The sequence below is a fragment of the Manis pentadactyla genome, chromosome 3, assembly GCF_030020395.1.
Source record: "Manis pentadactyla isolate mManPen7 chromosome 3, mManPen7.hap1, whole genome shotgun sequence".
Lineage (NCBI taxonomy): Eukaryota > Metazoa > Chordata > Mammalia > Pholidota > Manidae > Manis > Manis pentadactyla.
Window position 1 is genome coordinate 3,357,045 of NC_080021.1, and position 139,039 is coordinate 3,496,083.

Sequence of the window (139,039 nt, forward strand, 5' to 3'; positions counted from 1 at the left end):
CACAGGGCTCGAGGTGGGGACTTGGTGGTCTATTTGGGGTGGCCCCAGGTGAGGGGGCGGGGCCAGCACAGGGCACCATGGAGGCCTCTCAATGCATCAGGACCCCTGAGGAGTGTTCTGATGCCCCCAGGCAGGCCCCCATGCAGGCAGGAGGCCGGGGTGCATGCCCACTGGGGACGGCTGCCCTGTGGTGTTAACACCTTGGGGGCTTGGGGCCCGCCATAGGTAGGGCACTGCTGGGCACGGCTGTGGGGCTGCCATGGTGGGGGTGGGGTGTGACATGGGGTGAAGGTGTGACGGGCGGGCAGGAGGCAAGTTCCCCAGATCATTCTGCTCTTTGTCTCGGAAGTTTTGCCTTTACCAGACTTAACATTAAATAACACGCTCCTTCCTCTTTGCTCAAGTTTGACCATGGCTTGAGCTCGGTTCCGGGAGGACCGTTGTAAGAACGTTTACTCAGCATTTGCTCAGGGCCAGGCAGAGGTAACCTGGCACTGACAAGCGCCCTCTGACCTCTGGGGCTGGAGCTGCCACTGTGACCCCACTTTACGGAGGAGGGAACCCAGGTGGGGAGAGGTTAATGCGTGTGAACAGCCAGGGGCTTGGCAGCTGCTGCTGTAGGGCGAGCCCCCCTGCCCCGCGGCGAGCCCCCCTGCCCCGCGGCAGGCTCTGGCCCTGCTTTGTGGCCCTAGTGCATCTGGGGTTGGGCTTGCTGGGCTGCAGGTTGCTGCCTGGAAAGCCACTTAGCACTGACCTTAGTCTCTGTCCTCCTCAGAGCTGATCCGCTCACCCTGCCCGCCATCTGGACCCCGCTAACACCTCCTCCTGGGCCCCTCCCAGCTGGGGGCCTCCTCTCAGGCTTCCTGGGGGGGTGGCAGGTCCAGTGACAGGGCAGGCGGAACGCTTTCTGTGTGACTTCCCTCAAACCCGGGGAGGATTCTGACCCTGCTTTCCCCTCAGCCACTGCCCCTGTGGCCGTCTTCTCCTGCGGAGGGTCAGTCTGCGCCGGCCCTTCCTGCCCGGGACTCACAGTCCCTCAATAGTCCTCTTCTTGCCTTGCCCATTCCACTCCTGCAGTGGCTCCGGTTTGACCTGGGTTTGAATCGCAGCTCTGCCTTGACTGAGCTTCAGTGTCCTCGGCTGTGGGACAGGGGTGCGGGCCTCCCTCTGCAGGGCAAGGCGCCTCGGTGGGCTGGAGGCTGTATGTCGGCATGAGGTTGGGAAGGCAGCACCGGGCCCCTCCTCCCCCACTCCTCTCACCGAGGCCGGGAATGTGCAGGTGGAAGAGACCCCAGCCTGAGAGCCACAGAGGGCCACACCCAGTGTCCCCAGCAAAGTGGCTTGGGGAAGGCCTCCCTGACACTGGGCAGGAGGGTAGGAGGAGCCCACGGGAGTGGGTGGGAGGTGTGGGAGCTGCCCTGGCCGGGTCCAGCTGAACATGGACACAACTCACAATTAAAATGGACCCAAAAGTCCCACAGCACGGCGGGAAATGGGCTGCCTTAGTGGGTGCTGGGCCCCCACTTCGGGGGAGGGTTCCTTCCTCCTGGGGCCTCACAGCTGGATGCCCTGCTGACGTAGCCTTGATGGGCAGCCTGCCTCCCTGCTGTTCTCTGCTTGCGGTTGCCACGGACAGGGAACCCCAGCTTTGAGGGAGGCCCGGACTGGCTCTACTCCCCGCTTGCTGTGTGGAGGCTGGACACTGCCTCACCTCTCCGGGTCTCATCTACAAAATGGGGAGAACAATGCATTCCTTACCCTGGGCGGCTGGGTGGGGATCAGGCAAGCTGGTGAACGAGCTTCAAACCCAGACCTTCGAGGCTCCACCCTCTGCTGCTTCTTAGGGAGGAACTGGGGTTCTGGGCTCTGTCTGACCACCTCCCTTCATGATGGAGCAAACCCCTTTGGTGTGCCAGATGCCGGTCGGGGTGCTGGGGACACAGCGGGGGATACAGGTGAGGTCCCCACCCAGACCATGATTAGTGTAGTGTGTGACCACGTGGGGACTTCCTGGCAGAGTTGAGAGCACAGGGTGTCAGTGGAGGGGGCAGGGAAGGCTGAGTGAGGGAATGGTCCGCGGACACTGAGTTCTCAGAGTAAAAGGCACCTCACAGCTGAAAGGGCTCCATGACATGAAGGACAGTGCCACAGGGATGATCTGGGACAAGGGGGTCTAGGCAGAAGGAACAGCAAGTGCAAAGGCCCTGGGGGTGGAGGGTGGGGAGGCCCGACTGATGAGGCCACAGCTCACAGGTGCATGGAGCGGTGGCATCCACGGCAAGCGGAGGAGCGAGGCTGGGCATGCTCAGGTGGGCCTGGGTCAGGGGCATTCTGTTATGGGTCAAGTTTGTTCTCCTTGGTCCTTGTCCCTGCCGCAGCAAAGATTTGAAAGGCAGAGGGAGAGTTTTAATTGAATCCACTCCAAGGGAGGAGAGCGCGGGAGTCCAGGTAGACAAAGGCCTCCATCCCTCAGGCAGGAGGCTTCTCTGGTCTGCAGGCTCTGAGGTCAGCTCTGCTCCGATGGTGGGTGTTGGGCACCAAGGGGCATGGACCAGATGGGGTCAATGGAGGGTCCCTGCGGTCTTGCCCAAACAGAGACTTTTGCTGCTGTGTAGGCCCCACGCTTCACTGGCCTCCTCGGGCCTTCCCCTGGCTAACCCCATTGTGGACAGGAGACGGAAGCACTGAGAGGTGGAGTCGGGTCCAGGCTCTCACTCAGCCTGCAGACCTAAGCAGAACCTTGTCTTCCTGTCTGTGAAGTGGGTGCTGGCTGACCCTCGTGCAGGCTGTTGGGAGGAGACGGGAGAAGCATGGAGCCCAGCACCCCCCCCCCCCAGGCCACCCTCGCTGCGGGTGCTCAGGGAGGGAGCTGCCCTGACCATGTGGGAATTCCTGGGCTGCCCCCAAAATGTCCCTGTGAGGAACTGGCCACCCCCACACCCCCCAACACTGTTTGCCAAGCACTTACTCTGAGCCAGGCCCTGTGCTGGACTCGCAGGCAGGTGACGGCAGGCCCAGCCGCAGGACCCCACTGGCTGCTGCGTAGGGTAGGCCGTGGGCCTCCCCTAACCTTGAGATTGGTCAGGGTGGTGGGATAAAATCCAGGTGGTGAAGGGGTGGGGTCTGCAGGCTGTTTCCCGGGCTCACTGGCTGCTCCTGGCCCTTGCTGTCCTCAGGGACACCTTTCCTGGCTGCGGGGGTGAGGAGCCCCCCACTTCTCCTCAGTGCTGGCTCAGGCCCAGCTGAGGATGGCTGGTGGGCGTGGGCGTGGCGGACAGGAGGAGGGCGGGGGGCGGGGGCTTCTCCCCCAGACAGGCAGTTTGAAAGGAGAGGAGGTCCTGGAGCTGCCAGTGTGGTTGGACTTGACACTGATGCAGGGCATCGGGCAGGGGCCGCTAAGTGCCTGTTAAGCGCTGGCTTGAAGCACCAGCCGCTATGGCCTCACCGCCCGTGGAGTTGGGAAGAGGTGTACGCAGTCCGGCCGGAGCTAGTCAACCCCTTTGGAATCCATATGCAGATGGGGACGCTGTGGCTCCGGGAGGCACCTCACTGGCTGGCAGAGCCTAGCAAAAGGGCCTATTAAGTAGAAAGGGCATGGGTCCCTCCAGGAGTCATTTGGGGCAGAGCCCCGAGAGTCTACCCGAGGGGCAGAACCAGGAGCTGCTGGGCTGGGGCTGCCAGAAGGTGATCATTTCCCCCAGACCTCGGCCTTGCCCTTCTTACCTGACACTCCAGACCTGACTGCCGGCGGTAACCAGAGGCTGTGCTGTGCTTTCCCGCCTCTGGCCGGCCCTGCCCTGTGCTAGCTGCCTGGTGGGCCACCTCCTATAGGAAGCCTTCCCAGACCACCCCAGGGTACTTCTTCGCGGCCCCACCTCCACCCTGGCCACCTTGGCTATCAACTGCTCCCTCTAGTCCCTGGCACCCCTTGCTGCCCTTGGGCTTTTTTCCGCAGAGTCTGCAGGCTCAGTGGGGTGAGGCTGGGCTAGATCAGAAGGACCTGGTTCCAGGTTTATTGCCAGGTGCCTAATGCCTTGGCCCTCAAGTTCCCGCCCCTGTGAATGGGAGCAGTGGGGGGTATGTGTGTGTGTGTGTGGGATCAGTTACACGGTGAACACCAACCGGGCACACGGGAGGTGTGCAGTAAACACAACTTCCCTCCTTCTGACCTGGACTGCCACCACGGCGCTGCACCCCCTTTCTGGGTGAAGGAGGGGTCCATCTGTGCCGTGGTCCTCCGTGGGGCTGGTGTCTCGAGGGTTGCAAGATAGTTTGGCATCCAGCTCTCGGCCACCAGCCAGGCTCTCCTTTCTCAGTGGCCAGGGAGCAGAACTCTGTGGCTGTGGCCCTGCTCCTGTGGGCTCTGTCCTCAGTGCCATGTGTTCTGGAGGCTGGCTGGAGGGCCAGGGGCTCAGCCTCTCACCTGGCCGTGTTCCTGGCCAGGCAGTCAGGCCCGGAAGGACTCTGAAGGCTGGAGGGAGTGCAGAGTGGTTTGTGCAGAGCACTGCCCTGTCCACATCTCCTGGACCAGAGCATCTGCTGCTGCCATGACTCCAGGAGGAAGGGGTGAGGGCCCCACATACTGGTGGGGAGACCGGGGCTCAGGGAGGGTGATTGCCGGGGCGTGCCTACTGCTTGCTGTGTGCCAGGCCCCTTTCTGACCCAGTCCTCTCTGTCCCCTGGCAGAGGGAAGCACTGTCCACCCCACGCAGGGAGAGGCTAAGGCTTACGAGTCTCCGAACCCACCAAGCTCACACAGCCTCTGGGCAGCGGTGGCTTGAGGAAGGAGGTCCCTTCTGTCCCACCCTTGAGGAAGGCCAGCCCAGGCTGGGGCTGGGTGGGCAGGGCCTCAGCCAGGCCCAGATCCTACCCAGTGACCTCTCTGCTGCCTGGCCGCCCCGCGCTGGCCTGGCCTGGGGTCTGCCCCATGCCTGCCTGGACCTCAGCTGGTAGCTCAGGGAAGGTGAAGCCAGGGCACATGTCCCAAGCAAGGCAGGGGGAGGTGTGTACGTTAGGACATGAGGACTTGGTGTGCAGGCGGCTTGAGCCTCTTGGGGACCAGAGTTCTCATCTCTAAAAGGCCACAGTCCATCAGGGTGCCTGGGTGAGTCTGCAGCACTCAGCCATGGCACCCGGAAAGGAGTTCAGGCGCCCCCTGTGTGGCAATCAGACGTGGCTGCTCTACCCCTCTCACTGCCTGGGTGTTGGGCCTCCAGCACCACCAGTCCCCGCTCCGTACTGAATCCTCCAGGCCATCACCTTTGTTGTGCACCTACTGTGTGCCTGGCTGAGCTTGGCCGAGTCCTGGACAGGATGAGCTTGGGACACAGGGCCCTGGAAAGTCAGCACAGGCCGAGTGGGAAGGAGGTAGGGCTGGTCGTGGCTGGGTGGGGCCGAGGCCAGAAGGTGGTGGATTCAGGACTCCCCTTTCATGCTGCATGACCATTGGGGGTGGGGGTTACCACCGTGGTCTCCGTTCTGCCCCAGCAAACGTCTTGGGTGCATGGCTGGGGGCCGATGTGCTGGGACAGGACTCTAAGCAAGGAGGTTGGGGAGAGGGGTTGCTGCTGGGCCTCCTCAGCCTCCAGGCCTGGGCTGCCCAGAGCACACTTAGTCTGTGGCAGGTCCTTGTCCATGTGGCTTCGGTCCAGCTCTTCTCCTCTGGGGCCTCAGTTTCCCCTTCTGCAGGGTCTCTGCCCTGCTGCCCACTGCCTCTCTACCCCGAGCCCCTCCTGGGAGCACCAGGAGCCCGTTCCCACGGCCTCTCTCACCAGAGACCCCGGAGTCCAGGCTGGTCCAGCTGGAGGAGGCGGGCAGGCGGCCCTCCCCTGCCCCCTCCCCGTGGGATTGGTGCTCCCAGCCACTCTCCTGGCCCCAGGACCCCTCTTGTGACTCAGGCTTCCTGGAAGAGGCGCGGGGTGTGTGTGTGTGCAGGATTCCCTGCCACCCCGCCCAGGGTTCCCGCCACCCGCGTGTCCCTCACTGCCCCCGGGGCTATACATGGTGGGCTTTGCCTGCTCCCCTGTGCCCATCCCCCAGAGGGCACCCCTTCCTGTTGGCACCCTCTCCTGCCTGTGTCTTCTGCTGGTGTGGGGACCTGCCCTGCCTCTTTCCCTTGCTGGTCCGGCCCTGCCAAAGCAAACAGCACTTCTCCTTTCATCTCCCCGCGAGGGAGAGCTGCTGAGCTTCCTCCCGGGCTTGGCTCCTCTCTGGCCAGCTGCCTGGCCACCCTTCTGCTGGGAATTGCCATGTGGAGCTTGTCCAGGGTGCCTGGGGGTGCCTGGGGCTTCTCACAGTGACCTCACTGTCCCTTCCTCACGACCTTAGGGAGCCCACAGCCATGGCCCAGTTTTGCCAGGCCTCTCTGGGTGACCCTGGCCCTGCTACTGCTTTCCTGGGCCTCAGTTTTCTTGTCTGGGGAATGGCAAGCTTGGAGCAGACCAGGTGGGAGTCAGGACAGTGCTGGTGGCCTTCGTGGTTAAGCCTGTCACCTGAGTAAGGCTGCCTGCTTCCAGCCCTGCACCTGCCACGCACATGGCTGAATCACGGCAGGCTTGCCATTAACGATCTCCAAAGCCTGCGACCTTGGGAAGTGCCCACCATGGGCACCTCAGTTTCCCTGTCTGTCAAGTTGTGCTCTTGGGCCTAGTCCCTGTGCAGGGGATGGGCAGTACCACCTGGTCCCAGGAGCTCATGTGGAGGGAGGGATTACACTCCAACAGAGCTCTAACTATGCTGCTGTTTAATCACAGAGATTTAATGATGTTCCTTATAAAGATTCAAGCAGCCCAGGAAATTCGTAACTGTGGCGGCTCTGGCTTCTGGGCACATGCTTGACTTCACAGGAACACACTGCCCACATCTGCTGCTCTTCATGTCACTTGCGATTTCCCTTCATGTTGATGTGGACCTCCTGATGGCCCCTGGAGGCCCAGGTCCCTGGGGTCTGTATGGACTCTGGTTCATTAATCAGTACCCTGTGATGGCCTTTTATAAACAGGCCTGCCCCCAACCCCGGTCACCTCCGTCTTGGCTGCTGTGTAGTCAGGTCGGGGATGCAGGCTGCTGACTGGCCTTGTTCCTGCCCCCCTGGGCCTCTTGGGGGATGGGAGCAGGCAGAGACATGGGCCTGACCCCAGGAGGGGCCCATGGGAGAACAGGATTCATGGGACGTAGCACTTGTCTCCGTGGAATGTGAGTCCCCAAGACTTTGAGGTTGTCCTGGGACAGGAAGTCAGGGTGGCCTTGATGGGGGAGGTGGCATCTGGCCTGGGCTTGAAGGCAGTGGCTTCGCAGTGGTGGGGGTGCAGGGTGAAAGCAGGTCCTCTGGGGCTCAGGCCCTGAGTTAACAGCATCACGCGAAGCGGCGCTGTCTGAGCCCACTCTGGGCCCACAGGGGGCGCTCAGGTGTGCCCCTCCGTTGATCCTGGTGGTTGGCTGTGTGGTACCTGCTGTCGCTGCCCCTGTATCCTGGGTGGGCATGCTGGGGGGAGGCCGCGTGCCCAGCTCAGGGGGGCAGTTAGGAAGTGGTCCAGGCCGGACGGCCAGGGCTGTGTCAGCCAAGTTGTGTGGTCCTTGTGGCGTGGCTGGCGCCAGACGGTCTGTCACTCCCTTACAGGTGAGTAGCCTCTGTGTCCCAGCACGGCCACCAACACGCCCTGAGACCCTGCCCTCCCCAGCGTTGTCTTCTCTGCCTGCAGGGCTGATAATGGACGGTGTGGCCAGTGCAAAGGGGGTCTGGCTTCTGGCCTCTGGTGTGACGGGCCTGCTGGCTTCAGCTTCCCCTTCTGCGAGTGGTGATACGAAGCCCTTCTGTGGCAATGCTGGGAGGCGGAATAGGTGCAGTGGGTCCCGGTAGCCTGGGGTGCAAAGCAGGGGCTCTGCTGAGGGGCGGCGCAGCCTTCCCTGCTCCCAGCCGCTCCTCGGTGACCTTGGGGGCTGGGCTGTTCCCACGGTCAGGGCAGCCGCAGGAAGCCATCTGGAGCCTTGTTCGCCCTCCCCAAGGCCTCCCTGGCAGGAAGTCACCGGAAGGGCCGTCCCGAGGGGCCCCCAGGCCTGTGAGGACAGCCAGCGGCTGGGGGTCCCCGGGTGGAGTGTGGTGGGGGTGGGGAGTGCCGAGGACAGAGCGGGGGGAGCTGTGTGCTGCTGTGCCCACAGTGCACAAGCCATTCACGGACGGCCTGGCTGTCCGTCCACCCTGTCAGCTCCCTCAGGCCCCTGAGGAGGCCCAGGGCCACGGTGGCCCATGAAATCCAGACACGGAGGTGGCTGCAGCCTCCGCCCTCGACAGTCTGTGTGATGTTAGGGAAGTTGGGGGCCCCAAGGAGCCAGAGGAGGGACCCCAAATAGGGGAAGTGGGTAGAGGGACCAACCTCAGCACCAGCCTGGGGGGGCAAGAGGAGGTGTCTGGGGAAGGGGAAGGGAGAGGGCTGCCCGCAGAGGGTGCAGTCTCTTGGAGGGTTGAGGCCCTGGGGGCTGAGGGGGCAGGGGAGGTGGGCGGGGAGGTAGAGGGTAGGCAGGGTCTGGGGGCATGGATGGTGAGACTAGGGGTGTCCCTGCAGGCCCCCTTCTCTCCACCCCCCAACCCTCCCACCGTTCCCTCAGGCCTCTCCCTATCCCGAGACCCCCAGGACTGCCTGCAGGTCTGCTCTGCCCATGCCTCCAGCGGGATCCGGGCCTGGGCCTCTGCCCCTTGGGACTTGCCCAGCTGCCCTGGCATTTGTGGCACCACCGATGCCTACTGACGGGCCTGAGTGTGGCTGCCCGGGCCCGGGAACTGTTCCCACGGACACTGCCAGCGGGGCCTGCCTGGCCCTCGGAGGGACCTTGACCCCAGTGGGGCCTTGGGTCCTGTGTTCTCGGCTGCCTCGTGCCCATCCTGGCCTCCTGCCTTCAGAAGGAGCCTGGTGGGCTCCGGGGTCAGACAGCCCTGCCTGGCCCGTCATGGGGAGGCCAGGGAGCACCCCCTCTGTCCCGCCCTTCCTCCTCTCCCCAACCCCTTGCCCCCACTGTGATCTGCTACATTCCTGCCTGCTTTGGAGGGCTGTGGCTCATGGTCCTTAGGGGCAAAGTCCTCTCTGAGACTGCGGGGTTTCAGGGCCAGGGCGAGCGTCCCCCGCCTTCCCAGTGAGGAAGTGAGCGTGAAAACCAGGCTTTGGGGGCTAGACCTTGGATTTGGGAGCGTGCTGCCAGGAAGCATGTCCATCTGCCAGTCCTGGGCAAGAGTGGATGTTCCAGGGGCATCCACGGGCTGAGGACAGGCAGCCGTGGACCTCCCAGGAGGGTCACTGGTTGTTTCCAAGTGTCTGCCATGTGCCAGGTCTGCTAGTCTGTGCCCCAGCTTCAGAGCTGCCCTCCTCGGGGTGTGGGCACCCTATTCACAAAGGATCGGCTACCTCCCCAAAGCAGAGCCCCTGCTAACCCAGGTCTGAGCAGGGTTGGCTTCACCCCACCGCCTTGTAAGGAGCAGCCAAATCCCAGAGAAGCTGAGTGGGGAAGGAGGGATGCGGCCTCTGAAAGACGGCTGGCTGCGTGCGTCACCGGGGGCTGGGAGGCTGTGGCTTCCCTGGTGGCTGTGGTGATGCTGTTGAAATGGGAGAAGCCAGGAGGGGCCTCAGGAGGCTGGAGCCCAGAGCCTCGGGGGGCGACCTCGGGACAGCGGCTCCTCCCAGCCCTCAGGCTCTTCTCCCCGTGCGCAGTGCGCTCTGTGACTGTGCCTGCCAACTTGGGGTCCTCCATGCCCTCCCTTCTGTATGGCACCCAAGATGTCAGGGTGGGGACCGGCTCTGGGCAGACACTCCCTGGGTTCCCGTCACCCCAGGGAGCTCCAGGCACTTGGACCCGAGTGCTGCCAGCTCTCCTGCCCCCAGCTGGGGGTTCAGGGGACTTTCCATTTCTTCCCTGTGTGCTTGATTCTGCGCCCTGCCTAGACTGGGGATTGCAGAGGCCTGCCCATCTCCTGCAGTGCTTCTGAGAATGGTGCCCACCCACGCCCACCTTCCCTGGGCACAGGCTCTGGTTTTCCCTGAAGGTTTCCTTGCCCTTTCCTGCCCCCTGGCCGTTGCCCAGGCTGTGCCCTCCTCCTGGGGCACCCAGCCCCTTTCACCCTTGTCTGCTGGGTCTCTTAAGGCTGGAGAAGATGGCATGTCCTTCAGTGACCTGGGTTGTCCCGAAGGCCACCCGGGGGGGGGGGGACCCACCTCCACAGGGCCGCCCGAACCTGCTGCTGCCCAAACAGGGCGGTGGCCTGGGCTTGGGAGGGTGTGCGCACGCGCGTTATTTTGTCTGGTAGAGAAGACGGCCCTGGCATGGGTGACGGTGGCGTCATGCCGCAGAACACCGCCTGCCTTTGCGCTTGAGCCCCATCTCTTCAGGCTGTGAGCTTCAGTGCCCTGAATTCCCCTCCCACCCGCTTTGCCCCCTGCCGGCTCCCTCCAAATGAATTGAATAAACCTTTGACTTATGCTCACTTTATGTGTGATGGTGCTGTTTTTAACTGGCAAAAATGCCTTACCACATCTTCCCCTCCTTGAAGGCTGACCCTGCCTGGACCCCTGGGGGTCCCCTCCCTACCTGTCCTGCTGCTGGGACCTCTGTTCCTCCCCAAACTGCCCAGGGCCCTGGACAGCCTCCTGCCACCCTCACAGGCAGGGAAGTGGCTGTCCAGGTGCCCTCCCCGCGTGGATGGGATTGTGCCCACCTGCCCACTCTGTGTCTCCATGGCCCACACTCCCACCCGGACCCCTAGGCCCTGCTCCCAATGGCATGTCTGCCCCCCTCACTCCTTCCATCCATCTTTTCTCACAGCGGGTGCACAGGGGGACCTGCAGGGTCCCTTAGGTAGCCTAGCTGCCTGCTACCCCAGTACTCCATGGGGCTTGGCAGAATGGATGCTCCTGGGGGCTTCAGATGGTCCCCCACTTTCCCCTCTCAACCCCCAGTATGTGCTGCTGCCCAGTCCCTGCAGATGAAATGAAAACACACCTGGAAATGACCCGAATATCTATCAGCTGAGGGGGAGGACATGGCCTTCCACACAGGGGAATAGTACTCAGTCACGAAGAGGGATGGCGTCCTGACACGTGGTCCATGATGGCCCTCGAATGCATCCTGTGGAGTGAAAGAAGCCAGTTTCAAAGACCACATCGTGTGTGATCCCACATATGGGATGTGTCCGGAACAGGCAGATCCCCAGAGATGAAAGTGGGTGAGTGGTTGTGGGGGGCTGGGGGCGGGGAATGGCTCGTGACTGCTGACAGGCGTGGGGTTTCTTTCTGGAATTAGATAGTGGTGATGGTGACATGATGCTGTGACTATGTTAAAAAGCACTTTAAAATAGTTAAAATGGTGAGTTATCATGTTATGTGAATTTTAGCTCAGAAAAAAACTTAAAATAGCCCCCTGCCCTGAACAGTCTGGCCTGAGTGGGTTCTCAGTTAAAGTCTGCAAAATAGGATCTAGCCGGCTCTGGCCCAGGGGTTCCAGTGTGCAGAGGCTCCGTTAGCTCTAAGGGAAGAGGTCGCAGGGGACGCGGTGCGCTGCAGATTTGGAGTTCAGCTCTCCCTCCCCCCGCCGGAGCACAGTGCCTCGCACGGGTGAGTATTGTTGAGTGCCTGCCGAGCAGAGGCTTAGGAACAGCCCGGTTTATGTGCGAAGCCCCCTGCCCTCCCCTGCTTTGTGACCCTGAGCGCCTGGACTGGCACGGCCTGTTTTCCTGTTTGGCAGGGCCCTGGCCTTGGTGTCTTCCCCGCCGGCTGGCTGTGGGTCGGGGGCACGTGTCATGACTGGTGAGGGTCTGCACAGTGCGGGGCCCGGCAGTGAGGGCTAAGCAGCCCCTGTCTGAGTGTGGACTGCCTCAGGCCCTTGCCCTGTACGGGGTTCATGGAGTCACTGGGGGTCAATGAAGCAAAGGGAGCACATGCCTGGTCGCCTCTCAAGTGTGTCCCCGTCTGCCCACCCACAGTTCTCTTTTGACTTTCGCCTGGCTGAGCCTAGTGGGGAGGGGCCTCCATGCCCCCTTCCCCACCAGGCCCTGGGCACTTTCTGCCTGGTATGAAGAAGGTGCTGCCCCCAGGCCTCCTGGTCCCTGAGGTGCCGACCAGCAGCTGCCCTCGGTACTGCCAAGGTCCTGGGCCCTGGGGGCCGTCCTCAGGTCCCTCGGAGACCAGCCGCACCCGAGGGTCCTGGGCTGGGGAGCAGCCCCAGAGAAAGGGGCAGGAGCCTGCTGGGAGCTGCCAGCACTGCGCCGACTGGTCTGCCTGCCAGTCCGGGGCTGTGGCCGGACTTCCCATTGCCCCTGTGAGCGCCCGCAGCGATGCCCTGAGGGAGCCTGGATCGAGTGCAGACCCTGGACTGGAAGGCACCCTAGCTGTTCAGGAAGTGCCAGGAGGCTTCCAGTCCCTCCCGGGGACCCTCCGATGCCGGAAAGGAGGCGTTTCCCTGGGCCATTCTGCCTCCTCCGCTGGGAGCTGGGCAGTGCAGGCGGCCTGGGTCCCGATGCTCAGCTCCCCAGGATGCCCTGTGCTGGGGTGCCCTGCTGTCTCTGGGAAGGCAGCAGGGGCAGTGGAGAGGGTGGCATGGCTGGGCACCTGGTGGGGGCCTAGTGAGGGTGCCTTCCCTTCCTGGGGCTGCAACCTTCCTGCTGCCCGCTCACCTGGGTGTCCAGCCTCAGCTGGCTTCATGGCCAGCATTGGTGACTCCTGCCACCCTCAGGAGTGTCACCATGGCATGACCAACGCTGGGACACCCAGCAGGGAGTAGGGGTACAGGGTGGTGGGGTCTGGGCTCTGCCCCCATCCCTGCTGTGACGGTCACCACAGTGACAACCAGCACCACCCACCTATAGCACCTTCCCAGCCACGGGCTGGGGGCTTCACGGTCCCCGTTGCACAGATGAGGCTCAGGTTCAGGGAAATGGTCCCAGCACACAGAGGAGCAGAGGCTGGGGTATGGGGCCGGCCTGGCCTGGCGTGCCAAGGGGAGGTCCTATGAGATGCCTCCTTGCTAGTGCCTGGGGTCGAAAACACTCCAGAAATGTGCCACTGGCTGCCCCCTCACACTCCCCATGTCTATAGGGGAATAGAGGCTCTGGAACCCTGAATGGGAAAGCCCCTCAGGTGCAGGGAGCCCCTCGGGGCGACCACGACCCTGAGCATGGGTCCTCCTGGGGGTCTGAGTCCCGTCAGGGCCCCTGGCGTGCCTGGCACAGCAGAAGCACTTGAGGAACTCAGGCAAGCCTGCTTGAGAGGGGAGCAGCCTTCCAGACCCCAGGGCAGCAGCCAACGGCAGCTCCATGAAGAACGAGCACCCAGTGGACCCATTTTATAGATGGGCAAAGTGAGGCACAGAGAGGTCGAGGGACGTGCCCCAAATCACACAGCTCACAATGGAGGAGCTGGCCCAGGCTCCCAAGCCACTGATCCTCTGGGGTGAGGGAGCCACAGCCTGAGCAAGAGTGGGGGGCAGATGCAGAGCCATGCCTGAGCCATGGTGACCCCAAGGGGAGCTGTCCCCTCCCCTTGGGCCCTTGGGGAACTTGCCTGGCCTGGGGTTTGAGCACAGGCCTACTGTGGAATCTCTTGCCCTCTCTGGGCCTCAGGCTCCTGTCGGTCAGTCATTGGTGCCCCCAGGTTATGGGGCTGGTGGCAACCGCTATGGTAGAGCCCTGGGCCGGAGGCTTGTGGCAGGGCGCCGCGCTGGCATCTCTGGGGTTTGGGCTGGAAGGCCTCCCCTGCCATGCCTCCTGCGCACTCAGGGTGGGAGCCACTGAGGAGCAGGGAGCGAGGCCCCTTTGTTGTTTCAGGGATTGCATACGGTGCTTCGTCTACCCGAGTGCCCAGCTCAGGTCTTGAACCACCGTGATGGCCCGTAAGCACTAATGGGATCGATGTGAAGCGGACCTGCTAACAGCACTGGATGGGCTTTTTGAAAGGGCGACGGCTCAGCGAGGAAAGGCTGTGCTGGGCCCCTGGCGGGACCTCCACGCCTTCGGGGAACTGCAGGTCCCTTCACTGTGTGTCCTGGGGGCAACGACCTGCCTGGCTGGCCTTGACTGCCCCTCTTGCCCTGGCTCTTTGGGGGCGCCGGGGGGCTGTGTCTTGTTGCCAGGCTGGCCCAGAAATAGCCATGACCTTGCGCACCCAGCTTGGCAGCGCCCGGGGCTGAGAGGCCTACGTGCGCCTGGCCGAGTCCTTGCAGGGCGGTGGGGCTGGTTATTTTGGATTTGGCCTCTCGAGGCCAGGTCAGAGCTCTTTCCCGTGGCTCCTGCAGCCCCTCTGACGTGCATCCACCAGGGTCTTGGCGCGAGGCCCTGGCTACCTCCGTGATCTCGTGCTCCCTTCGTATTCGCCTGACCCCTAGGGGCCCTGCTCTCTGATGGGGTGGGGAGGGGACTTGGCCTCCTGGAACCTGACATCTGTGGCTGGGCCTCAGTTTCTCCTCCAGGAGTTGTTTTAAGGAGGAAACACATAGAAAGCGCCCACCCTGGGTTCTGAATCCTGGCTTAGCCCCTCATGGCTGTGTGGTCTTAGGGGTCACTGACTGCATGGTCTTTGCCTCAGTTTCCCCATCCGTAAAATGGGGACTGCTTTGAGGGTGGGTGTTGGGAGGGACCTGTGCTGAGGGCCCTGTGCCAGGCCATTACATGGAGGGTCCCCAGGCCTTCCCGCATTCCATAGGGTTGGACTGGACACCGGAAGGGGATGTCCGTGGGACGCAGGAGGAGTGGTGAGCTGGGCAGTGGCTGAGCGTGGACTCAGGGCCTGTGGGTGCCTGTGGACCTGGGTTCCAGCTGGGCCGCCGCAGTGGCATGGGCAGAGTGCCTGCCTCCCGCTCTGGCCAAACTGCTGGGTGTGGTGTTGAGCCTAAGTGGCCACCGCACCATGATGCCCCAAGGTCCAGCCACCCCTGGGGTCCACAGGCTTCCCGGGCACCCTGCTGGAGGGCAGGCCAGCTCTGCTCCCAACTTCCCAAGGAGGTACAGAGTGGCTGAGTGGGCACAGGAGACTGGCTGTCCTGAGGGCAGAACCCCCTCCCCTGAGTGGGCTGGGCGGGGTCTGACCTCTCTTCCCTCGGGACTGGGGTGCCCCAGGAGCGGCTGCATCACCCGCCTGGTGCTAGCTGGGTGCTGATGCTCAGGGTCTCCTTCGCACCGCCCTCAGGGACCCCATCCCCGCACAGTCCTGGGGTCCAAGGAGAGCCACAGCTGCTCCTCCATGGAGAAGGGCTGGGGACCTGTGCCCCCATTCCATTTAGATATGTATAGGGCACAACCAATCAGCCCAACTCTGGATCCCTTCTGCAAAGTGGGTGTAACTGGAACCCACTTGTTGCATGTGCACCCCTCCCCCTGCCCTCCAGGCCACATGACAACTCTTTGGGCACCTGCTGGGTGGGCCCTACAGGGAGGGCCCTGTTTCATACCTTGTGAGGGCTGTATTCCTGCTATGTGAGAGACACGAGGAGCTGGGTTCAGAAGCACCTGGCAACCACAGGAAGGACATCCTTCTCAGTTGCTGTGGGTGTCCCGGTGGGCATTTGGGACAGGCCTTGTCCCCTTGCTGGCTGTGGATCCCTGTGGACTCCGGAACCCTTCAGTGGATCCTGGCCAGTGAGGAGGACTATGAGGCCATGTGGACCCTCTGTGAGGGCCACCCTCTCATTCTCCAAGGCCCTGGCTGGCCACGGGCCCTGCTTTGTGCCCCTAGGTTCTTTTCTCTGTTGAGGGCCCCACATATATACCTGGCACAGGAAGGCTTGGGGGTCTGCCTGGCGAGCAGGGGAGGCCCTGAGCTCTCAGGGAGTCCTCCTCTGGGCCTCTGAGGGCTCCCATGCTCCTGGCAGGGGCTTGAGCTGGCAGCCTGGGGGTGCAAGGGGGTGCAAGGGCCATTAGCTCCAAGACTCTCTGTCCTGCTGGGACACCACGCCCCTTCTGGGCACTGGATTACAGGGGCCTTGGAGGCTTGGTGGCATGGTGCCAGGAGTTGGTGCCAGCCCAATGGGGCCCAGGAGGAAAGTGTCGGGAATGTGGGCACAGGTCTAAGGCTGAGGCCAGCACAGGCTTTCTGAGCTCTGTTCCTCTGTCTAGAATCCTGGAGCTGTGGAATTCCAAACCCAACACCCTGTACCCCAGAGAATGGTCCCTGGGCTAGAACCTGCTTCCAGATTGTGAGCCCTCCAGGACTGGGGGTGCTACAGGCAGGGAGGCTGGAGACAGGGCGGTGTCGCAGGGTCTGCAGAACACTGCTCCTAAGAGCCCAGCGTCAGCCTGGCCGCGTGTATGAATGCAGATGCCTGGGCCACGTAGGGGATGGTGAAGCCTAGGAGCCCACCTGTGACCAGAGGAGCGACTGTGGAAACTCGAATCAGTCCAGTCATGTCTGTTCCAGGGAGGGCCAGGAGAGCTCCGCCCGAGGGCTCCCACCTTCTGAGTACCAATGCGGGGTCTCTGGACCTCAGAACGGTGGATGCCCACCTCTGTGTGGTGATCCTGGCAGTGAGAGGCTGGGGAGCTTGCTCTTTGCAGCCTGACCTCCAGCCCGGGCAGCGGCCTCCCAGGCCAGATGGAAGATGGGCATGGCCGAGAGGATGTGGAGGGTTGCGGTGGGCATGGTGGTGCCCATCTGCTCAGGGTGATGGGGTCCCCAGCTCTCCTGGCATGATCTGGTCTGGACGTCCCTGTTTGTGGCATGAGGGCATGTGTCGTGATGGGGACAGAGTCACCATCAGGCTGTGTCCACATGGGTTCTTGGCCACCCTGGCAGGAAGGGATGAGTGCTGGAGTCCTGCTGGACACACTGACTTGGCAGCCGCCGCGGAGCCGTCCTGCCCACTTGCCGGGCGTCGCAGCCCACTGGTGTGCAGTGATCCTGAGGCTGGTGCCTGCCTCTGGCAGGGACACGTGACGGGGACCGCACCTGGCTCTGCCCTCGGGGTCCAGCCTGCTGGGTGGTCCCAGGTGGACTTGGCCTCTGGGACTGGCCCAGAGAGGGGCTGGGAATGCAGGAAGGATGGCTGGGCAAGGGGAGGCTCATGCCTGGGTTCATGCACAGCGGGAGTGGCAGCCGGATGTAGGAATGGCAGGAACAAAGGCCTGGTGGCGGGCATGTGGACTGGCCCCTGGCAGGGCTACGGCCGAGACGTGGATGGGCTGGGTGGCTAAGGAAGGCTTTGGGGGCTGTAGAGGAGCTGAGCCCGGGTGACGGGCCATGGGAAGGGCCTCGCCTGGGGGTGGGGTGACTGGGGGGCAGCAGGCAGGCAGCTGGTGGGAACCAGTGGGCACATGGAAATGGAACGCTGCCCAGGCAGGGGATAGTGAGGTTACGGGGCAGCCGCCTGGTGGCAGAGGTAGAAGCTAGGAATTGCACCCCAGTGCCCACCTGAAGGGGAGCAGGCTTACACGTGGCCTCCCCTGAGGACTGTCCTGGGGGCTGGCTGGCCTGAGATACCCCCAAACTGCAGCCAGGGTTGGGGCAGAAGGCTCCACCCCTCCTGATGGCACCGTGCCCGCGGCAGCATCCTGGTGGGGGGTCGGTGACCCTGCCCCGGGAGGCAGGAATCCCTCCCACTGCGGGGACTCCCACTTCCTCAGTGGTGTGTGGGGCTCAGAGCCCAGGCCTACTCGCAGGCCTCCCCTCACTTCCTCACGGAGGACCTGTGGACAGCAGGGTGCACTGGGCTCTGGGGTCGGGGAGGAGCCTGGGCAAGCCTGTGCTGTTCCCTGGAGGGGAGGGACACTGAGGCCCCCCTGGGTGGGCAGGGGGGCACGGGGGACGGCTTCGGCTGGGGACAGGCTGCAGAGGTGTGGGTGGGTGGGTGTGCGCTGAGCCCCACAGGCTCGGAACCCCCTTCCCTGCCCACGGCAGGCAGTGGGTAGACAGGCTAGAGATCTGGGAAGCCTCAGGCTGCCCCTTGCCGCCCACCGGGTCAACTGCAGGGCCCGGGCCTGGGTGCCTCAGATCCCTCCCCCGCTGGCTCTGTGCTGGCCCCTCCTGCCCCCTCCAGCTCGGGCTGCACGCTGTTACAGGGCCCTGGGGACTGTCCTGCCCCCTTTGGGCCCCAGAGCCCAGCCCAGCGGGGGAGGGGGAGGCTCCAGTGTTCTCCCTGGGACCAGGGTGCCTGCCGCCACCTCAGACCCATGAGCGGCCTCCCTCCCCCGCTGCCGGCCACCCTGGGAGGCGGGAGCATGTTGGAAGCCAAAGGCTGGGCAGTGGGATCCTTCTGGGGCTGCCCCAGCCTGCAACCCCCCTCCCAGCGTGATTTACTGGAGGGGAGGGCTGGCCTGGGGCCTTTGACGTGGGAGGGCGGGCTGCCTGGAGGGGATAAAGCTGGGCGAGGGGCCTGTCAGCGGCCGAGGACCTCCAGGACTCAGGCGGTGAGTGTCTGGGTGTCCCCCGTGGGCTCCGGGAGGGGTGGGGTCGGGAGTGTGGAAGGGGGCTGGCTGGAGTCAGAAAGCAGGTTCTCAACAAGTGGAAACACCATTATTAATATGCATTGTTAATAAATAGCCCATTGGGTTGGCCTGGCTGTGGCCATCCTGGGGCACACCCTAAGGGGGAGGCCAGAGGTCCCCAGGCCTTCCTGATGCTCGAAGCTCAGCCGGGAGCCTCCGTGCTTTCCTCTGTCAGATGGGGCGAGGGTTTTGCCCTGGTGACGGAAACTTTTCCTTCCAGAGCCCAAACTGGCCCCTGCTGGACACACACCCTCCCTCCAGGCTCTCGAGTGCTGTGTCCTGAGCCGAGGTGCCCCTGGCCTTAGTGGTACCGGGGAGATTGGCCAGGACTGCTGGTCACACAGTCCCCTCTCGGCCAGCCACGGTGTCGGGTCACAGTGCGGAATGGGGTCTCGGAGCCAGCGCTGGGCCCAGTCTGGTTGTTTGGCCCCTCCGGTAGTTATTGGGGTCCTCTTGGCCATGCCTTCTTATTAAATGAGGCTCATAAGGCCGTGACCACGTGGTTAATCACTTCTGGTCACCAGGGGGTGTTAACGAAGGGCTGTGAACGATCGCCCCAGGACAGCTGCTGTGAACTGGGTCGCTGGGTCCTCAGGGTGCTTGGAGGTGCTGTGGGGCTGGGACCAGCTGCACAGTGTGACCCGCAGTGCGTGGCCATTGTCGGAACACACCCTGTCCAGTCTGGGTGTGAGGGTGTGACCGCACACCCTCCCTGGTCCTCACAGCGCCCTGTGGGGTTGTGTTAACCCCCTTATGAGGGCAGATCCTGGGAGCTTCCAGAACACAGAGCCCCCAGCCAATGAATGGAGGAGTTTCTGCCTGTGTGGCCCCACCAGCCTTCAGGCTCTGTGAAGAAGCAGGTTCTCAACAAGTGGTAACTGCTTTTATTAATATTTGTCAATAAATGGCAGCTTAGATTGTTACTGTGGGTTTTGCTACGCCCCTGAGGGGGACGGAAGTACCTGTGGCTCTCCAGGTCGGTCATGATTGTGTGCACGGCGAGTCGCTGGGCTCTGGGTTGACCCGGGAGCTCTGCTGGGGCACGGGGGTGGCATCTGCCTGGCCCCTGCGAAGGCCTGGCTGTGTGGATGAAAGCTCCCCTGGGCCTGGCTCTGAACGGATGAGGTTTACGTGATTCATTGGGGAGGAAGAGAAGAAGGGACTTTGGCACAGAACCAGAAAATCAGCTTTCAGCTAGCTCTGCTCTGCCTGTCTGGGCTAGGCCTCAGGTAGGGTGCGTGGCTGCAGGGGTCTGGCAGTGGGCAGCAGGGTCAGGAGGAGGTTCCTGAACTGGCGAGCAGGGGCAGACATTGGTGCGCACTGTTCTTGCGGGGCTCACGGAGAGTATGATGCGTCCTCACCTGTGTGGCCCATGCCGGGTTCCAGCTGTGGGTCCTGCCTCTCTGCCCAAAGGCTGCCTCCTCAGAGAGGCCTCTGTGATCAACGCCTGGACCCCCTCACCCCTGCCGTGAAAGCCTTCTGGGCAGAGAATGAATCCTGCAATCTCCCTCCTCCCTCCCCCTGGGCCGAGGCTGGGAGGATAGGAGCCAGTGCACTAGGCCGAAAAGTCAGGATATGGTTTTGAGGGCCACACGGAGGCACAGATGGTGTGCGAGCGCAGCGGGGTGGGGCCACCATTCTATCTCCAGTCCCACACCAGGTCTCACTGTTGTGGGGGGTGCTTACCAGGTCGGGGGGTGGATGACATGGGCCCTTGATCCCGGGTCTGGTCTGGGGCTGAAGGTCGGATGTGCCTCACCGAATCCTTATTGAGCCAGCTTCCAGGATAGAACGCATCCCTTGATACCCATGCTGGTGGGAAGGGTGGAGAGAGAAGGGCGGGTTGGGGGCTGGAGACTCCAAAGGGAGGCAGGTGTCCTTCCAGGGCAACACTGTGCCCCTGAGTTTGAGCCTCAGGTGGGGTCCCGGGCTGCCTGGGTGTTTCGGGGTAGAAGGGGCAGAGCAACATGGAGAGGTGAGGCTCAGAGAGCTGCGCCGTCCCCGCAGACCTACAGGGGGACAAGAGGATGCGAGGGAGGCGGTGCTGTGCACGCTTAGGTGTGAGGTTCCCCCAGGCGGTGCCCACAGCGCCAGGCCCTGGTGTAAGTGCTTTTCGTGACTGAATTCGTCAGTTCTGACAACAGCCCTGTGAGGCAGCTACGTCGTCGTCCCTCTTTGCAGATGAGGAAACAGGCATGGAGCATGACCGCCGAGGTTACCCAGTCAGTAAAGTGGTTGAGGAGATGGCGTCTGAGCCGAGGACGTGGGCTGCGGTGGGGACAGGGGGCAGTTCTGGTGGTAGGCACTGCATGGTCAAAGGCCTGGAGGCGGGAGGGCCCCATGGCAGCCGTGCCTGTGGGGGCAGCTCTCGGGGGCCGAGGGGTGATGCTCCCCAAGCAGGAGCCAGGGGACGCAAGGCCAGGCTGGTGCAGGTTGACGGCTCTGGAACCCTAGTCTGCCAGCTGTGGGCAATGTCCCAGGGGTGACCCAGGCAGCCCAGAGATGGGTGGCTCTGGGGAAATGCCACATTCGAGCCCTGTACATGACAGCCCAAGAAACTGAGGCATACAATGCAGTGAGGTCTCTGCGAGGGGTGAGAGGACCCCTGACTTGGTGGTGCTGCCTGCATGGGGAGGTGGGGGGCTGCCATGATATGGTAATTACCCAGCCCACCCATGGTGGGCAGTCTGGGAGGTGGCTTCTCAGGGCAGGGGGTGGAGGGGTGGCTGGCAGCCCCGTCGGGGAGGGCAGGGCAGGGTGGGGCAGGATTTTTGCCTGTTCTGGGGACTTCTCCCGTGTGCCCAAGCGTAGCCCAGCACCTGGCACTGGAAGGTGCTCAGTGAGTATTTGTAAAGTGGATGAATGAATGACCAGTGCCTGTTCCCCTGCAGGCCCTGTTTTCCAGCTGTCAGAGTCCCCCATCCTTTTTCCCCTCCACATCCCAGGAATGCAGAACTCACTGTACCTTTTAGAGGTGCCAGGGCCCTGGTGGGCACAGGCAGGGTTGGGGTTGACCTCAGGTCTGTGAGCCCAAAGCCTGGCCCCGATCATTGCGCTTCAGTGGGCAGGAGTGGGCCTGGTTCCCACTCTCATCCATTCTCTCTCCCTACCTCCTACCCTGTTCCCTGAGTCCTTTCAAGGGCAGGACCAGGCCCTGCAGGGTGAGGCCAGGTGGGAAGGGCCAGGGGCACGGGAGCCAGGCTGTGGGGGTCCAGCCCAAGCCGGCACTGGGATCCCAGCAGTCTGTGGGGTGGCAGTAGGCACCTGTCACCTGGTGGTCCTCCCGGAGCCTGCTGGGTGGGTGCTGTCAAGGCCGGGAGACTCGGCATGAGCCAGGTGGCCTCCCGCTGGCCACAGGGCTCCGGAGGACCACGATGCTTTGACTGGCTCACCTGGCTGGCTGCCTGGCTGCGTGTATGTGTCCACCAGTGATGACAGCCTGGGCAGCGCCCAGAGGCCTCCCCCATGCTCAGGCTGGTGCCCGCTGGCCTGCCCTCGGAGGTGGCAGTTCCGGCTCCAGGGCTGTGGTGCAGCCGTGGCCGCCCGGGCAGTGCTGGCAGCTGACAGCACACAGTGGTGGCCTCTGGGGGTGGCCACTTGGGTTGGCAAGTTGGTGCCATGTGCCATGGGTCACCGTTAAAGCCATGTGTCTGATGAGGTGGCTCTGTGTGGTGCCCGACGGGCAGTGGCCGAGCTCTGGGGACGTTCTTTGCAGGTGTCCTCTCTCTCTCGAGATCCTGGTGGGGACAAGTGCCTTCCTGGGTGGAAACTGAGGCCTGCTCCCAACAGCTCTGCTTCCAGGCCACAGCCTGGGCACCCTGTGACCAGCCTGGAGCTGGCTCCAGCATGGAAAGTGGCTTTCCTCTCTGGCAGTGTCTCCATTTATAGAGGCCATGGGCCCCAGAGAGGGCAAATTCTGGCCCCGGATCACACAGAGAGTCAGGGCAGCCAGTCAAGCTCTGATATCCAGACATCAGGGGCATGTCATCTTCTCTACTGGCTAGCTCCTCCAGGAAGCCTTCCACTATTACTTGATCCTATACCTCTTTTTTTGGCAATGCCCACTGTGCTGGCTTATTCTGCTTGGAAGTTTTCCTCCTGCGGGTCTGCATCCCAGCTGTGGCCACTTAGGAGGGACTTGAAGGAGGGACTGATAACTCAGGGAGCTGCTTGAAGGCAGAAGGTGCTACCAAGGAGTAGTGAACTCACCATCATTGGAAGCATGCAAACTGGGGATAAGATGGTGTAGGTGACCTTTGAGGTTCCTCTGGGCCTCAGGGCCTGAGATCTTGTGATGAGTTCTGGACATTGCCCAGATCTGGCCTCCTGCCCAGGACGCTGGGTCATTTGTTCCTTCCCCAGACAAGTGGGGAGCCCTCCTGGTGCCAGGCCCTGTGGGGGAGGGAGGGGGGAACTGACAACCTACGAGGCCCTCCTCTGGGACACACCTTCCCTGGGGCTGGGACCCTCTCTTCTCTGAAGGGCATGTGGCTGAATGGAGAGGGGACAGGACAGGGTGGGAGGAAGGGGGGCAGTGGTGCTTGGTCGGCGAGGGGGCTAGCCCCTTGGTGCTGCTGGCCACGGGGGCGGGAGGGGTCTGGGAAGCTCCTGGGGATAAGGGTGGGCTTGGCCCACTCTGGTCTCCCCTCCCGGCCCCCTGGCGGTGTGTGGACTTGGGCTCACTCTGGGAGGATTCCAGGAACGGCTCCTGCCCTGATAAAAATAGACTTCTCTGAAGGGCTTGGGGCAGTGCCAGCGCAGCAAGTGCCCCCTAGGCCTGGCCAGAGCCAGTGCCCCAGGTGAGGTGGGTCGGGGATGCTGGCACCCAGGTTTGTAGCCGGAACAGGGCTCTGAGTCCTGGGTGCAGTGTCACAGACCTTGATGGGGCCTGTCCCCTTATATGGATGAGGACACAGGCTGGGTGGTGGAAGCACCCTGTCCCAGAGGCCAGGGTTGGGAGGGGCAGGGTCTGGGGGTCAGCAAAGCTCTTCCCCAGCTATGGTTCTGCTTCCTGGCTGTGTGACTTGGGCAAACTGCTCGACCTCTCAGTTGCTGTCTTTTATCAATACAGTGGGCTGATGTGTCTTGTTCATAGGATGCAGTGTCTGGCATGGGGTCTGAGGGGCAGACCCTCAGAAAGCAGCCCAGATGGCAGACCGGTGGGAGAGCTGGCCTTCAGGAAGACGCTGCGGAGTGGGGAGCTGGGAGCACTGGACTGGGAGTCGGGCCGAGGCCCACCTTGGTGCAGGGCAGGAGCCCTTGCTTGAGAGCTCAGCTGAGGGTGCCTGAGCTGGGAAGCAGGCCACCTCGCTTGTTTGGGGGCGTGCCTGTGGGTGGGGCGCCTGAGGGCCTTTGGCCATGTACATGGTCACCCATCCTCACCTCCGCTGCCTGCTCGCCCAGCTTGGGGGTGAGGAGGAAGTGAGGTTCACAGGCATTGCTGACACTTCTGGGTGTGTGCAGGGAGGCCTGGGAGGGCACCGCGTTCTCAGCTGGGCCCCCGGCCAGCTCCGCCCTTTCCGTCCCTGCGGTGCTGGCTGCTGATTGCAGGGGCCAGGCTGCCTGTCTGGGAGCTGGGCTCAGAGCCCGGTTCCCAGCAAGGCAAGGCCTCTGGGGACCCTGTGTGCTGGGGCTCTATCCACCCCGCTCCACCCTCTTCTGAGGTCTCCAGGCTGGCTAGGCAGGTAGAGTTACTGTGGTGCCCGCTCTACTGGGGCCCCGAGTTCTGGGGAGTCTTGCATTCCCGACACGGTGCTCCCCTGAGGCAAAGCCAGGACCCTGCCCAGGGGGCGTCTCACCTGGGAGTCTCAGAGGGCCTCATGGTGGGGAGGGTGTCTGCATTGAGCAGGAGAGTGAGTGGGCTGTGGAGCAGCAACCTGGGGGACGCCCACTGTCCTATGTGACCCCCGTGGACTCCTAGTCCCAGCGCCTCCGGTTCCTCACCTGCACACAGCAAACCCCCCTCAGCGCAGCGGAGAGCATTCAGGGAGGCACAGCAGTGACTGGCACACGGTAGGTGCGCAGGCGCTGCACAGGCATTAGGCACGAGGCTGGAGAACTGGTCAGGGGTCTAAGCGGGCGGACTTCCGGGCCAGAGGAGGTGGCTGGCCTCATCCTGTGGTGTCAGCTTCCTTAACGCCCCTGGGCCACGGGCACTGCCCTCCTTCCCATTTTCACACTGGGAGCTCTCCCACCAGGCCCAGCCCTCGCGCGGACCTCCTGGCTCTCCAGCACGGCGCCCTGCGCAGCCCTCTGCTCGGGGAATCCTGCCTGCCAGACGCGGCCACGGGTGGCCCAGAGGGCTCTAGGGAGGGCGCGCACCCAGGTGCGGGGCACCTGCTCCGGGCGCACGGGGCGCACGGGAGGAAGGCGGGTGCCTCGGCGGCAGGGCCCCCGCCCGCGGTGGTCGGCGGTCCTCCGCTCTGCCCTTGCATTTCCCCTTCCTGCACGGCGCTTCCTCCCCCGGCGCGGCCCTCGGCGGCCCCTTTGTTTGCCCGAGCGCCCGGGCGGCCCACGGTTATATTTAGGCAGCAGGTGCGGGAGCCACAACAAGCCCGGTCGCCCGCCGGTCTCCGGCCACCCCGCCCTCGTGACGCCTGGGCGTCATAAATAGCCCCCGGCGGCCGCGTCGGAGCATCCGCGGGAGGCAGGCGCGCCCCGCGCCCCGGCTCTGGCTCTCGGCCGCTGCGCCCTCCCCGGCCCGGCCCTGCCCGGCCCGGCCCCGCACCGATGGAGGCGGCGGCGGCGCGCGCGGGTGAGCCGGCGGGCGCAGGGGCGGGCGGGGGCGCGCCGGGAGGACCCCGAGCCCCGCCCCGGGGAGGGGGCCGCGCCTTCGGAGGCAGCCGCTAGGTGCCGCGCGGCGCGCACACCGCGGCAGGTTGTGGCCCCCACCCGCCACCCCACCCGAGCCCGCCCGGCCCCAGCCCTGCGCACGGTGCGTTCACACTTGCTTTACTTCTCCGGGGACCCTTCTTGGTCCTAGTCCTCCGGGGGTCCGGCCCAGCGGGGCTGGCGCTCTCTGAGCCCGCCGGACTCACACTTGGCGAGATCCTTAGACCGCTCACAGCTTGAGGGCTGGAGCCTCCCCGATCTCGGGCTGCTCTTGCTCTGGTCTCCCCGTACTTGGATGGAGGACGCCCCAGGGAGGGAGAATGTGGGGCCAGGGCTGGGAAAGCCGGAAGGGCAGCACTGGGCTTCCAGTAGGGCTCCTGTGTCTTGGGGGGCGGGCTTGGGGGTGGTGGTGGCCGGCGGACTTGGATGGCCCTACCTGGGGGCCCTGCTCAGGGACACTGAGGGGGTGTGGTTAGGAGGGAGAGCTTGCTGGGGGTGGCTGCAAAGCCTGGTTGAGCCATGTGGGTACCTGAGGCAGGAACTGCTTGCTCCCACCTGGTGGTGGGATCCCAGAGTCAGTGGAGACAGGTGGGCTGTGTGGCAAGACCCCCACCTAACTGGGCAGTGACCTTGGTCCAACCTTGGCCCAGAACCCTTCCCTTGTCCTATCCTGGGCCCTGCCTGCTGCCCCCATCCAGTGCTGACAGGTGACATCTACAGGCTCAAGTGAGCATCAGCATGGGGTGCTCGTGGCCCCTCCCCATGCAGGGGTGCTGGGCAGCAGAGCCCTTGCCCACAGGGTTTCCCCAGGTGCCCAGGAGCTACGGGCTGTGGGGTGGCACATCAGCCCCTTGGGGAAAGGCCTGTGCTTATAATGGGTTCCTTGGGCTTTCTTTCTCCGTTCTGGTACACGCACACACACACGCACGCACGCACATGGAAACACCTTGCTGCCTCAGGAGGCTCCGTGTTTGTGTGCTGTTCAGGGCGTCCACAGCCATGCCTTCCCTTGCCTGCACTCTGAGCTGCATGAAGCTCGCTCTGGGACAGAGCAGGCTAGGGGCCAGCTGAAGCAGACAGGATTCCGTCTCTGCCTTTTCCCCCTCCTGGGGAGCCCCCACTTAGCCCTCCCAGGGCCACGGCAAAGGGCAAAGTGTGAGATGTGGCACCTGCCCTAAGCTGGGAGCAGGGGCGGAGCTCAGCCCTCGCGTCTGGGGTCCCCAGCTCTGGGCCGTTCTTGCATCCAGGCTGAGGCTCCAGGGACCCAGTTCGCCTGGAGGGCGGAGAAGGGGGACTGGGGGGGCAAAGGTAAGAGGTCGTGGGTTGGGGGATGGAGGACCCTGCTGGCTGAGCAGATAGGTGTGCTGGTGAGGGGCTGGGGCCAAGCGCAGTGGCTGGAGGGTCTGCTGAACACTGGGTCACAGTTGGAGGGAACTTGGGGGTATCTTGTTTGGGCCCTCATTGTGCAGATGAGGAAACAGGCCAGTGACATACCCAAGGTCCCCCAGCCCATCCTGGCAGATGGGGTGGGAGTAAGGCTGGGTGCTACTGCTGGGGCCTGGGGCCCCAGAACTTTGGAGGCCAGATAGGGAGAGCCAGGTGTGGAGGGTGCTTGGTGGCTGTGCTTCCCCAGGGCCTGGTCACAGTGTGACTCCACTCCTGGTCACCTGTGCTGTCACTGCCTTGGCATGTGCCTGGTGGCCGGCTGGCCCTTGGCTACTGTGGTCAGTCCCTGCTGCTTCCATCTGCTGAGGGCAGAGCCCGGCTTGTTTACCTCCTGTGCCAGCCAGCCCTGTGGGCAAATGGAGCCCTTGAGAGCTGTCTAAGGGGACTTAGGCTGCGAGTGGGGCTGCTGCTCCCTTGGCCAAGGTGTCCTGGCATCTGCCTGAGCCCCTTTCCCTGAGGACTGGCCACCCCAGAATGATCTGGGTTCAGGAATTCCAGAGAGGCCCAGAATTCCACAGAGCTGTGTGTGACTGTCCTGAGGGTGGGGTGCCTGCTGATCACAGGCGGTGGACAGGCGGCCAGGCTCGGGAGCCAGGCCTCTGTTGCCACAGACTGCCTAGAAGTCTGCACGTTGGGGACCAGCAAGCTCCTAGGGTGTGTCCCTGAGATCCCTCCTGATGTCTCCACTCCATCCTGGTGGCAGTCCTGTCACCTTGGCTCCCTGGGTCAGCCCTGGCAGGAGCTGTCCTTCCTTGCGCTCCCAGGTGGGGAAACTGAGGCCCATGGAGCTGGGTCCCTCAGCAGAGCCCTGGGCAAGCATCCACCCCCATGGAGACAAGGTGCTTGGTGACCCTTTTCTGAACATTGCCTTTTCTCTCCTCTCCCAGACCTTGCGTGCTGCTGACCAGCCTGGGATTTATGGACAGGGCCGCGGGGGGCAGCTCTGAGTACTGCCGTGCCCAACATCGCTGCCGTGCCTGCTGCTGAAGAGGCCCCGGTGCCTCTGGCCCTCACCATTGCCCTCGCCCGCCGATGGCCTCCGCTGCCCGGCCTGGGGCCGCCTCTGCCGCCTGAGCCCCCTGCCCCCTTCCAGGACTCGCCATACCCCAATGGGGTAACGTGACAGAGGCCCTGTGAGTCAGAGCCACCCACCACCACGGCTGCTGCTTGTGACCCCACCCCAAGGCCACCCTGTGGGTTCAGTTCAAGTGCGTTTTCCTCTGGTCTTGGGGACTTGGGGCCTGCCTTTGAGTGAAGGGGGCCGTTCCCCTGCCCTCGGATGCGGGGAGGGTGTCCGAGCCCCGGACCCAGCCACGGTGGCCAGATTCACTTCGGGCTTGTTAATGGTTTCCCTGCGTTCTTTTTGGTTGTCATCATTTTGATTTTTGCCCTCTTGTACTGATCCAGCTTTGAGAGGCAGGGGCTGGGACCGGCTTGCTTTACAGCCGGGGCTCCTTGTTGCTCTTCTTTTTTAGAGTCGGATTGTTTTTTTAATCCTCTGGGCATCGGGCAGCGTGTCCCCTCCAAGTATTTGCACAATATTTGTGCGGGGTGTTGGGGGCAGGTTTTTTAAAAGCTTCTCTCTCTTGGACAAGCACAGGGGTCTCGTTCTCCCCGGGTTTGGGGCCGGTGGAGGCTTCTCCCGCCGGGCCCAGCGGGGCCCCAGCCGCTCTGCAGCGCCTTCCTGGGCCCCGCCCCGTCTCAGGGAGGACCATGGCGCGCATGAACCGGCCCGCCCCTGTGGAGGTGAGCTACAAGAACATGCGTTTCCTCATCACCCACAACCCCACCAATGCCACCCTGAGCACCTTCATCGAGGTGAGTGGGACCGGGCGTGGTGTCCCGGGAGCAACAGGGTGGGGCTTATAGCTGCACCCAAGGACTGCGCTCGGGAGCAGACCTGTCGCCCAGGTTACAGTATCCCCAAGCGGGACACGAGAGCGGCCTGGGGAGTGTGGGTGTGAGGGCCAGTGGGGGATCAGCGGGGTTCCCTGCTGGCCTGCAGAGGGGCCAGAGTCAGGGCCGGTGGGACTCCACACGGCACCAACTAGGCAGGCCCAGAGGTAGGAGGAAAGTGGGCGTCGCTTCCTGGGGGCAGGGCCTCCTTGGGGCTTTGCCTATGGCGGGAGCCGTCCTGAGCCCTTTGAAGCTGTTTGGCCTCATGCAGAGGCTGAGCAGGAAGGAAGAGGGAGAGGTCCCTGTGTGAGGAGTGGCTGCTTAGGCAGCCTAGAGACGGGCAGATGGAGGATGGGGCACGGTGATCGACTCCATGGCAACATAGGCCACAGGAAACCCATGGCTCTCAGGGAGGCCTTGGGTTTGAACAGGTGGGGCTGGGGGTCGTAGGGCACAGACCTCTGATGAAGAGTTGCTGGGCAGGAATCTGAGCTGGCCACAGGAGGGAGTGACTACTGTACCCTAGAAAGCCAGCGGGCAGAAGTGCCTGCTGCCCACAGCCCCAGCAGATGTGACTGGATGTGTTTGCAGAGCCTACAAATCTCTGCATGGTCTCCTGTAGGAGCCTGGCCTCTACAGAGCTCCTTGCTGTTTGTACAGCTTGAAATTGTGTGTAGGGGTGTTTGCAGAGCCTGTGACTGTGTGTAGGGCTGTTTGCAGAGCCTGTGGCCGTGTAGGGGTGTTTGCAGAGCCTTGGGTTGTTTGAAGTGCTGTTTGCAGAGTCTGTGGTTGTGTATAGGAGTGTCTGCAGAGGCTGTGGCTATGCATAGGTCTGTTTGCAGAGCCTGTGGCTGTGTAGGGGGTGTTTGCAGGGCCTTTGGTTGTTTGAAGTGCTGTTTGCAGAGTCTGTGGTTGTGTATAGGAGTGTCTGAAGAGCCTGTGGCTGTGTAGGGACATTTGCGGAGCATGCACCTGTGTGTAGGGATGTTTGTGGCCTCAGACCCTCAGCTGTTCCCTCTGCAACATGAGATAAGCCTCTCTGGGTTATCCTAATCACACAGGGTCCTGAGTGCGAGAGTACTCAAAAACAGTGAGCACCCTGCCATCAGGGGCCTGGCCCTGGACGCTGGACACTGAGCCAGGGACTCTACAGAGGAGTGCTGCCCCCTTCACAGCTGAGACCTGTGAGATGATAGCAGGACCTGGGGAAAGACTGAGCAAAGCACTTAGCCCTTGACCAGGGTCTGGGCTCAGTGTGGACTAGGGTCAGGGCTCAGGGTGTGAACAGGGTCCAGGGTCAGGGTGTGAACAGGGTCCAGGGTCAGGGTGCGACCAAGGTCTTGATGAGGCTCAGGGCTCGGTGCTGGGCTGGATGGCAGCATCCTCTGCTACATGCACAGAGAGAGTCTGGGGCACCCCCTGCTGCTCCTGGCCTTCTCAGAATAGCTGTCCTGCCCTCGCTGTGTCCAGTGTTCCCATCCCATGATGAGCAAGGCCGTGCTGATTCCTCGGTGCTCTCAAACTAGTTGCTGGGAACAGGCGGTATGGGAGTAGCCCCGAGATGTGGCTCATGTGGTGTGGACCCCCACATATTGTAAATACCCCTGAGCCTGGCCGTGAACTGCCTTGACCTTTTCCCTGGTAGCCGTAGCTTCCACTTTTAGGCCCTGGCTCCCTCTGGGCTGCCATCTGAGCAGGCATCCTCCTTCCCTGCTTTGGGGTTACCCTGCCTACTGAGGGCTGCCCCTCAAGACTCCAAAGGCCCCGGCGTAGGTTCTGGCTGTGCCCCTCGGCTGGGCCAGCCCATGCAGCCCTGGCCAGGAGGGCTGTTTGGAATGGGGACTGTGCAGGGGCCCACATGTGGGTGGTGGTGCTTGTCCCTGCTTCTGGACCCAGGAGCTTTGTCTGGGAAATCTGGTGCAGTCTGGGGTCCTGAGCACCTAAGAGGAGGGAGGTAATGTGCTGGACTCACGGGCGTCTAGCTGCTGTCACGGTGAGAAGAGGTGGGCCTCCTCTCTGCTGGGTGGGCCAGGGACAGCTGCCCCCGGAGCATCAGGAAAGACTCTTTCACCCCCAGTAAGTCATAGGGTCTGGAAGTCCACCACTGGTGGTTCCTGCTTGGCAGCCTTTCTGTCCTGTTGTGGGGGAGCACAGCCCAACCCTGGGGGCCCTGGTCAACGGGTCTCCACTGCTGAGCCGTGGAGCCCCAGCCAGCCTCCTCCTTCCCTGCCAGGACCTGAAGAAGTATGGCGCCACCACCGTGGTGCGTGTGTGTGAAGTGACCTACGATAAGGCCCCTCTGGAGAAGGACGGCATCACTGTGGTGGTGAGGGCTGCGGCTACCATGGCGGCTGCTGCCGTGGGGGAGGGGGGTCCCTCTGGGTCTGGGCAGTGAGTTTGGAGTCCCCTGGCTGTGAGGCAGCACATGTGGCCTCGCGGTGTGCTCCCTGCCGCCCCCGGCATGTTTGTGCCTGGGCTGCGCGGTGTTCGGGCACATCTCTAGAGTGGGCATGCCTGGCCCTGCCAGCCTGGCCTGGGAGGGGGCAGCCTGCGCTCTAGGCAGGGCCGCAGCTCCCGCAGTCGGGCTCTCCCACATGCTGGGGCTGGCAGGCGCCGCGGGGCGCCACCACTTCTCAGCCTCACGACAGCCCCATGTGGGGCTCTATCGTGGGAAACTGAGGCTTGGGTCTGAACAGCCAGCTTCAGAGCTGGGGCCGCCTGGGGAGTGGCTCTTTAATAACAATGCCCTCCACCCCCACCGGGTGGCTGGGCTCTGACCCAACAGTCCTGCCTGGCTGGGAGCTCGGCCCCACTGTGCAGGTGGGCCCCAAGGCTCAGTGGCCAGCCAAGGGCCCCAAGCGAGTGTGGGCAGGGCCCGGACCCCAGCAGCCTGCCCGGGCTGCCTCAGGGGCCTTGTCTCGGTCTCGCTGCTTGGTGTTTGGGACCCTGTCGTTGGGCAGCAGGTGCCCCTGGGAGGTTGGGAGGGCACACCTGACAGGCCCCAGAGGAGGCTCTCTGTGGAGGCTGTGGGGAGGGGCCCTGGGGCTGTCTCCTTGGATGCCCCGGGGACCGGCGTCCAGGTGGAGGGTTCACAGGGCCACCCCTGGTGCAGAGCTGCCCCTACTCTGGTTGCAGGCGTGGAGCAGTGGGGTGGGGACAGCCCAGATCCACCCGGGCTCCACCCCTTGGTCCTCAGCCTCCTGAGCACCAGAGCACCCCTTCATCACTACTTGCAGCAAGGACCCCAGTTTTGATAGGTGCTCCTGTGCTTAGTAACCTCTGCTCTGCGGTTTGGGGTGGGGGAGGAGCTAAAGCTTTGGGGTCAGGCTGGCTGGCGGGAATCTGGCCTCTGGCCTCTGCCCCTTCCCAGCTGTGTGACCCCCAGTCCTTCACCTGTGGAGTATGGGTGCTTGAAGGGACTCGAGAGAAAGGCGTGGAGCACTCAGCATGGGGAGCTGGGGCCCTGCCTCCCCTCGCTGCTGTGGGAGGGGGAGTCGGCCTAGATTTCAGGCAGTCAGAAGACCAGTTTCGTCCAGGCGTTGCCCTGCCAGGAGGCTGGGGCAGGATTAGATGACCCAGGCCTGCCTGGTGAGCCTACGTGGGCCCGCAGGCGTTCACCCCGGGTGCCGATTCGGGTCGTGACTCTGCCGTCGGGGGCTGGCATGGCTCCATCTTCCGTGTGGCGCCCCGGCAGGGCCCTCTCCACGCAGGCTTGCTCCACCTCTTCCAGGCAGTGCAGCTAACTTTCTCAAAACCAAGTCCCCCAGCCAGAACACCTGGAAGGGTCCCAGCTGTAACTGGAATCCAGCTCAGCCGCCAGCCCTTTCCTTACTCTTTCCTGGTTACTGGGCCAGGCCTGCTCTGTGGGGCCATGCTGGGGACTGGGGACATGGAGAGGCACATGTCAGCCATGTTCCTGGACCAGAATCTTGGGCCTGCTGACCCAGAAGTTCTCAGAGTGGGTAAGGGTCACGCCATGACCCCTGAATCGCAGCATGGGCTCGCAGGGAAAAAGAGTAGGGACTTCTGAAAAAAAAGGACAGACTGTTCCGAGAAGGCTTCCTGGAGGAGGGGGCAGCTGGATTGAGTAGGAGAGGATGAGGAGCTGTCCCTCCTGCACACCTGGCCAACTCTCTGCCCTCTGGGGCTGCTGCCCCTCGCCCTGGGGGTTCCTGGCATCCTCTGCACTCTGGGAGTGCCCAAGCCCGTGGGCAGTCACCAGGGTCCTGCCTGTCCGCTTCACCCTGGGGTCGGTTCTGGGGCCTCACCGGCTTCCCCCCTCTGCAGGACTGGCCATTTGACGACGGGGCGCCCCCGCCTGGCAAGGTGGTGGAGGACTGGCTGAGCCTGCTGAAGGCCAAGTTCTGTGATGACCCTGGCAGCTGCGTGGCCGTGCACTGCGTGGCCGGCCTGGGACGGTGAGCTGGGGGAGGGGGCGAGGCAGGCTCACCGGAACTTGGGGATCTCGTGGTCTGACGTTCCCATGATGTGGTTGCTGAGCCCACACTACCCATGGCCTGCTGGCCAGAGTGCTCCCAGACGGGGGGCGGGGGCGGCCGCGGCCTTACGATCTGCAGGTCTGTCCCCCTCCCTCCTCTGTGGTCATACTGTGTCCCGCACTGAGCAGGAAGGGGTGCCAGCACCACCCCTTCCCAGACACGGAGACCCTGCCCCACCCAGCAGCCTGGGTTTGACTGGACCCATCTGGGGTGGAATCCCATTTGCAGAGCGGGGACAGTGAGTGGGGCTGGTGGCTGAGCTTCAAGCTTTTAGCCCCCAAGACTCAGGCCCGGAACTTTGCTCTCCCGCCTTTAACCCTCCCACCACATGTTGTGCACACAAGGAACCTGAAGCCCAGGAAGGTTGCTTGGCCCACCTGAGGTCACGCAGGGATGGGAGGGAGCGGGATTTGGAGCTGGGTGGTCTGGCTGAGCTCCAGGGGAGGGAAGGGCGGTGGAGGGAGTCTGGGCAGCCCTCAGTCAGGAGGCCTGTCGGGCAGGGGCGGGACGCAGAGGCTTGGATGACTCGCTCTGCCCTCTGCCCACAGGGCTCCCGTCCTCGTGGCCCTGGCCCTCATCGAGAGCGGGATGAAGTACGAGGACGCCATCCAGTTCATCCGGCAGTGAGTGGCCGGCCAGTGCGGGAGGGCAGCTGGGGAGGGCTGGGGTCCAGGTTGAAGGCCCTCACCCTGCATGCCCTGCCCTGCAGGGGCCCAGCGCCCTGCCTGTGGGTGCTCCTGAGCCCTGGTCCCAGGATGTCCTCTGAGGTGTCCCCAAGTCCCATGCAGCCTATGTTGCGGTACCAACACCCTCCCCCGCCCCGACCAGGGTCCCAGGTGAGGACTAGTCCCTGTGTGTGGCCTGCTCCCAGGGAAGCCTGGTGGGTCCCGCCTCCAAGGCCTGTGCTTGCCTGAGCCCGAGGCTGCTTGAATCAGGACGGGCTGGCCCTGCTGCAGCAATGAGCAGGCCCAAGCCCAGTGACTCAGAACAATGCAGCTTGTCCCTCCCTCACGTGACCTGTCTGACATGGTTAGCTGGCGCTCTCAGGGACCCTGGGGCGCCGTTAGTGGGGGCAGTCCCAACTCCAGTCTTGGTGCTGGAGGGTAAGAGTGATGTGGACACGCGATGGCTCTGGAAGCTTGGCCTGGCAGACATGTTGGTCTTCCACTAACGTTTTCACTTACCAGAGCAAGTCCATGGCCATGCCTGAGGTCACGGGTGGGCACGGATGACCTCCAGAAGTGCTGGGTGGGCAGCCCAGGCCCCACACTCCAACTCTGAGTTCCCCCACCTTTACTGCCTCCTGCTTTCTGTCCCAGGCCTTTAGGAGCCCATGGCCTGGGGGTGGGGGCCTTGGGAGGGTGGGAGCTGGACCGGGAGATCAGGGAGTCAGCCTGGAGGAGGTGATAGCCAGGTGAGCAGAAGGCCAGCAGGGATGACGGCAGGTGACCAGGGAAGGGCAAGTCTAGCAGTGGGAAGGTGTGGACATAGGATGAGCTCTGCTGACCACAAGGACCTGCTCCAGATCCTCTGGACTCAGGCCTTGAACTTCCTGGGCCAGGGCAGGTGGCTGAGGCCAGGTCCCGTCTGATCGCACCCCATCCCGTCTCCTAGGAAGCGGCGAGGAGCCATCAACAGCAGGCAGCTCACCTACCTGGAGAAATACCGACCTAAACAGAGACTGCGGTTCAAAGACCCGCACACACACAAGGCCAAATGCTGTGTCATGTAGCTCAGGGGCCCGGGCCTGGGGCCCACCTCGCCCTGCTCTGGGCCTTGGCTGCTTCCAGCTCACCTTTCCTGCCTGATACCTCAGGGCACCTGCGTCCAGGTGGTCCAGCTTGCCCCATGCCCTTTGCTTTCTGCCTGTCTCTGGATGGGTGTCTCTCTCCATCTCTGAGTCTCCCTGGGTCTCTGTGCGCTTGCGTCTCTCTCTAGCTCTGTGTCCGGCGTGTCTCTGTGAGCTGTTTATTTCAGTCTGTCTGTGTCTCTGTCTCTGTGCCCTCAGCTGTGCCTCTCTGAGGCTCTGTTTGCCCCCCAACCTCCCAGTCCCTGGCACTCCTGCCAGCACCCTCCACACATGCCCCTAGGGCAGCTCTTTTCTGGCCCATTTGTTCAAAGCCGGGGGCAGATCTGTTTTTTAACCACTGGGCCCTACCCCTCCTCTGTGGCCCCTTGTCCTGACCTATTCTCAGCACCTTAAATTATTGGGTCTGGGGGCGGTCAGATGTTCTGGACACTCGAAGGCAATAAAACAGGACTCTGTGACTACGTGTGTGGACAGTAGGGTGTGGGGCTGGGTGGGGTGAACAGGTGGCCTCGGGAGGGTGGGTGGGGCTGAGGGAGGCCGCTGTCTGGGGCTGACCCTAAAACCCCTCCTGCCAGCTCCGAGGGCAGGGAGGAGGTGGAGGGTGACCCCAGGGTGCCTGGGGGTGCATGGGTCTGGGCGTGAGGGCAGGTGTGGCCTGGGGCCTGCCCGTGGGGACGGATCACTGTGCTCCTGTACTTCTGTGTGCAGGTCCCCTAGAACTGGTGGAGGGTCACGCGGGTCTCCAGGAGGACCCCTCTGGGATCTTGGGAAAAAGGTCTTACTTCCCATTTTACAGACACAGCTGAGGCTCAGAAGGCTGAGTGCCGGGCCTCAGGCCAATGGCTCCTCCTGGGTGGGCCAGGCCCCATTGCAGGGACCGACTCTGGGCCCAGGCTGGTTCTCCTGCCAGCCCAGGTGCCAGCTCTGACTGGACCTCAGGAGGGTGGGGGTGGGGTGGAGGGAAAGACAGTCCCCCGGGCTGAGGGAGGCCAGCCAAGGGCCCCCTTCCTCACTGTCTGCCCCCCAGTGACTGTGAAGCCCCAAGCCAGGGACAAACTGAAAACCGTAGGGGTGCCTTGGTGCAGGACTCCACCTCACCTTGAGCCCAGGGGCTCAGGCTGCCCTCGGACTGCCCTCTCAGGTCCCGCAGGCCACGGTTTGGGCTCTGGCCAGGCGGAGTCCACCTGACCTCCACCACTGGGGGGGCTGTCGTTTGCAGGGTGCCGTGCAGACTTCACAGGCCCCATGGCCCCCACACCGCAGGGTGGCCCTGCCCTCTAACCCTGCCAGTGTCTCCTGGGCTTGCCTCGGTCCCTGGGGGACCGCGAGATGGTGGACGGGGAGCTGATAGGTATGACGGTTCTTTGTTGAATCTAGATCTTTCTTTAAAGTGGAAAAATATTATGCAACCAAGCTGTGTATGGACGGGGCAGGGCTGATGGATGGGGACACCGTGGACTCGGGTGGTGGGGGAGGAGGGCAGCTGCCGGTCACTGCGGTCTGGCCGCCACTTCCTGGAGGAAGGTACCCTGCCTGGTGGTGAATTCCTGGATGCCAGGCTCCGGGTCTCTTTTGAGATCCTTGAAAGCTCCAGGAGAGGGGGTGCGAGTCGGAGGGGCCCCGGGCCCTCTCTGCCCACAGCCTGCCCTGGCAGGGGGGGCCTGGCTGTGCTTTCTGGGAGCAGCGTCCTCATTCTAGCCTGGGGTGGGGTGGCAGGACAGCGCCCAGACACCACCTCTGCCTTCAGGCCTGGATGCCTCCTTCCCCAGCCCACTCCCAGCCCCTCCCTTTTGGGAGCCCACCCTCACCTTCCTTCTGGCCTTCAGCTGGAGTAGGTGTGAGCCCCTGTCTCTCAGATGCAGGTGAGGACAGGCTGGGGGGTGGAGCTGGGACTGCTCACTACAGAGCAGCAGGTTGGTGTTGACCTCATTCGTCACCTGGGATACAGCCTGGGGGTGGCAGCAGATGGGGTACTGTGAGGGGTGGAGAGACACGCTGGGCAGTGCACGGGGGCATCTCCCTGTCTTCTCTGGAGGCTCAGACCCACTCCTGCCGCCCCAAGGCCCCCTTGCCCACCACCTTCCCTCTCTTGCCAACAGACCCTGAGCCCCAGCTGCAGTAGTGTGGCAGGTGCTATGGGTGGGCCAGGTGAGGGGCAGGGTGCTCAGGCAGGGCAGGCCCGGGGGTCCCAGGTCTTGATGTGGTGGTGGTGGCTGTGCAGGTAGCTGAGGGCCTGTGCCAGGTGGGTGCTGAACTCCTGGCTGTGGGTCATCTGGCAGGGGACAGTACGCCTGTCACTTGCTTGGCCCAGGGGGCTGGCCCTGCCCAGACAGCGGACCAGAGCCCCAGCCCCAGCCCCACCCTGCCAGTCCTCAGGAGGGCTAAGCCTGGCCCCAGCTCCCTGGCCCTGCCTCCTCCCGACCCCCCAGCCCAGTGTCCCCCCATTCCCCAGTCCCTCACCAGGCAGCGCCAGAGGAAGTGGCGGGCACTGAGGCCCATCTCCCAGGTGAGCGCACAGAAGAGGGTGTGCCGAAGCCGCCAGCACAGCTGCGTGGCGCGGGGTAGGTGAACGTGGCCTACTACGGGAAGGCCACAGGAGGGGTCATGTGTTGCCGGGGGGCCCTGAGCTGGAGGTCTGTCGCCCCGGGATCACAGGCTCCAGGTGGGGTCTGAGGGAGCCTGCGGTGCTCGTGTGGCCCCCATGCCCTTCCCGCTGGCTGCCCTCCTGCCTCCCGCTCTGCTCCTCAAAGCTGCCTCTGGGGGCCCGTCTGCTGCAGCGCCAGCCCAGGCTGAGCTGAGGGCAGTTCTGTTCATTTCAGAGCTGGCTGCCCCGGGAAGGCCCAGCTGTGTCTTACTGGCCTTGGCACAGGCCACAGGTTGGCACAAAGTAGGGCTCAATCCATATTTCAACAAGTTCAGTGCACAACCGGAGCCTCCACCACATGCCAGGCTGCACAGACAGCACAGCCCTGGGGGTGCCCTTGAGCCTGGGGGTGTTTATTTGTGTGTGTGCACGCACGTGGGGAGGGGCAGGCAGACCATGAGCAGAGAAACCAGCACAGGATTGGCCACATCTGCTGCCCCAGGGAGCGCCCCTTGTGCTCAGGCAGCCCGCTGGCGTCTGCAGACCTCGGCTCTGTTAGGGCAAAGGCCCTGGGTGGGCACCGACCATGGTGACAGCCGGGCAGCTCCTTGCCTGCCATTGTTGCCACCAAGTCCCCAAACAGAGCCATGGCCGCAGCCCGCATCCTGTCCTGCTCCTGCAAGGCAGGGATTCAGCTGTAGCCAACCTGCCCGGAGGGCCCAGCCTCCACTCATCTTGGGACCCCCATGCCCTGCTGAGGATGGGGGCTCCATCCCTCTGCAGGTTGGGTTCACCTAAGCTGGGGCCTCTAGGGGCAGGGCTCTGACTTCTCCTGTAAGACAGGCTCCAGGGAACAGTCCCAGGCCACCTTTGAAACCCTAGAATGTTCTCTCACACTCAAAATCACATCCAAACAACCCAAGTGTCACGGATGCAGTTGTGGGGGGCAGGACTCATCTCTCTAATTTCCTAGGGTGGGAAACACTGTCATCATCAGGAAGGTAGGCCGGGGTGGGGGCAGGTGGAGTCGGGGTGGGGGATGGGGATGTTGGGAGATTGCATGTGGGCGCTAGTCCCTCTATGTGGAGAAGGGGCTGAGCTCCACCTGGCAGCCTCGCCGCCAGGCCTGGCCCACCTGCGCCAGGTGCACACCGAGGTAGCTTCTCTGGGCCTCTTGCCCTGGTGGGAGGATGGATTTGGGGAATGGGGGAGGGCACAGGAGAGGCTTGAGTAGGGGGCACGCTGTTCCTGCCCTGGACACACGTCCTCAAATAAGGAGCGGGCTTTGAGTGCTGCACCAAGGATCTGGGCGCCCATGCCACGTGCCCCGAGGCCGTGCAGCGCCTCAGACACGGTGCCCCGGATGTGTACACCAGCAGCTCGCTGCCCTGCAAGGAGCTGTCCAGGAAGGGCAGCAGTTGTCCCTGGAGCAGGCTTCCCTGGGGGCACCAGGACCAGCTGTCCCTGTGGTCCCCCCACCCCAGCACTGTCTGTTGGGCCCAGAATAAACTCAGGCTACCCCCTGCTGCCCTTCCCAGACCCCCATCCTGTCTTGGGCACCTGCACTGCCTCTGCATCCCTGCCTGGCATGGTGCCCCCTACCCTGCTGGGGTCCCACCCTGGTCTGCCCACGAGGAGCTGTGTGGCCGTGGTCAGGGCTTTACCTCTCTGAGCCTCCTGGGGTTAAGGGAGCATTAACCTCATGCTACTTGGCTCCTGGGTCCTTCCTTTTCCTGTTCCTACGCTGGCCAGAGGGTCCCAGCCAAGTCCTAGAGACCCTTCTCCTCTTCCACCCCACCCTGCCGTGGCCCCCGCTCCTGGCCTCTCCCTGGGCCAGTGGGCCTGGGGGCTGCTGAGATTAGGCTGCTCAGGTGCACGCGGGCTGCAGCACTGGTTTCTCATGCCACCCAGCGTGTGGGAGCGTCGGTGATGCTCCAGGCCTTCTGTGCTGCAGTGACCACTTCCCATTTTTACACTACTTAAGAAAAACAACCGAATTCATTTTCAGCCAGCTCTGTCTGCTCCCCTTGTTCGCGGTGCGTTCATGAATTGTCTAGATGAACTGGCAGAAAGCAATGTGTTGGCAAATGGACATTTCCTGCCATCAGGCCCTTATCAATGACTTGTGTGCAAAGCAGGGTGATTTTTACAACTTTCAGACAAGTTTTAGACAACTTTGTCGGCTTCCTAAGCTCTGTTTGGTTTTACAATATTAAATTTTCAGCAAGTGAGTCATTTAACAGCAACACTTTTCTGAGCCCCTACTGGGTGCAGCCAGGGTTTCTGTCAGTGGACGGGACAGGAATGAAATTCTAATGGGAACGGCCAGAAAATAACGAAACACGCACAGCACAGTGTGTGTCAGAGGGTGACAGGTGACATGAGAGAACGCGAGGCGGGGCTGGGGTGGAGCAGGCTGCAGCGGAGCTGGTGGCAGTCGTGGTTGTAAAGTTTATAGTCTGAAGTGAGTAGGATCAGAGAAGCGTCACAGAGAAGGTGACAGCTGAGCGGACTCTCACAAGGAGGTGCTGGAAGAGCCGTCCAGCACAAGGGACAGCAAGTGCAAAGGCCCTGAGGTGGGAGCGAGCTGGGTTTGAGGAGCAGAGGAGAGGCTGATCTCCACTCTCCCAGGCCCGTAGGCAGAGAAAACCCGGGAAAGGGGATGGGCAGCCACCGGCGCAGGGGCAGGTCAGCGGTTCGGGGAGATGCCGCTGCTTTAGCAGCGGCGACGAAGTGGGAAATTCTGGGTGTGCTGTGGAATTTGCCTGGGGTCTTCATCAGCTGAGAGGGGGGTTGCAAAGGAGCCTTTCAGGGAGACCCCAGTTAGAGTCTGGGTGGTTAGTGAAGGCTGGGTTCAGGTCCAGGGTTGGGACACAGATTTGGGAGCAACTGGTCAACAGATGGTACTTAGACTGGGGACCCCAGCGAGAGAGTGAATGTAGACAGAGAGGAGGAGGGGAGAAGGGGTCCTGGGCCTGATGCAGTGCTGGGAGGAGAGAACAGGAGGAAGACCTGCGAAGGTGGGAAGGGGCTGCCCGGGACACGGGGGAAGACTGAGGCAGCGGGCAACCCAGGGCAGAGCCGATGGGAAGGTCACTGTCCTGCGTGCCAACGGGTCAGAAGAGGAGTGCTGGGTGGCCACATGGGGAGGTCACAGGCGACCAGACAAGAGTGTCGGGGTGGAGGTGCTAAGGGGGGGTCCTTGGCCTTACTCCTTGGCTACATTTGCACCATCTCAGGTGAATATTTCATTGAAACCAAAGCATTATGTTAGCAGCATCTTCATGAAACAAAATACAATTCCAGTAAGTACAAAAATGGCTGGGTTGCCTTTCCTGAAAATAGCATCCAGATTTTTGATATGATTTTCACATGACAATGTGAAATAGAGACTTTTGGACGAGTTGTCTAGACCCTCCCCTTGAGGTGAGCAGAGGATCAGGAGGGCCTCCTTCTGCCCGCTGCCCTAATTTCTGGGCAGAGCCCCCTGTTCCCAGCAAGAGGCCTTCTGCAGTAGCTGGGCACATGGCTTCCAGAAGGAGATGGGCTTCCCCAGGCTCCTTGCAGCTGTGGTGACTGCTAGGACTGGAGCAGAACGGGGTGACAACTGGTGGGGTGTGCCCTCAAAGGGCAGACATCCTGCTGGCTGCAGTGGACTGGTGGTGACCAACCAGACCCTGTAGGGGACAGCACCTAGGGTGGGGCACAGCCAACGGAAGCCTGCTCCCTAACACTGTAGGTCAGTGGCCACCGTGGTGGACAGAAATGTGCTGCTGTCCTGTGTAGGTGAGGTTAGCTTGGGGCTTCTGCATGCAGCTGCGCTTGCAGCCTCCAGTGCCCACACTGCCAGCCAGTTAGTGCAATTTGTTTCTAATGGTAGCCAGAGGTGGCTGAAAGCTGTGAACCAGTGAGGGGAAACTGTCTCTTGCGGCCCTTTGTTGCCATGGGTCTCGGCTGAAGGCACCACCGTAGTGTTTGGGGCAATGACCAGCTGCCCTCCCCCAGCCCTCGGCCTGCCCTACACAGGCGGTTCAGCCTGTCCCCCCAAGAGCAGGCTCCCCACTGGCAGTGCTTCAGGTCTGCCTGTCTTGGCCAGCCCAGCTGTGGCTGCCAGTCCACACCCCACTTGAGAACCAACCCACCTCTGCCTGCCCTAGCCGTCCTCGTCTGGTGGCCCTCCTGGCCTGTCTTCTCCATTCCCTGCAGAGCCCCATATATGGTGGGGTGTAGAGGAGGCCCATGGAAACCTCATACTGGTTGTTTGAGAGAACAACTGGAGAAAGGTGTATGGGTGACTGGCACTGACTGAATGAATGGGTGAATGAATAAATGAGAGAGCAAATGTGAATAACTGATTGAGTGAATGAATAAATACATAAAGAACGAGTGAAAGAAATAACTAAAGAATGAGTCATAAATGAAGGACCCAAGGAACAAATGCATGGGTGGGTGGATGGATGGATACATAGATGGATGGATGGATGGACGGGTGGGTGGGTGGATGGGTGGGTGGGGGGTGGATGGATGGATGGATGGGCAGGTGGGTGGATGGGTGGATGGATGGGTGGATGGATGGATGGGTGGGTGGATAGATGGGTGGGTAGATGGATGGATATGTAGATTGATGGTGGATGGGTGGGTGAGTGGGTGGGTGGATGGATGGATGGATGGGTGGGTGGGTGGGGGGTGGATGGATGGATGGATGGGCGTGTAGGTGGATGGATGGGTGGGTGGGTGGATGGGTGGGTAGATGGATGGATATGTAGATGGATGTCGGATGGGTGGGTGTGTGGGTGAGTGGATGGATGGATGGATGGATGGGTGGATATGTAGATGAATGAATGGATGGGTGGATATGTAGATGAATGAATGGATGGGTGGGTGGGTGGGTGGGTGGATGGATATGTAGATGGATGGATGGATGGGTGGGTAAGTGGGTGGGTGGATGGATGGATGGATACATAGATGGATAGATGGATGGATGGGTGGGTGGGTGGGTGGATGAGTGGGTGGATGGATACATGGATGGATGAGTGGGTGAGTGCATGGATAGATGGGTGGGTAGATGGATGGATATGTAGATGGATGGTGGATGGGTGAGCGAGTGGGTGGGTGGATGGATGGATGGGTGGGTGGGTGGGTGGGTGGATGGATATGTAGATGGATGGATGGATGGGTGGGTAGATGGATGGATATATAGATGGATGATGGATGGGTGCGTGTGTGGGTGGGTGGATGGATGGATGGGTGGGTGGATATGTAGATGAATGGATGGATGGGTGGGTGGGTGGATACATAGATGGATGGATGAGTGGGTGAGTGGGTGGATAGATGGGTGGGTAGATGGATGGATATGTAGATGGATGATGGATGGGTGGGTGAGTGGGTGGGTGGATGGATGGATGGATGGGTGGGTGGGTGGATGAATATGTAGATGGATGATGGATGGGTGTGTGTGTGTGTGTGGGTGGATGGATGGATGGATGGGTGGATATGTAGATGAATGGATGGATGGGTGAGTGGGTGGGTGGATGGATGGATGGATGGGTGGGTGGGTGGGTAGGTGGGTGGATGAGTGGGTGGATGGATACATATATGGATGGATGAGTGGGTGAGTGGGTGGATAGATGGGTGGGTAGATGGATGGTGGATGGGTGGGTGGGTGGATGGATGGGTGGATAGATGGAAGGGTAAGGCTGTTGGATGGATGAATACATGGATTGACAGGTCAGTGAAGAAGGGCCATATCTAGTCTCCATTATTAAGTGCCCACTATGCATCATGTGCTGTGCCAAGGCTTTTGCCAGCCATGACCCTGACGGAGATCCCCCTTGACTGTGTGGAGACTACAAGGCAAACAGACTTAGCGTGAACTGGGCCGATAGGCAAAAGGCCTCAGAATCTTTTTAGAGCCTGGCCCTCCTGTGGCCTTCCTACCATTAGACACTTTCTCCCACAGCCCTGGAAATCTTTAGGTTAATAACAGCCCTCCATCCCCCCTCAGCAGTGCAACAGGGGTCTGGGCATCTTGCCCTCTCCTTGCGGTGTTAGTGCAGCCCACCCCCATCCCCTGGGTGGGTGAGGTGAAGGTGTGCACTTCCTGAATGGGATTAAGAGTAATGCCACCCTGACACGTCTGCCACGAGGACGCTGACTCCCCTTCCCCTTCCCCATATCCTGTGTGTCCTGTAAACAGGGGACATCCCATAGATCAGTTTAAGACGTCAGCCGCTGCTTTCAATAAGCACACAGATGACTCCCTGCGCGAAGACCCTTTCCTCTTGCCTTCACAAATTAACCTCCCTGACCCAAGCCGTGTGGCGATCTGTGTGTCCTGGGGCTGGCCGCCCAGGACAAGCTTCTGTAGGTAAGTCCACCTCAGGAAACCTCTATGGGCTCCGGCTGGACCTGTCAGCCCCTTTGGTCTTCAGGGGTCAGCTTGTTTTTGCTTCCCCTGGTGGAACACTGAGGAGGTAAGATGTCTTTCTCTAACCTGGCATTTTTACTGTACGGTGTCAGCCACCAGCGGGACCCACGCAGGATGCCAGGCGGCTGCTTCTGACAGCAAATGGTTAGGGAGTCCTGCGCTGGGTCCTGGTCTCCCAGATGCCTACTGTTGAGGCAGGTGCGAGTCTACTCAGGAAGAGCTGAAGGGACTTGCCAGCTAGAAAGTGCTGGACTGAGGGTCGGATGAGCCTGGCAGCCTGGTGCAGCTCCGGGCACTGAGCCACTGCCTGGTACCAGGCACCCACCGCAGGGGCCATTTTGGGAGTTCCAGGCCTTGGACTGGGCTGTAGAAGGGGACTGAAGACCTCTTTCTCTCCTGCCTCTTTGATAATGCCCCCAGCTGCTCATTTTGGGATTTGGTTGTCATAGTAATAGGATGGCATTGGGAGGGAATGGAGGGGATGAGTCAGCAATGGACTGGGGGCCCATTGGTGACATCCTCGCTGGATGTCTTCTGCAGGCCAGCCTTGGGGTACTGCCTGGTGGGTCTGCAACAGCATAGTGAGGAGGCAGCATCCAGGAAATGGAAGAAACGCTTCACCCTCCCACAACCCTGCCAAGAGGCCACCACCAACTCTGTTCTACAGGTTAGGAAACAGCCTAGGGAGATGGAGTCATGTGTCCCCAGCCACAGAGAGCAGATTCCAACCCTGTGGGCCTTGTCTATGCCTCGTGCACCTGGCCGCTCAGCTGTGGTGCCTTGCAGGCCTCACCTTCTCTGGGTGGAAGATGATGTTTCCCAGGCCCTGTAGGCTCAACATGCAGACGTCAGGGCTGGGGTCCCCGAGGCTTTGTTCCAGCATGGTCAGGGCAGCCTCTCTGGGGAGCACTTCCAGCAGGGTGGGGCTGTAGAGGAACTGGGGTGGCCCCCAAGGACAGGACAGGCAGGTCAGGCCTGGTGCCTTCCCACAGGGAGCCTGCATCTGTGTCTGGGACGAGGGCTCTGGGACCATGGTTTGGTAGGTGTTTCCCAAAGGGTGGTTGACCAGCATGCTCTGGGGATCTTGGTTAACAAGAACTTGAGGCACACTTCCATGCTGGTTTAGCCCTTCAATGTACAGCTGGGGAAACTGAGGCCCAGCATGGGAAGGGCCTTGCCTGATGTCACACAGCAAGGCTGCAGTCAATGTACAGCCAGCAGCAAGTTCCTGGGACGCCTGGGCACAGAACCCCATGTGGCCCAGATGTTCCTGCTGGTGGCTGTGGTGGGGACTGGCACCAGGTTTTGATCTGGATTTCAGCTGACAGACGTCTGTTATGGAAATGTCACAGGGCACCCCCAGCCCCTAACCCACTGTCGCCCCAGCTCACGGTCACAAGCCTGCTGCAGCCTGGCACCTGTCTGGCTCGAACCATTGCTCTTCCGGCTTCACAGTCCCAGGGGTGGGACCCCGGGTTGTGGGGACGGAGACCCAGCTGAGCTTCGAACCCGGGTCTGCCTGACTCACCCCCACTGCCCCTTCAGCTCTGCAGGGGTCAGGCCACATAAGGAGGGACAGAGAGACGGGCTCCCCACCGGCCAAAGCCTGAGGGAGTCTAGAGGTGGGGCCCCAGCCAGGGTCCCAGCCTGTGCACCCCTGTGGAGCCGGAAGCAGGAAGGAGGGGATGTGGGCCCTGATGGGCGTGGACGCAGCCAGAGGAGGGGCTGCTTCTGGGGGCGCCTGCCCCACTGGGGATGGGGACCGCCGCCTTCCTCTGAACTGCGGTGGGCGGACCTCTGCCTTGATCCAGCTGCAGTGGTTCTGCAGCACGGCCCCGGGGAAGGGGCAGGGCTTGTGGGCACAGCCCCGTGTCCACCCTCTCTCCACTACCCAACCGGGTGGCCGGAGGTGGTGTTGAGCGTGGGTGGGCACCCAGCCCTTTGAGCATGGAACCCTCTGCACTCAGCAGCTGCTCGCTGGGTGCCAGGCCTGGGCTGGGTGTGGGGTAAGCAGAGAGGCAGGCATGGCCCCAGGTGGGGCTGGGGGAACACCTGCCCCCACAGGCTCCCAGTGGGTGTGCACGTGACCGGGTGCAGCGGCACCTGCCTTCCCTGCAGAGGGCTGAGTGTATGCGCGTGCACGCGAGTCCGTGGGGGGTGCTCTCAGGCGGGCTCTCAGTGTGGCCCATGTGCCCAGCCTCCGGGACAGGTCAGGCCTCCTCCTCTGCGCTGGCCCAGCCCTTGCCTGGCAAGGAGGCCCACGCCCTGAGGGTTGGTGTGGGTGCTGGAGAAGAGCTCCCAGGCGCCCTGCATCCCCAGGTGGGCAAAGCCCTGCCAGTGGCCCGCAGTGGAGAGCAGGCTCTCTAGTGCCTCCAGCGCTGACCACAGCAGAGCAGAGCAGGGTCGCCGGGCCAGCCCTGCCCCTGGGGAGGGTGTCCAGCGCCCTGCGTGGAAGGCTGCATTCTGGCTCCTGTCTTGGCTCATCCCCACCCTCCTCCAACAGGTGTGCTGAGGTGCAGGATGGGTGGGAGCTGTGCTGGGTGAGAGGGGCAGCACCAGCCCACTCAGACCCCAGGCCTAAGGCTCTACAGCCAGTTGCTGGGGCTGGAGACTGGAGGAGGGTCCGTTCTGGGAGGAGCTCGACACTGGTTGGCACGTAGCCACTATGAGGCGCCTCCAGAGCCTCAGAGGAGACATGACTGCATCTGTGCTGGCTTTGCTGGGCTGGAGCTCACTGGGCTAGAGAGTGCTGGAGAGGAATCGGCATAGTGGTCTGTCCGTCCGGCCACCTCCCACCTGGTCACACAGCTGGATGTGTGAGCATGAGGTTCCGGCCACCCCGAGGCTGGTCCCATCACTGGGCATGTGAACCAGAAGGAGGCTGTCAGCTCTGACCAGACGTGTGACACCTCTGAGCAGATTTACAAAACCAAGTGTCAAGGGATAAAATGCCACTCTGTGAAAGTCCTCAGGGGTGCCAGTGCAGATGTCAGCTGGCTTGTCATCTTGCCCCCAGACATGCCACTAGAGAGGCAGCGTTTTCCAGGTCACTGGGCTTAGCTGCCGAGTGATGACGTATTGGGGAGAAGGCAGCTCCGGGCCCAGGCACGTGGGCCCTGCCTTCCACGCGCACCTCGTCCCTGCAGCCACACCAGGGCTTCCCTAAAGACTGATCTAGGCTGATTAGGGCATTCTTGGGTGAATCATCACCCTCTGCGTGGCCCTAAAACCTAAAACCAACCCCAGCCCAGGACCCCCAGCAACACACAGGGAATGTGTCACCTGAAAGCCACGCGGCCGCGAGACTGAAGCTGGCACCCCTGGCGCCTGAGCCCCGCTGGGCAGGACCACCCTCCCTCCTTCCTGCACCCTCCTCCAGCCTCACCCCAGTGATGCCGCCCCCAGGGGTTCGGGAGGACGTGGTGTGTGGGGAGCCTGCCGGGCGCATGGGGCTGGGGTTCCCCGCGCCCATCGGACCCTCCAGGGCCCCAGGGCACAGACCTCTGCTGTCTGCTGTGTGGCGACAAGGAAAGGAGGCCCAGTCCTCTTCCACCTGGAGTGGAAGCCTCCTCTTAGAAGCCTCTCCCATCAGGCGTGAGGCAGGAGTGCCCCATCTTTGTAGGTCACGTGCCCTGGACACTGCTCCCCAGGGCCCACCTGCCCCCTCACTCCCTCTGCACAGAGCCCTCCAGGGCCCCCATGCTCTGGGGCGGAGGCTGACCTCCAGGCCTCCTCTCTGTCCCTGCCCCTCTGGAAGGCTGTCTGCCCTCCCTGTCCTCAGGCCTCTAACCGTCTTTGAGGTCTCTGCTCAGGTGGGGTCCTCAGGGAACTGCACAACAGGTAGTGCCCTTTAGGTCATCCTTGGCAGAGGTCAGGACTCTCCTTCAGGGCTGTCAGGTGACCTCTGTTTGCGTTTGCAAGGGCTGTGAGCTCCCAAGCCAGGGCAGATCTCTGGTGACGAGCGTGGGCTGGGACCTGCTGATATCTGAGCACTGACAGTGGGGCCCGCATGGCACTGGGTGCAGTTCGAGAATGATCCATGGTCGTTGGCCCTCCCACTCCTTTAGGGCAAGTGCCGTGGGAGCACAGGATAGAAGGGAGGGCACAGCTGGGCTGGGGCCGGGGTTGCTCAGGAAAGGAGGCAGGTCTGGGCAGGGCTGGAGGGACTCCAGGGTGGTAGGAGAGGACAGGCTGGGACAGAGCTCCAGGAGCCCCGTCGGCCCCACCCCACTCAGAAGTCTCTGCTCAGCTTCCTGCAGTCACACCCCTGTGCTGATCCCAGGGATCAGCAGGCCCCTGGGCAAATCATTAAGAAGATGCCCAGGCTGGGGTCATGAAATGGAATGCCTCACCTTCACCTTTAACTGAGGCCCAGCGTTGGCTTCAAATAAAAAAAGCTTTAAATTCAAACCTTTAAGTTTAAAAGAAGACTAGTCAGGAGGAGGTGAGAAACAAAAAGGAAGCACCAGGCATGTCACAGTGAAGGGACATTGAGCATTAACTTCAGATATGAGCTTCCTGGAAGCCAGGGCAAAAAGGGAAATGTGCTGGCTTGTACCTATAAGTGGTCCAAGGGAGTGTTTTTGAAATAAGGAGACATCAGATGTCCCATGAGAATTAAAGAGAGTTGACCCATAATGAATGAAGTGAGAGGACTGAAAAGCCCTCTATGGGGCAGGGTGGATATTGACTAGGGAAGGATCCAGTTGAGACTTGACCAAGCAAGTAATATCTCCAGAGAAGGGCACTGTGTTGGCAGTGCAAGGAAAGAGAGTCATGCATGCAGGACCACCGTGTGGTCAGGGGAGGATGCTGTGCCCAAACCGTGTCCAGTCCCTGACTGGCTGGCCCCAGGCTGGCCCAGCCTTGCAGGGCGCTGCTTCAGCGTCAGGGTCCAGCCAGGCCTGAGCAGAGAGAGACCCAAGGACCCTGAGACAGATAGATGCCCTTGCTCTCCAGATGCTTCCATTCTGTGGGGTGCAGGTAACAACTGTGAGATGGTGGTGGCGCTGTGAGGAAATACAGCAGAGAAGCATGGCTGTGATTTGAGAGAAGGTGGTTGGGGTGCCAGGCAGGTGAGGGTCCCTGGGGCAAGAGCATTCCTGGAAGAGGAAGATGCAAGTGCAAAGGCCCTGAGGCAGGATCAGGCTGGGTTTGGGGTGCAGAGCATGTTTGAGGGGCAGGAGATGAGTTCCTGGAGGCCACAGGGAGCCAGATGAAGTGGGCAGGTCCCCTGCAAGGATTCTCTCTTGTGTTAAATGGGGAGGGGTAAGGAGGGTTCTGATCACAGCTTGAGGTGGTCTGACAACTTCAATAGGATCTGGGGGTGGGGAGGGCAGGGAGTGCAGGGGAGGCTAGACCACGCAGGGGCTGGGGAGCAGAGGATCACCATAGCTTTCTCCAACCCTCCTGCGTTCTGGAAGAACTTTTCATTTGTTTATTAGGGAAGATTCATGCATTCTGCAGGGTTGATCTGAATAAAACGGGAACTTTATGCACATTCGAATTCGGAAGCCACGTGAGAAGCAGCGGCATTTTTTCCCAGTGATGTGCCTTAGGGAGAGTGGTTAAAACTGACAAACTGCGGCAAGCACGTCATAATACAAACAAATGAAAAGAGTCGGCCCAGCGGCTTTTAAAGACTTGCTTACTGGATTTCTCAAGACACAGCCTGGCGCAGAGGGACAAGGCAGCCAGCCGAACAGGCCAAGGGCGGTGGGGCGCTGGCCCTCCCACGCAGGCCTCGTCCACGGCATCAGTGCACAGCTGCACCAGGTTCCGGCCAAAGGCACATGTGGATGCGGAAGGGCATCTGGCCTCAGGGGCTCAGTGATGGCTGGGGGAAGGCCCCACCATCTGTGCGCTCTGGCACAGCAAATCACGGACATTCTGTATGGCTCAGGGAAAACCCCTAAGCCTCTCTGAGCCTCAGTTTCCTTGTCTGTAAAATGGGGAAGACTCACAGAATTCACCTATCAGAATTCCTGCAAAGATGATGTTCAGGGAAAAGGAGGCACTGTCTGTCCCTTCATGCTGGCAGTCACTGAGTGCCTCTCTGCTGCCACGTGCCCTTGGGTAACAAAGGACTGGGATGCACACCGGCCCCGAGTCTTTCCACGCTGACTGCTGCACTGGCCGCTGGTAGTGTTTGGAGTAACATCTGTTGGGGGCTGAATCATGTCCCCCAAAACATTATGTTGAAGTCTCAACCCCCTGGTATCTGTGAATGTGACCTTATTTGGAAGTAAGGCCTTTGTGGATGGAATCAAGGTAAGATGAGGTCATTAGGGTGGCCCTTGTCCACAAGGACTGTAGTCCTCATAGGAAGAGGGAGACTTAGAGACACATGGGGGAGCCCCAAGTGGTGATGGGTAGAGATGGGGTTGGTGTGTCTAGGGGCAGCAAGGATGGCCACAAGGCCCCAGAAGCTGGGAGGGGCAGGAAAATCCCCCCCTGTGGAATGTGGCAGAGAGCGGCACTGATGGCACCTCGACCCCAGATCTGACCCCTGGAGCCGTGACAGAGTAAATGCCTGTTGTTCAAGCCGCTGGTGTTATCAGCTCTAGGAAGCTAACACCCCTTCTTTGCCCTGGGCTTTCCTGCAGGCTGGGGCCTGTATGCATGGGCCTTACCTCTGGGGACTGGACGTGGCTGCCTCCCGGGCCTCCTGGCTGGGCTGGGGCTCCTTGGGCAGGCTCAGCTCCAAGATGTCGTGTATCCGGGTGAGGAGGGCCAGGAGGAGCTCTGCATAGGCCTCCTGCACGGCCTTCTTGAACTCTTGGGTGAACTGCAGCTCATACAGAGCGTTTGTGGCCTGTTTTTGGGCAGCAGGGGGACGCAGTTCCCAGGCCCTGAGGCCTGAGGGTCAGGTGTTCTGACCTACCATCTAATGAAACCCACGTCCAGCTATGCCTCTCCATCCCTGCTCACTGCCTTCAGGACCAGGGCCAAGTCCCTGCGCTGTTCCCACTGTCGGGCCCTGGCCTTTCCGGCTCTGTCTCTTGACCTGCTTGCAGGCCTGGTGTCCTCCGTCCCACCACACCTTCCAGCTCACTCCCACCGTGCATCTTCACTTGGTCCCCACAGGGACTGTCTGCCTGCCTGGTGAGCAGCCCCTCTGCTCTGACACCCTGACAGCCAGGTCAGGCCCTGTCTGTGCTTGCACTGACCCCATACAGCAGGTGCCGAATGAGTGAATGTGGAGGGCACAAAGGGCCCTGGAGGGCACAGCCCCCAGATAGCAGGCTGAGGCCTCTCATACCTGTAGGGGCTTTTGGTCTAGAATGTTCTGGGCGGTTGGAGGGCAGCACTGAGCACTAATAACAAGGGCAGGGCAGGGCTTGGGGCCTGGCAGGATCCAGGGAAGGCCCCTCTGCTGACCCCATACTGGAGGGGGTGCTGGGGAGAAGACTGATTGAGGCCAGGAGTGGAAATGAGGTGAGCTTCCCAAGGTGGGCTCCCTTGTGCCGCATGTTCAGCCATCACACTGGCAGGGAGCAGGGAGGCCCCTTACAGAGATAAATAGCCTCCAGGCTGCTCCCCCTCCAACGGGACTCCACCACTTTGGAGCGGCCGCCCGGGCCAGGCCACGCCCACAGCAACAGCGGAGATAAACTCCATAGCAGCCAGGCAGGAAGCAGAAGCCCTGTCTGCACCCAGCTGCCCAGCACAAGCCACTAGAGGTCGCTGTTCTCCCAGGAGAGGAGGGCCACAAACCAACAAGAAGGGAAGTCCTTCCAGCCGTCACTCGTCCCAGTTCTGCAGACTATTCCTATCACCATGAAAAGGCAAAGCTACAGGCAGACAAAGATCACAGAGACAACACCAGAGAAGGAGACAGACCTAACCAGTCTTCCTGACAAAGAATTCAAAATAAGAATCATAAACATGCTGACAGAGATGCAGAGAAATATGCAAGAGAAATGGGATGAAGTCCGGAGGGAGATCACAGATGCCAGAAAGGAGATCGCAGAAATGAAACAAACTCTGGAAGGGTTTATAAGCAGAATGGATAGGATGCAAGAGGCCATTGATGGAAATGAAACCAGAGAACAGGAACGCATAGAAGCTGACAGAGAGAGAGATAAAAGGATCTCCAGGAATGAAACAATGTTAAGAGAACTGTGTGACCAATCCAAAAGGAACAATATCCGTATTATAGGGGTTCCAGAAGAAGAAGAGAGAGGAAAAGGGATGGAAAGTATCTTGGAAGAAATAATTGCTGAAAACTTCCCCAAACTGGGGGAGGAAATAATCGAACAGACCACGGAAATACACAGAACCCCCAACAGAAAGGATCCAAGGAGGACAACACCAAGACACATAATAATTAAAATGGCAAAGATCAAGGACAAGGAAAGAGTTTTAAAGGCAGCTAGAGAGAAAAAGGTCACCTATAAAGGAAAACCCATCAGGCTAACGTCAGACTTCTCAACAGAAACCCTACAGGCCAGAAGAGAATGGCATGATATATTTAATACAATGAAACAGAAGGGCCTTGAACCAAGGATACTATATCCAGCACGGCTATCATTCAAATATGACGGTGGGATTAAACAATTCCCAGATGAACAAAAGCTGAGGGAATTTGCTTCCCACAAACCACCTCTACAGAACATCTTACAGGGACTGCTCTAGATGGGAGCACTCCTAGAAAGAGCACAGCACAAAACACCCAACATATGAAGAATCGAGGAGGAGGAACAAGAAGGGAGAGAAGAAAAGAATCTCCAGACAGTGTATATAACAGCTCAATAAGGGAGCTAAGTTAGGCAGTAAGATACTAAAGAGGCTAACCTTGAACCTTTGGTAACCACGAATTTAAAGCCTGCAATGGCAATAAGTACATATCTTTCAATAGTCACCTTAAATGTTAATGGGCTGAATGCACCAATCAAAAGACATAGAGTAATAGAATGGATAAAAAAGCAAGACTGACCCATCTATATGCTGCTTACAAGAAACTCACCTCAAACCCAAAGACATGTACAGACTAAAAGTCAAGGGATAGAAAAACATATTTCAAGCAAACAACAGCGAGAAGAAAGCAGGGGTTGCAGTACTAATATCAGACAAAATAGACTTCAAAACAAAGAAAGTAACAAGAGATAAAGAAGGACACTACATAATGATAAAGGGCTCAGTCCAACAAGAGGATATAACCATTCTAAATATATATGCACCCAACACAGGAGCACCAGCATATGTGAAACAAATACTAACAGAACTAAAGGGGGAAATAGACTGCAATGCATTCATTCTAGGAGACTTTAACACACCACTCACCCCAAAGGATAGATCCACTGGGCAGAAAATAAGTAAGGACACGGAAGCACTGAACAACACAGTAGAGTAGATGGACCTAATAGACATCTATAGAACTCTACATCCAAAAGCAACAGAATATACATTCTTCTCAAGTGCACATGGAACATTCTCCAGAATAGACCACATACTAGGCCACAAAAAGAGCCTCAGAAAATTCCAAAAGATTGAAATCCTACCAACCAACTTTTCAGACCACAAAGGCATAAAACTAGAAATAAACTGTACAAAGAAAGCAAAGAGGCTCACAAACACATGGAGGCTTAACAACACGCTCCTAAATAATCAATGGATCAATGACCAAATCAAAATGGAGATCCAGCAATATATGGAAACAAATGACAACAACAACACTAAGCCCCAACTTCTGTGGGACGCAGCAAAAGCAGTCTTAAGAGGAAAGTATATAGCAATCCAAGCATATTTAAAAAAGGAAGAGCAATCCCAAATGAATGGTCTAATGTCACAATTATCAAAATTGGAAAAAGAAGAACAGATGAGGCCTAAGGTCAGCAGAAGGAGGGACATAATAAAGATCAGAGAAGAAATAAATAAAATTGAGAAGAATAAAACAATAGCAAAAATCAATGAAACCAAGAGCTGGTTCTTCGAGAAAATAAACAAAATAGATAAGCCTCTAGCCAGACTTATTAAGAAGAAAAGAGAGTCAACACAAATCAACAGTATCAGAAACGAGAAAGGAAAAATCACGACGGACCCCACGGAAATGCAAAGAATTATTGGAGAATACTATGAAAACCTATATGCTAACAAGCTGGGAAACCTAGGAGAAATGGACAACTTCCTAGAAAAATACAACCTTCCAAGATTGACCCAGGAAGAAACAGAAAATCTAAACAGACCAATTACCAGCAACGAAATTGAAGCGGTAATCAAAAAACTACCAAAGAACAAAACCCCCGGGCCAGATGGATTTACCTCGGAATTTTATCAGACACACAGGGAAGACATAATACCCATTCTCCTTAGAGTTTTCCAAAAAATAGAGGAGGAGGGGATACTCCCAAACTCATTCTATGAAGCTAACATCACCCTAATACCAAAACCAGGCAAAGACCCCACCAAAAAAGAAAACTACAGACCAATATCCTTGATGAACGTAGATGCAAAAATACTCAACAAAATATTAGCAAACCGAATTCAAAAATACATCAAAAGGATCATACACCATGACCAAGTGGGATTCATCCCAGGGATGCAAGGATGGCACAACATTCGAAAGTCCATCAACATCATCCACCACATCAACAAAAAGAAAGACAAAAACCACATGATCATCTCCATAGATGCTGAAAAAGCATTTGACAAAGTTCAACATCCATTCATGATAAAAACTCTCAGCAAAATGGGAATAGAGGGCAAGTACCTCAACATAATAAAGGCCATCTATGATAAACCCACAGCCAACATTATATTGAACAGCGAGAAGCTGAAAGCTTTTCCTCTGAGATCGGGAATGAGACAGGGATGCCCACTCTCTCCACTGTTATTTAACATAGTACTGGAGGTCCTAGCCACGGCGATCAGACAAAACAAAGAAATACAAGGAATCCAGATTGGTAAAGAAGAAGTTAAACTGTCACTATTTGCAGATGACATGATACTGTACATAAAAAACCCTAAAGACTCCACCCCAAAACTACTAGAACTGATATCGGAATACAGCAAAGTTGCAGGATACAAAATCAACACACAGAAATCTGTGGCTTTCCTATACACTAACAATGAACCAACAGAAAGAGAAATCAGGAAAACAACTCCATTCACAATTGCATCAAAAAAAAATAAAATACCTAGGAATAATCCTAACCAAAGCAGCGAAAGACTTATACTCTGAAAACTACAAGTCACTCTTAAGAGAAATTAAAGGGGACACTAACAGATGGAAATGCATCCCATGCTCGTGGCTAGGAAGAATTAATATCGTCAAAATGGCCATCCTGCCCAAAGCAATATACAGATTTGATGCAATCCCTATGAAACTACCAGCAACATTCTTCAATGACCTGGAACAAATAATTCAAAAATTCATATGGATACTCCAAAGACCCCGAATAGCCAAAGCAATCCTGAGAAAGAAGAATAAAGTAGGGGGCATCTCACTCCCCAACTTCAAGCTCTACCATAAAGCCATAGTAATCAAGACTGGTACTGGCACAAGAACAGAGCCACAGACCAATGGAACAGACTAGAGAATCCAGACATTTACCCAGACATATATGGTCAATTAATATTTGATAAAGGAACCATGGACATACAGTGGGGAAATGACAGTCTCTTCAACAGATGGTGCTGGCAAAACTGGACAGCTACATGTAGGAGAATGAAACTGGACCATTGTCTAACCCCATATACAAAAGTAAACTCAAAATGGATCAAAGACCCGAATGTAAGTCATGAAACCATTAAACTCTTGGAAGAAAACATAGGCAAAAACCTCTTAGACATAAACATGACTGACATCTTCTTGAACATATCTCCCCGGGCAAGGAAAACAACAGCAAAAATGAGTAAGTGGGACTATATTAAGCTGAAAAGCTTCTGTACAGCAAAAGACACCATCAATAGAACAAAAAGGATCCCTACAGTATGGGAGAATATATTTGAAAATGACACATCCGATAAAGGCTTGACGTCCAGAATATATAAAGAGCTCACACACCTCAACAAACAAAAAACAAATAACCCAATTAAAAAATGGGCAGAGGAACTGAACAGACAGTTCTCCAAAAAAGAAATACAGATGGCCAACAGACACAAGAAGATGCTCCACATCGCTAATTATCAGAGAAATGCAAATTAAAACTACAATGAGGTATCACCTCACACCAGTAAGGATGGCTGCCATCCAAAAGACAAACAACAACAAATGCTGACGAGGCTGTGGAGAAAGGGGAACCCTCCTACACTGCTGGTGGGAATGTAAGTTAGTTCAACCATTGGGGAAAGCAGTACGGAGGTACATCAAAATGCTCAAAACCGACCTACCATTTGACCCAGGAATTGCACTCCTAGGAATTTACCCTAACAATGCAGCAATCAAGTATGAGAAAGATCAGTGCACCCCTATGTTTATCGCAGCACTATTTACAATAGCCAAGAATTGGAAGCAACCTAAATGTCCATCGATAGATGAATGGATAAAGAAGATGTGGTACATATACACAATGGAATACTACTCAGCCATAAGAAAAGGGCAAATCCAACCATTTGCAGCAACATGGATGGAGCTGGAGGGTATTATGCTCAGTGAAACAAGCCAAGCAGAGAAAGAGAAATACCAAATGATTTCACTTATCTGTGGAATATAAGAACAAAGGAAAAACTGAAGGAACAGAACAGCAGCAGAATCACAGAACTCAAGAATGGACTAACAGGTACCAAAGGGAAGGGGATTGGGGAGGGTGGGTGGGTAGGGAGGGATAAGCGGGGGAGAAGTAGGGGGGTATTAAGATTAGCATGCATAATGGGGGGGTGGGAGAAAAGGGAGGGCTGTACAACACAGAGAAGGCAAGTAGTGATTCTACAACATTTTGCTATGCTGATGGACAGTGACTGTAAAGGGGTTTATAGGGGGGACCTGTTATAGGGGAGAGCCTAGTAAACATAATATTCATCTTGTAAGTGTAGATTAGTGATACCAGAAAAAAAAAAGGGCAGTTCCTGTATGGTAACCTCCAATGAGTTCTACACAAGGGTATAAAGGGCATATAAAAGTGTAGGCAAAGGGTCTGTTTGTGTTTATACAGAGGATCAAAGCCTAAATGGGCTACCCCGAAAATGAACTAAGATACGATATGAAATAGAACTTCCAACATCAGCACTCTCTGGAAGACTCATGCCAGAAGATGATCATCAAAAAACCCCAACAAAGATCCACGCACTGCTACAGCTGTAGATGCACTCATCCCACCAGTTCCTGGACTTGCCATGGGAATGAGGAAGGAGATATCTAAGCTGGCCTGTGCATACAGTAAAACAATAAATTTGACTGGATCTATACTGTTGGAACTCAATCAAGAATTAGGAGAAGTGCAAATTGTAGCGCTCCAAAATCTTACAACTACAGACAATTTACTTTTAAAGGAACATAAGGGATGTGAACATTCCCCAGGAATGGGTTGTTTTAATTTGTCTGATTTCTCTCAGACTGTTCAAGTTCAGTTGGACAATATCCACCATATCAGAGATAAGTTTTCACAAATGCCTAACGTGCCTAACTGGTTTTCTTGGTTTCACTGGAGATGGCTGGTAATTACAGGTATGCTTTGGTTATGTAACTATACTCCTATTATGTTAATGTGTGTGCGCAATTTAAGTAGTAGCTTAAAACCTATACATGCTGAAGTTACTCTACAAGAAGATATGTCAAAGAAATAATCAATCTTCCCATGTTTTCTGCTACTTCTATAGCTTTTCTTCTTCCTTCCTAATTACAACCCTTAAATAGAATTCGTGCCTCATATCAAATTTACTGAGTATCATAATTCTTCCAAGTGGTAAAGATACCTCAAGACAAATGCTGGGCATAGAAGCTACAGGGCATAAAAATGCAAAGAAATAGAAAGCTAACCATTTCAAACAATAAGGCTTCTCTCTCACTTACCAACTTTACATTTCCCTGTATGGCCCCAGAAGATGACTGGTTAGCCAGAGATGGGTAAGATTCCTCAAGGGAGGAACAACCTAAGACAGGCACAGTCGCAGGGGGGTCATCAGGTGAGAAATTGGGGATCGACAGAGGTGAGGCTTAGAACCTCACCCCCCCTATTCTGAGAGAAATCTTCTGCATACGTGGATGTTTTATTGCCCTTGTCTAGCTTGGATTAACACATAGTCTACCGGCGCACACTTGATCATCTACATTTGCTCTTTTACAACACTAAACTATGTTTTCTACCTTTATCTTGTATCTACCTACCACTTCAGCATTTTATTAAAAATGATAATAATAAAGAGAGAAATGTGGTGTTCACATATAAATCAAGTATAAAAATCAAATGAGTATTCATATTTGAACTGACTGTTTATAGTTCATAATGCATGAGCAAAACCGAAGGTTTCTATGATGGCTGCCCTTGTACTGTTCACCATGTAAGAACTTATTCACTATGTAAGAATTTGTTCTCCATGTAAGAACTTGTTTGTTATGCCTCAGAAGATTGGAGACTGATGAAAATTAGGCTTGGGGTGGATTAAAGATTGTGCATTGAGCATTGACTCCCCTATACAGAATTTTATTTTTGTTAACAACCATTTGATCAATAAATATGAGAGATGCCCTCACAAACAAACAAACAAACAAACAAACAAAAAGTACACACTTCCAATGGTAAAATAATAAGTAACCGGGATGTAATGAATATAGTCAAGATATTGTAACAGCTTGGTATGGTGATAGCTGGTACCTAGAATTGTCATGTATATAAATGTTGAATCACTATGTTGTATACCTGAAACTAATGTAATGTAATACTGTGTGTCAACTACCCTTCAATAAAAAATAATTATCTTCAAAAAAAAATGGGTAAATCAGATAATGAAAGGTTAAATAATAAAACAAGGGACCAAGGGCATTAAAATCAATTAGGAGTACAAAGGTAACCAGAACAAAAATACAATCTTTCCTAAATTAAACTTAAAGATCAAAGAACACACACCTTGTAGAAAAAGAAATATAGCAATTAAAAAATATATACTATTATAAAAAATTGTGACAGAGTTGAGAATCAACATATCAATCATATCAATAGAAGTAAAAGGATTTAACTCACCTACTAAAAGAAAAAGATTCTCAAATCGGATGACAAATCAAAACCAAACTATATGCTGTATATAAGATGATGCCTAAAATAAAAAGATTCTGGAAGCTTAATTGGAAGGATGGGCAAATGGGAAAAAATAAGAAAGCAGAAGTAGTGATCCTGATAACAGACAAAGTGGAATTCAAACCTTTAAAGCATTAAATGTAACTATGCAGGGCACTTTTTAATGCAAAAGTCACAATTCAAGAAGAAGGTATAACACTTATGAATATATATGCACCAAATAACACAGCAACCAGCTTTATGAAGTAAAAAACTGCAGGAGATGCAAGAATACGTAGATAGAAACATAATAATAAGAGACTTTTACACACCACTCTCAATATAAGATGGATCAAAGTGGGCGTCAATTAAGGATGTAGACCTAACAACACAGTCAATAAAAAGCACCCTTCTACACAGGAATTAGCCGTCTTTCAGGAAGCAAGTCCCGGGTGCTGGAGCTTGTGGGCACTCTCTTCTGGTGGCCTCTGATTTATCAGTGGGGTGGAAGCAAGGTCAGAGCTTAGTGTGAGGAGTGGGTGGAGGTGTTGGGGGCTGAGGAGAGGGGAGGGCTGGGGGCAGCGCTGAGGTCCTGTGGAGGTGTGTGGGCAGGAATTTAAAACGGGGTAGGATGCTTTTTCCTGCATTCAGCTCCACAGGGGCAGGTGTCCAGTGGGTGGAGTCAGGTTCAATCACAGTTGGGTTTTACCTGCTGACAGAGACAGGGACTTGAGGTGTATTCAGGGAATGACTGTAAGGAATATGGAGTATGGAACTTACACTGGTGAGAAGAGAGATGACGACAGGTGAGGGACTGTGAGGTGGGTGGGGCAGGGGGCTGGCGGTTGTGGAGGGCAGAGGCTCATGGGGTGCCGGAGGGAGTGCGCAGTAAAAGTGGGACATGGTCAGAGGTGGAGGGGAGATGCCTGAGCCTGGAGCTGTCCTTGCCGAGGGGATGGCTGTGCAAGCGGGTGGCTGAGGAGGGTGGAGGACAGGGCAGCTGGGGTAGAGGAGGTCCGGGCACTGAGAAGTCAGGGTGAAGGGAAGATAGTGAAATTCCCAAGACCGAGATGGGGAGTGAGTGAGGAGTGGTCTGTGACCACGAGCTACATCTTCAAGCACCGAGGGGTGACCCAGGGCCGGGGTGTGGGGGAAGGGTAGCTGGGAGCAGAGACTGAAGACCTGGGATTCCGAGCTGGGATTCTCGGGAGGAAGAGGACCTAGCCCACCCCCAGACTTGGGGTTGTGAGGGCTGCTGGGGCTGGGGAAGGGAGGTCCCTGGAGGGGTAGGAAGGATGTCGAGGCTTTGGTGCTGCCCTTGGTCATGCCAGGAGCACCCAGGGCCCTGGGCCCTCCTCCATCAGGTGGCAGTGGCTGGGGCTGGGGAAGGGGTGTTATGTGGGAAACTGATGGAATGGGTGGAGCAGCACCTCCGCAGAGCCCGCCTGGGGGCAGGCAGGCAGGCAGAGCTGTGGTGGAGGCCTTGCTCCTCCCTGGGGGAGAATGGAGGGAAGGTGGGGCTGGGCACCTGTCCGGGGCCCAGAGGAATCCAGGAAGGCGGTCCCCAGCGCTGAGGTGTGGGCCCAGGCCGGCAGGGGGATGGCCTGAAGGGCGTTTTCCTTGGCTCGGGGGATGCAGACAGAACACAGCTGCAAGTGGCTGTCCCGGCCCAGGTTGGCAACCTGTGCAGGGAGACAGAGGACAAGGACAGAGCTCATCTGAGGAGGGAGGTCAGCCCTTCCCAGACGGACTCTGAAGGGGAGACACCAGCCTGCCCAGGAAGTCTGATGGGGGGCACTTCCCCGCCTTGGACGTCTGAGGGGGACACAGATCCTACTACTGTTATGTGGCACTGAGGTCTTCCAACTCCATCCAAACGCTGCCAAGCCCTGAGGGCTCAGACACACCTGCCCCTTCATCTCCTGAGCACACCACTTTGGCACGCGTGCCTGGGATGTGCCCCCTACCACTTTTGGGTCTTTTTCACTCATCCAGTAATGCCCAGCTCCACGTCAGCTGCCCAAGGCCTCCTAGTCTGCAGGGGCTGGCATCAGTCACCCTCCTGGGGACACCCCCACCCACTGGGGCACCCCACTGCCTTTGCACGTCCTCTGCTGTCTGAGCCGTCCACTCCGTCAGACGAGATCTCCCTGAGGCTCGGGGCTGTGCCTTTCCCTCCCACACTTTCAGTTCTAGAGCCCTGAGTGTCTGCTTGGGCAATGCATGCTCACCTCTGACTCTGCAAAGACCACCCAGGGCCCCAGGACACCTGCTTGGGCCACTCCCCCATTCATTCGTTCATCAATTCATTCATTGGAACCAATCAGGGTGGGGCCTGTGTCTCCCCCATCAGGCCCAGGCTCAGGGACACTGTCTTACCCAGAGGCCTAGAGGCTCTAGCTCTGGGTGCTAATTGCTAGGCTACCCCTCTGCCCCTGCCCCATTCTGGCCAACCCTCAGCGGGTGCCCAACCCCCTCACAGTCTTCGGCTTGGCCCCATGCTCCTGGACCAACAGTGGGCAGCATGCTGGCAGTGGCCTGTACTTGGAAGGGGCTGGGATAGCCTAGGCCATCGATAGCTGTCCAGATGAGGTCGGTCAGCTCAGCCATTGTGAGATGCTTTATGACCTCCTGTAGCAGCAGGAGTGGAGGGCGGCTGTCACCTGGGGTCCTCTTGCCTAGGCACCTGCCTCTTGCCTTCACTCTTACACCTTCTCCTTTGCTCCAGGGCCCCTACATCTCTGAGCACTTCCAGACCCCAGAACTCCATTCCTCTGAGTCCCCCAACATGTGTACCCCACTTGGAAGTTTGATCACTTACACATCTTTGAGCCAACTGTACCTCGGGAGTGGGAGGGAGGGGGCGATGCGTGTCCCAGGGCAGAGACACAGCTCCCTCCCTCCCTCCCACCCGGTGTCTGTCCTGGACTGTGCAGCCTGGCGGGCCTCCTCTCTTGCCCTCTTTGCGGTGTCCTCACCTCACAGGCTTCCTCATCCTCTAGCCTCAGCCTGGCTTGGTGCTCTGTGCCAGGCCCCACTGCTCCTCGTTACAGTTTAAATCAAAAACAGCTGAGCTCCAGCAGTGCGATGGCTCTTCAAGGTCACCTGGACCAACCCTCAGACTTGGAGAGGTGCGTGGCCCTTGCCACAGTGACTGGGGTGGGGCTGGGCAAGGCCAGGCTGGGTCAGCGACCCAAAGCTCTTGCCCCGTGTTAGGGGCTCCCAAGGGGCTTGACCCTGCCGTCTGCCCATATTCTCCCAAGAGTAGCCCTAACAGTCTGGGGAGGGGGTGCCATCTCCACCACCAGACCCCGAGCCGCTCAAAGCGACAAGGAGGTTGTCAGGGAAACGCACGATGGTGGTGGCCTCCCTGCTCGGCAGTGTCACACTGCAGTCTCTGAGTGGTGACTCGGCGAGGGCTGGGCCAGCCTGCGGCTGTCCAGGGCAAACCTTCCAGAAAGACTTGGGCATCACTGCCCAATATGGTAGCCTCCAGCCACATGTAGCGATTTAAACTTTAATTTAATTAAGTAAAATGTAAATTCAGCTTCTCACGCACCCTAGCCACATTTCAAGTGCTCAACAGCCACACATGGCCAGTGGCTACCGTGGATAGTGCAGGTGTAGACACTTCCATCCTCCCAGAAAGCCCTGTTAGAAGGCTGTGACTCAGAGCATCTGACAGCCGAGGGAGATAGGATGCTGGCGATGGAGTGACGGTCGGGAAGCCTGATAGAAAGGTATAACGTTTGCAAGGATGTTAAGAATGGTAAAATGTTTCTTTGCATGCCAGGATATTTGTTGAAATGTCTGAAGTTATATTAGGATGTTTGTTATGTGTATTAGATATAAAAGCAAGTATTACATCATCAGCATTAGAATATTTATTACAATTTTATTACTCTATTATTTCGGTAAAGTGTTTGTGAGAATTTTAGGTTATTAGATATTGGTTAGAATGTTAAAAATAATTTTAATGGAAAGTTTAATGTAGCTTATAATAACAGGGGTCCTTGTTAGCCACAGGTTCCATGCCAAGAATGGGCATTTTGATGTCACCATGTCAGAGACATCATGAGCTGACCACTCAGAACATAAGGCTCCATGAAATGTGGCCCATCTGGTCATTGCCAGAGCCAGCCCACACCCTGTGCCTTCAGAAGAGACCACCATTCAAATCAGATGTGGAATGTCACAAAGACACTGGACCTTGACGGGGTCATGAAAGGAACTCCCCTAGGTTGTTGACCAAGGAGGAGCTGCTGAGGTCGACCAGATGGCAGGGCAAGTGAAGGGACACAGTCTACACTCAAAGGAGGGGCATCTGGCTCTCAGGATTAAGAGGAGCCTCCCCAGAAAATGAGGAAGGCCGGAATATTTCTGCAGAGTGGTCATCTTGCAAAATGCAAACTCAAAGGAAATGGTGTCGTCTGACACCTCCGAGGGCACCTACTCCGAAGCAGCCCTGAAGCCCCACTTATGGTGCTCACGGCGGGTGGGACTTCACAGAACCACTCTGCCCATTTTACAGAGGAAGACGAGGCTCAGAGAGGAGGGGCTTGTGCAGTGTTGCACAGCTGTGAGAAACACACCTGGGACCCAAGCCTGGGCTCCTGACATGGGAGTCTGTCCCCAGTCCCTCTCACCAATACCCCCACCCCCAAGTCCCCTATCCCAGGTGGGGGGCTGGGGGGGCTTCTCCAAACATTCTCAGGTAACCACCAAAGACAAGATCCCGGCCTTGTTTTTAATACTCACACCCGGGTCCTGGCATTGACCTGTGGGTCCAGCCAGGCCACACCACCAGCTGGGAGCCCTGTTAGCAGAGCATGGCCATGCCCTCCACCCGGACTTGCCCACCATTCTAAGGCTTTGGCCTTGGTGACTTGGGAGTGGCCAAGCTGGACATTGCAGTCCTTTGGGAATGCCACCTCCTGGGGGCTGGGGGCAGCCACCTTCTGGTCTCTGCTGCTCCAGAGGGGGGCTCTATCTGCACTGCCCTGGAAGAGCAGCTTGGGGGCCTGCGCATCCACCTGTGAAGTGCCACCTGCTGGCCAGGGGCGGGATTGGGCAGGGGTGAGGGCGGGGCAAAGGAGGGCTTGGGGTCTAGGCTGGGACAGGCAGGAGTCAGGTGGGTCATTTGGAGTCAGGGTCAGGCCTACGCCCAAGATCAGGGACAGGAGTCTGAGGGTGTCTGGGGGTGCGGAGGAGGCCATTCCAGGGCTCAGGCTGAGGACAGAGGCAGGTGGACTGGGTTTGAGAGCTGGCGTGGGCTCAGCTAGGCTGCGGTTGGGGGGCAGTTGGTGCACTGTGGTGGCCCACGGAGGCTCGCCTCTCCGGCGCATCGGGAGCTGGTAGAGCTGGCTCACTCGTTCCAGGCTGGAGCTCTGCGTGGCCCTCTCTGGGTCCTGGCACAGTATCCCCAGCATGCCTACCAGCTCCCCAATCCATTTGAAGTCCTCTCTGGGCTGTGGTGAGAGCACAAGGGGACCCCTGATGGCAGAACCTTCCAGTGGGTTCCCCCGCTGCCCCACACTGCCCCAGGTGGCCAGGGTCACAAGGGGCTCTGTCAAACTGTGTGGCAGGGCTGGGACTTGTGTGTGACAAAATTTAAGAGGTGGCCAAAATCCTCAGGAATTGAGAGAAACAGTATGCTAATGTAATCTTTAGAAAAATCAAAATGAATGCAAAAATCCATGACGAGCAAAGTTTCAAACCTGTAATAGAGACAGGATTGGACCCTGCACTTCCAGGACCTGGCCTCATTTGCCTTATCCTAATCCTGGCCTTGGTTCCAATAAAACTTTACTTACAACAACAGGCGGCCCGCCCACGGGCCCTAGTTTGCCCGGCAGATTGTTTAAAACATCACATTGAAGAATTTGTCTTAACTGAGGAGTGCCCTGGCGCCCCCAAAAATCTTGTGCCCGAGGTGAACGCCTCCCTTGCCTCATCCCAGTCCTGCATGGTGCAAATTGATTTGTCTGAGTTGAAGGCATTCTGAACCCGTGTGGGGCGGGTCCTCCCCCGGGGAATGCCGGAAGGTCTGGGCCGGAGCCTTCCCACGGCAGAACCACCCAGTCCCCAAATCACTTGCCTCCCCACCTCACTAGCAAGGCGCACCTGCCAGGCACCAGGCCTCGGAGCTAACTCTCCCATCTCCCCAGGAGTCTAAGGAATTAGTACTGGTTTTAGCTGATAAACGCTGAAGCATTGCTGCCCAGGCTGTGTTCATCCACTCCAAGGGCAACAGCGACAGACGGTGGGTGGGTAGGTTTCTGACCATGAAATGAGGGGGTGGAGATGGACAGAGGCTGGTGGGGTGGTGGGTGCTCTACGCAGGGCCCGCTAACCCTAGTCTGGGGCAGGGCCCTGCCCTTCTTGGCCCTTCCAAGGCCCCACCTTCTCTGATTCTGTCTCTCTCTCTGAGGAGGACTCATTTCCTCCCATTTCTTCGGGAAGAAACTGAGGCTCAGGGTGCAGATTTACCCAAGCCTTTAAGGTGGTCTGACAAAAGCCCAGCCTCCTGGGTTCAGAGCTCCCCCGGGAGGATTGTGCAGGGGTCCCCAACCCGTGCCCCAGCCTGTTTCCTCGTGAGTAAAAGGGGGATTCCCTGGCCGGGCTGCACGGCACTCAGGGATCCAGCCTATTCTGGGGTAGGAGCCCTGGGGGCCTTGAACCCCACGAGCCCTGCAGAGGGTTGGGAGGGCAGTGAGGGTGAGGGGCACGGTACTCACATCTAGATAGAAGTCGTGGCTCAGGAATTTGAGGAGGGCCATGCAGCTATGCACAGCCTGCTGTCGGCCCTGAGCCTTCTCCTCCGCCAGCCAGCCAGACAAGTGCTGCGGAAAGCCGGGACAGAGAGGGATCTCTGCAGCCTGCACCCCAGAGCCAGGCCCTGTCCCTCACCCCAGACCGCACCTCTTTGGCCCAGACCCGCCACTCACATAAGCAAGGCCCCGCGCACCCCAGCCTGGCTCCGCCCGCTCGGCGTCCATCACACCCTTGTCCAGCCCTCGCTGTCCCTTCCCACAGCCTCTGATAATCCGTCTGCTCCAGGAAGGCCCCCCACGGGGGGAATCATTCCTCCCTTTGTAGCTAACAGCTCCTCCTGCTCCAAGCCCTCAGGCTGCTGGCTTTTACCCTGTTTGTGCCCCGTGCCCCGTATCAGGGCAGTGCCCATGAATGCACAGAATCGCCTGCTGAGACAGTTATGCTGAACAGTGCAAGCCGGACTGGAGCCTCTTTGGGAAGGCAATAGGTGATCACAGTGAGCAATCTGAGATCGGATGAGGATAAACAGCGTCTGGAGATTGTGACCCACAATGTCCTATGGCACCTGTGACTTCCATTGGCAGTAAACACAGTCACTGCATTCCCGAATAGCACTTTGCAGTGTAAGATGAGGAGATGCAGATGTTTCCTCCTGGCCCTACTCACAAACCCTGCCTCCCATCCCTGTACCCCGCTTCTGTGGCTTCCTTTACCTCTACAGCACCCCCAAGCCAGGCAGGGTCTGGCACCTGCTGACCTAACCCAGCCCTACTCCAGCCTCTGCCCGCAGGCATGCAGAACCTCTCTCCATCAGCCCCTGCTCATTCAGGTTGCTCACCTTAGCCCCTGCCATGCCCTCTGACTACTGGGCACCCCCTTCCCTCTACCCAGCGCTCCCCCGAGTCCTAACTCAGGTGAAGTCCCACTGGCCCTGACCTGTGACCCTCTCAGCAGAGGCAGCGTCCCCTCTCTGGGCCCTCTCCTGTCCGTGGACCATCCCTTCCTGGTTTCCCTCCTGTCCAGGTGGGACCCCTGCAGGACAATGAGAATGGGGGTGGCTGGCTTGTGAGACCCAAGGAGGGGGGAGGGCGGGCGGGTCCTGGTCAGGGCCATGCCCATTTCAGCACCAGCTCATTTGGTGCGGTGTTCAAGGCCCACTTCCTACCAGGTGGCCCCTGCTGCGCCTCCTCCAGCTATGCTGAACCACTGCAACCCCTAAAGATGGACAGTGCTCAAGCCCGGACGACTCCACCCCCAGTTCGGCCTTGTCTCCTCTGGGACCTCCTCTTTGGCCATGCCCTGGCCTGGCTGTGCTCCCCGCCGCACCACCCCTTCCTCCCCGACAGCAGGAGGGGCAGCTCATCAGCTGTGGGTTCTGCGTGAAGCTCTGCAGCATCGGGTCCAGGGCCTCCAAGGTCTTGTTGAAGAGGGTCTGTGCAGGGAGGTGGAGAAGGTCAGGCAGCTGCTGAGCCCCTCCGGGTGGGACAGAGGGCCAAGGCCTGCCACAGGGCCCGGGGGCGCTGGCCTTTTAGTGCTGGTGGTGCCCGTGCCCGCACACTCCCTAGGCCAGTCTGCACACTTGCGTGTCCACACCATGCCCAGGAAGGGTTCCCTCATGCCCCCACTTGGCAGCTGGGGAGGCTGGGACGGGCAGTATGGGACCTTCCCAGGGGCACAGGTTTCTCAGTGGCTAAGGCAAGTTCACTCCCAGTGGGGCTGACCTCACGGGCAATGCCCATGGGACCTGTGCTCAGAGAGCTCTATGCAGGGGCGCTCAGCTTAACATTCGTGGCTGCCATCCAGAAATGTTCAGTACGCTTTAAAGAAGGGCCTCATACCTTCCTTTTGCATTGGTCTTGGCAAATGATGCAGCTGGTCCTGATTCCAGAGCCGCACGCCTGAGACCTCTGATTTTGCTGCTTGGCTTGCTCAGGGAGGGGGCGGGGCTACCCTGCATCAGGGCACGTGGGAGCAGAGCCCTGGGGCTCTGGCCACGAACTCCCTGGGCGCCTTGGGGAACCTGCTTCAGCTCCCCAAGCCCACTGTCATTACCTGAGAACTCCAGCCAGGGTGGAGGTGGACACCGGTTGGGAGAGAACAGGAGCCTCCTGCCCGGCACTGGGTCACGGTCCCTGGGCGAGCCAGTGTGATGTCATCTGGTAATGGGAGCACTCTAGATTCCCCGGGAGCTGGGGTGGCTTTGGGATGTGGAGGGAAGGGCAGGGCCTAGGGGGGTGGTGGGTTTATCCTGACTCTGCCATTGGATCCCTCCATTTCTCTAAGCTGGTTTCGTTCCTCACCCTGCTAGGGTGGCGAGCTACATACACACAGGGCCTGGCATATAGCAGGTGTGCAGCTGACACCAGCTGCCACCCTTTGCAGTAGACGCTCAGGCACCAGGCACTCGTGGCGCCCCAGGGAAACGGGTATGTGCCCCTGCAGTGGCAGAGCCCAGGATGCAGTGGGCATCTGGCAGGGGTGACGAACATGTCCGAACTCCTTCCTCCAGCTTCCCGGGGGAGGCAGGATAGGCACGTGACACTGGGCCCAGGTGCTCTCTGGGCCGGCATGGAGGGAGGGGGACAGTTACCCTATTCTCAGAGCGCCCTCTGCACCAGACACGGTTCCCAGCGTCTCAGTTCATCCCCAGCATTGAATAACTTCATGGTTACCGCCTCATTGCACAGGTGTGCCAACCGAGGCTCAGAGCCATTCAAAAACTTGCCCAGGGCCTCCAGGCCTGGCCTTTGGGGGGTCAGGGGCCCTGCCCTCCCAGCCTGCCCCACCCCAAGCCTTGAGCAGCAGGATACCCTGCCAAGGGGGCCCTCTCAGTGGAGGGGTGCAGGTGCTGGGTTCACACCTGTATGTTGGGGGGCTCCAGAAAGAGGCAGGTGTGTTTCTCCAGGACATCCAGCAGTGGCAGGGCCAACACGCTGTGCAGGCAGATGGACAGGAGCTGCGATTTCCTCTCCGAGCTGGTGGGGGGCCTTAGCTTACTGTGTGGAGGACAGAGGGTGGTGAGGGAGGGGCGTGCGGGCTGGCAACTGCGCAGATCCATCTGCCGGTTTGGATAAGAGTTGGCGGCCTGAGCAGCGCCCTCTGGGGACTCAGGCATCCCCGCACAACTTTCTGCTTTTGACCAGAGTGTGTGTGTATGTTCTGCCTCCAGGCCGTTCACCTCCCAGGCCTGGGTAGGGCACCCTGGGAAAGAGAATTCCACGGGGATTTGTAAGGGACCCCCTTGGCCTGGCTGGAATCAGGAGCTCAAGGAGCCTTGCAGCCCAGCTCCCCCTGTACTCGGTAGTCTGGTCTCGCCCTGGCCTTGGTTAGCTGTTGGGACCTTTAGTAGCTCTGCTTTGGCAAATGACGGCGAACTTTCATTCTTTGAGGGCTGAATTAATCGTAATAGCTGCTTGGCCATGTGTTTTCCCTGAGGCATGGCTATGAGGCATTCCCATCAGCAGTATTTTATCTGGCCTGATGCCACTTCCCCCTGACTCCACCTCGCCTCCAGGCACCCCTGTGCCTCTCCTCCCCGGAACCCCCAAACTCCTAGAAAGGTGGTGGGCACTTTACTGCCTAGCTCCCGCCTCCCAGCCAGCCGCAGTGAACTCTGACGCAGCTCTCCCTGCCTCACTCCTGCTTCACCGCCTTTGCTGGCTTCTCCCCTTTCTCTGCCCTCTGAGCCCAGGCCTTGGTCTACTTCTTTCCATTCCTGGGCTTAATGCCATCCCATGTCATCTGGAAGCCAATGACCCCAGCCTATGTCTGCAGCCTGTGTGTAACCTGAACTCCAGACCCATGTACCCAGCTGCCCACAGCATCTCTAGGTCAGTCTTGGTCTGTCCCCAGAGTGATCTGCCCCCTGATGGGCCCCGCCACAGCCTGCTCCATGTAGATGGCATTGCCATCCTTCTGGTCGCTTGGGGCAGAGACCTCCCTCCATTTGTTCTTGATCATCTCCCTCTCATAATGCTGCATCCAGTCCAGAAGGTCTTGGCAGTTCTTGTGACAATTTATCCAGAATATGAGCACTTACAACACTCACTCCAGACCTTTCTCCTGCATTGCTGTAGGGGCCCCTCACTGGGGACACCATCCACCTCCCACATAGAAGTCATTCATTCCTTGCAAGTGTGATCCCCCAAAAGGCCCCACCTCACTCAGCCAAGAGCCAATGTCTCTGCCGTGGCCTGCATGACCCTCCATGTGACCCCAGGATCCTCACTCACTGCCCTTTGGCCACCTTGTTGGTCCTCCAGCACCATATGTGCTCTGCCTCAGGACCTTTGCACTTGTTATTCCCTTGGCCTGGTGCCCACAGGACTCAGTCTTTTGCCCTTTTTAGGCCTTTGTTCAAAAGTATCCTCACAAGCCTGATAGTTGGCATGCAATAGGTGCCCAACAGATCAATGCTCAACCGGTTCTCTGGGACTCAGCCCCGTGAGTACATTATGTGCCCTCCTTGTCTCACTGTTCTTGCCTTATTTTTCTTCATCACCTTCATCAGTCCTGGATACGTGTGGTTTGCTTATTTGGTCCCTCTCCCCAGGTGTCAGCTCCCAGAGCACAGGGACATTCCCTGCTGGCCCAGCTGGGTCCCCAGAACTCAGAACAGTGACTGGAACCTTGTAGGCACTCAACATTTATTTGTGGAGTGAATGAATTAGCTAAGTGAGGCTTGAGGGGGGAAATACCTGGGTGGAGGGGGATTCGCGCCTGTTCTACCTGCTCTGGGGAAGGCCCGCCCAGCTCCACCTGCCACCCTGCCCGGGGCACTGATGGGCCCACAGGATGCATGGCAGCTGCCTGCACTGTCCCTCTGCAGTCTGACAGCTGGCAGTTCTGAACTACCTGGGCCTCCACTTCCCTGCTAGCCCCTCCCTGTCCTGGCCAGGGTAGGGAGGCCAGGTTCCCTCTCACCCCACCTGTAGGTAGGTGGCTAAATCAGGACCTGCCCACTCCAGCACTGGATCCCTGGGCCCTCTGGACTCTAGCCTCTTTCCTTTCCCTGGGATGTTGTCTGGAGTCCTCCCCTGAGCACTGCATCCTGCTCTAGACTCTGCCTGTGACTACGGTCTTGCTATGAATGACTGCTCTGAACTTGAGGGTGTGGGGAGGTCAATGAACTCTCATGGGTGGGTGTGTCCTCAGGCCAAATGCTCTGGCCTCCATGAACTAAACCCCTGCCCCACTGTGGCCTGCATTAGCTCAGGGCTTTAGCCCTGTCCAGTGGGGCCTTGACTTCTTATTCCCCATTTGCTGTCCTCCTTGGCTCCAAGCCTAAGCTATGAGGTTGCTCTTTTATGCTGAGGAGCTCTGTGTGGGGCAGGGGAGCCCTACCAGAGGCTGGAGATGATGTGGATGGTCTGCTGGTGAATGACGTGCACAGCAAGTCCTGGGGCTCCTTCTCCAACAAAACCTGCAAATTCCCAGGTGAAGGCCAAATTGCTTATGCCTAGGCCTATCCCACTTCTGACACCACGTTTTAATTTCATCCCTGCCTAAAGACCTCAGTGCCTGGCACCCTCGTGACCCACAGGATTGTGCTCCAGCTACTCGCCCTTCTGGGGGTTGGCCCTCTGTGACCTGGCCCCCACTTAGAGACTTTAAAATAAGATAGGTGATGTCTGAGTCCTGGCTACCCATATACTAGCCACATGATACTGGGCAAATGTCCAAACTCATTTGAGCTTCATTTATTTACAAGTCACGTGGCATTGTTCCACATGAAGCAAGGTGTGCAAAGCTCAGTGTCTGAGTCATAGCTGGAGCTCATAAATAAGAACTGCTATTATTGTTGTTATTATTATTACTATTATAATTGTCCATCACTCATGGGTCTCTTCCACTACCCTGGGGGTTCTGTGAGGCCAAAACCTAGTAACTAGCAGTCTGAGCTAGGTCATTACTAGCAGAACCGATGGTGCCAGCCTGTCTGGGACTCAGCCATGCCAGCTGTGAGGGGGACACACCTGGTCGGCTCAGGGTCACTGTATGAACCAAGTGAAGTGGGGGACATGGACGTGCTTCCGGGTCTGGGAGCCTGTGGGGGGCTTGGGTGTGCTCTGGAAATGCAGCTTCCCATCCCTGTCCCAGCAGTGCCCCCGTGAGTGCTGCTGGTCCAGGGGAGGGGTGCTCCCTCTACCCCATGAGCCCCTGCCTCTGCCCAGGACCTTGCACTCGCCATCAGACACTCAAGGAGCTCCGAGATCAGGGAGAACTCGTAGCTGTGGGAGCCCTCGTTGCGGCTGATGGCCTCCACCAGCATAGGGACAGCGGTGGGATAGCTCTGCCTCAGGGGCTCCTCCTGGTACGGGATCACTGGGGGGACACAGCAGTGACCAGGGACCGAGAGCGAGGAAGGGGCAGAGGGGGGAAGAGATGAGGGCCACAGGCACCCAGCAACTGCTGAAGGGGGTGCAGAGGCTTTTTTGGTTTGGGGTAGCCTGTGTGGTTTTATTTAAAAATGTAAATATGTTGACAGCATTCAGACATCAGGACGGTGCCTGCAAGAAGCCCAATGTGTGCCTTCTCTCCAGTGTGGCCACCCTGAGCCCGCAGGTCTGGTGTGTATGGCGGCCTCACAGGGCCACCTGGCCCCTCACAGCTCCCCAGGGTGGAGGCCCCTGGGGCAGAATAGTCAGCAGGCTGTCATCACAAGGCCTGGTGGGGAGTCACCTGGTCTTCCCACACCCCAAACGGGACAGCAGGGTCTGCTCTCAGGGGAGAAATACAGGGGATGTGGTCGTCATGGAAGCATGTAGCTCTGGGTGGGTTAGACGGAAGAGGACGTGGGGCAGTAGGAGCCCAGGCCTGGCTCGCAGGATTCTGAGGCCGGTAGGAGGTGGCAGGTGGGCTCCAAGGCCTTGGATGCCCTGGAGTTCTCAGACTCGCATTCTGGGGGGCCCAGAGGGGTGGCACTGGTGCCATACCCAGGAGCTGCAGTGGAGGAGGAAGACCACCTGGGACAAGGTGGCGTCGGCCCACGGGAGGGTGTGGGCCCTGGCCCGGGCCGCCACCTGCCCACAGGCCAGGAGGATGGTGCTGCCAGCCCATTCCCACTGCAGAGCCTCTGAATTCTTGCCGTGGGTGGTGGGCAGACAAGGAGCATCAGGGGCCCGCTCTGGGGGCGCAGTGACAGGAGGTGTGAGCATGTTCTGAGGGGGCAGGGCAGGCCTCAGCTCACCTCAGAAGGAAAACGGGAATGAATTGTCTCTCTGGGGGGTTGGAATGGTTCTTGTGGGGTCCCTGAGGGTGTATGCAGGGGTGCTGGATCTGCTGGAATTGGTCAGAATTGGGGCCCCAGCTCCAGGCGGGACTCAGAGCATGGGGGTGGATATCTGGCAGGCCCTGGGAGTCACCTGAGGCCCACACAGCCCTACGGCCGTCCAGTGGCCAGGCCCGTCTGAGGCCCTGAGATGTGGGCCCAGTCCCTGCTCTGCCCCTGCCTGCTGTGGGACCCCTAGGAGGTGGCTGGCCCTCTGGGCTGTGTGTCAGCTATGGCTCCTAACCACCCTCACTCCTGCGATCCCAGGTGCCATTCCTGGCTGTGGGAGTCACCCGGGGTGCAGTGTGGGTGCTGGGAGCAGCATCTGGGGAGTCTGCCCCCTGCCCCCCACCCCCTTGTCTCATTCAGAAGAGGCATGTGGTCAAAGTGCCATTAATAAACTCACAGCAGCGGCCACAGTGGTCCCCTGGGCCCCTGCCGTGTGCCCTCCCAATAGCTGGGGCCAGGGAATTATTAACAGGAGCAGAAGCTGCAGCACGGTGGGCCTGGAGGCCAGCAAGTGTGGTCCAAGGCCTGCACCCCCACACACCTCAGGAGCTCCCCGCGGAGGCCCAGACCTTCATGGAGGGTGGGGGTTCTGATGTCCCAGCCCCTGCGACAACCCGGGAGCCCGTACCTTCACACAGAAGCCGAGGTGGCTCCGCCTGATGGGCCAGCTGCGGCCAAACTACTGCAGGACAGCTCAGACGTGGCCAGGCGGCGGGCTGGGGCCAGCCCCGCTGTGAGAGCAGCGCCCTGCGTGGGCGGGGAGGCGGGACCAGGCCTGGTCCCTCGCTAGATGTGTGGGACTCATCTGAGGCCCAGAGAGAGAGGGGACTTGTCTGAGGGCACCGTGTCCAGCCCCCACGGCCAGGAGGGAGTGGCTCCCTGGGGGCCTGTTATCCTCGCCACCGGCTCTGAGCAGACCTGAGCCAGAAGAGGAGCGAGGGTCCAGGAAACAGGTGTGCGACGAGGGAAGAGAACCCAGGGCCAGGGTCAGGGCGCAGTGAGTGACCAGGGTCAGAGGTCAGCATGTGACCCAGGTCAGCTCAGTGTGTGACGGGGATCAAATAAAGCCTGTGGTCTGGGCGGGCTGGGGGCTGGGTCCTCCCCTCCCTCTGCTTGGGCCATGGTGGGACGTCTGTCTCCAGGAGGGTTCTCAGGTGTGTCCTGATGGCGATGCTGTTACCCTCAGCTTGAAGGATCGGCCATAGTAGAGGAGCAGGAAGGCCTGGGGGAGGTTCCACTTCCTGTCCTGGGCCTGGCCTGGCTCTGTCCAACCTGTGCACCCCCACGGCCTGCCGCCTCCCCTGGCTAGGTTCCCCTGGACTCCCTGGGCTCTGCAGCTGCCCTCACCACCCTGCCCTGGGACTGCCAACCCCTCCCTGGTGGTGCGGCTTCAAGTCCTGCTGCCTTGCCCCCCGTCCCTTCTTTCAGGCCCACAGTTTCTTCTGGGGTCCTGGGCCTCAGTGTGGCGTGCATCCTATGGACTGAGTCCCTGGGCCTGTGCAGGAGGCAAGGGGTGGCCCACCTTCTCTGGGGGCTGCTCCTGATATGTCCGGTCTGGCTTGGTGAGTGCCCGCAGCAGCGCCTCGGACCACACACCCGTGTTCAGGAACTGGACTGACTTGATGGCCATCTGTGAGCAGATAAGCATGGACAGGGATGGAGCTGTGTCTCCCTCTGCCCTGCGAGCGGGGGCCTGGCCCTGGCCACTCAGAGCCCTGACTCTATTGCCCTCCTGCCCCCTTCCCTCTTCTGAGTCTCCTGGGCCAGCTCTGATTTGCCCGAGAGCCCTTGGGCGGGGTACTTATCCCCGGAGATGCCCCTCCCTGCAAGTGTTCAAGGGGAGGCTGGGAGCAGGTGGCATCCCCGGTGGGCAGGGCCTGGGACATCACAGGTGCTTGGTGAGCATCAGCTGAAGCGTGGGTGCCAGGAGGTCGGGGTTTGTCCCATGTGTTCACGCTGTCTCCCCAGCACGAGAATGGAGCCCAGCACGTGGACGACACCGCATTCATGCTTTTTTCGAGTGAACGAATGAGAGAATAAAGAATGGGGTGTCCCTTCTAAATACCGAGTCCTAACATCACATGATGGTGACTGCAAGACTTTTGTACTTCCAGTGTTCTCAGATTCCATGATTCAATAGGTCCAAGGTTTTGATCCCAGCCTAAGTACAATCCCAAACCCAAAGATCTTTAAAGAAAAAAAGTGATAAATGTGAAGAGAAAATTTATTTCAAGAAGTTTGTTCAGCAAAACCACCATAAATTGAAAGACACAGTAAAGTGCAGTAAAATGCCTTTTCCCCTGCCACCTGTTGCCAAGGGATACTAACGGTGATAAAGTGCGCTTTACAAACCAATATGAAAAAGGTGACAGTCCATGTAGCAATGGTGAGAGGACACACATGTGAGAGAGATGCTGTACATTCAACCTTGCTGATATTTAAGGAATGTACATTAAGATAATGTATCGTTTATGACAACACTGGTGAAAAGTGAAATTGCTGGACGTTGGTGGGAAAGTGATTGGATCAACATCCTTTGGTGGAAAGGTGATGGACCTACGTGTTTCCTGGTGAAGGTTTCGGTGGCATCAATGAAAATTCTCAGGAGATTCCATTTCTAGGAATTTATGCTAAAGGAGCGGGAAGCGCACCCTCTTTCCCGCACAAGGGAATCCTGTGGTCTCGGTGGATGCAAGGCTGGCTTAGAGCGCCCCCTGCAGGTGGGACTTTTGGGCCCTTTCTTGGAGATTTTTCCTGGGGCTCTGAAACGGAAACTGCCCTGGCTTATGGCAGAATCTGGGGGAGCTTGCGTGCTCTGGTTATGCTCCTGAGTCCGGCCCACTTGCAGGGCACTGGGGCACAGCATGACCTGGTGGCTCTCCCACCCGCCTGCAAGACAGCGTGCCAAATCCCTAAGGGAGCCTGGCCACCCAGAAGCCCCCAGGTCCCCAGAAGCACCAGGCTCCCATCCTCTCCCCCAAACCCTCGCTGTCTTTTGTTCTCTCACTGCCGTACCAATGTCACAATTCCTTGTCTGACATCCAAATTTGAAAACTTAGAACATTAAACATTTTTCGTAGCTTAGCAGCAACCTCATTTGGCGGCAAAAACTGACCCAAAGCAATATGATGCCGTCCATGGGAATTAGTGTGACTTCTGCAGGTTTCTGTAGCAGAGATACTAATATATATGATTCTGCCCCAGACTCCTCTGGGGCAGGGTGGGCATCACGTTACTAAAAAAAAAAAAAAATCAGAAATATTCTGAATTTTGAGACACATTTGTTTTCCAAAGTTAAACATTTTGTTGAAATCTAAAAGAATATTTTTTAAATCGAGGCATACTTAACTGAAAGTGAAATGTTCAGATCTTTTGTGTACAGAGCACTGAATTCTGACAACTGTACAGGCCTGTGTAGTTCTCATCCCATCAAGGTCTAGGACACTGTCCGGCACCCAGAAAGCCCTCTCATGCTCTGTCCTAGTTGACTCTGTCACCACAAAGTCACTACAGAACTGTTCCCTTCAGATCGCCACGGTTAGAGTCGCCATTTCTAGAGCTTCACGCTGCTGGGATCATGCAGTACACAGTGTATCTGGTATTTGCTCACTCAGCGTATGTGTTTGAGATTCATCATGCTGTTGTGTGAATTTGTGGTTCTTTCTTTTTCTGCTCTAATTTGTATCATTTTATTTCTTCTGCTTGGTTTCAGTTTAACTTCTCTTCCTTCTCTATTTTCCTCAGGTGGATGCCACATTGTTGGTTTTAGATCATTGGTGGCGGTGTTGTTCTGCCCGGAGCTGACTGTTTCCAGTTGGCGGCTATTTTGAACGGGGCCGCTACGAGCTTGCTTGTATAGGTCATTTTGTGTTCATCTGTTTTCATGTCTCTGGGGTAAGTACCTAAAAGAGGAATTGCTGTGTCATATGTTTCACTTTATAAGAAAACGTCAGTTTCCCAAGGCGGCCGCACCAGTTAGCCATCCCATCTGCGGCGTAGGAGGCTCTGGTTGCTCCACATCCTTGCCAACACTTGGGGCTGTCAGGTTCTCTCACTGCAGCCCTCTCAGTGGGGGCAGAGGAGCTCCGTGTGGTTTTCACTGACATTTCCCTGGGGATTCAAGACGCTGATCATTGGTTCATTGGCTTATCGGTCATTCCTACGCCTTCCTTTGTGATGTGCCCACGTAAAGCTTTCACCCTTTTAATTGGGCTGTTTGTCCTTTTCCTGCTAAGTTGTCAGAGTTCTTCTTGACTATTTTCTCCCTGTCTGTGTCTGGCCTTTTCATTTCTCCTCAGGGTATTATTGTTTGATGAACAGAGGTTTTAATTTTGATGAAGTCCAATTTATCCATTTTCTCTTTACAAATGCTTTCTGGGTCCTAAGAAATATTTACCTGTCCCCTGCCCCCGCAGGTTAGCAAAATGTTCCTCTGTGTTTTCTTCTAGAAGTTTTTTAGTTTTAGCTTTTAAGTTTAGGCCTTGGTTCTATCACAAATCAACTTCTGTGAATAGTTTGAGGTGGGCATTAAAGTTCACTTTTTCTTCTTTATAGACATGCAGTTGCTCCAGAACCTTTATTCAAAATATTTTCCTTTTCCCTTGAATTGCTTTGGTACCTTGTGACCATAAAATATGATTTCGTTTTGTCATTCTGTTGTGTTCTGTTGATTTATTTGTTTGATCTCTGTGAGTTCCTAACTATTTTGTTGACTGTATTGTACGGTGTTTCAAAAGAGACAACAGACCCCTTAGAGTCGCCTGTGCCAAGCCCACGTCACCAAACTGGAACTTAATACCTACCTGATTGCAGTTTACACCTTGCCTAGGAATGTAATTTTGACTGGTCAGTCTGGAATTTCCTGGTTGGCAGTAGTGAGTAATCTGCCTGGCAGTCCCCCTTCTGTCCCCTAGAGAAAGAAGAGGGGATCCATTCTTTTCTTCCCTGCCCCCTTCTGCCTAGAAAAGTCTCCTGTTTTGTACAGCTCTTCAGAGCTCCTTTCTACCTGCTAGATGGGATGTTGCCTGTTTCATGAATTGTTGAATAAAGCCAATTTGATATTTAGATTTACTTAGTTGAATTTTGTTTTTCAACAAATTTGGTGGCAGTGGTGAGACCAAAGGAGACTACCAGCAGCCTCGGGGACAAAGGGGAACACAGGCATGGTACCTGCAAGCCCTTTGAGTCGTCTGTCTCTCTGCATTTTCCCAGGGCTGTGGGCGAGTTCCTCTCACTTCTGAGCTCTGCTGTCTGCCTCGAGCTCCTGATCTGATGGGCTTTCCAGTTGGCAGTGCCCTTTTGTTTGGAAACTGAGGCCAGTCCTCAGTCCTCATTTTGGGGGTCTGTTGGTTCAGTCCTTTCCCCAGTCCCAGGTTCCATGCTGGAGGTGTCTGAGGGTGTGCATGGCCTTCTCTGGGCCAGGCTGCAGTACATCTTGCAGCTACAGCTGGACGTTTAGGTGCCTGTGTCTGTCTTGTTCCGTGTAGATAAAGGCTATTGCCAAAAGGACCTCTGAAGCAAAAAAGCCATAAAAGTTGGTGGGCACGGGTCGAGCACTTAAAAGCTGTTAGAACTCTTGTCACCAAACCCAGAGACTCCCGCGTTAGGCTAGTTGGTCATGGAATGGGTTAGATTGACAGGTCACCTGGCAACCTCAAGAAAATATCTGTGCGACAAGATGCTCTGGAAAGCACATTATTCCCAACCAGAAGCACACCCCTCTTGGGTACTGGCTTGGCTCCAAGGAACCCCAGGCTTAGGAAAGAAAACCAAACCCAACAACCCCGAATGGGCTCCTTAGGCTCCAAAGGGACAAGTGTACCAGCTTTGGGCACACCTGCTTGTTTCATGTCTAAGAACTGTGGTCCAAGAAGCTATAAATACCTACAAAAATGGCAAAATCTTACAAAAACAACTTAGAATTACAATGGGCATTATGGGGAGCAGTCCAATGAGACAAGATCCTTTATTTAAGAAGTGCACTTGAAAGCAAGGGCTACTGAATCAAATGAACAAAAGACAGCTCTTTTCATTGCTGTGCAGAAGCTTCCAGAAGGCTCACAGTTCAAAAATAGCTTCATTAAAAGGTTCGTTACAAAAGGCTAATGAAAAATTAAAGGTACAAGAGGTACCCAAACCAAAGACAGTCAGCGATGTGCTCCTTTCCACCCTATCTGCCTGAACACCGACGCTTTACTGTCTGAACTGCCTTCCGCTCTGTGGAGACCATTAGACAGCCCCTTTTAAAATGAAACTGCCCGAGGTTGCAGGAGAGCCTCCTTGGGTATCTTTCATTCACTGGTCAAAGGCCGAACTAAGGGCCCCTTAAAATTTCCAAAACCCTGAGGTTCCCCAGAAGTTTTTTTGAAGAACTTGGAGCCCTTATCAGGGCCAGTGACCCAGGGCTGTGGGTCTTTTTCAACTGTGCATCTGTTGTAGGACCGAGCAAAGCCCAGAAGTGGATGTGGGAAGCCGCATGGCAAACCCCAGGATGATCCAGGAGCTCCCCCAGCTTCAACCCGCCACCCTTGTGGACCAGAAAAAGCTCACAGAATAGCAACTTATCTTCCACAAGCCATTCGCAGAGCCTTCCCTGCTCGCACTCACTGCTCTGTTACTCAAACCTGCCAACAGAAGAAAGATGAGTCTGCAGGCTTCAAAGCTCTCTTCCTGTGGCGTTCCGGGTTCCAGACAATAAAGGAGCATTTGACGGCGGGTTTTCTCCTGAGTTTGGTGAATTGGTCAAAAGGCAGAAGAAAGGGCGGGAAGCCCCCGGCCTGACAGAACTCGGGACACAGCTAAGCACGGTGAAAGGACTTTGGAACAAGACCATAAACCAGGTTCACCAAGCAGCTGGCCTTACAGCTGTAACAGCTCCAAGGCGGGGCCCCTAACATGACACCTGGGCCTCCTGCCTTGCACCCTCCTCGGGGTGCATTGCCAAAATGTTGGCTCAGAAGTCAGTTCTCAGTTGTAGTTAACTGGGACACTGGAAAAAAGATTGTCCTCAAAGATCCTATGCAAATTTTTCAACATCAACTCAAGTGACCCCATGTCTGCTGGGAAATCTGATGGACGGGGCTGGCATTTTGTCCAGGACTTAAGAGCTATTGACAAGACAGCTCTTCCCTGTTTCCTAGTTGTTCCAATCCCAACACCGTTTCCCTGCCAGGTCCGCCTGACTCAGACTGGTTCACCAGTGGGACCTTTGTTCCGCTTCCCTGTAGACCCCCAACAGCCAATATCTATTTGCTCCTACTTCAAACAATCGAGAATATACCTGGACAGCCAGGCCTCAAGGTTCTCTGAGGCCCCTTCTTATTTCTCTCAAGAACTTCACCCAGATTTCCCCAGGAAATTATTGCCTTTACAGTATGTAGACAACCAAAGAGGTGTCACAAAGGATCCCACTTATTTGCTGCAATAGTTAGCTGAACAGGGACATGAAGTCTCTAAGGAAAAAGGACAATTATCTCTAGACAGTGTTCATTACCTAGGTCATAATCCAAGTGGTGAAGGAATCCAGCTGTCTCCAAAAAGAATTAAGCTAACCCAAGAATCCCCTCGGCCCGTGGCTAAGCGACGACTCTGTGGGTTCCTAGGCCTGCCTGGCTCTGTGGACGATGGGCTCCAGTTTCTCTGTTGGCTTCCCGCTCTGAACTCACTAAAATTTCAGTCCCTGACCATGAGGATAAACACGAGCAGGCTTTTATAAGACTAAAAAGTGTTGCAAAAGCCGTGGGTGCTACGGCCACCCAACTCGTCAAGGCCTTTCACCATATTTGTGCGTGAAAGAGAAACCGAAGCCCACAGTGTGGAGAATGCTCCCAAAAAAAACACGCCAATAAACCTCGGCCGGCCACCTATCGGCCGGCCACCTATTACAGTTGACGGCGTGATTCAGTTGCTTGGGCCCCTCCCTGCCCCAGCTGTCTCAGCACTAATTAGCTGGGGCTGCAAAGCCCGCGGAAGCCTCAGCAGAGCTAACCCCAGAAAATGCATGTATTTACGAGCTCCACACACCGTCCAAAATCTTGACTCTAGATCCACTCACACATTTCTCTGCAAGCAGGTTAATCTATCAGTCTTCTGCTTTTCCCACCTGAACTGCACCAGTTGAATTTTATTTTTTCATCAACAGTAAATCTTGAAATCAGACCATGTAAATTTTGCAACTTTGTTCTTTTTCAAGATGGTCTTATCTATTTGAGGACCTTTGAAATGTCCACATAAAATTTTAAGGTATAGATTGCATTCAGGTCTGTCATAAAGTCTGCTTCGATTTTGATTGGCACCGCATCAAATCAATACATCAATTTTGGGAGATTTGACATCTTAACATTATCGAATTTTCTTATCCACAAACATCATATATCTCCATTTGTTTAGGTTTTCTTTAATTTGTTTTTGCAATGTTGTGTAGAGATCTCACACGTATTGTCTTACGTTTTTAATGATGCCGTCATTTTATTTAAACTTTATTTTCTAATTGCTTCTAGTATATAGAAATTCAAGTCTTTTGGCTATTAATCTTATATCCTGAGATCTTGCTAAATCCAATTATTATTAATGGTTTTAGCATTTTTAAAAGCTTCTGTAAGATTTCCTATGCATGCAATCATGTTGTCTGCAAAGAGGGTTTTCTTTTTTCCCTGGCCATCTGTGTCTTTTCCCACTTCATTACACTGGTCAGGAATTCAGCCCAATACTGACTGGGAGTGGAGAGAATGACAGCTTTGACCTCTTTCTGATCTCGTAGGAAGGTGTTCAGTTAGTCACCATTAGGTAGGTTAGTTGCAGGCTTTTCATAAATATCAGTTTCCTCCTACTCCTGCTTTGTTGAGAGCCTTTATCATTGTGATATTATGATTTACAATAAGAAATATATGTTTGGTCTTCATCCCATTTCTGGCACAGAGCCCCTAAAACCCTTGGAATTTCCTAAGTGATTACAGTGATCGTGTTTCTGGTTTTCATAACAAGCCTTTCTACCACATGTGAGTTTACGTTGATGAGGTGGCTTCTGGGAAGATCCCGGGTAGCCACAGGATGGGGGCTGGTTGCCAAGGGAACCCACCGGGATTAGAGGGTTGGAACTTTCAGTCTGATCCTGTCCCAACCTCTGGGGAGGGAAGAGGGGCTGGAGAATGAGTCTATCAACAATGGCTGATGACTTCATCAGTCATGCTTATTAACGAGCCCTTCATAAAAACCCCACAGCACTGGGTTCCGAGAGCTCCTGGTTGGTGCATGGTTGGGGAGAGTGGCGCACCCAGAGAGGGCGCGGACGCTCCAGGCCCCTTCCCTGTGCCTCACCCTGGGTGTCTCTTCTGCCTGGCTGTTCCTGAGTTACATCCGTTATAGTAAACTGGTGATCTAATAAGTAAAATGCTTTTCTGAGTTCTGTGAGCAGCTCTAGCAAATCAATCCAACCCCAGGAGCAGGTCATGGAACCTCTGATTTACCGCCAGTCAGAAAGACAGGTGACAACCTGGATTTGCAGTAGGCAGCTGACGCGAGGTGGGGACAGTGCTGTGGGGCTGAGCCCTTAACTCGTGGTGTCCGATGCTTTCTTGAGGCAGTAGTGCCAGAACTGAGTCACATTCTGGGACACCCTCTCAGTGTCTGCTGAGAACGGGGGAAGTTGTGTGGTGGCTGCAAACCCAACATGAGAATTAGTTTAGGTGTTTGCCTTTTGTCAGATGGTGCACTTCACTGAGATAGTTTTTATGCTTCATTCTGATCATGTGTCAAATTATATCGATGCTTTTGGAATGTTGAACTGACCTCCTGCCTCTGGGATGAACCCTCCTGCCCACGGTGTGCTTTCTCTTTATGGATATTGCCGGACTCACTTCGCTGATATTTTTGTTCAGGATTTTTGAGCCTTTCTTCACGAAGGGCACCAGGCTGCAGTCTTCCTGGGAAGTCTTTCTCTAGCCTTGGAATCAGAGTCGTGCCGGCCTCATAAAATGATTGGGGGACTGTTCCTTCTTCCTCTACTTTCTGAAAGAATTTGTACAGAATTGGTATTATTTTTTCTCTAACTGTGCCATAGAATTAGCCAGTGCAGTGTCTGGGCCTGTTTTACAGGGAATTTGTCTACTGGACTTGTATTTTATTACCACCATTCTACGTCTACAGGACGTGCTGTGGTATGTCTTCCTTTTTGATAGTGGTATCTTGTGTCTTATTGTCTTGATTGGTCTCTCAAGGAGCTTCTCCTCTTGGCAATCTCTTTAAATAACCCACTTTGGGTTTTATTCCCCATTGTTTATCCCTTAAAATTTTTTTTTTTTTATTTCTTCTCCAATTTTTATGGTTTATTTCCGTCTCCTTACTTTGGGTTTAATCTGCCCTATTTGGGATGGCTTCTTAAAATGGGGGTTTAACAAATAGACTTTCTACCTTTCTTCTTTTCTAATATGGGCATTTAAAAATATGAATTTCCTTCTAAGCCTTGTTTTCTTGTTGATCCCACAGATTTTCACATGTTGTATTTTCATGATCATTCAGATCAAAACATTTTCTAATTTTCCCTCTGACTTCTTCTTGGACCCATGGGTTATTTACAAGTGTGTTGTCTAATTTCCAAATATTTGGGATTTTTCCAGGTATATTTTTGCTATTGATCTCTCATTTATGCTCTGGTCAGAGAATGTGTTCTTTGATTTCAGCCCTTTTAAATTTATTGAAACTTGATAAATGGCTCAGCAAATGATCTCGGTGAATGTCTACATTTGAAAGGAATGTCAATTAGATCAATTTGGTTAATTGTGTTGTACAAGTCTTCTATATGCTTAGTGATTTTCTGTCTCATTTTTCTGTTAATTACTTGTACTGCTGCTGAAGCTGGTGTTCTTTCTACTGCCGTTTCATTGCTGCTGCTGTTACTGCTGTGCAGGAGTACTAACTCACACTTCACGAGGGCTTCCTCTGGCCCGGCCCACGCCAAGCGCTTGGGCGGATCATCTCCTGTGATATTCACAGCAAACACTGGAGCCGGGTACTCTGAGCCCTGTTAGACACAGGAGGAAACTGAGGTACAGAGAGGCCAAGTAGGTCACCCGGCTCACGCAGCTGTGTCTGAATCTGGGTTTGAACCCAGGTCTGCCAGGGTCCTGTCCTCATTCCCAGCCACGGGAGACCTTCACTGGGGTGTGTGGCCAGAGCTGGACCTGCTAGGTCCTGCTCTGCTTGCTGTGTGGCCTCAGGTGCGCCCTGTCCCCTGGCTGAGTCTCAGGATTGCCATGGTGAATGGGAGGGGCCCTCCAGGCATGGTCATCTGGGAGGTGCTCCTCAAGGGTAAGAATGGGTGCATTTGAACTGGGAAGTTTTTATGGAGCTTTGGAAACCTAGCTTCAGAGGGATGGGCTGGCTTGGGGTAGCCCTGTGGGTGTCAGAGGTCACCCCAGGCACAGGGGGACCACCACCCAGCCAGCCTGCCATTCCCAGTCAAGCTGGTGCCTGCTTCCGCCCTGACTGAGTCCAAACCCCCAAGCCTCTGAGGGCCCCCTGCCTGGCAGGGCCTTCTTGTAGATGGCAGGGCCTGCTGCGCCCGCCTCCTCCACTGCCCCCAACCCTGGCTGAGTTTGCGACCAACTCCTCCCTAAGTCCCTGAGATGTGCTAGTGCATTCCCTCCTCAAACTCCTACTCATCTCTCGAGGCACGGCTCCAGCTTGGCTGCCTCCTCTGGGAAGTCCCCCCTGGTGGTGCCCTGGGCATCCCAGCACCTCCCCAGCTGGGCAGCAGTGCCCTCAGCTCATGCTTGTGGATGAATGGAGGGGTGACTAAATCTAGCAGGTGCATATGCCCCTATCGAGGCCGTGGCTCCTGATGCAGGGAGCTTGGCACACGGTAGGGGCTATGTGCCGTCTTGCTTTAGCTAAAGTCCCATCCCGGCAGGACCTCTCCTTGCAGGTCCCCCTTGGGGTCCTCAGAGACCACCTGTCCAGAGCGGCCATTCCTGTGGCTCAGAGGCAGCAGCTACAGTGAAAGTGCTGGGACCTGAACTCTGCAGGCCTGTGACATGCTGCTGGGTGACCCTGGGCTGGTCACACTGCCGCTGTGAGCTTGGCCTCCTTGTCTGCCATTGGGCAGGAGCAGCCACCTGCCTCAGTGATCAAGGAAGAGGACTGTGGGGCAATGCAGGCCTCACACCCATCCTGGGCTGCCTCCTGGGACTTCCAAGCTCTGTCCTGGATCTGCCCAGGGCCGTTGTTGAAATGCTGGCAGCAGGAGAGCAGGCTGGCACAGCTGGGGCCCTAGTGTGGCCGCGGGGAGGTGGGCTGTGGGTGTGCTCTGGAACAATCAGGCTTCCTGTTGTACAGCCCATCTTGGGTTGGTGTCCTGCTGAGCCCACCACCCCCGATCTCTCTCCATGCCCCTGTGGTCCTGGGGGTTGAGGGTGGCCCAGGCCAGGTCCCGAGGGCAGGCCTACTGTTAGAGGTCAGGATGCCCATCACGTAGAGAAGGCTGTGGTGTGGGAAGACACCTGTCAGGACCTCGGTTCCAGAGGTAGGCCACCCCCCCACGAGTGCTTACAGGTGGCCACCAGCTCACCGCCGGCCGCGTCCTGGGACACCTCTTCCAGCTCCCGGAGGGGAGGCAAAGCTAAGAGCAGGCGCTCGTACGGGGCTTTTGCATTTCACACGTGCGGTCTGGTTTGGTAGGCAGGGCAGCTATTACCAACCCATTTTTTGGTAGAAAACTGAGGCTGAGGAAGCCCAATATTCACAGTTGGCAGGTGAAGACCAGGCCCAACCCTGGGGTTTAGAACTTGGCGTGACCTTAACATTCCTGGTCCCCTTATAGTTCCAGACCTGCTGTCACTCTTCCTGCTTCTGAGCCTTTGCTCATGCTGTGCCCCTGCTCAAAACACCGTTCACGCTTACCCCATGGCCTACCTGCAGGAGATGCATCTTGGAGGCTGTCGTCAATTTCACCTTTCTTCCTGAGCTCCTGGCAGCTCGGGACAGTCACATCCGAACTCTTCACCGTCATGAGTTCAGGACCAGACCCAGTGCTTCTGCCTGGAGTCGAAGTGGCCCATCTCCTGGCCTCCCCTGACCCTAGCCAGGCCTGCCACAGTCTGGGGTGGGGGGGCATCCTCAGGCAGAAAGGAGCCACTTGGTACTATCCTCACAAAGTGTGCTGGTATTGTGAGGGCTTCTTGTTAAAAGGGGAGATCGAAACTGATTTTGCTCTTTCAATAAAAGACCTCAACTAAACAACACTGGGGAGGTTTTTAAGCCACCACGTTCTGGAAGCTGGAAGCAAGTGGAGAGGAGATTGGTACGCCCACCGAGGGGCCCACTGAGCTCCGGCCCTGCCCGGCCGCACCATCTTCCCATTTGAGAGGAGTTCTGGAGGGCATGTCCCCCCGACCTCTGCAACTGGGGTGTCCCAGGAGAGGGTAAAGCGGTTTAGGGAGAAGTCAGGGGCCCAGATGCCGTCCCCACTCTGCACACGTGGAAGGCCCAGCAGAGCCTGGCGGCTGGTCTCTGAGAAGGCAGGCGGGGGTTCTGGGAGCAGGAGGCCGGGCCTGTAAGCACGGGGTGGGCACTTCTGGGGCTGGCCCCCCACATGGCCACCTGTGCTGACTCTGGCTCAGGGTCTTCTCTGGGAAATGTGGGTGGCCCAGGAGGCTGACATGGGGGCTCACCTCATACCTGTACCACGGGCCCCCAGTCCCCTCACCGACTGCGTGCTCACAGGTCCCTGTCAGCTCCTAACCATGGCAGACAGCCAGGCTGGGGGAGGCCTCGGATGTGGGAGATGCTAAAACCCACCACCACAAGCCTAACGGAACCCAGAAAAGAGCTGCTTGGAGGAAAGCGAGGCCAAACAGAGAGACGAAGACTTCCAGCAGAGCCCCTTAATATCCTGAGAGATAAGAGACGATACTGCACCCATGTGTGCTGTGAACAGGAGGATATTAAAAAGGAACATTCTGAGAACAAAATCAAGATCTCCTCGAAGTTAAAGTCACAAGGGCACGAGTGGGAAACTCAATGAAGGGTTTGGAAACTAACGACGCGTCTTCAGAGAGCACAAAAAAGACAGGGAGATGGAGAAGCAGAGGCAAGATGAGAACATTAGGAAGCACGCACAGGTCCTGCCTGGGATCCGGCTGCGGGTTAGGCGTTCCTGGAGCCTAGAGAGAGTCAGACAGTGTCCTCAGTGGATGAATGTAAGCAGGTTTCCAGAAGCAGAGGACCCCGGCGGCCAGACCGCAAGGAGGCAGGACTGCCAAGCCTGGCGGCCAGGACGGACCCGAGGCGGGGCACCCGCAGCAGGGAAGAGAAGATTCTGCCAGCCTGCCAGCAGGAAGGCAGGTTGCAGACATGCACCTAACACTCAGGATGGCTCTGTTGTCTCTGTAGCTGCACTGGGGGAAGGAAGACAATGGGACGATGACAATGACTGATGTGACAATGACCCCCAACGTATCGTCCAGCGTGAAACAACAGATATTACCAGAAATGCAGGGTCTCAAATGATGCTTCCCCAGGTTTTTCAAGAAGGTGCTGGAGGATGTGTGTCTTCAGCACAGGAGAGGAAGTCAGGAAAGAGGAAGGCGTGGAGTGCAGGAGACACAGCCCCAGATGGGGTGGGGCAGTGGGAGTCCTGCACTTGCTTTGGACACTGAGATGCCAGGAGACATGCTCTGCAGCCTCGGCCTGGGTGATGATGCACCTGCACCCCTCTGAGTCCTGGACCCGTTTGTGGAACCACAGAAGTGCCTGTCTAGCCCTGCCCTGGAGAGTGGCAGTAGGTGGCAGTGGGTCCAGGAGCAGAAGCTGCAGGCAGCCTGACCTGGGCTCCCACCCTGCCCCAGGCTGCCCCAGAAGGGGCGCTTGTCCACCCCGAGGAGGTTGCAGCCAGGCCGCTGCCCAGACACGGGTGGCCTTTGCTTGTCTGGCAGCCCCCATCAGCCTGGCTCACCGCCACCAGCCTCTTTATTACTATCAGCCTGCACATACTATTTGTACATGGATGCCGTGCACTTAGAAAATATGCTGGATAAGTTCACAAAGATGAGTTAAAAATTTTTTAATTAAAAAAAAGAATTTAGAAAGAAATGAAATACAGTGATATGGACATTTATTCCCCATTCTTCTCTGATAGCCACACTGGGGTGGACCTACAGACTACTCTTTCGGGAGCACGGGAGCTCGTTATACCTGCTCTTTACCGTCCATGCAATTAGCGCGGGCAGATCTCCTAAAGCCGCAGGGCCCACTCCCATCTGTAAACAGGGTCATAAACACCTGTTGGGGGTTCAGTGATGCCTATTGCTGCTTCATGGGGTGCCAGGGCTTGGGCCCGTGGTGGTGGGCTCTCTGACCGTGACTGCTCCCATGTTTATTGACTAGTCCACTGCAGGATGTCCCTGGGCTAGTCTGTAAATAAAGGCCACTAGCCCCCAAGTCCCTGGAGCCAAGATCAGCTGAGGCGTTGGTAGGCTTAGGGCAGCTCCCTAGACTGCAGCTGGAGGAGGTGGGGGTGTGGGTGGTGGGGGCTCAGGTCCAATCCCGTATCTGGATTGGGTGGGAACCCAGCAGGTGGGCAGCTGGAGGCTGGGTCACAGCCTGGGGAACAGGGGCCTTCCAGAGGCGGGCGTGTGGGCGGCAGCCTGGACCGGGGATGAGGGACCCAGAGCCCACATCAGGGCAGGGGTTTCTGGGTAAGGGCACTAAGCCACAGCAGGCATTGGCTCTTGCACGCGTGGCCCATGGCCTTAGACAAGCAACGGGCAATCTGAGCCGCACCTCTCCCAGCTGTAAAGTGGGTGTGGGAGGAGGTCCTGAAGGGGCTGGTGGCAAGAAAATGAGATCATGGACAGAAACTGCGTGGTCCACCCCGCGGCTGGGCACTCCCAGCATTATGTGGGCCCCAGGGGGAGTGGCTGCCTGCGTTCCTGGAAGCAGCCTCCCTGCTGGGGGAGGAAGGCCCACCGTGGATTTGGTCATGTTCCCCAGGGCCAGCTGCATGAAGGTTTTCTCCCAGGTCTCCTCCAGGGAGTCACTGGCTCTAACGATGGCCTCCAGAACGTGGAACAGCTGGAACTTGTGCCGGGTGGAGATCTGTGGGGGGACAGAGGTTCAGGGACAAGCCCTGTCAGGCCGCAGATGGGGGCAGGGTGAGGAGGCCGGAGGGGAAGATCACAAACGGACACATTTGGCCATGGGTCCAATAACCACTTGGTGAACCCTGCTTACAGGCAGGCCCTGACCTGGGTTCTGCAGAGACAGAGGGGTAAACATTTGTCTCTATCCTTAGGAACTGGTGTGGGATTTGAAAAGCATTCTGTCTCTAAAGTCAGTCCATGCATTTGCTCGGTCATTAAAGCTCAGACAGATCTTCTCCAGTCACCCACCCACCTGCCCGCCACTCACACGCCCATCCACCCGTCCCTGCACCTCAGTGCCTCTGTGACTTTGGGAAGATCACTTCCTTTCCTTAAGCCTGTTTCCTCATCTGTGGGGATCATAGTATCTCTACCATGAGACGGTCCTCAGAGTGGTCAGCACCCGCTGGTCTGCTTTCCTCCCTCCCTGCTCAGCTCATTGGACATAGGAGGGGACCGACTTGCCCCACATCATGTAGCTGCTGTTTGGAGGAGCCCAGATTCGAGCCCACCCTGGGATCCGGCCGTCCCCTCTGCTCGCCATGCCTGCCCCACGTGGCGCACGCAGCTCCTACCTCTGGCTTGTCTACAAAGCAGTCAGGGGTGGTTTCCAGAACCAGGTTGGGGGCTCCGCGAGCCATGTTCTTGATCTTCTTGACAACGGACTTCAGGCAGAGGGGGTCTGAACCATTCAGGTCCCGGAGCATCTTGAAGCAGATGGCTAAAGCAGATGGCGAGAAGGTGTAAGGGTGGGTGAGCTGTGGAAGGTCATATTGTACCAGAAGCAATGGGGGGGCAGGGGTGGGGCAGGGCTGGGAGTGGGGAGAAATCTGAAAATGAGGCCTGGAGAACATTAGGAAATCCTGGGCCTCCTGACTGTGCAAACTGGGGCTCCTCCTGGGACCCTCCAGGGGGTCAAGATTGGATCAGAAGCAGAAGGCACACAGGTGTGTACCCCCTATCATCCATACATATTTCCATCCATTCATTGATTCAACCACTTTTTCATCCATCCATTTATCCGTTCATCTATCGTCCTACCTACCCACTGATCCACCTGTCCATCCACCTGGCTGTCCATCTTTATATTCATCCACGAGTCCACCCATTAATAAATTCATTGACCCACCAACCTACCCATCAGTCCATCCACCATCCATCTATTCATCATCCATGGATCCATATACTCATAAATTAACCATCCATCCCCCCATCTGCTCATTCCTTCATTCCTTCACCATCAGGCTCCCAGCATTTGATGATGCTCTCTGTGTGGGGGGGCTCAAGGAGGATTAGGGGCCCAGCCCTACTCTGAAGGGGTCTCCAGCACTGGGGAGCCCCGCCCAGTATCAGCAGACTCTTGATTCTGTGGGGTGGCTGTACAAAAGGCCCTGGGCACACAGAGTGCAGAGAGGCAATAAATCCTGGCAAAGATGGTGGACAGTCAGGACTGGTTTCTCAGAGGAGGTGGCAATTTAGCTTTGCCTTTGAGAGAAGGAAAAAGCATTCCAGTGAGAGGGTCAGGCTAAGCCGAGGCCTCCGCGTGGAAAGTGTGGGAGGGCGGAGGAGGGGGAGGTAGGGGGAGGCAGCGTCTGGGGTTTGGCCGGTGCCTGAGGAGGCCAGGGAGGGCGTGCGGAGCTCACGGCTGAACGTTCACTGTGCCCACACCCCTTGGTGTCCCCAGGTCCCAGAGAGTGGGCTCCCTGTGACCCTCACCCCCAGGACTTCTTCAGGTGGAGGGACAGGATGGTCTCTGCTGGAACCTGGCTGCCCTGCCCCTGCCCTGTCTGGTCCCAGGGCTGGCTTCTCTGCCCCCGTAGGCTTCCTCCATGAGCACCTTGTGCTCCTTGGGCACCAGGGCAGCCAGGCTGCGGTGTGATTTGCTGAGCAGGATGGTTGTATGGTAGACCTGTCTGTCCCTGTGGGCAGAGTCCTGAGGTACCTTCATGCAAGACAGGTCCTTCGTGGATTTGGAGATGTGGGAGGAAATTCTGAAATGGATAATGGGTCCTGGCTATGTATAGGGATGCTCCCTATATATATCTGGAGCCTTGTGTGCATTCATGGACACAAGCTTCATAGACACCGAGAGCCACCTTGGTCTGCAGCAGGCCTGGCAACATCGTGCCACGCATCCACCCTTCTGTTCAGTGGGCTGGCTCAGCCCCGTGAGGAGGGTGGGGGTACTGAGGCCTCGGGGACAGTGTTGAGTAGGTGGTGTGGGCAGAACCGCCTGCAGGCCTGGTGAGGCCCGGCTTCCCAGCAAGTGCTGGTGGGACTGCTGTGCAGGGCTCAGGGCATGGCAGCCCTAGCTCCAGCGTGCCCTGCCCTGGGGGAGCCAGTCTGCTCAGGGCCACACACGAGGCTGCCCTGGCCACCTGGCTAGCACTGATGGGGGTCCTTGAGGGAGGTCTGAGAGCTGCGGGAGCAGGTGAGAGCAGGAGCTGGTCAGGCTGGTGAGAGCAGGGGTGCTGTGCCCCCCCCCCACCGGGCCCAGGCCCCACCATGTGGCTGCTCCTGCTCCTGTGCAGGAGAAGAAAAGCCTGGCAGGAGCGAGGAGGGGTGCAGGCCCTCGGGACTGGCTCTGCCCCCCTTTCCTCCTCTCCTTTCCCCTCCTCTTCTCCTGTGAATGTGGGGACAGTATCCCCAGACTGTGTTCACTGTTGTAAGGGGCCAAAGAAAGAGGACACCCTTCACCGTGGGGATGCTTCCCAAGCCCGCCATGCGGCTCCCACCAGGGCTGCGTGACAGGAGCGGGTCTCTGCTCTGCCCTCTTTGCGGCCTCACGTGCTTGTTCACTCTCAGTTCCGGCTCCCCAAGTACCTATTGTGGGTGAGGTATGTTTATTGGGGAGGCAGGGATATAACAGTGAGCAAGGTAAGCCAGCAAATTCGATAGGTGCACTGTGCGGCATATTAGAAGGCAGTTCATCCCTTGACGCTTTATCCACTCATTTATTCCACCATCAAGAAGCCTATGTCAGGTCATGTCGCTCAAACTCCTCCTGAGGTTCCCCACTGCACTCAGAGAGAACTCAAAGTCCCGAAAATGATGAAGATGACACCAGTGCTTCCACCCCAGATGGAGTGACGAGGACCAGATTCTGCCTTAAAGAACTCAGAAACAGGGGAAAACAGATGAACCCACTGGTATCAGGCATCAGACAACAAACAGCGGAGGACAGCGATTAACGAGAGAAAATCAACAAGGCTGACCCCAAATCGCTACAGCTTGCTGCCTGGAAGTCTCCAATTTGCGGTGCAGGGAGAGGGAATCCAGAAATCCCAGTGGTCTCCTTGAATTGAGGACATGGAGGTGGAAGTTTGGGGAGGCCGAAGTGGCTGCAGGAGAGAGGAGACTAACAGGAGGGCCGCACAGTGAAGAGCGACTGAGCACTGGACACTTGTAGACCCCCCTCCCCCACAACCCCAGTCCACATGCAGGTCTTCCTCTGAGGGCTGATCAGTGCATGTGGGAAAAGAACCATCCAAAAGGAACAGAGTGAACTATCCTCAGAGCTCAGACAGGCTGAGAGCAGCCCTTTCTTTCATCAGCTAGAATGGAAAACCTTGTCAGTCATAGGGCACTGGGCAGAGTACCCTGAGTGGTATTACCTCAGTAAAGGGGGAAAATCATCCATGGACAAGGCTACTTTGGTGCTCCCTAACAAAGCTTAAAAGCAACACTTAAAAGGACCAAACTGTTTTAAATAATTTAATTATATCCCAGAACATAGCTCAAGAATATTTGAAAAGTATAGGAATATCCAGTATCCAACAAGGTGAAATTTACAAGGTCTGGCATTGAATAAAAAATTACCAGTCATGCAAAGCAGCACAAAATATGAGGTGGAAAAAAAATCAACCAATCAAAACCAACACAGAAATGGCACAAATGATGGAATTAGTAGACAAGGACATTAAACATTATTGTAACTACATTCCTTCTCTTCAATGTGATAGATTAAAACACAAGGATGCTAAGGAGAGATGTGGAAAATATAAAAAGATGAAAAATACAATGTTTGAGATTAAGAATACACTTGATGACTTTAACAACAGATTAGTAACTGTAGAAGCAAAGATTAGGGAACTTAAAGGTGTGATAGCAGAAACTCTCCAAAAATGAATCACAAATAGAAAAAAGACTGGAAAAAATGGAAAAGCAGCAAGTAGTATGGAACAGCTTTAAAGGGCATAGTGTATGTGTGATGTACATCTTCACAGGAGAAGGAAGGGGGACAGAAGAAAATATTTAAAGAACTAGTATCTGAAGTTCTCAAATTAATGAAAACTAAAAATCCACAGATTCTGGAAACAATGATATCCAAGTGAAAGAAAATAAAGGAAACTACAACAAATCACAGTGAAATAAAATTGCTAAAAATTGGTAATAATAGAGAACTTTAAAGACAGCCAGAGAAAAAAGATACATTATATACAAAGGTATAAACCTAAGAATGCAAGTATAGTTCTGGTTGGAAACAATGTAAGCCTATAGATACAAGCTACCTTTTAAAGCACTGACAGAAAAAACACCTGTCAAGCTAGAATTCTATACCTTGAGAAAACTCTTTAAAACTGAAAGTGAAATAAAGGATTTTTCATACATACTAAAATGGAAAGAATCAATCAACAGCAGACCTGAACCATAAAAAATCTTGGAGGAAAATTTTAAGACAAAAGGAAAATGATACCAGATGAAAATATGGAACTACCAAAAGAATGAAGAACACTTGAAATGGTAAATATATTTTTTCCTCATATTTCAAGTTTAAAGTAAAAATAATACTGTTTTGTGGGGTCTATAACAAATGTAGAAGTGAAATATATGCTAACAATACTATGAAAGCCAGGAAGGGAAATGGAAATAAAATGCAAGATTCTTATACTATAAATAAAGTGGTATAATATCACTTGAGTGTAGATTGACGTATGGGGAAATTATAAACTATAAACCCTAAAGTAATGACTAAAAACATCAAAAATATACAGCTAATAAGCCAACAAAAAAGATAAAAAGGGATCATAAAGAAGCTCAATTAAATGAAGGCAGAATAGGAAAAGTAGAACAAAAAAATGAGACAAAGCAAAAATAAATTGCAAGATGGTAGATTAAATCCAAATCATATCAGTGATCACATTAAAAGTAAATGATGTAAATACTACAATCAAATAGCAGAGATTTTCAAACTGAACAAAAAGCAAGACCCAACTATGTTTTGCCTATGAGAAATACACTTGACATATAAGAGACACAAATTGATTAAAAATAAAACGATGGAAAAATTTATGCCATGTTAACACTACTATAAAGAAAACTAGAGTGGCTATTTCAACATCAGATAAAGTATATTGTAGAGTAAATAATAAAACCAGAGATAAAGAAAATTTGTTCATAATGATACAAGGGTCATTTGGCAAGATGACAGCAATCCTAAATGTTCACGCACCTAATAATGGAATTCCAAAATACATAAAGCCAAAAAGACAGAACCAAAAGGAGAAACAGACGATCAACAATGGGGGCTCCTTCGGCTCCCCTCCCAGATGGCATTCATGCTTGGAGTTTGGGAGCGCCCCACCCTCTTCTGCCTCTTTGGGAGCCAGCGACCAGGTAGCCAAATGGGACACTCCTGGGGTCGCTAAAGATAGTTCATTCCTGCACACCTGAGCTTGGGTGACACAGAGGGCTCAGCTAGTCCTAGTTGGTATTGTCAGCTCAGGCCAGAGAGATGGAGAAAAATTAAGCAGCGACAGGTGTGGACAAGCCATGGGGTCATTTAAATGCCCCGTCAGGAGGCTCGGCTGAGCACATGCTCAAGAGGTACCCGGTGTGGGTGTGTTGATGACCACATAAATGAGGGGGATCGGTGAAGGCATTCTGGGAACAGGGCAGCTCTCCCAGCTGCAGGCAACTTCCTGCTGGACAGGGATGGGTGTCCTTTCTCTTCCCCTTACCTCTGCCCCTCCGAGCCCACATCTCACCATCGCCTCCAGTGTGCTAGTGAGGGCGCAGTGTGTTAGGTGACGGAGCCAGTTCATGCTGTCCTCACATCAACCCCACCAGATGCTGAGACAGAGGTTCAGTGACCTGTCCCAAGACACGGAGCCCCTGCAGCACAATGTCAACTCAGACCCAGTCTGACCCAGAAGCCTACATCCTGGGGACCATGGCCACCCTGACTCAGCCCACACGTGACCCCTTCTCCCTATGACCTTTGGGAAAACCAGCCACTTCCCTGACGCTCCAGGAAAGCATGGCCTTTCAGACTGAGCCTGGCTGGCGCCACCTCTGTGGGCATTTCATGTAGGTCAGAGCCTGGCCTCCCCCTCTGCACCCAGGAGGGACTTGGCCAGAGTGACGGCCGTCATAAGACCCGTACCTGCTCCACATCTGCCTCCCAGCCCTGCAGTGACCAGAATGTCATGTATTTTTACATACAGAAAAGCGATAGGAACATGGGTAGGCAGACAGCTGTGTAGGCGAATGTCTTCTTGTCTTAGAAGCAATCCAAGATGTGGCAAAGGAGGAGATGGGTCTGACATAGAAACCGCCGTGCACAGGCCAGAATAACTGGGTTCAAAGGCAGGTACAAAGCTGCTCCTGGAACAGCCCACAGCGAGGGGCTCACATGCAGGACTCCCACTCTGGAACCTGCTCAGGGGTAGCTTGGGCCAGGGCTCGGGGCCGAGGATGCAGGGGGCGGGTGGGAGCCGCCCCCTGATCAGCGCAGGACAGAGGAGGTGGAGCCCTGAGCAGCAGTGCCGGAAGGCCAGGGGAGCCCTCCTTAGCCCACACCCCTTCAGTCTTTGCTGGGTCCCTGGCTGTCGTATTACGTTCATTCTAAGGATAACAAGGCAAGGCCCAGAGAAACAGGTGGACAGTCTGTCCATCTGCCTGTCTGTCCATCCACTCATTTGTTCATACAGCAGGACATGTGGATGTGGACTGTGACACGTGGCTAGCCACGCTTCTGGTTCTCTCAAGCGGTCAAAAGCCACCCTATGGGGTTATGGCAAAGCCATTTGCATTCCATTTCCCCCAGTGCAGCCTCCCCTCCACCAAGTCAAGGGCTGTGGAGTCGGGTGCAGCCCCAAACACCATTCCCCAGGCTGCTCCTGGCTGTGGGACCCCCTCCTCCTTGGGTCACCCTGCATGCCCTTCGGGGTGCCTCTTGCTGACTGAAAGGTAGGCTCTCTCCTGAAAGCAGGGCACACGAGGACAGCAGGGCATTTGGGATCTCTTGGGGTCTCATGTGTCCCAACCTGGCGCTAGGCTGACCTGGGGGTCTGAGACATGGCTGAAGACATCCTATCAACCACGGTGTGGCTCTTCTGAATGCTGCCCATCCATGCTGGCGTGTGGCCTGGAGAAGCCACAGGCCCCAGCCACCAGCTCTGTTACGCCTGGCCGGGCAGCCCTATCCCTGGGCATCTCCCCTGCCACACACTGGCCAGCCCTGACCTCATCCCTGAGGTCACAATGGTTCAAGTGCTCAGGGACAGTGTTGTGAAGCTGGGCATGTGTCCTCAGCACAGCACGTGTGTGAGTGTAGGTGTGTGTGTGAGCGTGTGTGCAAGCATATGTACTTGTGTTCCAAGGTGGACTGGGCTCGGCCCTTCCTTCTCTGATGCTTAGCCGGCCTCTCTGTAAGACCCTGGGAGCTGGCCCCAGCCAACACCTTGACGGTTGAGAGACCCTGAGATAGGGGACCCAGCGAATCCAGGCCTGGGCTCCTGACCCAAGAGGCTGTGAGACCGTAAATGTGTGTTGTTCCAAGCCATGGAGTTTTGGGGTCCCATGTCACACGGAAGCAGAGAACTAATCCATGTTCCATGTCAGGGAGAACGGCAGAGAGACTTCCCATCACACCGGGCTGGGGCCCAGCTGTACAGGGTGGGGACTCCCAGCGTGGGCCCTTGTCACCGTAGTCAGCTGCTGGAGGCCCTAGGGGTGGGGCCTGCCTGTGGAGGGGCTAAGACCGAGGGTCCTGCAGGGCCGCTGGCACTGCATGTGCCCCAGCGAGCTCCAGCCCCGCGAGTAGCCCCTTTGTGCAGCCAGTCCCGGCTCCGGGAGTCGCTGCAGCCACTCTGTGCCAGCGTCCCCTGCATTGTGCCCGGCCCCAGGGCCACAGCTGGGGGAGCCTCAGGGATGACAGCTCCTGCCTACCCTGGAGGCCATGGGGGCTTTAGAGCTGCCCCCCAGGCTGACACTGCCGCTCTGGTACTGCTGGCCTGATGACCTCTCTGAGGCCATGACCCTTTGTAAAGAGGGGCTGACAGCGCCTACCTTGTGGGCTATTTTGACACTTAAATTGGTGCCTAATTGGTACCCCTGAAGGTGTTTCACCTCTCACGTGCAGGACGCAAGTTCACAGCACAGCTGCTGGGCTTCGTGGGAAGTCTTGCCAGGTCTAAATTCAATTAAACCTCATGGCATCCCTGTAGGGTGGCATCGTGTGTTCCCATCACGTGGCAGGCGGGGGACTGAGGCTGGGAGAGGTGAGGCAAGTGAGGACAGGACATTCGGGACGGCCTCACCCCCCACTTCAGCACTCTTCTGAGCTTGTGACCCTGAGCCTTAAGCCTCACCACAAGCCCACGTGGGGGCTGTGATTTTCTTCAAGGCTCAGAGGCGAAGCCGGGCCTCAGGTCACCCTGGAACGGAAGGGTCCCTTTTGGAAGGGTCCCAAAAAAGGAATTTGCCGGGAAAGCCTGGACTCGCACCAAGGAGGGGACCGGCAAGTCCGCTCAGGAAGGAGGCCCCTTGGAAGCCAGGGCCTGCAGAGCTACCAGGGCAGGAGTCTGGGGAGGGCACCTCCTCTGACAGCTGCCCCCACCTCTGGGTGCGCCCCACAGCCTGTTTGCCCAGTGGCCTTGGCTGCGGACTGCTGGAGCCACCCCCACAGGACAGGCCTGCGCGACTGGTGCTCAAATTATCAGCAATTTGGAGAGTTGATGTTAAATACAGCCACAAAAACTTACAGTTAGATGGATCACATTAAAAACAGAGATCATAAATGCCCTGGACGCCTCACATTCTGATTGTTTGACTAGACTACACTGTTACGGAGGCCCTCTGTCTGTGTATCTCTACAGTACGGCATTTCTCGGCCTGCCTGACTGCGGGGCCGTCACACCGGCAGTGGGAATCAGCGGTGGGAGTGTTCACACCTCGCGCGGCAGCAGCACCACAGGCCAGGGGCTTTGCTCTTTCCGGAGGGCTCCTTGGCAGGCATCTGCCAAGCAGACTGGGCAAGGTGAGCCAACCAGCTCCCCTTCCTTGGGAATTTGGAATTGGGGCCATGAGTGAGGCTTTGGGTTGGGAGTGAGGCCCCCTGGGGTTGCCCATCCCCCTCCTTAGGAGTCCAGGCAGAAGGGGGTAGGGGTAGGGAGAGGCGGGGCTCCAAGGTGCATGAGCCTCGATGGGGAGAGCCCTGACCTGGCCCAGGCCTTCCTAAGGCCCCCTTTGGGCCTCCTGGGTTCTTGGGCTCAACCAGACTTCTCTGTCCTTGCATATGGTAAGGCAGGTTTTCTGCAGCCTTATTTCAATTCACCAGGAGAGCTTTCCGGCGGGAGCTGGAGGGGCAAAAGGAATGAGCTGCTTTAGAAGCTGTGCTCCTATGTCTGCAGGGTGCCAGGGGCGGCTGGATGCCTGAGGGGGTCCAGCTGCTACTCCAGTGGGCTGGGTGGGAGTGCACGAGCCTCCTCTGTGGACCGATCTTGACCCCAGGGGCCACAGGGAGGGACACCTACTGAGGCCCGCGATCTGACCCTTGCCCACTTCCCATTCCTGCCCCTGGAGGTACTGAACTGTCCGGGTTGCCGTGTCCCCGGATGAGTCAGGTCGTGTGCCCGTCTCCTCCATGGAGCTCAAGGGTCAGTGGGCACCATCAGCACCGGGCGCGCAGCCTCTGCCTGACGGGGGCTCCCAGCCGGGTAGCCTCTTCACAGTCTGGCAGCCAGGCATGCTTACTAGGTACCTGGGACTGGGATGAAGATCAGGGAGGGTCACGCACCGGTCAGTGGTGGAGTCACGTTCGAACTCAGGGCCTCCTAAGCCCAGTCCAGGGTGAGGATGAGGCCCGTGTACCGTCTCTCAGCCCCTCCTCGGGTGCAAGCCCCTCCCCAGCGCAGGAACGGTGGTGGCGGGGAGGCCGTCCGCGCGCGCCCGCGTCCCCGAGCCGCCGGCAGATGGCGCTGCGGGCTCGGGCAAGGCTCGCGGAGGCGCGCGCGGGCGGTGTTCTCGGGGTGCGCGCTCCTGCCCGCAGCCCAGGGGGGCCCTGAACCGCAGGTCCGTGTCGGGGGAGGCAACCCTGGCATCCTGCTGCCCGGACCCCTGCGGACGCCCCCACCCATCTGAGGCGCGGCTTTGGGAGAGCCCAGGTCCCCCACTCGCGCACCTTTGTGGAGGCTGTTCCCCGTCCCGGGAACCCCCAGCTCCACCTTGTGCTGCGGCCCACATCAGAGGCCCCGTGCAGCGCCAGCAGCCGGCCCTCCCAGCTTCCAAGACCCGGCTGTCTACCCCAGAGACTGGGGGTTCCGAGCTGCAGCCAGGCCAACCCTCTGCGGCTGGCGGGGCGCCGTTCTCCCGGAACGCCCTTCCAAAGATGCTCCGCCTGACCAGTCCTCAGTCCGGCTGCTGCCCCTTCTCCTGTGCCCTTCCTGGTGAAATCCGGTTTAAGCAGGAACCAGCTCCACTCTGCCCCCCAACCTTATCTCCAATGACATACTTATCCCCACCCCTACCCCAGGTGAGGTCTGATCCTGGCCTGTTTTCAGCAAGAATCTAGGTGGGGTTTAGCCAGAAACCCCAGACCCTGAGGTCCCCTCAGTCATTGTCCACCCACCGACGCCCTGCTCCTTGGCTGTAAACGCCCACGGCCCCTGTTGTACTGGGCGGAGCCTGGCCTCCCTGGGCACGGCCTGTGGGCCTGTCTCTGGGGGCCTGCACCTGCTGCCACGGCCCTTTGGGTAAGCCTGCCTTGCTATCTTCGACAAATACCACAGGTGTTTGCTTCTTTAGCACCCAACCCTTCTCCCAGGACCCCTGCTTTCCTAAAGAAACTCCTTAAACTCTCTTATTTGGCCTTAGTGACCCCTGGCCCAGGTCCCCGCCTCTGCGAGGCCACCATGATTTTCTTGATTCCCACAGCTGGAGCTGCTTCAGCGTGAACCCCGAGAGGCTGGCTGTGCTGGGCCCCTCTGAGGGGCTGCGGTATTGATGGGAGGTGCCAGCAGGACAACGTGGCCCTCCTGAGGACCCCCTCCCAGGAGTGGCGGCCCTGTGTGACCACCTGACCGCCTGCCATGATGTCTGAAACCACCGAGCATGCCCAGCCCGGCCTTGAGTGGCCAGGCTCTAGGGCTCACGGCCAGCTCCCTTCCTCTGGGCTCTGGGCTCCGGGCTCCGACTCTGGCTCCAGCACTGCCTGGGTCAGGGCGTTACTCCCGTCTCTGAGCCTTCTGTGGGTGGCAGGGAGAGCACCCATCTGACAGACCCTGGTGGTACCCGGGCCTGGGGTCAGCTCCAGGCCTGCCAGCCCTCCCAGGCTCACCGCTCTGCCTGCACATGTGGTCCTCCTGCTGCCCTCTCTGTCCTCGGCCACCTGTCAGGCTCCAGGCGCCCTCTGCTGAGAGCCCTGGCCAGGCCCGTGGCCCTCGGCCAGCCCCCAGCCCCGGGGCTCCCTGTGGGCCCTTGGCTCATAGCCAGCATGTCCCTGGGACACACATGAGACCCTGTGTCCCTGGAGGCGGAGACTCAGAATCCCCCTACTGTGCTCCAGCACTTAGTAGGTGTCCACAAGTGCCACTGGATGAAAGCATATGAGCTCTTCTGCAGAGGCTGCCCAAGGGGGGGCCTGCCCTGTGTCTCTGGGGCCTCTGGGGCAGGGGGGAGGATCAAAGTCAGCAGAGCCTCTGGGGCCCCAGGCAGGCATGCTGCCCAGGGACATCTCCTTGTCTTCTAGCATCCTCTGCTCCCTTCACACCCCTCTCCTAATCCTTCACAGCAAAAAGAGGGGGAAAAGGCAAAAGAAAGGTTTTCTTTCCACTCACAGAAAATGAGATTTTAAAAATAACTCAGAGGCTGTGGCAGCGCCAGGAGGGGATTATCGGGGTGTGGGCTGCGCTGGGCAGTCCAGCAGGGCCTGCCCACTGCTCCTCCTCGGCACTCACCCGGCCTGCGGCCTGCGGGCCTGCGGGCACTGCCCTCCCTGCCTGGACCCCCTTTGTCTGCCCCTAGAGGAGTCAGGTGCCTTGTCCCCAGTTATGGGGGAGGCAGGAAAGGGGAAATGTGGTGGGGGCTGCTGGGGGGTGGCTGTGATGGTGGAGCAGGAAGGACAGCTTTGGCTGTGACCGCAGCCTGGAGAAGGGGTCTGGTGCTGTTGGTCTCCCCTTTCTCTTGGCTCACTGCGTGGTACCCCCACCCTTTCTCTTGGCTTATTGCTCATCAGACGCATGCTTACTGGCCTGTTTCTTGGTTCTCAGACTGACTTCCTGCCACAGGGCGTTTGCATATGCAGTTCCCAGATCCTCTTCCCCTCCCTTTACATGACATGCCACTCTAACCCCCAGCCAGGGCCATTTCCTCAAGAGGCCATCTCTGACTACAGAATGGTGTGTGTTGTCCCCTGTGCCCCTGCCCCTGTCCCAGCTCTCTGACAGCTTCCTCCTATATCTTGACCACAGTTGGTTTTTCTTGTATTTACCAACTTTCTTTTATCTGCGTCTCCAGCTGGATTGTCAGCTCCCTAAAGTGGGGTGCACCCATGTCACCTGGATGTTTATTGTTTCTGTACATCAGCGCCAGCATGCATGTTTCTTTGCCTGAGGGGACTCTGTGGCCACTGGCTAAAGGCACCAGGGTATCAGCTTTCCTGGGAACAGAGCTCAAACCAAGACTGATGGGCTGGGCAGGTGACCAGCTCAGTCCATCATCCTTCTGATGTCAGGGCCTGTTGGAGGGGAGCCCCAGTGGCTCCCACAGATAACCTCCTGCCTGATGACACCCTGATCAGCCCCCTTCCTTCCCTAGTGTTCCTGGGGTGGCTTCCCAAGTAAGCGCTTGTCCTCAAATCAGTGCCTTAGGGTCTGATGGTAGGCTGGATAATGGTCCCCTAAAGATGTCTATGCTCCAATCCCTGGAACCTGTAATTGTCACCTTATATGGCAAAAAAGGACTCTGGCTGTAATTAAGGATGTTGACATGGGGAAACTATCTGATAGTATCTGCGGGGTCCTTAAATGTCATTGTGAACATCCTTACGAGAGGCAGAGGGGGTTTTGATGCGGGAGAGAGGAGGTGCCCATATGACCACAGAGAAGAGAGTGGGATCATGGGGCCACAAGCCAAGGAGTGCCAGCAGCCACCAGAAGCTGGGAGAAAAGGAACAGATTCTCCCCTAGAACCTCTGCAGGCAGCACAGCCCTACTGACTCTTGATTTCCTCTCAGCAATACTGTTTCAAACCACCATGTGTGGGGTAATTTGTTACAGCAGCTGTAGGAAACGAATGCAGTGAGCCTCAGGGGGAACCCATATGAGACACACTGGGTCTTATTGGAGCAAACTGGGAGTTGTCCCTCCAGATGCTTGCACCCAGCTGCCCAGCTGTGGACTGCATTTCCCAGGCTCCTTTGCAGCCACACATGATCACGGGATTAATCTGCCCCCCTGGAATGTGAGTAGAGGGTGGTTTCCCCTCATGTCCCTAAAAGGGAACTGCACACCCCTCTGACTCTCCCTTCCTCCCAGGCTGGCAGGCAATGGGGTGCTACATCCAACAGACCAGGGCAGCTGGGGGAGCAGAGCCACAAGCTGGAGGGGGCCTGGGCCCTGGGCCCTGGGGCAGAGCTGCCCGAGGCCTGGCCACGGAGGCTGCATGAGGAGACACTGCTGTATTTACTGGGGGCTCTTTGTGACCACAGCTGAGACATCACCCTGATTCACACACTGACTGGCCTGGACCTGGTCCACAGAGGTGCTCAGTGGTGGTCTGTAGAAGAAAGTCCTGTATTAGCCCCTGATATGGAGAGCTGGGCACACACTCAGAGCGGCTGCCCACCTGCCTGAGTTCACGAGGCTGACCCGCGTTGCTCTGATGTGTGCCCCGAGAGCTGGTGTTTGGTGGCCCCTGTGGCTAGAGCACAGAACAATGGAAACCACGCCCTATCCTGTGAAACCAGGTGCCCACCCACCTACGGCTGACGTTGAGGCCTGAGGGCTGGTTGGGCCCCTGCTGCATGAGCACCATCTTGTTCCAACCCAGGCCCAGCCCGGCCAGGGTTCAGGTATGGTGGGTGGGAGGCAGCGTGTGCCAGGGAGGGCCCTGGGCTGGCTGTGGGTGCTGGCCGGCACTGGAGTGATGGCACTTAGGGTCCAGACCTCCTGGGTGGAGGCCAGACACTGGAAGCACGCCTCAGGGCGCATGCTCACGTGACCGTCCCAGCATCCTGACCTCCTGCTGGAGGCCACCTGGGCTTCGGGCCTGTGCCGGAGGGCAATGGGGGAACTGTGCGGTCCCCACCCTTGCTACCTTGAGCAATGCAAAGGTGTTCTCTATCTCATGCATATGCCGCTGTTGTTTTACGATGGTGAGCAGAGCAGCCCCGTCACCCTTGTAAGGCCAATCACTGGACCACCTCTTGAGGTCTCCCCTCTCCTGCCTGTGTTTGGGTCTGCTTCGGGGAACATAAACCTAGAGGTGTTCCTTGAGGCCAGGGCCCCAGTCTGACCCACATAATGGGGATTACTGGAGTTGCTAAAGATGGGGCTGTGGACCTGCCCCCTAGCCCGACCCACGGGATCCCCACAGGATGGGCAGGCCAGCCGGGAGCACATACAGAATGGGGGCTGTGGGCGGCAGACTTACCTGAGCAAACGGGGAAGCACAGGAGAGGGGCCGGTTAACCTGGGCGGCTGGTAGGGGTAGCCCAGAGGTGTCTGAGTGCAGGGCGGGGTGGTGACGGTTCCCTGGGCAAGGCCACATGAGGGCAGGGATGTTGGACGAGGGGCCTGCCAACCCCCACTCCGGCCCAGCCCAAGTCCAGGTGGGGCCCCTTTAAATGCAAGGTTCTCTCCCCACCTAGCAGGCTCCGCCCCCCATCTCCTGGGCAGCCAGGTAAACAAGCCTGACCCCCAGGCTGCTCACATGGCTTCCCCCTGCTCTGAGGAGTCCAGCCCAGCAGGCCTGCCCCTTCCTCCTGTAGCCACTTCTGGTGAGACACATGGTAGGGGTAGGGATGGAGAAGGGGGTGCCCGTGGCCTCTGGGGCTCTGAGAGTGTGGGAGAGGAAGCAGCCTCTGCCAAGGTCACACAGCAGGACGGGTCGAGGGCAGGGCGTGAGCCTCACCTGCTGACGGTCCCCTCTTCCTGCTCCACACCCAGGGCAGGGGGCCCCAGGTGGGCTTCTCAGGCCCCTTCTCTTCCTATCCTCATGGCCTTCTTGATTTCAGCCAGTTCTGTGGCTTCATGCCATGCCTGCCCGGACTCCGGTCACTGGCCTCTCTCCCTCTGCTGCCCACTGCTGAGTTCTTCCCTTGCCCTGCCCCCTGGAGAGGCCCCACCAGTGTTTGCTGAAGGGGAGGAGAATCGTCAAGGAGGCACTGGAGCCGGAAGGATGTGGCATAGCAGTGAGTGGTCATCCAGCCGGGGGTTGGGTTGGGTCTGGGCCCGACTTCCCTGGGTCTGATCCTCCCCAGTAAAACAGACAATACTGTCTCCCCTTCCCAGTAGTGTCAGGAGAAGGCCTAAGAATTCATGGTCAGAACCTTGTCCGGGTTCATCCACTCCCTCCTCCCATGCCCCCAGTCCTGCCTGTCCCCAGGAAGCTGCCCAGTCTGTCCGGGATCGAGCAAGGCTGGTCTCTGTCCTGCCTGGGCCTGGGGTCAAGGGGAGGCCCACACTTCTTCTGCTCACCTTGGTCCCCAGAGCCAAGCATGCTCACTGGATAACGAATGCAGGAATGGTGTCTCCTGGACGAGGTGCCCAGAGGTGGGCACAGCAGCCCAGACAGCGTGAAGGCATGGGGCACAGCCTGGGCCGCTGTCTGATCCATGGAGGGACTTCCAGGGTGCAGGGGCCTCGCACTAGGTGCACAGTGCTGTGTTCCAAACACACGTGCGTCCCTGGATTTCACCAGGCGCCCAGGCGTCCACGTGTGACTAAAAGGCCATGGGTCAGAGGTGTAGAGAGCTCCCCACGTCTCCTGGGCTGTGCTCCCCAGGAAGGGTGCCCAACAGACACTTGCTTCCAGTCTGCCCCCTCTCCCCTGTGGGCCTGCTCCTGCCTCTGGGTGGGCTGGGAACCGAGCTGTCCCCCTGGGCTCTTCTCCACCTCCATGTACGAGGCCTGGCCTGGCCCCTGGTCTCCTCCCAGCAGAGCGTTTCTCCTGTGCCTGTCTTGGCTTCATCCGTATCTGGACCTGACCGCACCTCAGGCTGGGCCCCCACAGTCCAGCTCTCTGCGCAGCCCAGCAGGACTCCCCTCTGAGAGCTGCCTCCGCACCCCCTGCCCTTCCAGGGTCCGGGGGATGCCCCCAGCCGCCACAGTTTGCTCAGGAGGCTCCGCGTGACCAGCCCCGCCACTCCCCAGGCTCCTCCCCGCTGGAACTATGGTCCAGATATTTGGTGCCTACGCTCTTCCACACCCTCCGGGGTCTTTGGCCCTTCAAGGCGGGTGCTGCCGGCGTGCGCCTCTCTCTGCCACCCCGTGGCTCGGCGGGCGGGGGAGGGGGGCAGGTTCCCTGGCGGCGCCGCCGGGCTCGGTGGCCTCTCCCCGGTCACGCGCTGACGGCCGCCCCGCCGGTCCCGCAGGTCCCGCCGCCCCCCAGGAGCCGCCCTTCCCGGACATCTACGGCGGGGACGCGCAGCTCTGGGAGGCGCACTTCCGCGGCATCCGGCGCGCCTACCGCGCGCTGGGCAAAGAGTGCGACTTCGCCATCCGCGTGCTCACGGAGGACTTCACGCTGCCCTTTCCGTTCGCCTGGCCGCCGGGGCCCGACCCGGCCCGCGGGCCGCTCTTCTACGACCCGCACGACCGCAAGGGCTTCGACCTCCTGCTGCGCGGCCCGGGCGCGCCGCCCCCCGCGCTGCTGCGGCCCCTGCACGCCGCGGCCCAGGCGGCTGTGCGCAAGCGGCTGCTGGTGTTCAGCTACGCCAGCGCGGACGCCGGCCGGGGGCCCCGCCTGGTGCTGCTCGCGCCCCGGCTCGCCGCCGGCGCCGCCTTCCCGGGGCCCGCGGGGCCCGAGGCCGCTAGCCTTGGCGCGCCCGAGCTGGGCTAGCCGCGCCGTCTATGGTCAATAAAGAGTTCCTCTGCCTCTGCACCCAGGCTCTTGGCTGCACACGTCGGACAGGCATTTGGTGCCCTCTGGCTCCAGGGGGGCCCTGATCCCAGCTCTGCCCCAGGCAGGCCAGGCTGCGGTGGTGCGGTAGGGGCCACGTGGATCTCAGACAGTAATGCAAGGAGTGAAATCAAATGGCAAGCAGGCCAGGCCGGCCAGGCCAGAAAGCGGCTGTCCCAGAGGAGAGGACTGGGGCAGGGAGGGTGGTGGCGGGGGGCCTCCATCCACAGGGCCTGCCCTTCGGGATCTTTGCCTCAGCCCTGCCTGGGGATGACCCATCCCAAGGACCTGGACGCTGAGGTCCCAGCCCTCCAAGGAGTAGCTGGGAACTGGTTCACTGTGTGTCTGACCCCAAGTTCAATGGTTTTCCCCATTTTCCATGACAGAGGGGCACTGGCATCTGGGGGCACAGGAATGTAGGTGGAGGCGGAGAGCAGGAGGCCTTGTGAGTGGGGGGTCGGGTGGGGAATGTGACGGGGTAAGGGACACTAAGGTGGAGTACCGCGGGGCGGTCCCCAGAACTGCTGCTGCCCAGCGGTCCACCCGCTGCCGGCTCTGGGGAGAAGGGAGTGCCTCCCGCACCCGCCCCTCTGTGAGGTGGAGCGAGTTCGCTGGGCTGGGAATGGCCACATGCCCAGGTTTCCTCTTGTTCGGCCTTCGGATTCCAGGTGTGCAGGGGGAGGCCACTGGGCTGGTAGGGGCTTTCTCACTCCAGTGCAGATGGAATCAGAGCTTTCTCCCTTCCCTTTCTTCTAATCCGGGAGTTATTCATAGCTTTCTAGTTGTGGGCAGAAATGTTTTTTCCAAAGCCTTGTTCGGTTTGCTGGAGAGCCAGTAACAGGAAATGCTCACCTCTGGAGAAGGAGGTTTTTGGGCTCCAGAAGGGTGTCTCCTGCTTCCCCTCTCCACTGGTGGCCCTGTCAGACACCAGTCCCTGCCCCAGGCCCCCTCTGCCTGTGGACCTGGCTCTCTGGTTTATAGACATGCACAGTTATCTTGAAATACTTTGGCATTTTGTTCAAGATGGGGCAACAGCAATGACATTAGGTATTGTATCTGCTATATTGCATATTAATTGTTTGGGTTCCCCCAGAAACAGTCTCTAAACATGGATTCAAGTGCAGGTGGTTTATTTGGGAGGTGACACGTGGGAACACAGTAGAGAAGTGAGGAAGTGAGGCAGAGAAGAGGGGGAGCTAATAATAGGTATGATACACAGCACGCTAGTCCTGGGGACAACTTATGTCCACTGGGGGCCCTGGGAGACAGTGTGGGGTGTGCCTCTGTGCCATCCCAACCCAGGGACAGGGAAGCCAAGTATTTAATCACTGCCTCTGAGAGGCATTAGCTCGTTGATGGTTCAGCTTGCTGTGTGGGGACAGATCACCCACCCCTCCTGAAAACAGCAGAGAGAGAGAGTCACCACTTCAAAAACTTGGATACAGACTGACAGAGTAATCTTATGACTGTAGAGTGTAATAATGAGAATTTGGGGTTTATATTTAGTATTTTTGTTAAGTGGAAATTTTTCTAGAAATGTATTCTTAATGCGGTTTATGAAAGTTTTGACAGACTGAAAATAAAAATGCTGCTTCCTCACCACCACTACTTGGAGAAGCATTGACCTAAGGGACAAAGACCCAAAATGTGTAATAATGAAACAAACATGATTTTTAAAAAAAAGAGCAAAACACGGCAATAAGTACTGTGAAGAAAATGAATGGGGGCAGACCCCATCTCAAACAGGGTGGTTAGGGAGGGCTTCTCAGAGGAGGTAGTGTTAAGAGGAAGAACGAAGAGGAGTCAGTCATACGAACACTGGGGCAGGTGCTCCAGGCTAAGGAGACAGCTCCCAGCAGAGGGGACAGCATGGGCGAAGGCTGAGCAATACCAAGAAGCTTCAAAGGTCAAAGGACTAGAAGCAGGGGCTCCAAGGCCAGGGCAGAGCACACTTCAAAGAGGGAGACGCAGGGACTGATGAACAGCCACCCTCCTTCCAGAGGCGCAGCTCTGTAGAGTCCAGAGCCCTTTCACATTCACTGCATCATTTCACCTTTGCTGAAATTCCATGAGGTCGCTGACAGATGAGGACACTGAGGCCCAGAGAAGGGAAGGGGCTTTCCCAAGGGCACAAACCAGTGTGTTATCAGAACTCCAGAAGGCCCAGCTCCAGCAGGCACAAGTCATGAAAGGTTCAAAAATGGTTCATGTAACTGGAAGGTATGGAAATAATGAGCTTCAGGTAAGGTTTGATCTAGGTCTCAAGGTTTGATCCAGTGGGTTACCTGTATTAATTAGCTTAGGCTTGTGTTACCTGAGCCAATCCCTGTGGCCAGGGTGTGGCAGTTACCTTAACTGAATTGTAAGAATTAAGGCCCAGGACACTATGGAGGCCCCCACATAGGGGAGGATGGAGGGGGTGATGGGGAATGATTGCTATGAGGTATGAGTCCTGGGATTTGGCCCCAGGGCTGACTTTTTCTGTCAAATCACGCATTTTCTCTTCCAGTCAGAAATACTGCTCCCATGCATGGTCAGAAAGGGTCACCAGGGGTTGGGTGAGCGGGGGGAGGTGTGGGGGCGTCTGCCCTTTAGTGTAAAGCAGGGTCAGGAATCTAATCTGTTTCCTGAGTGCCTGCTTGTGTGGAGTCCAGTACTGGGGCCAAACGTTCAGCGGGGAAAGATGTTGCCTACATCAAAGCCCACAGACTGAGGGCAGGGAAGCCATCAGGATGACGCCCTGCTGTCCCTCAGACGAGAGCCTGGGAAGTCCTGCCTGGGACTGGACTTTGCCTGCTTCCCTCCACCGCACGGGGAGACTGTGGAGCCCTCACCTTGCCCTTTTTGCACTGGATGCTGGGATGCTCAGGGCACATTTGTGCCCCATCGCTATAATTTTCCTCAGATATGATCCTCTTGGGAGGATGCCTCTCCCATCTGGCCTTGTCTTCTGCCAGCTGGCTTTCAAGTCTTAGGATGCCGGGGCTAGAATTAGAAGAATGCCACTTCAAATCATTTTTTGAAATTGGAAGGAAGCACCTTCTTTTTACTCACTATCTGGTGGCAACAGTGTGCTCACCATCCTCCCACTGGCTTGCCAGAAGATTCCATCATCTTCTCAGAACCCTGCTCCGTGGTCTGTGCTGAAGTATTGTGGCTGCTGTGCCAGGACCCCCCACTGTGAATGTGTGGATGGGACCCAGAGAGCTCACCTATCGACCAGAGGGGCTGGGGGTGCTGGGGGGCTTCGGGGGGAGGGCAGGACAGGGTTATCAGTGCAGACCCTGAGGTTGGGTTCCTCTACCTCACAGCCACCACACGGCTCCCTAGACAGACAGGAGCTGTCACATCCTGGACACTCAAAGGAGGTGGCTCCCCATCTGATTCCTGGGCTGCTGGGTACAGGAGTTGGGGCAACCTCCCCCCACCCCCATGTCTTCGGGAGCAGACCCTGAGGAGCAGCGAGAATGTTTAATTAATTGCAGTTACAATCTTCAAAGGAAGCCGAGAGGGGAAAGTCGCTCCTGATTACTGGGTTATGGTGTCGCTGGCTCCCCAGATTGATTGTGTTGGAATTTCCGATGGAGAATTAATTGAGTTGCTGTGAGGACCCACTTGTATCTCTCCCCATTTAGACAAAGCGCTGTTCAGCCCGGCACAGGCGCGGGCCTGGAAGGACTACGAGGGGTGGGCCGGTAGAGGCTGGAGGCAGCTGCCCGGATGAAGAGATCAATGCCAAGGTCAGGGCTGGGGGAGTCACGCCTGGCTCGGAGTGGAGGCGTGGGCCGGCCGGATGGCTCTGCGTGCTGGCTGATGTCACTGGCCAGATGCTTCCATTCCTGCCTTCTGGCACTTCCTAGGGGGGGACTGCTCCTCCAGCCCCTTGTGGCTGGGTGGGGTCGCGTGATGGTGCTGGCCAAGGAGTTGTGGGCACCATGGCATCTGTCGCTCCTGGGCCAGAGCATTTGTTGCCAGGGCAGGGTGAGGCCCTCTGGGGTCCTTTTTCCCTTTGCCGGGTGGCTCCTCCATCATCCTGAGTCCTGGAGCTTGCGCTGGGGGGCCCCGAGGTCTGGAGATTGCTTCCTCCTGCGGCGCAATCTTGCCTCTCCTGACTGATGCGGGCTCCTGCAGAATGCGCAGGCCCAGTGCAAAATGAATAAGCCCTATTCAAAAACTAGTAAGAATCACACAATGGCAAGAGCGGAGTAGTGAGCCAGCACGGGGCCCCTCTGAGCACAGGTCCCTGGGAGACTGCCTGGGTCACCCACACATGCAATCGGACCTGCTGCAGACCGAGGTTTCCTCTTCTTTCTGCACATGAGGATGTGTGAGTTTGTTTGAGTTGCTTCCTTTCTCTGAGCCTCAGTTTCTTCATTTGTAAAATGGGAAGCCCTGAAGACTGAATGGGACGGTGAGGGGGGAAGTGTGAGCATGTAGCACGGGCAGGAGGTCCTGTGGTCCCCTCCCCTCCCTCTGCAGGGTTCACTTTCCTCCCTGCCTGCCTGGGGGCGCCTTCTACCTCTTTCAGCAGGCAGTCACTGAGCTCCTGCTGCCTTTCAGGACTGGTTCTCTGAGCTGGCACACAGCAGGAAGCCCTGCCCATGAGGCAGGCCACAGGCATAAGTGGGAACACGTCATCTTGGGGCACTGAGTGGCTCACAGGGGTGTCAGCCAGGTAAGGGGAGGGCATCATTGCTGTGGGGCCAGGAGACCACCTGAGTAGGGAGATTTGAGCAGAGCCCTCAGGGGAAGCAGGCTGGGATGCAGACAGCTGGGGGAAGGATCGTAGGAGGAGGGAATTACAGGTGCTGGTGTCTGGAGGCCTTGAGACTGGGGCCCATGTGGGCAAAAGTGGAGAATGTAGGTAGCTCATATGGGGCCAGGACCTAACTGAGGGAACTTTGGTTTGTCCCATGGGTGAGTTTGGAGCAAAGAAATGACATGACTGCATGAGGGCTTTAGAGCATGCATTCATAAGGAGGGGGACAATATTGCCCCCTTGGGGAAAGTTTGGTTCTTGGGGGATGAAGAAATCTTATTCTTTATGTGTGCAGCATAGATATGCATATAGTATATATACACAGACACTTGGCTCATCTGTGACATTAAAATTTCATGGGGCCAAATCAAGAAAGAGTATCTAAAAAGGCTCCTAAGGTATGTGGGGTGATAATGAAAGAAAGGTTAAGAGTCCCTGGTCTAGGAGGTGTAGGAGGTCCAGGAGGCCCAGGAGGTCTAGAAGGATCACTTTGCAGCTGAAAATATAGAGGTGGGTAGCAGTGGAGGCTAGAAGTATTAGGGGATGTTGCAATAATCCAGGTGAGCCATACTGGGCATCCGACGAGGGTGGGGGCTGGCTAGTGGGGTTTCCTGAAGGTTAGATATGAACCAGAGAAGGAGGGAAGTCAGGGACCCCCAAGGTCTGGGCTGGACTTTTCAATTGCTAAGGTGGGGAGGCTGTGGAGTAGGCAGTCTGGGGATCCTGGGGGTACCAAGGTGGTGACAGTCTCTGCATGGTGCAGGCCTGCAGCCTAATGGGTGTAACTGGGGACAGAGGCTCAGCACAGAAGGAGGTCTTGTCTGGTGGTGGCTGGTGGCTGAGACCCTTGAATGACCCAGAAGTGCACTCAGAGCCCCTTGGCTTGGCAGGCCCTCAGGTGTCCCATCTGTGATGCAGGCCTGCTGACACCTGGCTGGAGCAGGTTCCTCTCTGCGGGCAGGGGACTCCATGGCAGGAGCCTCTGAGGGCCATTTCAAGCCCCAGTCCTGAGTTGTTGCTGGGACGACGAGTTCTCCCCTGCCCTTCAATCATTGAGGGCTTACAAGCCCTGACATTGCATGAAGAAGAGGAGCTGCCCACCTGGGCATCCCTGCTCCCCCCACTGTGGGAGGGTTAATGGGAATCTTGGGGGCAGGGGGAGATGGAGAGTGGGAGGCTTAGAGCAGGTTCCACGCAGGAGGCGGGAGGCCTGGAGGCTATAGGCATTCTGATGGTCAGGCATCTGCTGGGCTCACGTGGGCCACGAAAGAGGGGTGTGATAGCAGTGTCAGGGCCTGCCTGAGAGAATCCTGCCCCAGACAAAGTGGGTCCCATCATCCCTGCTTTTCCCGGTTGGCAAAACTGAGGCACGCGGCAATAGCAGGGCAGGGAGTGGCCAAGCAGATTTTTGGGCCCAGTGTCTGTGCCCTGCACTGTGGCTAAGCTCCCTGACCTCGCTGAGACCTGGTCTGCAACTCTGGAGTGGGGTAATGGGGTGCCTCTTCACGTGTGGGGGTAACCGTTGTGTGGACTGAAGGAGAGGCTGTGTGTCCATGCTCAGCCCGGGACTGGCCAAGGCTCCCCCAGCCTGGAGGCTCAAGGCACCTGTGTCTGTGACGGGCAGGGAGTCCCTGGGGCGTGGGCCTCTGTCCTCTGACCGTGACCCCACCGCCAGTCACCAGCCACACTGGGTCTCAGCTGGTTCCCAGGCACAGAGTGCTGGAAAAAGTCCCAAAGAGCTTCTCCCTCCCTTTAAACGCTCATTTGTTCCCACCCATGAATATGCGACTGTCGCCCACCTCCTCCCCAGAACTTCCTCCACTGCAGCAGCCGAGCTCTACATTAATCACGGCTAATTGCTAGCGGGAGTCATTTATGTCAAGAGCCATTATTCCTGGGAATAAAGAGAAGTAAGCGATGGCTCCTTTCAGGAAGCCCAGAGTTGCCTGGGAAGGAGCATTGCCGGCCCGGACGAGGTGCCTGTCCCGGCCCCTGGGCCAGCCCACGCGCAGAGCCTCCAAACAGCATGTGACGAATGTGGGGCCTCGGGCCTTTGCTGAGTGTTCAGGAAAATGAGCACGTCCGTCATGTTCATGCATTTTTCTGAAGTCGTTGTAAGTTTCCTTGAAACCAGGGATGGTTTTTTCTTTTTTCCTTTTTTGGCAACAACAGCTGGGAATAAGTTGACACTTTCTAAAAACTGTCACTTATCGCTTGGGAAGGGGGCAGGGGAGGGAGCCAAGCTTGCCAAGCCCCAGGCCCAGATCCGAGCTTGCACACCAGGATGTCCTGGCTTTTCGGGAGGTCGGTGGCCTGGGGAGGCAGGGGGTGGGCCTGAGCCTGTGGGCCCTGGGGTAGGCTCACCAGCCAGGACCCAGAGGACAGACAGAGGACAGTAGAGAGGAGTCTCTGCATGGGGCTCAGTTTTGACACTGTTCCCGTGTTTTCATTTTTATTAGAGCATGTCTTAGGTCTGATAACTAGAACATTGGATTATTTTCTTATAATCAGGTATTGTGTCTGATTTCTGTAAATCCTGCCCGAGGCCGCACCCATGAAGGGGATCGGGGCATGAGCACAGTGGGCACGCGGAGCTCCAAGCACTGTGTGTGTGTGTGTGTGTGTGTGCATGCTCTTGCTTGTGTCTGCACAGGCATGTTCGTGTGTGCTTATATGTGCAGATGTGAGCGTGTGCACTTACTAGCACACACGTGTGCCTGTAAGCACACTCTTGCACACACATACACATGTATCCATATATGTGTGCATGTGTGTGCATACATTTGTCTACAGGCACCATGTTTTTCACACACAAATAGTACACAAAGGCCCTTACAGTTCCCAAAGCCCCACCCCTCCTACCTGTCTGTCACAACAGCGCCTGAACTCTGGGATTTTAGTCCCAGTTTACTAATGAGGACAGTGATGCTGAGAGGACACAGGGGACCTGCCTGGGGCCTCTAAACTGAGAACTGCCCCAGCAGGGGTGTCTGTGTCCACGAAGCCCTCTGGCAGGCCAGGTGGGTCTCCCCCTGGCTGGTCTCAGCCTTCTCCCCAGACCCCTGCCCACCCAGAGTGACCCGGACCTGTGCTCCGCGTCCGCCTTCCCACTTCTGAGGCTGTCTTCCTGGGAGTGTACCCCCAAGCCCCACACATGGCTCTGAGATGGGGTGGAGCTGCCGTCCTGTTTGAGCCTGTTTCCTGATGGCCCTGGGGACTCCCTGGCTCCTCACCCCCAACACCCCCCACCTGAAGCCTGAGCACCTTGCTGCTCTCTGGCCTCCCCACCTCTCGATAATACCTCCTCAGGTTGCATACCTCCTCCAGTAAGTCTCCCTGGATCCTCCCACACCCCAGGTTGGGATCCCCCAGGGCTCAGCCCTGGAGCTATTTTTCCTTTGAGTGACTGTGGCTCTGCCCCCTGCCCTGTGCTCCCAGCAGGCCTGAGTCCCGCGTGCCTGCATGCACAGAAGCAGACGGTCTGTAGCCTGAATGTTGCAGAGGTGAGCCATCAGCTAGAACTTCAGGGCAGAGGCAGAGTGCCCCGTCCCGCCGCTCAGGGCCGGGGCCTGGACTCCCCTGACAAGGCCGCCACCCGCAGCAGTTCTGAGCTGCAGCAGAGCTGGCAGGAGCACAACATCTCCAGCCCTGCACTGCTACAGCTGCTGGGCAGGGCCCGGCCCAGGTGGAGGCTTGGCAGCACCACCCTGGGGTGCCCTGTGCGGGAAGCATGCAAAACCTGGGCTCTGAGGGTGTGGCCCCACTCACACAGCCCCAAAGGTGTCCCTTTCTGAGTGCCCTGCAGCCAGCCAGCCAGTTCCAGCCCCGATTCCCGCATCCCCTGCGCCTGTCTCGTCTCTGTCCGCCTCATCACCTGCACCGTCCCCAGAGCCTAGGCCTCAGTCACGGGGACACAGGTTCATACCCAGTGGCTCTGTTACTGGCTGCACCATTCCGGGCACGTGTCTCCACAGCCCCCAAAACTCTGCTCCTCGTCTGCAAGCTGCATGCTGTGGGATGAAGTGAGGTGAGTGTGAGGTTGCAGACTGGGACCCCCAGAGAACCTGGGAGCTGGGTGGGAAAAGCAGTCTTGCTGCCTTGCTGGGAATCTCCAGGTCCCCAGGCATGCTGGGCCACCTCCGCATCTCTCCGGAGCCTCAGCTAAGGACCAGATGGTGTTTTGAGCATTTTAATAAGAGCTATTTGCAGTGTTGTTGCCGCAAAAAAAATTCTTGCTTAATGAGGAAATGCACGTCGGTAGCAAGTTAAAGGCGCTTGGATGTTTTAAATATTATGTACGTTGTGTTCGTTCGTGTTAACAAACCTGATTTTTAATTACACCTTCCCCTGCTGCCTGGCTGGAATGAGGGTAGGGGAAGGGAGGAAAAAAATCAGGTAAAACAAGAGTGGTTTGCCATCAGAGGCGACAGCCAGTTTCCCCAGATCTCCCCTTAGCCAGCATGGCGCTGATGGCATACAAACATGGGAGCTTGGCAGGGTGTGGGGATGGCCACCCTGCCCACCTTCAGTTCTCAGGCTTAGGCTGAGCCTGACCCTGGTCACACACTGAGCCTGATCCTGGTCACACACTGAGCCTGATCCTGGTTGGAGAATAGGTCCTTTTCTCTGGTTGAACTCAGTTGAACACTGAATCTAATCCTGGGTGTGTACTGAGCCATGGCCTGATCACAGGCTGAGCCCTTATCCCAATCATACCTGAACTCTGACCCTGGTCATAGGCTGAGCCCTGACTAATCATAGGCTGAGCTTTGATCCCAAGCATTAATTGAGCCTTGACCCTGGTTATAAACTTAGCCCTAATCCTGACCTCAGCCTGAGCCCTGATCTCAGCCAGGGATTGAACTGGTCATGTTCACAGGCTAAGGCACTGATGGCCCCAGTTCTCTGCTGGTGCTGCCCATGGGAGGCAGGCAGGGCAGGTCTGAGGGCCCTGGAGTAGCGCCTCGGGCCTTCAGGAAGGTGGTGTTGGGACCCGCTGCCTCGCTGAAGCCTCCGGGAAGGCTGGTGTCCCCCACTCCCAGGTCTGGCCGGAGCGTTCCTGCCCTCTCCCCCGTGAGGAATCAGTTCTCTCAGGGACCTGTGGTCCCGTTGCCGGGAGAGGATCTCATGGAGGTTGAGTGTCTATTGTGGTGCCCGTGTAAATCCCTGACCCTCCCATGTGGCAGGCAGGTATTGACACTTTCCCCTTTGCAGGTGAGAAAATGGTGGCTCTTGTGGGCAAGGGCCTGCCACCCTCACCCCAGGGCTGGAGTGCTGGGCAGGGGTGGGGTCATCCCATGGTGGGGCCCTATAGGAGTGGCTCCCAGAGGCCAGGTGGGTCAGTCCCGGGAGGCGGCTGCACAGGGAGGAGGAGCCGATGGAGGGAAGTGGTCTCTGGGTAGGGTATTGCCGAGCTGCAGGGCCCCCACGTGGGTCTGTCTATGACACCACGTCCCTGGGGAGTGTCCAGCTGGGTGTGCAGCCCGGGGCAGGGGAGGGAGCTGACTGTCCAACAGAGTGGCTTTGGGCAGAGAGGGTTGGGAACAGGCCCTGCCTCCTGCGGCTCTGTGAGCCTGGGACGTCGCAGACCTGGGAGCCTGAGTTCCTTTGCCTGAACACAGCCCAGCACAGGCCGCTGTTACTCTGCACAATGTGGGGAGCGCATGGGCGGCTCCTAAACAGCACGCACTGCAGCCTTCATTCCCTTGGAGTCTGGGGTGTGAGCAGCCACCTGCTTCCTTCTCAGAGTCCCCAGCCCCCTGCCCCCCAGTGGGACAGGATGGCTGCAGGGTCCTGGAGCCTCGCATTTCCCCACGCCCAGCAGGTGAGGCTCTGGGGCCTGGCTTTCCTGTGCAGGCCTCTTAGCAGGAGCTGAGGGCTCTGGGGAATTTCAAAGTGGTCCTTTCCCAGCTCCCTGCTGGAGTGCGAGGGCTCTTTTCCATATTCACGGTAACAATCTGGTAAAGCTTTTGGAAATTCGACTCACAGAAGTGTGGCACCCTGGGGATTTTACACAGGCCTTCCCCAGGCATGCCTGACTTCCCCCCGGGATGCTGGGATTCTCTGCATCCATCTCTTCCCAGACCCTCTCTGGGTTGGGAATCCAGGCCCCAGTTGCCCCTGTGGAGGGACTGGGGCTTGTGTTTGGTTGGACCCTTGGCACAGAGCCCTGAGCCTGGTGTCAGAAGACTCTTACTGCAGAGCTGCCGAGTGTGTGAGCAAGCTGGCCCCGCATCCCGCTGCTGCAAGTGGCCCAGCACGGTCCTCAACCAGGTCTGCCAGCCCAGCTGCGGTGCTTCCCCCGATGCCTGGGGGTCTGCTCCCCAGCCAGGCTGTGGGCTCCCGGGCATGGGGTGTGAGCTTCCCACTCACCAGCAGTTCTGCGAGGGCAGCCGTCCCTGGCGCACACTGGGTCGGCAAGCCAGCACGAGGGAGAGAGGTGATTCCCCCTTACCCCAGCCCCGTTTCCCCTCCCCGTGTGTGTACACAGGAGCAGCCGTGCTGAGGCCCAGGTGAGGTATAGAAGGAGGTCGCTAGATTCTCAGCTGGCCTGGGTGAGGCAGCCTGTGCCCTCAGGCACGCTTCCGCACGGTGGTGCGCTCACTCCTGTGGGCATATTCTGAGCACTTGCTATGAGCCAGCATGTTCCAGGTCCTAGAGGCACCCTGTGGGTGAGACGCCACCCCAGCCCTCCAGGAGCTGGCCCCTCAGTGGTAAGAGACACACAGCGCCTGCTCAGCAGGTGCTCCCGGCCAGTTGGCTGGGAGATGGGTGGAGGAGTGCTGACGGCCCGCAGTGTTTGAAGGCCTGATGATGTGGCACGCTGCAGCTGAGCCTGAATGGAAAGGAGGTTCTGGGGACACAGCATTCGGTCACAGCATAAGCACGGCAAGTGCTCAGGGTGGCCTGGGGGACCTGGAGCCAGGCCGGGGTAGCGTCAGGCCAGTCGGCCATTGTCTGGGTCTCATTTCTACATGTGTCAAGTCGCCTACCAAGTCCCTTCTGTCTACCAGTTCTAGGAGGAGACTCAAATGTACAAACACCCCTGCCCTCCTGGAGCCTGCACATTAATTGCTCAGTTCTCAAAGTGTGATGTGTGGAAGCCTGAGCAGTGTTCCTCAAGATGCTTTCAGGGGACCCACAAGGTCAAAACTATCTCCCCACTAGCACCCAGATGTTAGTTGCCTTTGGCGCGATGCTGGCACACAGGCACCACAGTGAGGTAAAGTGACACTCAGTGCAGCTCAGAGCAGGGGCTCAAACTGCTAGTCACGGGCTGTCCAGGGCCACAATCAGCAAAATCTCGAGCCAACATCGGCCTCACTTCAGACTGCCTTTGGTGACGCAGAGAAGTACCTCCCTAGCCTGGCCTTGAGCGCGCATCGCATGGGGCCCTGGGGAGAAGCGTGCTCAGAGGCCCCTGTTCTCACAGAACGGTGGCCCTGGTGGTCGTCTCGAGGATGGCTGCAGGAGCCTGGACCTCAGACCTGGCTCTGCGACGTCCACAGGCCCACAGGCCAGCCAGGAATGTGAGGGGGTCAGGGACAAGCCTACAGCCTCCAAGGGCCCTGCACGCAAGCCCTCACTTGGCCCCGCAGCCAGGGCCTGCAGGGCTTGTCACCACCCCCGGACCTTCTCTTGCATGTGGGCGGTGGAATAGTTCCACCTTCCTGGAAGGTCTTCTTTGAAGGCTGGAGAGTGTTTGTAAAGTGCCCAGCATTGTTCTACAAATGGTCCCAGTTACCACTGGGAATGACCTTTCTGCAAACCTTTTGAAGGACGTCCCTATACATTTGTTGTCAAGAAGGGGAGACTGAGGCTCTCGGGGGTTGCTGACCTGCCCAGGGCCCCACAGTGATGGGGCCTGATGGCCATGCCCAGTCATCCCACACATTTGGATGTCCTCCTGCACTGACCCCCGACCCTGGCCTGCAGCTCAGGCCTCACAGAGCTGATTTCTGGGGCTCACAGCCCACTGGGGCTGGCTCCTGGTCCGTTGTCATGGGAACTGCTTTCTCACCGCCATGTGCTGCCGATGTGAGGCCGGGTTCCAGCAGGACAGAGAGGCTGGGCTGAGAGAGCAGGGCCAAGGGGCCAGGCGGGGGCCAGCTCCTGGACGGGCCTGCGTGGGCTGGCTGCCTCTGCCTCGCAGACACTCAGGCACTCTTCACTGTGCTGGGAGCAGGGAGTGGCCCCCGGCTGCCCTTAGAGGGAGTGGCCAGCACTGCACTCAGAGCTGGACTGAGGGGCTGTTCGGGGCTCTTTCATTGCAGCCAGGGGTCTGGGGATGCCCAAAGCTCACCTGTCAATTACCCCACACCTCCCCCTGCAAGGAGGCAAGCAAACTGGACACGAGGATAAGAGCAGGGTGAGGACTGAGACCCTCGTGGGCAACCCCCTGGTACTCTGTGTCCCAGGCAGGCTCTGGCCAAGGCCAAGTAGTGTCAGGCAGGCTTGGCGTGGGGAAGGCACTGGCCTGCCCAGGTCAGGGGCTGGGGCAAGTATGGGGACTGTGGGGAGGCAGCCATGGGAGGATGTGGGCGACTGTCCGTGGGGAGCAGGCTGGGCAGGGGTCCCCAGGTATGCCCAGGGCGGCCATGGTGCTGTGATGAGGGCCTTGGGGGGTCATGGAAGGCCTTGTTGGCCCAGCTGGGAATTTGCGTTTTCCTGTGAGATGGGGCCATGGGACGCTTTGGAGGGTTGCCTGGCTAATGGGTGGGCCACAGAGGAGGGTGAGGGCAGGAGTGGATGCAGGAAGGCCTCGGCCTGGGGTGGGTGGGCAGAGGGAGGCAGCTGGGCCACTGGAGAGGGGCATGCGGGGCCTCTTTACGGCTGGTGGGTGGGCCTGACCCCAGACTCCCTGGGTGTGGGGCTCCTCTTCCTCCTGTCTCTGCACGCAGCATGCCTGGGGCTCTGCATTGCTGTGGAGTTGGGGCCAGCTGCCCTTGGATATGGGCTTAAAGGCAGTCTGCACGATGTGAGGTCACTGAGTCCTGAGTGACCTGGGACCCCTGCTGCCCTCTAAGCTTGGCCACCTGTTAGCGAAGGGCTGGAGGACCTGACATCCTGTCCAGCTCCAGCTTCTGGGATTCTGAGACAACTGTGGGACCTGAATCTGCCTGCCCCCTGTCCTGGCCGTGATGGGACGGAGCTGACCCGTTCCTGGGCACTGGAGCTGCTCAACGTTTGCTCTCAGGAGGAACACATGGCATAAAAATAGCATCCCCGCACCAGTGAACAAGCTTCCGGGGGGCGGTGGGAGGGATTGAGGCCCACGGATGGGCTCAGAGCAGGAGGCCTCACGGCTCTGGGGGAGGCTGTCCATCACTGGCACTGACGTGGGGGCGGCAGAGGGGAGCTGCTGCTCATGGGGCACCTGCTGCGTGTCGGCTGCGGTGCTATGGTGTCAGTCGTGTCTCAAGGCCCAAGCCGGTGCTAATACTGCTCCCCAAAGTAAGGACAGGTGACTGCTGGGCCACCCAGAGAGAGAGGTAGAGCCATACCAGGTGGCCTGACCCCAGGGAAGGTGTTTCTCCTGTTGGCACGGGTGAGACTTACCCACCCACCAACCCCCTATATTCTACCATCCATCCATCCATCACCCACCCATCAATCCACCCAGCCAGTCAGCCAGCCACCCATCCATCCATCCACCTACCCACCCATCCATCTACCTACTCACCCATCCAACCACCTATCCATCCATTCATCACCACCACCCACCCACCCACTCATCCATCCACCCACCCACCCACTCATCTACCCATCAACCACCCATTCACCCACCCATCCACCCACCCATCACCCATCCATCCATCCATCCACTTACCCACCCACCCATCCACCCATCCATCCATCCACCCATCAACCATCCACCCATCCATCCACCCATCACCCATCCATCCATCCATCCATCCATCCATCTACCTATCACCCATTTACCTACTCATCACCCATCCATTTACCCACCCATGCACCCATCACCCATCCACCTACCCATCCATCCATCCACCCATCCATCCACCCACCCATCAACCATCCGCACATCCATCCACCCATCACCCATCCATCCATCTACCTATCACCCATTTGCCTACTCATCACCCATCCATTTACCCACCCATGCACCCATCACCTATCCATCTACCCACCCATCACCCACCCATCCATCCATTTATCCACCCATCTACCCATCCATCGCCCATCACCCATCCATCACCCATCTACCCATCCATCCACCCATCCATCCATCCACCCATCAACCATCCACACATCCATCCACCCATCACCCATCCATCCATCCATCTATCCACCTACCCACCCATCCATCCACCCATCCATCCACCCACCCATCAACCATCCGCACATCCATCCACCCATCACCCATCCATCCATCTACCTATCACCCATTTGCCTACTCATCACCCATCCATTTACCCACCCATGCACCCATCACCTATCCATTTACTCACCCATCACCCACCCATCCATCCATTTATCCATCCATCCATCCATCCATCCATCCATCCATCCATCCATCCATCCATCACCCATCACCCATCCATCACCCATCTACCCATCCATCCATCCATCCATCCATCCATCCATCCATCCATCCATCCACCATCCGTCCATCTACCCATCCATCCACCCATCCATCCATCCATCCATCCACCTATCCATTAGCAGGTTAGATGCTGAATTCTCACCTCAGATTGGCCTGGTTCACTGTGTACAGTAAGCCATGGCAGGTGGCTATTTGGACCTCAGTTTCCCCGTCCATGGAAGGGAGGGGTGTTGGAGTCCACACGCATCTCACCAAGGGCCCTTCAGAGCTCTACATACTCAGGCTGAGAGAGTGAGGGTTGTACTGTGAGCCCTGCCCGCACACAGGGGGCTGCCCAGGTCTTTGGCCCACACCCAGAGTCCTGTGGCCTGGCCCTGCCTGCCACTCTATTACTCCCCATCCCAGCCATCCTTCTTCTCTCTGGCTCCCCTGCACCCTCCTGCTCTGGGGGCTGCCTGGAGAGCCCACCAGTGAGCCATTTCCCCCTCCATCCCTTTCTCCTAGCACAGGGGTTCATGGCACGGCCTTGAAGCCAGGCTGTGTGGCCTGTCTTCTGGCTCCATTTGTTGGTCTTTCTGTGCCTCAGTTTATACATCTGTGAAATGGAGAGGCCTCATCTTAACAGATTGGGAGGATCCTAAAGTCCTGGATCTAAAGCCCTATTAAGAGGCCTGGTTCACATGCATGCTCAGGTGTTGGCTGTTATTATGAACCAACATTCAGGGACTCAGAGGTCACCTCTGGGACCTCAGGCCCAGCTAGGGCCCTGCCATGTTGGGAGATATCAGTTGCAGTGCTCAGCGGCTGCAGAGGCAAAGCCGGCGGTTCCATGGGGGGACGTCCAGCTTGGTGACCCCAGCTCCTGCCTAGGCCAGGACATGGCCTTTGGCTGCTCCTCCCACGGTCCCACCAGGCTGCTCAGAGGAGAGGGGCACACAGCTGGAGCTTGGCGCCCAGAGAAGGGGCAGGGGCCACTGGTGCTCCCTCGCCGCCCCTGCCCCTGTGATGTGAGCCCTGATGCGTGGGACCCCGTGTGATCCTGAACTTGGGTTGCAGGCCTCGGTGATTAGAGATGTGAATTTTTGCCAGTGGATCCTGAGGAGGCTGGAGACCCGGTCCGGGCCGCAGCTCCCCTGGGATCACCCGCCTCGCGCCCCCCAGTCTCCGGTTGTCCTTCCTCCCATCTGTCCTGGCTTCCACCTGCCGCAGCTCTGGGCAGCCTTCCCTTGGAGCCTAATTACGAGTCAGGAGGTGGGAGCAGTGCTGGGAAAGGCTTCTGCCCGGCTCAGGGGGCAGCACACCCCCTCAGAGTCCTCTTGCAGCTCTCCTGGTGGCCGGGAGCTGTTGGAGGAGAAGCTGGAAGCTACCCGGCAGGGAGCGGGGTCCGAGGGGCCTGGGACAAGAGCAGGGAGCTGTGACTGCGCGACTGCCAGGGAGGCTCTGCTGCCCCCTGGAATGGGGGTAAGGGGGTCCGAGAGAGGATGACCTCTTTACCTTCCAGACATGAACGCTGGAAGAACGTCCTCACCATCCTCATTGCCCACCAGCCTCCCCCAGAGCCCCTGCCCTCCCCCCTGGGGTGGGACGCGGTGGTCCGTGGTCCTGACTCAGGGGTGAGGTGACTTCAGAAGCACCAGAGCACCTTCACCCAAAGACCCCCAGATGGGCCTGTAGGGGAAGGTGCTTGAGAATGTGACTTCCACACAGGAGGTCAAGCCCCAGGCGCCCTGGCTGAGGTCCCCAGCACGTCAGGGAAGAAGGGCTTCAGGTATCATGTCTGGGGGCTGGGGGGGCATGAGACCCAGGTGGTCAGTGAGCTGTCCGGGGTGGTGTTGGCCCAGCACGCCCCCACGAAGCAGACCCTCAGAACAGGAAGGCCCAGCGTGTCAGAGCAGGGGCAGGGACACCTCACAGATGAGGAAAAACCGAGGCCCAGTGGGGAGAGAGCGCACCCAAGAACACGGCTCGGGCACACGATGGCTCTGGGTGGGCTGTGTGAGCAGTGCCAGGCGATGGGCCGCACGGTGATCCCCTAGGCCATGGCAGGGCCCTTCCTGGAGCTCCCCCACCGCCTCTGCCCCCTCCATCACAGCACTCCCTGAGGGTCCCTAGATGGTTCCTTGGCTGTCTTCCCCAGGCTAGGTTCTCCAGGACAGGCTCTGGGTGGCACGTTCATGTTACGTCCCTAGTGCCTGGCCCAGAACAGGTGACGGGCACTTACTGAAAGACGATTTGCATAGGTAACCAACAGGAAGGGCTCAGGGCCAGCCTGAGAATTTGGTATGTTTGCAGACAGATAAATGAACTTGTGGCATCAGGCCCTGCACCATCTCTTGTGCCTTTGGCAGACATCGCTAATCAATCAGAACTATTTCTCCTGTTCCCAGATGTAGGGAGCCACTCAGTCCTCCTCCAGGGCTCCAGGTGACCTCTCCCAAGGAGGCTTTGCACACCCCTGAGATGACACCTGCATCCCCTTGGCTTGGGCAGTGGGGAGCAACTGAAGATATTAGAGCAGGAGTGTGACGTGCTCCCATGGGAGCCTTCCCGACGATCTGGGGGAGTTCATGTCTGAGGGCCACAGGTGTTGAGAGCCGGTCACCAGGAGGCCTGGTTGGGGGGTGGGGGACAGCTTCTTTGAGGGGGCTGGGCTTGGACTGCCCAGCAGAGGGGTCAGGACTGCGTCTTTGAGAAGACTGTGTGTGAGCAGGAAGGGGGACCTCCTCCCACACACCAGGAGGGCGGAGGCCATGCTCCTCATCCCAGTTAGTGGTCGGCAGCCTCAGGGGGCGCCCCATCTCTTCTGAGGGAAGAGAGGGTCATGGAGCCACTTGAGGCAGCCCAACTCTGAATAAAGTTCTGAGACTCCATAAGCCCAGTGTGCTTGGACCCCAAGTTATACCCCTTACACACACACATGTGCACACAAGCACACGAATGCACACTCATATCCTCGCACATGCTCATTAACACACACATGCCACGTGTACCTTCACACCCACTCATATACATGTGCACACACCACACAATGCACTCACAGGCACATGAGTATTATGTGTGCACACACATGAACACACATGTGCACACAAGCAAACTCCATGTCTGTTCCACATTCCTGTCATACTAACACTACATGTGCACGTCTCTGTTATACGCACAAACCTTCCATACACTCACATCCTTCATGCACACATGTTACACAAACACATACATCACACAGAAGCTGGGGTTCTCCTGTCACACGGCATAGCACACATGTGTGGACCGAGTGAGCATGCCCAGGTCCCATCCACCCTGTGCCAGGAGTTCTCAAACTGCAGAGGAGCGGGGGCCCACCTGGGCGGGGCTGGCAAGGGACATCTGAGTGTGCAGAGGGTCTGAGGCCCACTCTGCTGAAATGCCGCCAGGCTTGCCCTTCTCAGCTGCTGGCCTTCTTCCCAAGGCCAGTTCACTGGAGACAAAGGCCTTCCTGGAGGGGGTGGGCACCGGGAGTGGGGACGGCATGACGGGCCCCAGCAGCTGCCGCCTCCCTAACCGGCCTCTCCTTCGCCCTCCAGCCTGCCTGGTGACAGCTGGGACCTGAGCGCTCCCATCTTCCGCAGACGGGGGCGGATGGGAAGACCCAGGGGACAGCCAGTCTCATGTAGTAAGTTTCTCGTTCTGCCACTTTGTTCTTAATCAGTCAGTTCCACGCTGGCTGGGTGGCCAGAACGAGGGGTCCCTTTGAGGGGCAGATGCCCTGCAAAGCCCTTTTGGAAGCCAACTCATTTGGACGGTACTGGAATCTGTCACTGGGCATCGACATTGTTCACTACTGGAGGCCAAGCTGCCAAAAATGTACATTTCTAATTAAAATAGAAATTAATCCTCTCCCCTGACTACCTGCTATCTCCAGCCGGAGGAGCAAGAGTTTAGGCTGCTAATTAATGTTATTGCCTGTTAGCTTTATTTACATAAGCAGATATAAGTCACACAGCTTTGTAGGAGCTGATGGAGAAACTAAAAATATTTTTTTTAAGTTAAAAAAATTAGTTACCTGGCTCGCCCCTCCTGTAGTCTAATCACAGAGTTGCAGGAGGCCCTCTCTGGTGCTCCCTGAGACCCTGGGTTGATGCCTTCTTCCATGAACCTGGGGGCTTGTCCCAAATGGCGGGAGAAAACAGTGAAAGTCGCTGCAGAGCAGCTTGGAGGGAAGCAGGCTGGGCCGCACACGCTGGGCCCCGTGGACGGGAGGGTTATTTACAGTTCCTGGGGTTGGCTGTTTTTGTTACCCAGTTAAATAGACTCTAAATACCACACTAAATTCTTGGAAAGTTCCTGGCAAATTAATAAACCATAGTAACGGCTCTGGGGTTCGGCATGGATTTCGGGAAGGTTCAGGTCTGTTTGGTGATGGCACCTGCATGGCATCGCTGGAGGGTCCTTCTGGAGAAGCAGCAGAGGCCAACGGCAGCGGGAAGCCCTCGCCCTGGCCTGGGGTCAGTCATCAGACATTAGGGGGAGAAGGCTCTGTGTGGCTGGCCCTGTGCCGCCAAGTGATGTGGGCAGGCTCCCTGGCTATTGGGGGTTGAATTATGTTCCCCCCAAGTTGCATCCACTTCTGAACCCCAGGACCTGTGAAGGTGACCTTATTTGGAAATAAGGCCTTTGCAGATGTGGTAAAGATGAGGTCAGAGAGGAGTAGGGTGGGCCACCAATCATGTGGCTGGTGCCCTTGAAAGAAGAGGGAGATTTGGACACAGGCCCAGGGAGAGGAGCGCACCAGTGGAGACAGACCCAGGGAGGGTCCATGTGACGACTGAGGCAGCCATGGGAGTGGTGGGTCTGCAAGCCAAGGATGCCAGGGTTGCTGGCAACACCAGAAGTGGGCGAGGCAGGAACAGATTGTCCTCAGAGCCTCCAGAAGGAGCCCCCTTTCTGACACCTTAATTTCAGATTTCAGATTTGTTTCGGCCTTCAGAGCTGTGGGAGAATACCTCTCTGGTGCATGAAGCCACCCAGTTTGAGGCACTTTGTTCCTGTGGCCTTAGGAAACTAATGCATGGCCCCTTGGACCTCCTTGTCTAGTGGGGGAGATGGAGTGGCTCCTGGGGGCATCGGGCGGTGGGGAGAGCGGGCTGAGCCTGGGTGCTTAGCCCCGTGTAGGCGACCCCTGTGCCCTGCTCTGCCTCTTGTGGACCTGCTCTCTCTTCCCTTCGTCCCACCTCCACTCCTTTGCCCCTGCTGTTCTTTGCACTGAGCCCCGCTCTGGGGTCCTTCTGCACTGATGGCCCTGCTCAAGTGCCCCTTCTCCCAGAAGCCTCCCTGAGCAAGGATTCTGGGAAGGCCTCCTTCTGTTCCCAGCCCCCTGCTCTGTCCTTCCACGCCCCCCACCCCAGTGACGTGGCTGTCACGTCTGTCTTGATTTCTCCCCCTAAGCTCTAAGCTCCTCGGGAGCCTCATTCCACACCGTGTCCCATCCACCCCTCTGCACAGCACCCCCCAGGGCCTGGCAAGTCAGCCAGCCTGGCTGGCACGGAGACCCCCCTACTCTGGGGAGTGTGGCAGAGGGCACCCTTGGGGACTAGCTCTGCTCAGCCCTGAGGGAAGCAACTTACCCCCAGTGCTGCTTTCCACAGCTGTGACGCAGAGGCCAAGCCCTGGTCCTGTGTGCGTCGGGGCGGGTGAGGGCGCGCACACCGTGGGAAGGTGCTGCCTGGCCCCGTGGCCTCCTGACTCCCGTCTCTGATCTGTGTGTGGAGGACCCTGACCATGGCCGAGTCTGGGCTCAGACATCACCTCGTGGTCTGAGGCCTGGGGCTTCTAAGGAGCCACAGGAGTGAGCAAGGGCAGGTTCTTCCAGGGGACAAAGTCAGTGCAACTTTGAGAACCATCCTCGCCTGCAGGGAACAGCTGTGCGGTCTCAAAGCATTTCCTCTGCCCACAGAGATTCTGCAGTGTTTTTTCCCCTCCTTGAATGAAGGAAAGAAGTGATGCTGAGTAGAGCAATTACCCAAATTGAGGCGGAAATCAGCCCTGAAAGGGAGAGAAATGAAGAGGATCAGCCAGGCAGCAGCCCCCGCCCGGCCCTCTCCCGCGCCCCACCTGCCTGCCTGTCCCCGAGGCCCGGCTGCTGTCCTTTGCAGAAGCAGTTCCGCTCTGGCGGCCGGCACCCTCCCCACCCCACTGCCGCCCAGCGAGGACCCTGGCACCCACTGGCCCTGCACCCAGGGCCTCTGGGATCTCAGCATCGCCTTCGGGATTCAAAGTGGCTGGGCCCTATCACTCTCTCCTTTCCTCCTGGTAAAATTGTCCTAGTTTTCCCTGTTCAACGGGCAAGATCAGACCACAGTCATGGGCATAAGAAAGAAAACTGAAACCCACCCACTGCACGCATAGACACCCACCGCCCTCCGCGTCTCCTTCCAGCCCCTCCGGGGCAGGGACCCCCAATGGCCATGACACGGGCCTTCCCTTTGCCTCCCCGTGGGTGATCCCACACGCTGCCATGCCACGCCTTGGTTTCCCCATCTGTCCCCATCTGTAAATGAGTCACCCCAGAGGTGGTTCTCTTAGGTCAGGTTCTCTACGAAGATGTCCTGAGCAAGGAATTGTGTGCATGGGGTTGTTTTGGGGGTCCCAGGGAATGGCAGCAGGGGGTGCCGTGGAGCCGCTTACCCGTGGGCTGCTGGACCTGGGAGGGTCGGGGCCCTGCTGTGGGGCAGCAGCTCAGAGCCTGTGTTCCAGGACCACTTGCTGGCCTCCCCTGCCCCAGTCTCTCAGAGACCCGGATGAGCAGGGTGAGAAGGCCAGGTGGGGTGCAGCCCCAGGCAGGTGCTGATGGGGGGTTTTAGCGCCGAGATGTGCCATCAGAGGGGCACTTTCAGATTCCCGCTGGGCCTGCAGCGCTGGTTCATTCTCGTGCAGAGCCTTGGCAGCGAGGCAGAGCAGACCCTGCTGCCGCACCCATTTACCGGGTGTGGAGGCCGAGCGAGGGCAGCTGGGGGAGCAGCCTCGGGCCTCCCTGTCGGCCCGTAGGAGGAGCATGGGCCCCGGAGCCAGCTTCCCCTCACTGGGTCCGTAGGCTGGGCTCGCTGCCGCCCAGCAGGCCTGTCCCGGGGACGTGACGATTACCGGATCCGCTTCTTGCTCATGCATGGTGGCTGCAGGAGGCCAGGGGCTCCAGCTCTGGAAGGATGCTGGGTCCCGCAAAGGCCAGGCAGAGCGGCAAGGTCAACCCCTGGCTAGTCTGTGCCTCAGTCCAGAGCGACAAGGCATTTCCCCTCACAGCCAGCGGGAGGTGGGGGCAGGCAGGGTCGTGGGGAGCAAGGGGCTGCCTCTGGGAGCCTGTGCCCTTCCCTGCGTGATGGGGGCATCACCCTCTGCCGAGGTTGTGTGGGGCTCAAACGGGCTCATGGTGCATTCAGCTGGTGCTTGATGAATGCTTAGTGCCAGCACTGAGGTCGCACCTGGGTGTGAGGTCTGTGTCCTGGAGCCCGGCTGTGCCCCATTGAGGGGAGGGTCTTGGAACTGGGAAGGGTGCTGCAGGCTGTGTCCTGCCGCCGGCCTTGTCACTGGGGGTCGGGGGGCAGGAGTGGCTGCGGGTGCTCTCCAGGAAGCGGCATTCGGAAGGAGGGGGGCCTGGGGCTCCCTTAGCATTTGAGTGCCCCTGTGAGCGCTCCCAGGGCAGCCAGACGCGTTCGCAGTGACGCTGGTGGGCAGCAGGAGTCAGCACGGAGCGCTGGCAGGATTTGGGGCTCCAGTGGTGGGGGGAAGGCAAGGAGAATGGCCTTAGAGTCTGGTCCCCCTCCGACCTGTAGCCCTGGGCCCCTGGGCCCCTGGACCTAACTGTCCACAGGCCACATCCCAACCCCAACCCCACCAGCCTTCCGACGTGATGCCCCAGCCTCCTTCTGATCTGGCTCCTGCCACGTGCCCACAGGCGGCACACTCCACTCCCTTCTCCCACCTTTGGATTATCTGGGACCTTCCCCCCACTTGGGCCTAAGTTTTGGGGGGCCCCTCAAGAATGCAAGGGCTCAGAGCAGCGGCTGGAGTCCCACTCTGAGAAGAAAGCCCTGTGTGTCTTCCTGGTCAGACACACCTGCTGTGGGGTGGGGTGAGGTAGGGGGTGGGGGCCACCCCCACCCCCACCCCCACCACCTCTGTTGGGCATGGAGCCCCCCAAGCTGGCAGGCAGGCAGGACCAGCGGTGCCTCGTCTCCCCGGGGACCTGTGCTACCCTGTAGGGACTGGGCCCCCCACTCCAGGCCTTCATCTAAGCTGCTGCATATGCCTGTAGCGCAGTCCCCTCCCTTGACTGCAGACCAGCCGGTGAGACCAGGAGCCTGGGGCCCGACCTCAGCAGCCTTTGTCCTAGGGCCTGTGATGGTGATTAGGCACCTCGGCCTGCACACAGTGCAGGTCAGTTGCCCCTGGCCAGGAGCTTGCTGCTCCCGGCTCCTGGCCCTTCCCCTCCTCTGATGGCACTGCCCTGTCCACCAGCTGCCCTAGGGGCCTGGAGCTGTCTTTAGCCATCGAATCCTGCATGTCGGGCATGGACACAGGAGCTGGGGAGGGCAGGCCACAGTGGGCAGGATAAACAGGACAAGAACCGAAGTGGATGGGCCCAGCAAGCAAGAGAACAGGATTTCCTAGCTGGTGGTGAGTGCCAGGCAGGAGAGCAGGGCGAGGACAGAGAGGATGGGTGGGCACTGCACAGCGGGGAGCCTCTCGCCTCCGCCACCCCTGAGCATGGCTGGCATGCAGTGTGCAGGCACGTCTGTGGAGTGCAGGTGAGTGTGTCCTTGAAGGCAGAGAAACTGCTGTGCCAGTTGGGAGAGCCTGTTCCTCCTCCCAGTGCCAGCCATGCCCTGGTGCCCAGGGTGGCCTGGGGCTGGGTGCCTGCCTGCTTCCTTCCTGCAGGCTCCTGTTTCCTGGGTGGGATTCCAGGGCATCCCAGTGCCAGCCCACCCCTTCTAGACCTCAGGGGCACAGCTGTCCAGTTCCTGCTCTCTCCCTGAATGGCCTCTCTGCCTCTCCTTGTCCCCTCTGACCCCTGGTCTCCCATGGGCTCCTTGGGGACCCCCAGCCCCAGCTCTGGCTTTGCAAGGCCCGCATCCTGCCCTTCCTCCAGAGAACAGCTGAGCCCCCCACTCCTACTTCCTTCTTAACATGGAGCCAGATCTAAGTGGGGTGCTGTGTCAAGCTGTGCCGACTCCTCTCTGATGTCACCTCATCGCATCCTCAGCTGGGTACAGGACCGTTGCATGCATTTTCTTTGCCCCAGGAGACCTGCACACACTACTCAGAAGTGGGTGGCGAGCCGCCAGGGCTCTCCCAGAGCCAAGTCCAGGACTGCCCCCATTTCCTCCCCCTCACCTGGGGCCCTCCCTTCTCCCTCCCATGGCTCCCTGGCCCCCACCCCGGATGCGCTGCTTCCCAAACGGCCCATCACCACTCAGCTGACGTGGTTCCTGCGGCTGGCTTCTTAGGGCTGCTCTGCTGGAGGGCTCTCTCTCCAGTGGCTCTTCCCCCAGGGAGGCCACAGGACTCTGGCTGGCCCATCAGATGCTTTCCAGGACTCAGTTTGCAGCAGAGGGTTGATCTCAGTGGCAGCCCCAGGAGACTCAGTCATGCAGTCACTCAACAAATGCTCCTGGAGGACTGCTAAGAGTGCTCAGCCTCCCTTTTTTTGATCAGGGCAGGTGGGCCTCTGCTTTCCATTCCAGACACCTTCCCAGCCTGATCCCTGCAGTGTCTGGTAATATGAAAAAGTGTCCACTCTTTTTTGATTGGTAGTTATTTGAAATTGCAAGAAAATTTGCTACCATAACTCAAGTCAAATGCAAGCAATGGTGACTTTCAACAAGTATGTCTCCTATCCCTCCTGCCAGTGGGGGCTGATTTTAGTCTAATTGTGTTCCCCTCCCTTCCCAGACAGGGAGTGAATGGTGTGCGTGAATGTGAATTTGAGTGTGAGGGTGCACGTGGGTGTGTGCTTGTGTATACATATGTGCAAACAGAATGGTGTGTGCCTGCACGTGTGTGTGTGTGCACGTGTGTGAGACTGTGCACCTCTGTGCCAGTGTAAAAGCACTGGTGTGTGTGCCAGCACTCGAATGGGTGAGTGTGTGTGGTGTGTGAGTGCATGCACATGCATAAGTGCATGCATGTAGGGGGTGTGCACGGAGACAAAGAGGATGAGCTTCCCACCTCCAAGGTGCACACTGTGGGCCCAGCGGGTGCCACACCTGTGAGAAGACCAGGCCTTGGGACTTTGCGTGTGCAGGGAGGTGAGCACCAGGGAGGGGTCCATGGAAGGGGTGGTGCCCCATCTGGCTGTGGGGGGAGGCACCCAAGGGGTCAGGAGCCATGCGAACCCAGATGTGGGGCAGCTATGCTTTGATAGTTTTATCAAAGCAGCGCCACTGGTTCTGGCCTCCAGGCGGAAAAGGGACTTGACTTACCTTTCTGGAACCATCTTCCTTGCTCTCACCATCGTGTACTCGCCACGGGGGCCCCTCCAGTTCACAGCAGGACTTTGTGTCTGTCACCTCATGTGTCCTCCCATCAGCCTTGCCTCACTGTCCTCTGGGCCAGCAGGGGAGGGTGTTGTGCCCATTCTACATATAAGGACCCTGACACTGGGGAGGGGAGATGGCTGAGGGGAGACCATGGCCACCCTGCTGGATCATTTCATAGATGGGCAATGAAGATGGGGGGACAGATCAGGGATGGCTTCCTGGAGCTGGTGGCCCTGAGGAAGTGGCTTAGAATCAGGCGGTTAAAAACCAAGGCTCTGGAGCCCCAGCTCAGCCTCCCTCCTCTGAGGCTTCAAGCGAGTCCCTTCCCCTCTGTGGGTGCTGCCTTCTGTGACAAGGTGGGCCTCAGACTGCACCACTGCTCTTTCTGCCCTGAGGTTTTGTGACTTTGACTCTAGGGTCAGGTGCCTCCCTGACCTTGACCCTTGAAGGTGGGATGACAGAGGGCCAGCTGAAGGTGTGGGTTCCAGCTGTGGGCAGCAGGTCCGTGGCATCCTGGGAGGGCCAGTGAAGGTGTGGTTCTCAGGAACCTGTTGACCTGGGTGGGCAGGGCTGGCTGCTGGGAGAGGAGGCTGTGGAGGCTGCCGGCTGGCCACCAGCCTGCTGTCTGCAGCTGCTGAGGTGGTGGAAGGGAGGAGGCATGCCCCTAGGGCGCCGGGAGGGAGATCTGCCTGCCCTTTGCAGTTGGCGGCCGACTGCCTGGGGGCACAGGCGGCCAGTGGCTGACCCATACTGCCCCCAAAGGGGATCTTTCTAAAGCCACAGATCAGATTACGTGCTGGAGCTGGGGCCACCTGTGTGGATCTTAATGGCTCACTTCAATCTGTGGAGTGTGAGCAAGCTCAGTGGGGGGGCAAAGCCACCCACCTGAGGGGGAGGAGTCGTGGCAACCACACGGGCTTCTGTTTGTCCTGCGGCGACGGCTTACTTCTCTCGGGGCGGACACTGGATTAGTACACAGGACAGATGTCTGCGCCGTCAGCAGAGTCTTGGGGGCGTTGCACAGGATGGCCATGTACAGCTGCTTGTGTACCTCACGATTCTAACACGAACAGCATCCCCTATCCCATGTGACTGTTTTGTATGTGGTTTGAACACAAGGGCCTCCATGAGTTCTCACCCCGCCATGCGGTGCCTGTAAATGCTGATCTTGCTCTGCCTTAGGCCCACCCAGTGCAAATGTCCCATGTCTGGGAAGCCTTCCCAGAGTCCCCTGGGTGAGGCTATTTTCTGTCTCCTCTATCGTGATGGACCAGGACTGCCCACAGAATTCCTCACCTGTGCGCCTGCCCCTTTGCAACATGACCGTGCAGCTCCTCCCGTCAGGAGGCGGTCACTTTCCACCCTCGAGTCTGGTCTTGGCTCTTCTGTCTGCTTTGGTTGATGGGACAGTTGCAAATGTGACAGGAAAGGGGCTTGAAAAGTGCCTGAGTGTTGGGACGTGCCCTGTTCTGCAGCCCTTGGGGACCCAGGAGCCACCACGGTGAAATGAGTCTGGGCTAGCCTGCGGGGTGAAGGCCCAGCGGCTGAGCCCTGATCCAGTGACCAACTCACAGGCTTGTGCACAATAAGTGACCATGTTTAAGCTGTTTCATTCTGGGAGGTTTGCTACGTGGTGACAGTGAACTGCCGTTGATCTGTGTCCCCAGGCACATCATTCTCCAGCGTTGCCGCCAGGATCATCCCTGTGGTGACATTACGGCCCCTGAGGCATGTGCGTAAGAGAACAAACTTTGGAGTTCGGAAGACTTGGACCCAGAACACTGCTCTGGTGAGTCCTGGCCCGTGGCCTGGATGCATCACTTCACGTCTCTGAGGCCGATTCTTCATGTGCAAAGTGGCGATCAAAGCTGTTCGGTTCCAAGCTCAGTGGGTCATGATCAAACCTATGAAGCACTCAGTCAAGGCTCACGGCCAGCACTCAGTAAGAGCAGCCAGTGCCCGTCCTCGCTGCCGTCGCTGGTGGCCCACATGTGACCCCTTTTGGCTTGTCCTGGGATCCCTGTGACTGGGGTGGGGAGGGGACTTGTCTGGCCTCGGGGTGCTTGGGCCAGGAGGTCCCATGGCTCCAGTCCCTTGCTGCCCTGAGACCCCTTCCCCCTCAAGCATCTGGGGAGAGCTGCTCTCCTATTAGTTCTGTGAATATTTTTATTCATCGTTCATCTTGGCATTTTTTGTTGACATTCAAAAACAGACAAGCAGAATGAATATCCGTGTCCAGGACCCATAGGCTCTTGCCTCCCCTCCCTAGCTGTTACCTCACTTCTACCTGGTGTCATCACAGGGGGTGCACGTGCTGGGGCCCACGGGGGTGGGGCCTGGGGGAGGCGGCCGCGGCTGCTAGAGGAGATGGGGCCCTTATGTGAGCGTGATTACGCCAGCGCTGGGCAGCCGGGGGCTCTGGCCCTGCTTGCCCCTGTGGTCTTCTCTGAGAGGAGAGGGTAACCTGCTTGCATTCCTGCAGGGCCAGGAGGCACAGTGTGCCATCTCCCAGCCTCAGTGGGGGTAGCCTTTTCCATGAGGATTTCTGGGGTGAGGGGTCCCACAGTTGCCCATACCCTTCCCTCTGTATCCCTGCTTAAACATTTCCCTGGGCAGAGATGCTGACTGTCCACCTGCTGCTGAGGGTTCCTGGGGACAGGATGGGCCTCCTGCACCCTCTGAAGTGGTTTTCCCAGCCCTCTGACCCATGCCTCCAGCCCCTGGGCCTTCACTAAGCCTGGACTGGTGCAGGCTGGCAGCTGATGTGTTTATTTGCCTGGCAGTGGAGGTGGGCGGGCAGGCACGGCAGTAATTGGTACATTTTGTAAGCAATCATCTCCTGGCACCTTCTGCCACAGCGTGTGGGCCTCCCAATCCCGTTAATCATGGCCTGCGGCCTGAGGCCCCCTCTCCTGACAGCCTCATTTCTCCACGCTGGGAGGATGGAGCTGTTCTGGCCCCTAATGGCATTATCTGTTACTCCCGACACATTGCTCTCTCCTGGCGTGAATGGAGTCAGAGCCTGTGCACGGGGCGGGTGAGGAGGTGGCAGGCAAGGGGTGGCTGGTTCTGGGCCTGGGCAGGCCAGCAGGGAGGGCCATCGGGGGCCTCAGCTTGGCTGATCCTCGGCATAGCACTGCATGTGTCTCACGGGCAGAGAGGCAGGTGGGAGCAGTGATGTCCCATACAAGGTCACGCAAGCAGGAGGGCAGGACTGACCCCAGGTCCCCTGGTTTTAGCCCCCTAGGATGAGAAGTTAGGGAGGGAATTTTCAGAGCCCACTGCAAAATAAAAATTGAGGCCCATTGCTAAAAAATTATTGATAATTTCAAGGCAACAGCAGAGTGTTAAGCTGAGCAGTGGGCCCCTCTGACTTGGAGTGCTGTGTGGCTGTGCGGGTCACATGAAGCTGCCCTATCCACAGTATTCACACATCCCTGTGTGCACACACGTGCACACTCACATGTGTGCACATAGGCACACGCACATGCGCAGGGTATCAGGGAATGCTGCAGGGGTACCTCAGAGTGACCCAGGCTTGGGCCTTGCTTGCTCTGCGGCTCCCTGTGCTTTGGTGTCTCACCTCTAAGAGGGCCCTGGGCAGAGCCCCAGGCCAGGGCTGCCGTGGGACCCAGAGGGGGGAATGCCCCAAAGCAGGGCTCCTGCAGGGAGGCATGCCTGGGGTCCTTCATAATGTTGTTTATAATGGTTGGGATGATCGCTGCCTGTGGGAAAGACAGCAACAGATTAATCCCTACATGATCGATATGCAGCCCAAAGTGTGCTAATGCAATTTGTTTCTTCATTTGCTCTGCAACATACACACAGCACCCACTGGGTGTCAGAACTTCACAGGGTGCTGACTCTGCCTGCCTGCCAGGGCACACTCAGACTTATAAGCATGTATCAATCCACCTACCCACCCACCCACCCACCCATCCATCTACACATTCGTCCACCCACCCATCCTTTCTTCCATCCACCCTCCACCCACTCATCTACCTAGCCATTCACCCATCCATCCACCCACCCACCCATCCATTCATCCATCCTTTCCTCCGTCATCCATATATCCATCCACCCACCTACCACCTGCCCACCAGTCCATCCATCCAACCATCACCCATTCACTCATCCATCCATCCATCCATCCATCCTTTCTTCTACACACCCACCACCCATCCACCCACCCCCTTATCCATCCGTTCACCCACCCACCCTTCCTTCCTCCCTCCATCTGTTCATTCATCAGTTCACCCACCTATCCAGCCAGCCAGCTAGCAAACTCTTCTTCCTTCTGCAAGTATTCACTAAGCTCCTCCTTTGTGCCAGCCCCCTGGGGGTCCAAGAATGAACCATGCACACAGATCTGCCCTGAAACTGCAGTGTAGGCAGAGGGAACAGGTGTCCAAAGACACAGAAGCAGGAAGGGCCAGGGTGGGCTGGGCCTTTAGCTCATCTGTACATGTAACCGTGGTACCCAGCACATGACTGGGGCCCTGCTGAACTGGGCTCAAATGAGGCTCAGCCACTCATAGCCGTGCCACCTTGAGCATGTCACATGATCTCTCTGCCTAAGTTTCCTTATCTGTAGGATGGGGATAGTTACTGTACCTCTGCTCCCAGGATTGTTGCATGGGATTAAAAGTATTAATTCAAGTCAAGCACTCAAAATGGCCTTGGGCATATTGTTAGTAAGTGCCATGTCAGCATTAGAAAGAAATAAAATTTCCAAATTGATTTTTTACATTTAAAACATTGTGGCTTGATAGGAGGGTCTTTCTGGGCCCAGCGGGGGTCTGGTTGAGAGAGTGGGGTGGGGGAGGATGTTCAGCGCACCACAGACACACATGAGACCCTCCTAGCGATGGACAGTGAGCCGCACTCCTCAGCCACTGATCCCGAGGGTTGGGGTGGTGTGGGCTTCTGGGGGTTTCTATTGCAAACACTGTGGCCCGAACATGTTCTTCCTTGTTTACAGCCTGACCAAGCTGGACGTAAGCCCTCGAAACCCACTGTGGTCAGGGTGGTGATGGCGGATGGGGAGACACAGCACCCGGGTGTCGGAGGAAGAGAAGCCATTTCTGTTTGGGGGCAGAGAGCGCCATTTAATCTGAGTTGTCAAGGCAAACAAGGAGAGGGGCCATCCCGGCAGGAGGGACCAGCATGTGCAGGCGCAGAGGTGGAACAGACTAGAAGCTGTATCGCGCAGTTCCCAGGAGAGAAGACTGGCGGTGGAGGTAAGACCCTTGCTACAGGTGGGTAGACGGGCAGGTCTGCGCCAGCCCACATCCAGCGCCCACCGCACACAGACGTGATTCCCAAACACTCGAGGCAGCTGCCCTGCCCCACGTCCTGAGGGCTGTGAGCTGCAGCTCAGGAGGGTTGGGTTATGGGCTCAGGACCCTGGGTGATCAGATTGGGGCTCAACTTGACCCCAGGCCGGAGCTCTGGGATCAATTCCTGGGCCACAAGTTGTGGGGTTAATAGGAGCAGAGGTTTCCGGGTGGGGTTTGTGTTTCTGGGCAAGAGGGTTCTGAATTTCCACCTTGTGGTACTGGTGGTGGCCACACCCCTCAGCTGGGCCCTTGGGGTCCAGGGTGGCCAGGTTTGTGGCCTCCAGGAGCCATGGCCGAGCAGCTGGCAGGTGCCGAACACAGTTCCCTGAGCCTTGCTGCCCAGGCTCTCGGTGGGGCATGGCCTCCTGGGGTCCACGGACCCCGCCGCCCAGGGCAGTTTGCTCCAGGGGGTTTGTGGGAGGCAGGGGCTCTGAGGCAGGGGGCCCGCTGCACCCCTACTCTCCTACGTGGGCCCAGTTCCAGCTCGGTGCCCTTTGAGAGGACAGCCCTGGGGTGCCTTGCTGGCCCGCCCGCCTGCAGCCTCCCCTGTGCCCTCACCTACTGGGACGACCAGCTTCCCCTGCCCACCCTCTGCTGAGATGCCATGTCTCCCTGCTTCACGACTGCCAGCAGCTCCCTGCGCCCGGCTGCTGCCATCTGAACGTGTGGTTTCAGGGGCGGCTCTTCTGGCCTCCTCGTCCTCCCCAGCGTCCTCTCCTGATGCCCAGGAGCCTGGCACGCCCACCCCTCCCTGCAGCTCTGTTCTTGGGAAAGCAGGGCAGGTTCCCCCGGGAGCTGCCCATAGCTCCCGGGTGTCTTGCTCCTCAGACTGGGCTTGGTGACAGGCCCCAGTGCTTCAGCCTCATCTCCCACCAGGCCCCCTCCCACCCTCACCTCGGGTTCCCTGGCCTGTGCTCTGGGGGTGCGGGTACCCGGGGAACCGCTGCCTTCCCCACACCCTCCTGGGCACTCAGAGGGCCCTTGGCCCCGCAGGCTCAGCAAAGCCCTTACTGAGGATCCCAGACTTGGTGCGTCTCAAGCTCTCGAAACCCCGAGCTTGGGGCTGCTCTCTCCGGGTACAAGGCGACGTGTGGTCGCTGGCGCCCCCCTCTGTGTTCCTGGGCTCAGCACCCCTGCCCCTCCGCTGCCCGGGGCCCTGGGGTCGCCTGTTAGAGGCTCCCAGAGATCTCTGTCTGGAGCTGAATCAGCTCAGGGACCCAGTCCTACATGCTCCCACTGGAGACGGG

At 57.7% G+C, this 139,039-nt stretch overlaps 3 protein-coding genes across 11 annotated transcripts; 2 read left to right on the forward strand and 1 right to left on the reverse strand.

The window, feature by feature from the left end:
- The first annotated feature begins 18,216 nt into the window (after positions 1 to 18,216).
- Positions 18,217 to 35,388, forward strand: PTP4A3 (protein tyrosine phosphatase 4A3). Of its 9 annotated transcripts, none has more exons than XM_057497670.1 (7): positions 25,065 to 25,202; positions 27,613 to 27,933; positions 28,326 to 28,543; positions 30,855 to 30,947; positions 32,909 to 33,039; positions 33,669 to 33,743; positions 34,735 to 35,388. In XM_057497670.1, the coding sequence occupies exons 3-7, from the start codon at positions 28,439 to 28,441 to the stop codon at positions 34,850 to 34,852; spliced, it is 522 nt and encodes a 173-aa protein (XP_057353653.1). In that variant the 5' UTR covers positions 25,065 to 25,202; positions 27,613 to 27,933; positions 28,326 to 28,438; the 3' UTR covers positions 34,853 to 35,388. The 9 variants fall into 9 exon arrangements, with proteins under 9 accessions (XP_036778623.1, XP_036778632.1, XP_036778606.1 ...); XM_057497671.1 differs by having other exon boundaries at positions 27,613 to 27,858; XM_036922728.2 differs by lacking the exon at positions 25,065 to 25,202 and adding an exon at positions 18,217 to 18,370 and having other exon boundaries at positions 27,613 to 28,543.
- Positions 35,389 to 36,193: 805 nt separating this feature from the next.
- Positions 36,194 to 103,535, reverse strand: LOC118930407 (maestro heat-like repeat family member 5). Its single transcript, XM_057497591.1, is given in 35 exon segments — positions 36,194 to 36,518; positions 36,831 to 37,032; positions 37,110 to 37,202; positions 37,391 to 37,509; positions 38,100 to 38,190; positions 38,778 to 38,881; positions 38,884 to 38,953; positions 44,735 to 44,950; positions 45,333 to 45,381; positions 46,187 to 46,319; positions 49,230 to 49,249; positions 50,574 to 50,755; positions 59,874 to 60,052; positions 60,622 to 60,775; positions 61,574 to 61,603; positions 61,605 to 61,724; positions 63,971 to 64,561; positions 65,831 to 65,935; positions 68,728 to 68,863; positions 71,211 to 71,247; positions 71,250 to 71,289; positions 72,055 to 72,177; positions 72,803 to 72,972; positions 73,798 to 73,851; positions 73,854 to 73,895; positions 74,252 to 74,344; positions 74,347 to 74,368; positions 74,669 to 74,776; positions 74,875 to 74,969; positions 85,587 to 85,673; positions 85,676 to 85,739; positions 89,107 to 89,235; positions 89,855 to 90,000; positions 91,092 to 91,270; positions 103,480 to 103,535. Coding segments are annotated over 35 exon segments (4,137 nt in total). The 3' UTR covers positions 36,194 to 36,420.
- Positions 103,536 to 104,407: 872 nt separating this feature from the next.
- C3H8orf90 (chromosome 3 C8orf90 homolog) lies at positions 104,408 to 106,880 on the forward strand. Its single transcript, XM_057499428.1, has 2 exons — positions 104,408 to 104,499; positions 106,096 to 106,880. Exons 1-2 carry the CDS (start codon positions 104,433 to 104,435, stop codon positions 106,560 to 106,562), a joined length of 534 nt encoding a protein of 177 aa, XP_057355411.1. The 5' UTR covers positions 104,408 to 104,432; the 3' UTR covers positions 106,563 to 106,880.
- Positions 106,881 to 139,039: the final 32,159 nt, after the last annotated feature.

What these genes read in the sequence shown, in the direction of transcription:
- PTP4A3 (XM_057497667.1), top strand. Translation starts at nt 25,178, where the DNA reads ATGGAGGCGGCGGCGGCGCGCGCGG. An exon ending in CCCTGAGCACCTTCATCGAG is followed by an intron (nt 28,544 to 30,854) that starts GTGAGTGGGACC and finishes CTTCCCTGCCAG; the next exon opens with GACCTGAAGAAGTATGGCGC. An exon ending in AGGACGGCATCACTGTGGTG is followed by an intron (nt 30,948 to 32,908) that starts GTGAGGGCTGCG and finishes CCCCCTCTGCAG; the next exon opens with GACTGGCCATTTGACGACGG.
- C3H8orf90 (XM_057499428.1), top strand. Translation starts at nt 104,433, where the DNA reads ATGGCTTCCCCCTGCTCTGAGGAGTCCAGCCCAGCAGGCCTGCCCCTT. An exon ending in TCCTCCTGTAGCCACTTCTG is followed by an intron (nt 104,500 to 106,095) that starts GTGAGACACATG and finishes CCGGTCCCGCAG; the next exon opens with GTCCCGCCGCCCCCCAGGAG.